At 33.0% G+C, this 117,167-nt stretch overlaps 4 protein-coding genes, 3 long non-coding RNA genes and 1 pseudogene across 8 annotated transcripts; 5 read left to right on the plus strand and 3 right to left on the minus strand.

The window, feature by feature from the left end:
• Positions 1-30,369: 30,369 nt before the first annotated feature.
• Positions 30,370-33,974, plus strand: LOC136275798 (uncharacterized). 2 transcript variants are annotated; one of them, XR_010714291.1, is made up of 3 exons: positions 30,370-30,452; positions 33,149-33,283; positions 33,793-33,974. It is a non-coding gene; the product is annotated as an uncharacterized lncRNA (long non-coding RNA). The 2 variants fall into 2 exon arrangements; XR_010714292.1 differs by lacking the exon at positions 30,370-30,452 and adding an exon at positions 31,458-31,590.
• Positions 33,975-44,261: 10,287 nt separating this feature from the next.
• On the plus strand, positions 44,262-48,152 carry LOC105331858 (protein scabrous). The gene is made up of 6 exons (XM_011434226.4): positions 44,262-44,619; positions 44,851-44,986; positions 46,378-46,502; positions 46,915-47,011; positions 47,208-47,375; positions 47,926-48,152. Exons 1-6 carry the CDS (start codon positions 44,266-44,268, stop codon positions 48,150-48,152), a joined length of 1,107 nt encoding a protein of 368 aa, XP_011432528.3. The 5' UTR covers positions 44,262-44,265.
• A 4,768-nt stretch (positions 48,153-52,920) lies between these two features.
• LOC136275714 (uncharacterized) lies at positions 52,921-54,464 on the minus strand (annotated as a pseudogene).
• Positions 54,465-56,172: 1,708 nt separating this feature from the next.
• Positions 56,173-68,178, plus strand: LOC136275509 (uncharacterized). Its single transcript, XR_010714094.1, has 3 exons — positions 56,173-56,335; positions 64,424-64,570; positions 68,115-68,178. It is a non-coding gene; the product is annotated as an uncharacterized lncRNA (long non-coding RNA).
• Positions 68,179-84,443: 16,265 nt separating this feature from the next.
• On the plus strand, positions 84,444-86,422 carry LOC117692906 (uncharacterized). The gene is made up of 3 exons (XR_010714084.1): positions 84,444-84,573; positions 84,802-84,942; positions 85,224-86,422. It is a non-coding gene; the product is annotated as an uncharacterized lncRNA (long non-coding RNA).
• An 18-nt stretch (positions 86,423-86,440) lies between these two features.
• LOC105331871 (fibrinogen-like protein A) lies at positions 86,441-90,270 on the minus strand. Its single transcript, XM_011434243.4, has 6 exons — positions 89,942-90,270; positions 89,769-89,868; positions 88,553-88,671; positions 88,064-88,160; positions 87,691-87,867; positions 86,441-87,269 (listed from the first exon to the last, which is right to left on the minus strand). Exons 1-6 carry the CDS (start codon positions 90,236-90,238, stop codon positions 87,007-87,009), a joined length of 1,053 nt encoding a protein of 350 aa, XP_011432545.4. The 5' UTR covers positions 90,239-90,270; the 3' UTR covers positions 86,441-87,006.
• Positions 90,271-108,618: 18,348 nt separating this feature from the next.
• On the minus strand, positions 108,619-109,588 carry LOC136275369 (uncharacterized). Its single transcript, XM_066084272.1, has 2 exons — positions 109,553-109,588; positions 108,619-109,461 (listed from the first exon to the last, which is right to left on the minus strand). Exons 1-2 carry the CDS (start codon positions 109,586-109,588, stop codon positions 108,940-108,942), a joined length of 558 nt encoding a protein of 185 aa, XP_065940344.1. The 3' UTR covers positions 108,619-108,939.
• Positions 109,589-111,213: 1,625 nt separating this feature from the next.
• LOC136275370 (uncharacterized) lies at positions 111,214-113,389 on the plus strand (the record flags this gene model as incomplete). The annotated part of the gene is made up of 1 exon (XM_066084273.1): positions 111,214-113,389. A coding segment is annotated over one exon (1,023 nt), but the record flags the coding sequence as incomplete, so codon positions are not given.
• Positions 113,390-117,167: the final 3,778 nt, after the last annotated feature.

Below are 117,167 nucleotides of genomic sequence, written 5' to 3' on the forward strand. Positions count from 1 at the left end.
ATTTATGTTCAGATTTTTTTTTTTTGGATATCAAACAAGATCCGATAATTTGAATAACTTTTCTGTTCATGCATATCTATATGATGTAACAGAAAAACACGTACATATATGCACGTACACCAATACTAGTATACATTGTAATAATAACATATTTCCTCAACAGTTATTCAAAATATAGCTAATATTTGAACTAGCATAATTTGATAAATCTAGCACAAAATGAGGAAAAAATTAAAAAACAAAATGAATTTGTCAATATATCTTAAATAGTTAAACCAAAATAAAGAGTTAAACCAAAATAACATGCTGAATTCATAAAACCGGGTAAAGAATGCTACTCATTGTGAAAATAACGCTCTTCATGCTTTCTACTTTTCGGAAGACGTAATGAAAAAAAGTCAATGTTTGTGACGTTATTTCTTACTTTTAACAAAAATCATAATAAAGGCGCAATCGGTCAAATGTGTTACCCCATAGCCAAGATATCTTCCTTTAAAATTAATTGATTTTTCACTCTGCTCAGCTGAATTTGAAGTTACAAGCACTCAACTTGTTACTAAATCGCTGTATATAGTTTTTCTTATCCATAGCAAGCACACTAGCTTACATTGACACAAATGTATCTCGTCGACATATGGCAGGGAAAATGACGCTGCATTAGTGTCGCAATCTGTCGAACTGTATTTGTTACTTTAACATGAATAGTACTCGTGAGCATTTTCTATAGTTTTTTTTTTTTTAATTTTCAAGGCTTTCAGGAAAAATGGGCATTTTCTACATAGAGTAATGACCGGGGGGAGGGGTCATTAATTTACTGCGAAAAAAGAACCCCGGTAATTATTCTACGGGGATCATTATTCTGATTTACACCGGTTCCCAGGTGTGCAATTCTACTAGTCTCAGTAAACTACCGTTAACAAAACACTAACATCTAGCGTAGTTCCTCTGTCTCTCTGTGATTTCCAGCATGATTTGAGCGAGGTCAATGAAGTGGCCCACAGTGAACTGGAATCCATATTATTGCTTATTGGTTTAAAATTTAACTTAAAAACAATAACCCACGATAAAAGTTTGAGATATAAGTCGTTTAGTTAATTCGACCATTATATAAGCATTGATCTTGATAAATGTTTTGTTCCTCTTTTTTTCATTTGAGTTACATATTGTAGTTTCTTTCAACAACAATATTTATTTATTTATTTATTTATAGAGAGAGAGAGAGAGAGAGAGAGAGAGAGAGAGAAAGAGAGAGAGAGAGAGAGAGAGAGCGAGCATACATTGGATCGACATATTTCTGAGCAACGTTCAATTTCTCTGTATGTGTTATAAAAAGTATACAATTAAATGGCATTTCTAAAACTTCTAGAATCAAACTGTTTGTAGATTTTCGAAAAATGATTACTTTTTGAATTCTTGATAAAGGCTTCATCTGATAAAGCAAGATCAAACACATCTACTACTTTAAAGAAAAAAGTACCGTTTATTAAATTAATGCATAGATATGCCTGAGATACATCAATAATAAATAATACACCAACCATACTTAATAAATATATATCAATCAATAATACATCAATAATACATGTTTCTATCATGCAATGAATATTAGCTATTCCTTTGTGAACCCAACTATGATGAAGCATAGTTCCCCGGGCTACTTTTATTGCTATAAAACTGTCGAATGTTGAACATAAACGTATTACTTTGTGATACGTAGTTGAAAATGGCGAAGATTCCAAGATTTGTGCTGTTGGTCCTATGTTTAAGTATTAATGCATTGGCCTTCTACAGCAATACCAAATTTTTTTACGAAGGTTTCGTGAACTATGACATAATTGATCATGTCTTTAAGGAATTTCAAATGCGTGGAGGACGCGAAATGGCGAACTGTTCTCAAGAATGTATCTTAGAAAACGACTGCATCGGATTCGAACTATGTAAAGTCGATTCGTCACAAACATGTAGGCTTGCACGTGAAAGTCCGAACCCTAAGCCTTCTCTTGACAAGTCTGCTCCCTGTCAGCACTTTATTAAGGTATCTGCTGAAAGTTCAAACATGATCTTTTAAATGAAGTACCAAAAAAAGATAATGAATACTATGGAATCATTTCATGTCGTGGGGGTTAATCTCCATACATTATGTGTTTTTTGCTTATTCGTGTGAATGTAATTTCATGGATACGTCGGGTTTTTTGTAACAGTTTTCGTCGAGGATGTAAATTTTTTGGTGGGGGCTAGAGCCACCACGAATTCGAATGATTCCACAGTCTTAGAATATCTCAATTCGGTTGTTTAAAGAAACAGGGTGTCGGCAAGACAATTCAAAAACTTTTTATGCAAGAAATTTACATGTTTAGTTACTGGTGTAATAATTTCATTATTTATGCCGACAAATAACCATAACTGTGAAGAATGTGCCATACATTTCAGCTCTCCCACAACTTGTACTCGTGTGACGGGTTCTCGACAACCGATGAATGCATTGACAACTCTCCGACCGGAACTTATTTAGGTGACATAACTTTACCATTTCCTACTTTGGAAAAATATGGTTCCATTTATAAATATCTGTATCGTGTTTAGGATATCTTTATTATTTAAAATAATTATTTTTTTTTAATTGTAAGGATTAGCAACCTTCCCAATCAAGTTGATTTTTCACATTGTATCTGAAACCTTTGATTAACGATTTAGACCCTTAACTATAACTTAATTTATTTAACTGTTCATTATGATATTATTCTATCACATTTGCAATGTTTATTTTACATCACAGCGTTTGTTTTGTCAAAACTCCGCAGAAAACAAAATAGAAACCTTTAAGAGCCACCGTTGTATTTTTGTGGTTTTTTTTCATTAACTAAATCTTATTTCCTAGATTTGTTTGCAGCTTACAAAATGAATTTATAGATGTTACAATGTAATTTGTAGAGTGCCTCGACTGTGACTGTGTCTCGAGCTATACTTCAGTGAGTGGAGTGTATGAAATTACCAGCCCAGTAACAAACAACAGCACCCAGGTGGAGTGTGTAATGAAGGATGGACACGGATATACAGTAAGTACAGTATCAAACTGATTGCACAGTCTTTTTTAATATCTAAAATATATGAAGTATACTTACTTTTCTAACCAATTTCTTAATTTTTAATGAAATGCGGTTTTTCAACGTCGATATTAACATTTTCGCTTACGATGTTGATTTAGACGTTTCTGTAAAGTGGAACTATCATAAATATTGGTAATTCAGTTTTCCCCATTTGTTTTAAGTTTTTACCTTTAAGGAAAAGATATGATGTTGTTTGCTAGCCTGAATCAAAGGAACTGATCTTTGCGTTGCTAGTTTGAATTTTGGTGGTCGAGTTCCGAAATTGAATTTGGAGTCCCGTAAGATGCACGTCGTTTGAAATCCTTATATTTACGATGAAATGTCACTACTTCAATACAATGCAATAAATTTTTGACATTGAAAACCTTCTCCTGCTTTATAGGATATAGTTTAAAATGAAATAAAGCAAAAGAGACTTGAATAACATTTTGCTATTTTAGATGACTGTTTAAAAAATAGATTTGCTTTATTTTGACTGCTTTAGCACGACATATTGCTACGTTTTCACTATTAACGAATTATTATAAATTAATTATTTACTGTAAAAAGTGATATTTTGTAGGAGATTTTGATCCTGTTTTTTTTTCTGGTTGATAGCCTCTTTTACTCTTAAAAGCATAAAAAAATATATTGCATTCTCAAAAAATGTTGTAGCGTGATGTCTTGGTGTTCACTCACTGTTTGCATTTAGGTTTTGTATCTTGGTTGCATTTTTGTCACTATCTTTAATCTTTTACCATTTCTATGAAGGTAATCCTCCAGCGACATGACGGATCCGTGGACTTCAACCGGACGCATGCCGAGTACCAGGACGGGTTTGGGTCTCCATTCACAGAAATGTGGCTAGGTAATTAATGAATCATCTGGCCACACTGTCACCAATGTTTTTTAAATTACTTGGGTCAAACTGAAAATCTTACGTGAACAAACCGAGGTAAAACATCAGATTCAGCTTTGAGGCTGTAATTTAGTTGTTAAAGAAAGTTCATGACAACGTTTCTAGTTACAGTACTACGAAAGCCAAACGGTGTCTGAATGTCTGAATCAGAATTTGTTTTCGTAAATTTTTGTTTTTCAATATCTTAAAAAAAATAAAATGATAAAGATATTGCTATCTTTCTTATTCTTTAAACTACAGGAAATGAATATTTTCATAATCTGACCTCTTTGGGTTCCCGTCTGTACATAGAACTGAGGTACAGTGACCTTAGTTTCCGGTATGTGGATTATTCTGATGTTATCATAGACTTTTACGCCAACTTTTATTATTATCTTCGTCATGTCGGCCTGATGACCGGAAACGCAAGTAAGAATTTTATACAATATTAGAGCAATGGCACTCCTTTCAATTTTAACTTTTTAATTAAAAAAGCGCAGAGAGATCCTTGTGTAAAAAGGCATTTTAAACTAGGAAGTAACTGTTGTTTGGAGTTGTTGCAAGCATCATCGGTGACTGAGTTGTAAAGTGACAAAGTGAAAGAAATAGAAAACTTTAGTCCACTCTCGTCTATATAATTATGCACAGTAAATTAATATGATTAACTTTTATAGTAATTTTAATTAACAGGTGACATATTACATTTGTATGACGGATATTTATTTGGAGCCCACGACGTACATTATTATAGCTGCGATTGTCCTATGTTGAAGTACGGCGGGTGGTGGGACGCTTGTTGTCGCAGCCCATGTGGTCTGACCATGCCTTATAACGACCCCACCTATCCATTTGGATGGAACTGTAACGCCGAAACAACCATTAAACTAATGAGTGTGAAAATGATGGTTAGAAGAGGTTGGAATTTAAATATTTTTTCTCATGTTACACTGTATGCATGTCTTATACACGTACTTAATTTTGATCAAGAAAAATAAAGATATGGCGAACAAGATACATTTAGATTGATCTTAGCAAAATTAAAAACTTCTTTAAATTAACCACCTTAACATACCAGGTTTTTTAAAATTAAGATGCCAATTGCGACTTTTCGCGCATTTTTTCAAATCGCAGAATGTACTATCCTCACATGATGTTAGATATATTTCATACAGAAGTCTCTTAAAAAATTCCAATCAATTTTAAAAGAATTATCTGGACAGCTATGAATGCTTGCAGTAGTTTTCCCGCTCATTTAAGGTGGAATGTCCCTATGATAAGAGAGATAACTTCTGTAGAAAATAATATCACTTCGTTTCTGTTAACTCACAATTATTGAGGCATGTAACAACAAGGGAGGTGGTGCTGGGTCCCAATTTATGTTGGAAGGCGATACACTTATTTCAATTCATATATAGAAAAAGAAAAAAAATTGAACGGAACAAACTGAGCTCCAGGACTCCTTTGAAGCAGGGAGCAAACATGTAAAGAAAACTTTTACAAAATATTACAAGAAATGTATCATAATGATAAAGTATTTATGAGGCAATATCTACATGACCATCCCCCCTCCCGATGGATTAATTCTTTTTTTAAATATAACTAAATTTTGTTCAGTACATGTACGTACATGTTTGATGTTTTAGGCCAGAGAATATTTTGATGGAATATTTTTATTTCTCTATCTATAGCTCGTTCACAGAGCTGAATGAATTATAATTGAGAAAAATGTGACCAAAACAATTTCAAAATTCTAGACTTAGTTATAATCGTTTAAAACTTATAACATTTCAAATGTTTAAAATTGAATAAGGCTTTTCTATTCTGAAGGAGCAGATATGGGAAAACACATTTAAAAAAAACCCTAATATCTCATTGATTCAAGACAATATATCCCTATATTGATATCATACCAATTACTGGAAGATTATTCACTTGATCCCCTTTTTGTGTTTAACATAACAAAATGCTCTGGTTTACATTTTTAGGATTTCTTAAATATATATCCATTTACTATTATCTTATCCAAATCTAAGAACAGAAAACCTTTTCTGAAAATTGAGAAACTGGCAATTTATCATGCACTATATGTAAACATGTATGTTAAACCTTCAATAGTCTATGATAAAGAAAGATAACTCTTACTGATTGAAGCAATTTTTGTTGCAAACCTATACAACAAAGTGCTATTCTGAACTAAAATGCAGCGCTTCAATATGTTTTGTAATATGAATTGAAAATGTATATAACTATATATTATTTTCATATACATTTTAGATTTTTAATTTTATGCTGTGATGGTAAAATTTTGCTTTTTCTAATCACTATGTCTAGTTTTCTTCATATTATGATTTGACATATTATCAATTTTTGAAAAATCTAGCAGCGCTTCATTACTTAAACTTTGTTTCATATGAATGGATTGATATTGACTTTGATGAAAATCAATATGAAAATATTTTAAAAATATATGGCAAAATTAATAGCAGAGGGATATTACACCTTAAGCTTCATTTCCAAGGGAAATTATATACAAAATTTGTTTATAAAACAAACTGTACATAAAAGGCCAAGGCGGGTATAATTGTATTACGACTTTGAAATTCGTTATTAATCAATTAGCTGTACATACATATATTTATTTATATGTACAGTATGATATTGTATCATATATAATACATAAAATGACATTGTATCAACTTGATACAACATTGTATCACATCAAATGATACAATATCATTTAAATACATATATATAATATTATAACTGTAACTTGATCCAAAGGGTCGGATCAGGTCGGGTTGCCAGGCGCGGATCATCAGATCAAACGAGAGGCGATCTGATGACCCGCGCCTGGCAACGAGACGTGATCCGGCTCTTTGGATCAAACTACTGTTATAATGATAAATTTATTATATACCCTTGTCCATTTAAAAGTTTTAATTACAAAACTATCTTTTTGAAATCAACTGTGTGACGTTTACTTATATAACAAAACTATTTTGAAACGAACTCTTTTAAAACGCGCTAATATACAGACCTTATTTAATGCGTACTACGCAATCAGTTTCAGAGAGTGTTGATACGGAATCGGAAAACCGCAGTATGGTGATCTGGAAAATCGGAACACACTCTGTAAAATTGAGCATATCAAAAAAGGAAAATTGATTAGTATAAAAAAAGAGATATTTTCCTTTTGGGCTGAAATAAAGCGACCTTGGGCTCATATAGGATGAGATATAAAAATTGCCATGTTATGATTTTTATGTCATATGCATTGTACTTATAAAAATGATAAAAAAAAAACCCATCATGTGATGAATAATTATTGTTAACAAATCGCTCCATGTTTATATATTGCATCTCTAATAAACTTCCTTGAAAGTTTTGCGCCAGCTGTTTGTATACAAAGTTGACGTCGACGTAACTATTAGACATAATACTGGTACTCGGAGATCGGAGTTGAACGACGCATATCGAACTCTACGTCATAATAGCTGATGATAAACTGAAAGGGATGTGATATTACATCAGAAGATTGCCGGAGAGGGGTGTGACATAGATCTTATATACATGTACACCCCTAGGGTTTATATCACACGGGTAGACGAATATTCTGTTAATAGCGCACAGGGCGGAAAGGGTTATATTTTCTATAAGTTTCCGATATATGATACAATATCATATCTTGATACGATGCCATATCATATGTTATAATATCATATTGTATCATATGCTATAATATCATATTGTATCAGTTCTTTATAGAGTAGTGTATATTGTTTTATATGATAAATCCTATGACACAATATTGTATAGTACCATAGGATGCAATATTGTTTTTAATATTATATACTGTATTGATTTACATTGTATCTTACAATTGTTTTGTCATGTAAACATGACTCGTGCCCTGTTTTTGATTAAATAGGTTCAATATACCAGTAAAAATCAAATCGTTTACAAGCTGATTTGTCTATCTTATTCTTTAAACAAAACAGAAACAAACAGTTTCTAACGTTAAACACATTCATTTTAGGTCTATAATTAGAATGTTCACTTCAGTATTAAAATGTAAACAAATTCTTTGTTTACACTGCAAAGAATTGTAAGCTCTATAACTGGAAATTGAATTTATAGATGTTACAATGTATATTTGTAGAGTGCTTCGACTGTGCCTGTGTCTCTGGCCACAAATCGGTCAGTGGAGTTTATGAAATCACCAACCCAGTAACAAACAACCCCATCCTAGTGGAATGTGTGATGAAGGATGGATACGGCTATACAGTAAGTACAGCTGGGGAAGTTTAGACAACACTTTTTTCTTTGTTGTATCCTGTTTTCAAAGTCAGTATATGAATAAGTCCCCGTTTTTGGGCAATATACTGTAAACAAATTATATTTGACTGTGTATTCAATTTGACGTGACATATTTATTACAAGTTGTTTTTTTTAATTGGAAATGAAGGAATGGGTCTACAAAATAATATTTCCAAATTTGAATCTCTTACTCCCAATAGTTTTCTAGCTACAGGCTTTTGTAAAACGCTGTTTTTATATCCCTCATAACTGGCACAACGTCATAACGTCACTAATTACCTTGACGTTGCGCACATTACAAACATAATTTAATCATTCAGATATGCACTTAGTTATTTTTTTTATAGTGTATAATTTGTAGAACAAGATGATATATTTTTAAAAAGCTTTAGTTGATTAGTTAACCATATTTGATCATTTCAATTTTTTCTCCAAGTTATAATAATATAGTAATAAAAATATATACACCATCAGAGTAAAGAATAGGAAATTGTTTTTAATTAAATCGTTCTGCTATTTCATATTTGTTAATTCATATGCAAATTTAAGTAAATGGTGTAATTAATATATGAATTCTATTATTAAAAGTTAGATTTACACAATAAAAGTCCACCATCTCCTGAAAAAATGTTTACATCAAAATGTATCAAAGTAAAATTTCAGTTCAGTGAGTTTATTACTGAACTGGAGAAGGGCACGTCTCCTCCTAGAAAGCAGATCTCACATGCGAGTAGAGATAACGCACCCTAGATTCAGACAGTCCACCACCGGAAAGTACATCCGGTCTTCTTTTTTCTCTGAACTGAAGTCCCTGACCTTCTCGATTTCATCACAAGTCTTCTTAGTTATAATGCCTGGCTCGCAGGAATCGAACGAAAAGTGTTGGTACTGGCGGATACCCTTCACTGGTTGGAAAATCTGTCCCAGATACTCTTTCCAGGATCTCCATTGCCATGCTTGATATCGCACAGCAGTGTTAGTAGTAGAAGATCTGTTAACAACATCTTCAAGTTGGCCTATGCTATCACAATCACACTGCCTATACAACTTATTGAGAAGAGCAAATCCTCCATTGATGAGGCATCGTGCGTGTCCAGGGATCTGCATCTTAAACTCTATTCTGTTGTGTTGCTTTGTCATTACTCACCACATGAAATATCCAATGAGATACTGGTTCTTATTTTGGCCACAGCAGTGTATAGCATGCCATTTTGCCTGAATTGTGGTTTTCTAAGGCCCAGTTTAACATTAAAATCACAAAATATGGTCCATGCACTGGTTCTATCTGGTCCGATAGTTTCATCTTAGTTTATTAGAAAGTTCAGTTAATTTGGTTTTCCATTGGATCGGGCACCAAATATGAACTTTCCGAAGTGTCTGAAAGTACAGGGGGCCCATTTGCCGCGAATGATGAGAAATGCATACATTCCGACTGAAGTCAAAAGTGTAATGGACGAATCTGTCATATGAATGGATGTGTCTCGAGACCTTTTCACACAATCGTTGTACACTTTCCTTTCAGCTTGCGTATGTGATGTGTTCCTGCATCTTTCTTGCTGCTTCCAATTCTTCCTCCTCTGAAACTGCATTTAAAACACTTTTTCGAAGTTTTTCACACGTGGCAACACATCGTCCCTTGGTTTGGCTATTCTAATATGCTGGAGCACTGATTCCACATGTTGCAAAATGTGGAATACCGCACATGTCGGTCGTTTGGACAGCTTTCAACATATTTCTCGTGGACCTCCTTTTTTGTTCTGTCGGATGGAATGTATATGGGAGGAGTGTCATCTTTTCCTCTTGGGGCAGCCGGTTGTGGCAACCCAAGGTCTTCTGCATAGCTTGATATGAACTGTACAGCTATTCTAATATCATACTGTAGCGAATGACTAGGTTTCTTTCCTAGGTTTCTATGCTTGCGTGGTGTTACTCCATGTGTATTCTTATTGTTGATGATGTTATGAAGAAAATGCTTCCTTATATTATAGACAAGCAGGAAGTTTAACGTATTTCTGCAAACCTTTTCCCCAGGAAACATGAAAGTCTGCCTTGAACGTATTCTTTTCCCCCCGTTTTGTCGTTTCTTCGCAAATGTCCACAAGCGATCCCATGATTTACATGCCTTTTTGTTCTTTTGACACTTCTCTCATGTTTAGGATGTGCGAGTAAAAGGTATCACCGCTGAAGATAGAAACGCACTTGTTCTTACAGCCGCAGCCACGAATCTTTATCTATCTGGTTTGAACAGATCAGGATCATCATGGGGTAGAGGTACATTCTCAATGGACGTTGAGCTTCTCTGATATTAATTTTCGTCATCGTCCCCATTTCCATCATCTGAATTAGAATCCGACAAGAAAGCATAATCTAAATCAGTCGTGTCATCAGCCGGTCCATCGTCGTCCGCGTCATCTGACGAATCTTTATGATCAGTGACCTGGAAAGCTGCAGGATGCTGTTTGGAGTTCATCCAAAGTGCTCAGAAAAGAAATTCTCTAGTTCCTGAAAATAAAAAAAAATGAAAATTTTTCACCAATAAGAAATCATGGTGCATGTCAATAATTGTAAATTGACTTATTAAACAAATATAATTAATACTCAAAGAGAAAAACTGCAAACATTGATATTAAGAATGTATACATATTAGTCCCGTTAATGATTTCTTTTCCCAAAGCTTGTTCAATTGTATTTTTAACCGGATTTTCCAACGGAAAAATCCGGTTATTAAAATGGTGAAAATGGCGGGCGGGCGGGCGGGCGGGGCGACGGCTGCCAAAAGGGTACCCTCATTGTACGGATCACTCCTCCTACAGTTTTCAAGATAGGAAGTTGTTCTTTTGCAGATCAATTGTACATATATCAGAGGTGTGCATATTGCTAGGATTTTGATTTCTGATAATTTATCCAAAAAAAATACCAGCATTTGAACTTAGTCATTTTTTGGCAAAATATTGCATATAGGGTACCCTCATTGTACGGATCACTCCTCCTACAGTTTTCAAGATAGGAAGTTGTTCTTTTGCAGATCAATTGTACATATATCAGAGGTGTGCATATTGCTAGGATTTTGATTTCTGATAATTTATCTAAAAAATACCAGCTTTTGAAATTAGTCATTTTTTGGCAAAATATTGCATATAGGATACCCTCAGCTTTTGAACTTAGTCATTTTTGCAAAATATTGCATATAGTGCACTCCATTTATCTGGATACGGGTTGACATGGATTATGGATACAGTTCACATAAAAGAAAACCCGGTTTGCTGTCACATTGACAGCTTTTCACTTGTTTAATTTTGATATAAAAATTAATGTGCAAAAAGTTTCACATTTTGTTTTCCCGACTAAAAATAAATTTGGTATACATTTCATAATTGTTATTTTTATTGTTAAACCAAATATATTAAAAGGCGAAATGAATTCAAAATGCAAAAGAAGAAAAATAATGCGATGTCACGGGGTCTTGAACACCCGATAGCAAAATAGATGAATATATCAAGAGAATGACCTAGCCCACTGCGCCACGGACTCTACGCACAATGTACGATTTCATACGTCAAAATAGCGATGTCAATAAGCCAGAGAGCGGTCCATATATATATTTGTTATATTTAGTAGTATATTCTCCCTATATTACTCTATATAGACGAATAGTCAATAATTATAATATAACATTTTTGAATAAGTTTTCTCGTTATGTCACAAATGAGATAATTTTATTACTTGCCCTGTAAATTGCTGAATCACACCGGAAATAGTTATATTGCCCTCCTGGAAAAAGTATATATCACAGGAAATGGTTATATCGCCCTCCCGAAACTGTTATATCACCCTCGCGTGCAATAATTCTGCATATTAATTACGTCGGGTTCGAAATTTAGCTAAGCAAACGTAAACAGTTCCCCAACGATAAAAATGGCATGACAGTGTCTGCTATTCAGAGAAACTTCCTTTAATTGTTTAATTTGAAAAATGATCTTCTTTTTGAACGCATCGATCGGTATTTTACAAGAAAATTGATTCGTAAGATAAGAAGATGCATTAATAATTAAAATACACCTGTTAATAAGGTAAATATATTCTTAAACAGATTTTTATTTTTAAAAATGTTATATATGTATAATATTAGCTAGTCCGAAAAATATTGACCGGTCATTATTTTTTAATATTGACCGGCGAGGAATAATACCTAGAGAATATTCCCTCTATTTCAATTAATCGCTTCTGATTTGTTGATTCGTAAACGATGACGATATTATCAAAACCGATTTGGTTTGACTTTTCCTATAGCGTCACGATCATTTCTGTCAGCTACGTCATGCATAAATTATACACGCCGCCGGTGTGAAAACTATATGATTGGTTAACTCCTATTTTTAGGCCGAGTTATCAGTATACGCTTATGCAATGCCAGAGCTGAAGGATTTCTCAGAACAGTTTATTTCCCCCCAATATTATTCATTCAAAATCGACTATCCCTTATGTTTAAATTCTGTGCTAAAGTCTCTCTCTCTCTCTCTCTCTCTCTCTCTCTCTCTCTCTCTCTCTGTGTAAACGGGCGTTAAACCATAGCCTCAAGCTACGGTCCAGAGTACGGCGTTATAAAAAATATAATATTTAAAAGTTGCATGTGCTAAGCGTTCATTTCATGTAAATACCGTAAATGTATAATGCACATGTATTACCTACTAACTTGCCAGTCAAAGTGATAGGTATGAATTCCTCGATTTCTACACCTTTCGATCGGCAATCGACAGTCAATAAAAGTATTGAACGATGGTGTGAAAGAACGAGACGGAAGTGGAGAGTGCAAGGAGGTTTGTACATGTGCGTCTTCATTAGGCAAGTGTCCGATTCGTTTCTCTTCTGTTGCCCTATCACTTTCGGTGTAAATATATATACTAAAATATCCACAAACCATTTACTGCAGATTTCTTTATTTTACCTGTCTCTGAACCCCCGATCACCCGCTCCATACATGAACACTGGTTTGTTTACACACATAAAAAATACAGTTCTTGATCCGCTTTCCGAGTACGGTTAAAGGTTGTTTAATAGGAGAAAGTTTGGGGCGGGTAAAGCTACAATTATTAACAGTAGTAAACTAAATGAAGAATTATTTAAATGGATTATTTGCACAAAATGTGGTATGGTATGATGTAAATATTTTTTATAAATAGTGTTATTTTTATACGCGGCAAATTGCCGTAAAGTTTTTTTGTACATGTAAGTATTGTATGCACTGTAGCTTTATATTTTCTAACCCAAAATTTATACACAGAGCTACAGCCATATATGTTATGTACCATATGTATTGTTTTATCACAAGTGTACACTTTCGAAAAATAGCCCAATTTCGACAGTCATGAGTACCCATGTGAATTTTTCATTCTCTGATATGTTGTTGTTCTGTCCGTGCATAATTTAGTCTTAGTTAACCAGCAGCCAATCAGCGGTAAGCTGAATCCACCAATAAAAAGACTGTTGTTAAGGTGCGGGTATTGTTTATGTATGACGTAGCTGAAAAAGTTGAACGCGACGCGATCGGAAAAGTCAAACCAAATCGGTTTTAGTAATAACTCTTCGCGACTCCAAAACAAGGTGACGTCATAATAGACAGTCAGTCAAGGCAAGCAAACAACGGACGCACAATGCTATCATAACGGATATAAGGATTTGCGAATTTTTGTGAATTTAAATCAGGTATCATGCGCGGATCTAGAGGGGGGGGGGGGGGTCGGGGGGGTCCCGACCCCCCCTGGAAAATGAAAATTTATTAAATTTACATAGTAAAATTATCGCGAAAATATGCCTCGGACCCCCCCTGGCAAACACAATTATCCTTCGGACCCCCCCTGGAAAAATTTTCTGGATCCGCGCATGGGTATGATAATTCTTACGGGCGGCGGAATATCACCAGTGACCGTTTGATGCTGAGGATATTTTGGAAATAAACTTTGCACAATATTGAATTCGTGAATTCTATGTTGAGCAGAGAAATTCACGGCGATCTGTTTTTAATTACTTTCTTAAATTTTGGTTTGTTTCTTCATATAACAAAATAAATGTTGACTGTGTTTTCGGGCAACATTGATTATATAAGCCCCCTTGGGACGAAAATATTGCCCTCCGCTTCGCGTCGGGCAATATTTCGCCCCTCGGGGGCTAATATAATCAATGTTGCCCTCAACCCCAGTCAATATTTGTATAATATTTCTGTTTGACTCAGCCCAACTCATCTAAAAACGTTTACTCAGAATGCAAAAATTCACAATAATGAAAAACCACCTATTGTATTTTATAGAACTTAGAAGGAGGTGCTTTTTTCTTTTTCAGTCAGTGGCTTTTGAATATTTTTTGAAAAGTTATTTTAAGGAAATCCCTTTTTGCTGCAAGTCTACGTTTTGTATGAGCTGAATTCCATAAATTGATAAAGATTTGAATTTTTATATCAATAGTAATTAGAATCTTAATCTTTAGATCTTCATGACATTAAACTATATAAGATCCAAATTTGACGACTCAAAGTCTGGGCAAACAACACTCTTAACCCGTTGCGCAGAATGCATCAACATGATATAATAGTTACGCAGGTAACAATATATTGATCAGGTGATCGATATTATAGGAAATTTTCTGTTCGATTTTTGAAAGTGAGTTTCGTCACTGACACACTCAGCAACGTGGTCGCGCACTTGACATTGAGCCATGACTCGCCCACTAATTACTTGTAAACCAGTTGTGCAAAAAATAGCCTTACAACGAACACTCTCGTAATAAAATCATTGCACACAACATAGAACAATATAACAACAGTTTACTATTTACCGGTATACAAACTAATGCAAAACTAATATAAATGGACTTTATCACACATGCATTTTCATTCTCTTTGCAAAGTATTGTCAAGCAATATGGTATTGCGGGGTATATGAGTTGACTCACTCTTTTCATTCTGGATTGTTGTTTTCTTTTTCATCATCTTTAGTGTCTCACCAATCTGTCTTTTCTATGAAGGTAATCCTCCAGCGACATGACGGATCTGTTGACTTCAACCGGACGTATGCCGAGTATCAGGACGGGTTTGGGTCGCCATTCACAGAAATGTGGCTAGGTATATTATTAATCATTATTAACCACCGTCACCAACATTTTTGAAATTACCTAGCTCATACTGAAAGTCTCACCTGAAAAAAAACTATTGAGGTTACACCCCGGATTGAGAATTAGAAAGACGTTGATGACGGCGGGGCTAGTAACGGTACTACGGATTAAAATCGAATGATACCACATGACCACAATGTCGAATATAAGATAATAAAAGGTTTATGGTAAAATTGTAAAATACTAGATCTCTTGTCGTAGTGCGGACTTCGTTCGCACACAAACACACCCCCCCCCTCCCCCCCCCCCCCCCCACACGCACACACACTATCTCTCTCTCTCTCTCTCTGAAATTCACACGTTTTCTTTTGATTACAGGAAATGAATATTTTCATCATCTGTCCTACCATTGGATTTCCCGTCTGTACATTGAATTGAAGTACAATGATTCCAGTTTCCGATATGTGGACTATTCTAATTTCAACGTATACCCTGCCTCAGCTCATTATCGTCTTTATTATAGCATCACGATGACAGGAAACGCAAGTAAAAATTCTCTTAAATATTCATGCAAATTTCAATTTTACCTTTTTTAAATTCAAAAGACAGTTCGTTTTTAACTGTATCATATTTGGGGAATCATGGTATATACAAACTTTAAATATAAGGAGTAATTGTTCTTTGGAATTGTTGCAAGGATCATCCGTAACTGAGTTTTGAAGTAACAAAGTGAAAAAAAATAGCCAACTCATCCATTGTCGTCTAAATGATGACAATGAGTTATTTAATATATATATTCCTTATTGTGATAGTAATTTTCATTAATAGGTGACGTATTAAGTAATATTGAAGGCTATTATTTCGGAGCTTACGACCTGAATCCCAATGGCTGCGATTGTCCTATGTCAAAATACGGCGGGTGGTGGCACGATTGTTGCAGGAATCCATGCGGTCTGACCATGCCTTATAACGACCCCACCTATCCATTTGGATGGGACTGTAGCAACGAAACAAGTATCAAGCTAACGAGTGTGAAAATGATGACAAGAAGAAGGTTCTTTTACAACAATCTGTAGAACTTATCGCATGTTGACCGTATTTATATAAAAGTCAGACTTGAGGAAAAATTATTTAAAACGTGTGTCATATTTAACATTTATAGTGTTTGTAATCCGAATATTTTAAAATGCTTGTTACTTTGTTGGTTTCCTCAACTTACATTATTTTAAAGCTTTTTATACAAAGTACTTTATTTTGTTCTGTTCTAGATATTAAAGAACTTGACGCGTTATAGATTGATCGTTATTTGATTTAAATTTGATTATTTCATTGATTTAACTGCTTTGTACCTTTTTAATAGCAAGCAAAAACAAAATTTCATAGCAAAGGCAACAGAAAAAACCGGTATGAAAACAAAAAGAGTCAAAAGTGTATGTTTAGATCAAATCTTGGATTTCGGCAGAGCTCGGGAAAATACCGTAAAAGAAAGACATTATATTTTTTTTAATGAATTCTTCTGTATGCTTTTCATTTTTAAACTTATAAATGCTGACCTAAATACCTTGATAATTTGTTCCTCAGTATTTTTAATTTTTTTAATATTTGGTTAAAATCTACATTCAGCCCCTTTAAGTAATTATCAAAGTATATTTTTGATTAAAACAATGAGTTTGGGGTGGTGATTTGAAAGATTGTAAACGTTGTCTCGAATAAAACGTCAAACATTCCAGATATATTAAGTGATTTTAATTTCAATTTGTTTCTTGTTTATTCAAATTAAAAAAAGATAGGTAATGACACATAAGTATTGTAAAAATGTGATAAGTTTCTCATGTGTATTTGTTTTATCTTTTCATGCCGAAAATTAATAAAATGTCTAAAACACGTAGAAAAAATTTGTGAAGCATATTAAACCTTTTGTAGAATACGAAGAGAATTCCCTTTTTAATGAGAGATACAGGAAAAGGCTAAAGTCGAGAGCAAAAGCTCATTTTATAGGCGATGAAAAGTTAGCATAATGGAGGTAAAAATTCTTAAACAAAGTTCAGTTCCAAAGCCTTTCTACAGGACTGCGTTTGATTACATAAAAAATTGAAACTGTAATAAGACTATGAATTTTAAGTAGAGGTTACATCTTCAACCTTCTCCATTGGCCGGTGTAAAGAAGAATAATGACCCCAATAGAATAATGACCTGGGGTCATTTTTCGACGTAGTGAGTAATGACCCCCAGCTGTAGAATAATGTATAATAAATGTTAAACATAAAAAGAAATGACCCCCGTAAAAAATGACTCCTGTTGTAATAAAAAATGGATATGAGTGCGGTCTTGAAAAAAGGGTGGTTATAGCATTTTTACACATTTTGAGATTATTACAAAATTGAATAAATCACATTTCACATACCAAGTGATATTAATCTGAGCGATATAGACTGAACCTTTGAGGTCGATATCACTTGTCTGTGTCTTCGGTCGATATCACTTGACATGGGTCTTTATAGTCACATGTTTATTGCACATTGATGTCCATAATAGTCATTTAATCACCAAATTAGACAATTATATTTGAAATAATTAGTAAATGTAGCACATCAGCTAAACTCAGAAGACCATATTTCCTAAGCTCTTTGGATAATCATCCAAGGCAGACGATCATGACGACCATGCCAGGCCAGTTTGAGGTAAATACTCATTGCCCAAAGACAGAATGTCAAGTAATTTTTTACTTTCAATGAGAATTACAAAAATAATTGTTTTTTATAAGTAAGTTACGCACTAATGAGTCTTAATAGTATGTACAGTACAGAGCACTTGTAACTTGATCAATGCTATAACAACAGCTGACTCATACGTCCTGTATAGAGTACATAGATAAATTAAAGAATATTTATTAATTAAAAATACATATATGATTAAATGCCAGTTTCACTTATATAGCTGATATATGGTCCTCGACTATCTTTTTATCGTACTAGAAAAAGTCTTCTATGAATAGTGTCATATAGCTTTAAAGAAAGAGGTGATATAAGGAAGCAAACATTTAAACTGTATCTAATTTGGTATACATAATAAGATATTCTGGTAGAGTACCAGTATCGGTAAGGTCTTCAGTACTCGTTTATTATTCATTTTTATCATGATACATGTTGGGAAGTTTTTTACGATCATAAGTTATAATTAAATTTTGTGTTATATTATTTTCTCGTTAAGATCAGCGCAAAATGTAAAATTGCTAAATCTTACGAATATGAACAAAGGATGTATTCTTATTTCTTGGAATCTAAATCGCTTGCATTTACAATATTAGAATTAAGAAATGTAATCGTCGTCATTCTTTTCCGGTTCCGGTTCATTATTTACGGTTCGTTATGGTTGATGTCATTATGTTAAATGTCATTAAAATTCAAGTCATGATGACAGGATGAGCCTGTGTTGTCCATCCAATCTAATCATTACTGGAATGTCCGGCAATGTTAGGGGTGACTAATTAGCAGAGCTACGTTTGATTGCCTGTAAACATCTAATATATAAAATATCAATTTAAATTTGTTCTAGTTCGTGAAAATTAATCAAACTGAACCATAATTGGTGAAGGCTGAAGGATGATGATTTCAACAAACGAAGTCCATTCAATGTAAATCAAATAGATGCAAAAAATTGCAATGAATTTTTTCTTAATTTTTACCTTTGTACTTTTCCGTTAAATAATCAAAATTGTTGCTAGAGGATGCAATGAAAAAATCTTTGAAGTTTAAGTAAAACAATAGTATTCATTTCATAATGTACCATTCCGTGTAAATCAATCTAAATTGTGACAGGGAGTTGCATTAAAAGAGGTCTCTGAATTTAAAGTAAAACGAAAACGTGTTTTCAGTATAAAATATTCATTCATTTCATAATATAAAATTCCATGCAAATCAATAAAAATTGGTGTAGGGAATTGCAATAAAACAGTTCTCTGAATCTGAGGAAAACACAGTATTTTTCTGTATAAAATATTTATTTATAATATACCACTCTATGTTGATCAATCAAAATTAATGCAAGAAATTGCAATAAAAAACCCTAAACTTTAAGTAACACGAAAATGTGTTTTCTTTATAAAAAAATAATTTTAATTGTACCAGTCCGTGTAAATCAATCAAAATGATCACATACGATGTCCAAAAAGACTGTAATGAAAAAATTCTCTAAATGATAAAAAAAATCTTTCCCGTATGTTGGAAGACTGTATGCGGTTTGGATACAAAAGATTTCTAGACATTGACTATTTTACACCGGTCAGCAGAGAATGCTCACTCCTCGTACTAGGCACCTGATCCTACCTCTATATTTTTAGAGGTCCGTGTTGCTCTTCTTCGAATTCGTTTTATGGATTTTTGAGATGGTTGACAGCTTGTTATTGTCATTTTTTCATATTGACCATTTAACATGTTTTCTTTAGATTTTGTGATTAACTACATAATTATGAAATCTCGATATTAAAGCAATTAATAGCAGTGTTGCAGTTTAATACAGCGTAGACTTTACAGTTTGAACGTTTAAGTCAATTTTATACGTAAAAAATACCACTGGCAACTAATGAATAAGTATTTGCTAAAAAATTAAATACATGTATAAGATAGAAAATCTTCAAAAATGTACCAATTACGATACATTTTCACATGATATAATATTTCAATTACAAACTAGGACATTTTTATATTTAAAACTTCTTCCTCTTTTCCAAATGGAATTTGTACATAACAAATAACAGCATAACATAATAATAGAAGGTCTATCAACTTCAAATTCATGCTAGGCCTAGAAGTTTTAAAATTTGTTCTCTGTGAATATGGGAAAAATAATTCGAGTTTCCATATCAGGGGTTAGACATAAGCTAAAAATAGCAATCCACAGTTTGCCCGCAAAAACTGAATATAGTACTACCTTCTAGTCAGTATATTTTGGTTTCAAACTTCAGGAATTTACACTATATGGATTTTCTGAACCTTTTGAATTAATATATATAAACCCTCAAACAAATGAACCGACAAACTTTGGAACTTTTGGATAACTGGACATTCAGGATAAAATCGTCAGACTATTACAATATTTACTGAGAGAGAGAGAGAGAGAGAGAGAGAGAGAGAGAGAGAGAGAGAGAGAGAGAGAGAGAGAGAGCACGTTCATTTTCTCTGTATGAGTTACAAAAAGTATAAAATTAAATGGTATTTCTAAAACTTCAAGAAGCAAACTGTTTGTAGGTTTTCGAAAAATAAATTTACATTTTGAACTTTTGATGAAGGTTTCCTCTGATCAAGCATGATTATAACTTCAAAGAAAAAAGTACCTTTTATTAAATTGACGCATAAACACATGTATGCCTCAGAGTTTTCATCATATCAATTGTTTCTATAATGCAATCAATATTAGCGATTCCGTTGTGAACCCAAACTATGATTAATGTTAGTTCCCCGGGCTACTTTGACTACTAAAAAACTGTCGAATGTTGATGAAAAACGTATTACCTTGTGATACGTGGTTGAAAATGGTGAAGATTCCAAGATTTATGCTGTTGGTCCTATGTTTAAGTGTTTATGCATTTGCCTTCCTCAGCAATACCAAATTTGTTAACAAAGGTTTCGTGAACTACGACATAAACAACCATGTCTTTAAGGAATTTCAGATGTTTGGAGGACGCGAGATGGCGAATTGTTCTCAAGAGTGTATCTTAGAAAATAATCGTACCCGGTTCGATCTATGCAACGTCGATTCGTCTTACAAATGACAGTCCAAATCCTAAGCCTTCTCTGGACATTTCTGCTCCTTGTCGGCACTTTATGAAGGTATTTTTCTTCGTTAGAGCACGATTTATTTTATAAACTAAGTATTGCAGTCATAATTTATTTGTTTGAGAACCTGAATTAAGTAGTAAATATACTTTGAAAACCTCTCAACTGTTCAGCAATATAAGTACATGTAGTCAAATTTTAGTTACTGGTCTATCGTATATCTTATCTGAATCTAAATTTAACTTTGCAAACAAATACTCAAAATACTATACATTTCAGCTTTCACACGACTTGTACACTTGTGATGGGTTTTCTACAACTGATGAATACATCGGAGACAATTATCAAATATCGGCGACAACCAGCTTAACTTCCGGTGTGACAGTTCAGACAACGACATCCGGGTCATATTCAGGTAATGTACACTGTATTAAGCTGTAGTATTAAGGTCTTTGGGAACATGATTTTTCATGTACGATATCTTTGTTTCAAATGATTGTTTCATAATGGTTAGAGTCAAGTCAAATACAAATAATTTTGTGCAGATCTCCCGTCCTCTTCCATGAACTAACTTGCGCCGTGACGTTTAATGTAGCTAATCTAGATCTCGGATTTTAATTTTATGACATGGATGAATGAATTTAGAATTTTTTTTTTATGGCGAATGTGTGCCCACCTTATCTTTAATTGACATATAAAAGGTCAACAATTCTAAAATCTATATAGTCGATACTTTTTCTTTTGAATATTAATAGTTCGTCAAAATTAACACGTCATATTTTCTCGGCACGAAATTCATCAATGTTTCAACTCACCACTATAATTACGTTTACAGTATAAAGATGTAAAATCGTATGTTTGTAGGTTGCTCTCACTGCCACTGTGTCTCGAGCTATACATCAGCGAGTGGAGTTTATCAAATAACAAGTCCAGTAACAAACAACCCCATCCTAGTGGAATGTATAATGAAGGATGGATACGGATATACGGTAAGAATGACCTTACTGCCAAGCAAAATGCAGTTCTCATTGAGACCGGTTGAAAGAAAAACAATGACTCCATCGGAGAAAGAGCGGGTCATCATTTTTCGACGTACGATAATGACCCCCAAGTTGTAGAATAATTGGACTATTTTTAAGAATAAAAACGACACAGGGACCTTTTTTCGACATGTTAAACTTTATGAGAAAGGACCACCGGAAGAAATATGACCACTGCCTAAACAGAAATAGATATGAGTTACCCATATCAAATATATTAGACTTTTAAATGACTTGAATTTTTAAAAATGAGCATTAACATGTTGTTCACTTTACAGATTTGATACTTTATGTATACAAATTTTTTATTTGCAATTTTATGTAAAAGTAAATAGAGTGCATCTGTGATCACAGTGTAGGAGCGGATCGAAATATAGTTTGTTACAATACATAGAGTTCTCAAAGAGACTGGCTGGTCAACAAATTGACATTAAAGGGGCATGGTCTAGGTTTTGGTTAAATTCAGTTTTACTGTTTTTATTATTTACAATGCTTTAGAAATGTATTTCTAATGATCATGTTAATTTGAAAGTCAGACGTAAAGTCATGAGCAAGATACAAGGCTCACAATTCTTTGTCATGTAAACATGGCTCGTGCCCAAGCTGTATTTGTTTACGTAGATTAAATATACCAGTAAAAAATCTTTTTTCAAGCTGATTTGTCTATTTTTAATCATTTTAGTGTAAATAAAGAGTTCCTTACGTTTAACACAATGTCATTCATTTTATATCTAAAACTGGAATTTTCACTTCAACATTTAAAATGTAAACAAACGTTATATTTACATAGCAAAGAACTGTAAGCTCTGTAACTCGCTTATAACTCAACGGATGATACTCAAAGTTTGGTTGCCTATTAAAAATGCCTTACCGAAGCATTGTAAACATTAAAAACGGACAAATAATTTCTGACCAAATTTGTAACCATGCCCCTTTAATATCTGTCGTTAACATTAACATAAATATTTTTGTCCATATACTAATATCTAGTAAAGACCAAAATCCAAAGTTTAAGCTTTCAAATAAATCAGTTTCCTATACCTTGACACAGAGCTCTTCTTTTTAGGAGATTTAAATAAAAGATAAGAAATGACTATGACCATCGATCCCTCTTATTATCCTCGACACACGAATATTTTAGTTAATTTTAATGCATTTGTTTTGTAAACGTAAGAAATTGTTTTTATTGCGAACAAGGTTTTATTCTTAAACTTCAGATTTGATAGATATAATACAAGTAATTATTCTGAATAATGGAGTAACCTTTTTATAATTTTGGCTTTATTAATAATTCTGGGTACTGCAATTGCATAGCCAGTGGTTATTTGCAGGGGATAATTATACACGCCAATGCAAGTATGATTCATGACCAAATATAGGGTCTACTCTTTGATTGCCAATAAACAGAATATAATTTCGTTATATAGTGACTCGTATATCGAAATAATTTTAATGTGTTTTCACTGATAATGATGAGATACATGTAGGTCGCTAAGGTGAGAACTATACTTCAGTACAATATATCAGTATCTTGCTATAACAAAAAGGATTCTGATTTTCTATAATATACTCCTCCTTTTACTTTAAGTTTAACTGAAAATGAACTATAATTTAAAGCCACTTTCTGTTAACTGCGATAAAAATGACAATATTGTAGAGATGATTTTATTTATAACAAGAAGTGAGACTGAAAAACTTAAATATATAAGGGGATCATTATTTAACAGGGGTCACTTTTCTTCACGTAGAGTATGCTCATTTTTATGAAAATTGCACTTATTCTTCGTGGGGAAAGGGTCATTTTAAACGTCCAATAATAACCAAGGGTCAGCGATAGGATTGTTTGATCAATCAATCCATAAATCAAGCAATCAAATTGTTGATCAATCAATATGAATCAAATACATTAGCAATAGGATTATTGAATTCAATATCGATGACTATTTTCTTTTGTGTGGCATTGTCATATGATAGCATTGGGTATATGTGCATGCTCACATTTTATTTCATAACTTAATATACATGTATAATGGTCGCTAAACAATCCGCCATTTCTATGAAGGTAATTCTCTAACGACATGACGGATCCGTGGACTTCAACCGGACGTATGCCGAGTACCAGGACGGGTTTGGGTCTCCATTCACAGAAGTGTGGCTAGGTAAATATAAAATGATAAACCAGGTGGTTAGGGCACTACCAAAGCTGAACTGTAACACATGAAAACAATTTCTGAAAAATAGATGCTTTCTCAAAAATAAAAAGAAAGATAATTACAGGGTCAAGTTTGTCATAATTACTACATGAATTATGTAGATACTAGTATGTTGCACGCATGCGCACATGTGCACTCAGACGGACACCTCCACCTCTTTCTCATTCTAATTTACACGTTTTCTTTTGATTTTGATTACAGGAAATGATTATTTTAATTATCTGACCTCCTCTTGGAGTTCCCCTCTGTACATTGAGTTGAAGTACAATGACGCAAGCTTCCAGTATGTGAATTATTTTGACGTCATCATATTCAGTGCTTCCAGCCAGTACAAACTCAGTCATGTCTTCTCGGTGACTGGAAACGCAAGTACGATTTTTTTTTTATTGTTGTAGTAATTTTTTTTTTATAAATTAGTATTCTTTCATTTGAAAAGGCATAAAAAAACACATTTATATTTTTCAAATATATTCCATCATTACGTTTGGGTGGGATTCGGTTTAAACAAGTGTATTCATGCATATACTAGATGTTACTGTTGTTTGGAGTTACTGTTACAGCGAGCATATTCGATGACGGAGTTGTATAGTAACAATGTAATATTTATTGACAACTCTAATCCACTCTCGTCTAAATGATTTTTCATACACATTATACTTTAATTTAATTTCAAAATAGGTTAAATAAATTTTAGGTGACATGTTACGTTATTATGAGAGCCATCCTTTCGGAGCCCACGACCTTGACCCCAGTGGCTGCAGATGTCCTATGCTGCAGTACGGCGGGTGTTGGGGCGCTTGTTGTTTAAGCCCATGCGGTCTTACAATGCCTTTTAACAACCCCACCTATCCATTTGGATGGAACTGTACCGCCGAAACAACCGTTAAACTAACGAGTGTGAAAATGATGACTACAAGGTGAATACAATGCAAAGAATTTTGCCGCACTCTTCGTGTTATCTGCACCAAAGTGGGACTTGGGGAGTTTCATTATGATAAAGAAACTATTGAGAAAGCTTGTATCTATCATTTACAAAATATGATCTGCCGGTGTAATTTTTTTGTTTGTGAAATTGTCTAAACAGTATTTGTAAATTTTACTGCAGTTTACAGAAAGTAACAGAAATTAATGTCAGATTCAAATAAATTTAAAGTGAATGAAGGGGTATATCTTAAAAGATAGATACTGACGTATAGTATCGGGGTATGGTTGTCATCTTAACGAGTTACATTTACATGTATCTCATTTTTACGAACAATAGCACATTAAAATTATTTCGAGATAAAAGACACTATAAAACAAAATTCTGTTTATTGGCGATGAAAGAGTAGACTCGATATTGTTCATTAATTATACCTGCATTGATGATTTCCCCCTACTAAAAACTACTGGGTATGCAAATACATCACCCAGAATTAATGATGAAACCAAAATTATAAAAAGTTCACTCCATTGTTAGGCATTATAACCATGCTGAAGTAAGCAGCCAGTAACAGCAGTCATTAAGCCAGTAGAAACTAACGGCCAATAAGGAAAATCATCAAAGTACAAAGAGAGCAAGAGAGCGAGAATTTGAATGCATTAATTTAAAAGGAAGCAAAAAGTAGAGTTTTTGTAATAAGAATTACTCTCAAAGCGTTTATCGTTAGGCAGTTTAAAACCAAAGTTCCGTGTTGCAATGTAACATGTACATGTATCGTGCAAGGTGCTCGCACGATAAAAAAAAAACTCTCGCTGATCGATGTCCAGAATTCAAGGATTCATTGATTATTTGATTTTTAAACAGATTATGTTTAGATTCAGGCAATAAAAGAGAAAGAAACGTTTTTTGTAGAAAAACTACTAGTTTATTTGCAAAGTTTTAGGAAAATTGACCATCTGGTTCTTTTTAGGGACCATCTCAAAATAGAGTTACATTTACTACAGGAATATATAGGAAACTGTCATTTTCCGCACTTCAAAGCAGATTAAAAAATACTACAATAGTTTTTTTTTCTCAAATTGTTTTATATGATTAGTAATATCATTTCTTACATTATGTGTAAAGACTACTGAACTCTGACGTCTGGTTTTTAGTGGGGATCATCTCAAAATATAAAAATACACCAAATTGTGCTATATATTTAGAGCATTACGAATGAAGATTGGTTCAATGGATTCATTCAAAAGATACTGACAGTCTTGTCGAGGATAACATCATTCGGTGTACAAAATTTCTACGGCGTATAATTTTGACTTTTTCTTTGATGTTTAACTTATTTCTTACAATGTACTCCTACGTACAAAGCTTCATTTTTTGGGAGTTGATTTTAATCAACTCTCCTATGCAGTCACTCTGGCAAACCGAAAGTGAAACAGTGTTTGGACCTAAGCACAAATCATCACCGCTGACAAGTCTTAGTTCTTGAATATAATAGAAAAATTCGTTGTTATGTATGCTGAAGCATTGTTTTCCAAGGAAACTTATCTATAAACACTTTGAAAATAGTAAGATTTTATATAATACGAACAATTTAGATATTTATGTAGGCTTATGTATTCCTACGCCAGAGTTTAATATAGTCTCGTTCAACCAAAAACTCGGCTGTCTCCGTAAATCTCCGACAAACAGAGAGGCTCTCTTGCTTGTCGGAGATTAACGGAGACAGCTGAGCGTCTGGTTGAACGAGACTGGAGTTCAATATCAATAGTGCTTGGATCCATACAATTATTAGAATTGTTTCGATTACTAATACATAGTTTGAAATCTATCTTTAAATAATACACAACATGATTCATATGGGGCTCTAAATTCTTGTCTGAAAAGTCTAATTAAAATTCATTGTATGAAACTAATAACCACGCAAGATAAGTTGATTTTAAAATAAATGATAATCGATAAAATCAACTCCCGTCAGTACTTCAGTACTTTGATTCATAATTAATTTTATTATAATCATATTTATTTTGTCATAAAAGCGCAATTGCAACGCTCCCTTACCGCACAACGGGAAAATCGTTTGAAAAATAAAAATTTCCTCTAAAAATCTAAATATTTTTACATGTAATATGTTTATTGTGTTCAATTCCATAAATGATATCGAAAATAAAATAATAAGAAGTAAAAATTTATGATTATATATACTACAGTTCGCAAAAACATGCGCAACGAAAACTAAGGTCGGCCTCCTTAAGTGTCTTATAGATAGAGTTCTGTTAAAATAATAGTAAATTAACAATTGAAATTATAGTGTTATGTATATGTAATGATACCGGATATTTTAGGTTCAGCTCGAACGGTTCTTTTTTTCGTTTCTTTGTTTATGTCACGTGACACAAGGGTATAAATAAGACGGTGAATCAGTTGTCGGCTGCTTACTTGAAGATAAGCAGAACAGAGAAGACGATTGTGAAATTGAATGAAAGGTATTTTGTTAATACAGAGCTCGTCCGTTCGTAACTGTACTGAGTATTTTTGGCAGGCCATAGAGAGGTTGTCCTCTTGGTATTTTGCGTTAGGTAGTACAGTCGTTTTGGCTTGCCACAGAAGGCTATCGTCAGAGAGTCTAGCCATTGAATTGTCTTAGTGGCTGATCATACTGTCGTCCAGGCCGTTGTGCCCACTGTCCGTCATGAATAAGGTTGCCTACAGTGTGCACAGTGGTTGAAGGGCTACCACATATAGTGTCCGTCCTGAATAAGGCAGCCTATAGTATATGCGGTAATCTGAGAACGGTCAGTCATTTTAGCTGAGTGGTTGACCTCAGTGGATTGTCATGGTGGGTGTGTACTGTTCGACCTGAACACGGCAGCACAAGTACATCACACAGAGTGTCAATTATATATTTATTATACCCTTGTCGTGTTTGTAAATATACTAGATTCCCTGAACTTATTTGTTGATTACTAACCTAAGTATGGTTAGGCTATACCAATCATTTTTGACAATCAATAGAAAATCATTATATTTTAAAACTCCTTAGTGTACACATAAAACCTGTGAATAACCAGGCACTAATACTCCCCCTGGCAGTATAAGTAGCTCGATACGTTACACATATATATTACTACAGGTATGAGTGATTGATTCGGATAAATTTTGATCATGTCTGTTGTAAATTTCTAAAGTACATTAAGGTATATGTGGCGTATTTTTAATAAAGAAGAATAATAAAATCTGGTTATTTGCTTCCTTACTTCATTTAAAGATAGGGCTTTCACATAAATTACGCTGCCCAAGTCAATCGCATAACAAAGATACAAGAAATAAAAAAAAAATCTATTTTATTTTGTTACGTGCCGGTAAAACATACAAAATATTTGAATAACCCCGCCATAAAAGGGTCACGTAACACACATCTTGGTCCATAAACAACAATGGCGTCGACAAGAAAGAGGGGTAGACAGTTTGACAGATTGACAGATTTGGCAAGGAAAGAAATGAGACGGACTGACAAGGATAGGAACAAAGGGAAGATTGTCATCGGATACCATGTAGATTAATAGAATAGGAATTAAAGCAGTTTCTTTACTGTATAAGTTAAAAACCACAAGTGGATTTTCATTTAGAGGAATTTTTGAATAAAGAATAAACACCGTCAGTACATACATCCCTTAGCGAGATAGTGTTTACCTGTTTACCGTGTCGACGATGCTAAAATCTTGTTTCATTTTTATTACACATAATTAATGATTCCAATTTGTAAACAAACTGTTCTTCCCTCGTGTTTTTAATGCTGGGTTTTCCCACACTTATGCACAGTGACGTTATAAATGGCGGATCACATTAATATTCATCAGACGTGTAGCAAAGTTTAGAGACAAATAAATAAAGACAGAACACGTTTTATGGGTCCAGAGTTTGCAAAATGTCTAATTATAAGAAGTATGAGATATATTTTTACTCAAACTCATGTAAAATGTTTACTCCAAGTACGCCACATAATGAGTGTCAAGTGACCTTGAACAAAGTTTCTGGATGAAAGGTCAGGGTTTTATGAGACCTGTTTGAAAAATCTTTATCTAACTATAATAATATTGTACTTTTTTCCTAATGATTCGGTCTAGCTCATACATTACTAATAAGAAAGCTTTTAAGTAAAGGATGTACAGTGACCTTCGATCAAGATAGTTTTTAAATGTCATGGTCATATCACAGACCACTGTGTAAAGTTTTAATAAATTCATAGTCAAAATTTAAAACTTTAAAAGTTACGTGGAAAGCTTTTTATTATGTCCATTTTCAAAGTGGTCGGATGCTTTTTAAGAGGGACACCATTTAAATGATGTCAGGTACATTTAGTTTTTGCTTTGGTTTTGCTTTATGGGCAACAATCACCTGAAGTGTATTGTGTAAAGAGTCAATGTTATAGCATAGAACTGTATACACTGTAGTCTGGACCATGTTTTCTCTCTCGTGGCAAAAGACTAGGTCATTGCTTCATACACACAATACTTGTGGTTTATTAGTGTGAAGTGATCATGAGAAGTTCAAGATCCCAATGATGTATAGTTGTGAAACACAAAGGACAGAACATCTAATAAATCAAAAAGATCTAACTTTTTTTGATCGGTCAACCTCTTTCCAGCAATAAAATATTCTCATTAATATGGCATTTACTGTTTTGCAGTTGCCGGTAAATTCTTCCAACATATATTTCGCACAAATTTTGAAACATTAATATGTTGTCAAAAGTGTTAAAAAGAAAAACAACCTGTTTTTCCGTGACTTTATTATAATAGCTGGATTGTAATTGCTGTCTTTTTCAACCAGGAGCTTATACATGCCATACATTTAATAATTTTTAAGCAAAAGTAAATAATATCATGGCTATTATCATTTAAAATCCCCTTTCGGCACGAAGCTGCAACGGAAGACCTTTTTGTTGCTTTGCAAAAAGCTCAGTTCTAGTTAAATAAAACCTGTTACATAATGTTGAATAGTTAGAAACCAAAGATCAATTCTTAGCAACAGGACAAAACTGCTTGCCAAGACTTATCGTATTTTATCTAGATGAACGATTTCTAGGAATAAAAAGATGGTAAGGTTTTCTCTAAGTCAAGATTTATAGCAAAAGGATGCCTTGAACTTCTTCGAAATCGTTTGTAGAGATTACATAATTAATTACCAGTTAACTGTAACCTGAAATTAGTGTACATGTAAATTTTACCGAACTTGCTTTTAAATAATTACGTGTTTTTGCTTTTTCATCCTGTAAAAAAGGTTCGTACTTTCGATATTTGAGCACAGATGTTTTCGTCTTTTTTAAATATGTATTATAAATATTCTATTATTCATAATTAATCTTACAGTGATAAAATGATTAAATAGAAAATATTTAAACGCTTTTACTTTACTTTCGTTTTTGGAAAATAAATGTTAATATTGCAATGCTTGTTTTATTATAAACAATACTCATATTTCCTAAAACCAAAAAAATGGGTAAAAAAACCCCAAGAGAATAGCCCCTTAGTTTGATTCTCAAATTTAATCCATATAAACATGCAATAGATATAACCCAGGTAATAAAATATTTGCTTTATCACATGGACAATACTTTATCAAATGATATTGATGACATATATCATGATAGCTCTTAGCTTCTACGCTCCAGTTTGATCTTTTTTGTGCATTATAAACTTCTACATACCAAATAAATTTGAAGGTGGGGCTGACATAAAATTTCAAAAAATAGAAAGAATAAATATGCAGATAGTCAGGCTGTAAAATTTAATCACACGAGTTATCCAGAAGTTACCAACCAAGAGCCTTGGCTGTGTTTTTCTACAACTGAATTGAACACCCCCCACCCCCCCCCCCCCCCAAAAAAAAATGCTGCATAAGTCTTTCCTTACACCTCCAATATTATCATTGTACGCAACATATTGGTTATAGCGAACCATTAGATGTTTTAAAGATCTGTTACACAGGTACAGACAACATTTATACTTTTTGCTACGACGATACTGTAAATAAAAGATTGTTTTAAAAAATACAACTGGTGAGACATATCTATTTAAAAATGCACTCTTTATCTCTACAATAATGAAGTACATGCTTGCTTCGTAGAGAAACCATTATAAAGTTCCAATAAAGATTAAACACGTTACATAGCTATGTGGGATTATTGTCTAGTTATACTTTGCTTGTCAGGATTAACAGAGCCTCGATATGAAAAGGTAAATAAGGATCGAATTTTCTCTCGAGTTAGGTTCATTACTGTTTCTTAAGAAAAAGTAACGTTTTTAAGTCTTGAATAAAATCTACGACTTCTTCTTTATCCTGGTGCCCGATGTGCAAAATTCGTGCTAAAATTAAAGAAATAGCAATACTGACTTAATGACGATTGGTAGGTTTTACAAGGAGCATCTTTGTTGGTGTTTGGTGTACTAATCAAAATTTCTTTGGTTATTATTGTTCAAGTTTGTATTTTTGGTTATAGCTGGTTTTATCTGGATATAGAGAAACACAGTGGCTAATAGGGTTACTTTGACTGAAGTGTTAGTCAGTTTACTTGGAAGGTCTACGATAAATGCATGTTATTACTTTTCTTGTGTCCTCACAGATATGGGAATTGGTCCCTTTAGCATAAACCTTTAAAATGAACTTGAAACTTTTATCAACATTAACACTTCGTTATTGTGAGGAAACGGATGCCTTGAACTTCTTCGAAATCGTTTGTAGAGATTACATAATTAATTACCAGTTAACTGTAACCTGAAATTAGTGTACATGTAAATTTTACCGAACTTGCTTTTAAATAATTACGTGTTTTTGCTTTTTCATCCTGTAAAAAAGGTTCGTACTTTCGATATTTGAGCACAGATGTTTTCGTCTTTTTTAAATATGTATTATAAATATTCTATTATTCATAATTAATCTTACCGTGATAAAATGATTAAATAGAAAATAAACACTTCGTTATTGTGAGGGTCATAAAGAATATCCAAAGTGTGTAGTAAACTACATCCTATTCTCGCAATGAAATGATGGCCGAAAATCTAATTTAAATGGGAATGGTAATATTTCTTCTTGTTTTGTGGTGAAGAAAATGTCCTGTTGTATAATGTATAAATTAACATGTGGCAGTTAATACAAAAATAAACTTTTATTTACATTTCACATGCAGCCGATTTAAAATACATGTATTACAAATATATAAATCCTATTTCCAATTTGATTCTAAAAACACTCACAATCACGCTTAAAATATTTGAATCATAATAATTTAAATGATCAAAGATTATGTTGGAAAATATTTCATGTGTTTTTGATTCTGTAATACTGATTCTAACACAATATTCTTTTTTGCTTTCTACTTTATGCGTCTGCAAAGCAAAAATGAAAATTTTTAAATCAAAGAGCTTAATATCTAATTAAAAGGGATATGTGCTACTGGGAACATATATAGCTAGGAAAAGTCTTACTTTGTAGATATGGTACGAGTATACCGGTGTTTAAATGTATTTTTTGGCGAGACTAATGCATAATGTACATTTTTTACCCCCAACAAAAAGAAGTGTTATGTCTGCTGTATGTCCGTCTTACTTACCTGACCTTAATTCCACTTTATCTCCAAAAAAAACTCTCGAAACATGACTGCACGATGTGCAAATTTTCAAAGCTAAATGTCACCAAGGGACATTGTAAAAAAACATTGATTTTTGAAGACCTTTTCAAATAACTGATATCTCTACTTTTTATCAACATTTTTGTCTTCTTTTTTAAAAAATAAAGAATAAGAATAAAAATGATGCAAAAAGTTCCCAAGGGGTCGAGTATCCATTAACGGATGAAGTAGAAAAATGTCTACAAAAAGTAAAGACGCAAACAAATGCCGCAAGTGAACAAGCAGAACGCGTCCAACAAAAAGTAAGTAAAGAGTGAAAAGGGAGAAAAGAATTGTGAGATAAGGGTAGTAAACAGTTTGATGTAAAACAACAATCATTGGAAAACCGTAGGAACCTGCTTTAAGAGGTACAAATACAGAAAGAAAGTTTAGAGGGAGGAATCTCTGTAAAAAAAGGGAGAGAGATATTTATTTGTGTGTTGTATATAAACAATATATACCTGACTGGTATATTACAGTGTCTAAATTGTTATCTTGGGTACTTTCATTGAAAAAGAATAGCTTCAATTACGCTTAAAAACGAGAAAAAAAACCCCACTAAACATATGAGAAATATTGTTTAACGAATAAAAAGCATTCCAATTCTTATATACGTCTACCTGCATGAATGCCAAGTACAAAGATGAATCAATCAAATATATAATTATAATAGCTCTTTTTTTTTTAAATAATGCTTTCTTTTTCTCCTTCTTACTGCAGACGCATTTACAATATGTTTAGAATACTTAAAACATTATTCTTATTCCTGCAGGGTGAAGAGCTATTCCTGAAAAATCAACAAATATCAGAGACACCGACCTGCAATAAAGGTACAAATAGTTGTAACCATTGTTGTCGTTGTCGGCATCACAAGTGCTGTGTCGTTTCGTAACTAGACAGTGACGAATATCATCACTAATATCTAAAATGACATCAAAGCATATAAATGTAACTCGATTTCCGTAAAAAAATCTTAACTGTGTATATGGAATGTCTCTTTGTTATGTATATAGCATTGGTTGTTTTGAAATGAATAAATAAGTACTAAACTTTGATTTACTTATCATTAATTCATTGTTCTAGTCCAAGTATATGGTCTATATGCAATGATTGGTATCTTTACCAGCATCTTCAACCCTAAACAAAGTCTACGTTTTGACATTTTAACTTGTATTTACCGAAAGGTTTAAACTATCTTACTATATCTAGCAAGCTGATTCGCCCTTGAAGTTTAGATAGCTGGTTGCTTTAATATTTTGCAATATTTCTTTTGCTTTGTTGAGGCAAAAAAAACCATAACTAAGACGTTTAATTTTATGGTGCTGCACTGCGAAACCGAGAAATTCCAAACCAAGTCAACACAATAAAGTTTTGATCAATACGAGTATGTGCTTTGTCTTTTTAAACTGTCTTAAAAAAAACACGTTTACCAGGAAGACAGGTTATTCTCTAGACTATCGTTTGTTCCACTCTTATTTTTGCGTCGTCAATAAAATGGCTCTTATCTAAATAAAAGTGCCAACTATAGAATATGATCAGTTATAAAAGTTTGATATTTGTCCGTATGTTGGGTCTAATTTAATCGATATTTGTCTCTTGATTTCCATTCCAACTCTTTGACATTCCATTGATACTAAGATCATAAAATATCTACGGAAGGCTGTTTACAACAGGTGCTATAAATTATGCAATCTCAAAGGTTTTATCTCACCTAAACAAACATTTTTAGCTGAGCTAGTCACCCTTTATGCCTAGTGTCTATAATCTTTTTACATATACTGTATGTTTTCGACTTCCCTTGAACCACTTCCAAAATTTCAATCAATTTGGCACAAAGTATTCAGGAAAATGTTTTGAAAGGGTTAAAACAATTCTTTAAATGGAGTATCATGCTTGTATTAAAGAGAGAGAAAATGAAAATAGCATGGGCTGTATCTTATCTTAGTTCACTTACACTTTCATGTATTAATAAGACATTGTGAAAAGTACGTGCATATTCCTCCTGAATTTTAATCTTAATTACCAATAGTCCCCCGCTGTCGTCATCAAATTGTGTTACGTATGGAATATATCACTGTTGTTTGATCTCGCTCGTGACAGTAGATCCAAGATCAAACAAAAGTGAAATGTTGTTTATATCATATTTTTTAAGTTTTTTAAGTTTTTAAGCTTTTTGATTACCCTTATATGAAACTGTGGTACTGAGACGTACATGAGTATAAAATGATTCTTTATCAAGGACCAGATTATTTAAATATAAAGTGTTGCATTCGTGTGTATGATAGCTGTAACGTATGTGACGCGGTTTCAGTATTTTTGATGCATTTCTGATATCAAATAATGAATTACTGAATCAATAATTTGAATTACTGATTTCAAAAAATATTTCTTGATATTTCATGATATAAAAGAAAGAAAATAATTCTTGATATCCAATATAGATTTTTAGATATCAGAAAATTGTTTGGATAAAATTCAAATTTTTTATATCAAGAAAAGATTTTTTATATCTAGAATGTATTTTTGATATAAAAATTTAATGTTAATTCATTGATATTAAAATATCAAATTCTCAATTCGAATTTTCTAGATCAGAAATTCAACTTTTTTTAATATCAAAAGTTAATTTTTTTTAAAAATTAAAATTCTGATATTAGAGTTTTTTTCTGATATCAAGAATTGGAATTTCTGATTTCCAAAAACCATTTTCTAATATATCAGAATATATATGTGTTGATGATAGAAAATATTTCAAAAATACTATAAATACGGTACCTTAGAGTTAAACTATCAGGTAAATGATAAAGTATGGCTTTTTATTTTTGGCGGGGATATGATATTAATTTTGCCATATTTTGGAAAATTCATTAACGGTAGTTTTTTGGGCTTATGTTTTCATACATTTTTGAAAACCTGTAAGCATGCTATTAAGGAAATGTGTTTTTAGATGCATACAGTGCTGCATATACAAATATTTAAGTTTAATGAGGAATTAACAATTTAATGAAGAGACATACAGATATTGAATAGATATACAGTTGAAATATATTTATCATAAAGCCTTCGGGGTTTATTGGATTTGACCACGACCCGACCGAAATTATCCCCTCACAGTACTCAAAGAATAATTCCTTATTTCTTAAATAAATACGGGTTGGTACTTGATCAAATCTATCATAAAGCAAAACGACTTTTTAAAAACTAAATTAAAGTAATCAAATGGTTGATAAATTAGAACTCATTTAAATTTGATGGAAAATGCCATTTCCGGAATCAAATATGCAGGTCAAGGTAGACTAAAACATAAGTCCAGGTATTACGTCATGAAAGTAGATCCATCTTATGACATGTCTTAGGATACATGTAGTAGTTATTGTATATTTATTATGGGTATTCTGAATTATTTGGACGAAGGGCAGTTACAAAGCACGAGTCTCTGCCCTTCGTCCAAATAATTCAGTATACACTATGGTAAATATTCAATAGTTTTTTGTATCATGCGCCAATTAAAACATCAGTAAGTGTCTTGTGACAAATGTTTGGTGCCTGATTTTTAATTAGACCATTAGTAAGTGTCTTATTAAGAGTACCTGGTGCCTGACCAATAAAAAAGGTTTTGTCAGGTGACCGCGTGCATATTCTCTTTTTCCCGCCAAAATATTCTTCGAAGCAATTTTTGACCGGCTGTGAAAGAGAAAGGATGTCGGGTTGCAGCTTTCCAACAGTGAACACGGGTGCCTTACGAGATTTGGGCCTTTTTTTTTTTAATGATAAGGACTTAATTTTTTCTCAGGCATGTGAAAAAATAGAAATGAACTAGTGTTTTGGAGAAAATAAACTTGAGGAGTGTTACATGGATTTTGAAGCAGAAATGGAGAATTTTATGAATTTTGACATGAGCTTCGACGCAGAGAAGGGCGGGGTTTCTGGCATGGACGTAGACGTGGTGACAAAAAGTGAATATTTTCAAAATTTCGAGGAGTCACGATTTGGTTGTGAAGCTGACAAAGAAGTAATTCAAGCTTTGATAGAGAGTCAAGAAAATCGCATCTCGAAAAAGAAATATCCGTTTTTCATATTATACTCACATATTTGAAATTTGGCGGCGCGAACGAAACGCGCAGTGTCAAAGGGCGGAACTCACTACCACAAATCGAAACCATGGACGCTATGCAGCTGAACTTTTATTTTGAGACGCTTTACTATGAAAGTACGCAGAAAAGACGGTAAAGAATATCCTGCAGAAACCTTTTATTACATTAGCTGTGGTATTTTAAGATATTTATGTGATCGTGAAATAAATGACGAGAACTTTCTCGATGCGGCAGATCCAAGATTTGCAGGTTTCCGTAAAATTTTGGACAGTAAAATGAGGGACGCATTAAGCAGAGAGGTTGGAGATTGTAGCATTTATATGCAAAGCTTTTTTTGAGTTTCTATGGAAATCCAAAACAGACAAAGTTAAAAGGTCTCTTATAACACAAGACTACTTGTCAGGTGGTATGAAAATGGTAGATGTTAGAAGTTTTATTACATCACTTAAATGTACATGGATTAAAAGGTTAACTTGCTCACATAAACCATGGATGGATATTTTCTATGCTCTCAATGGAGATGATATTTTACAGAAATTGTAGATTTTGGAGATAGTTTTGTGTTTGATTGTTTGTTAAAAGAAAATAACGCCTTTTGGAAAGATGTTTTGATTGCTTGGTCATGTTATATGAAATCTTTTACTTACTCTCCGCACTTTAAAAACAAATTTCATAATATTCCAGTGTGGTATAACTCTAAAATAAAAGTTAACAACAAACCAGTTTTTTTTAAATCCTGGTATGAAAAGGGAATAAAGGTTGTGCAAGATTTTTTTGATGATGATTGTAATCTTTTAGACTTTGGAGTTCTTAAAAACACATACAATCTATCTGATAGTTGTGTGATGCAATACAATAGCATTGTTACAGCTATTTCAAAATATTTGAAATCATTGTTAATAGATAGGTCTTCTTTCAAAAGACTTCCTAATCCATATGTACCTTTATTTTTTAAACCTCTCATATCTTCTGAAAAATGCTCAAAAATCTTTTATAATTTCTTGAATAAAAATGAGGCTATTCCAACCTCAATCAGCAAGTGGGAGGCAGAGCTTAGGCCATATGGAGTAGACACAATATCAGTGCAAGATGTTTTTAAAATTTGTTATAAAACCACTAGTGATTCTTCTGCCCAGTGGTTACAATTTCGAATCTTACATAGAATTGTTTCTGTTGGAAAATACCTTAAGAAAATTAACATTAAAACTTCTGATTGTTGTGGTTTTTGTATGGAAAATGTTGAAACAATAATACATGTTTTCATTGCTTGTGATAAAGTACAAACACTCTGGAGTGATTTAAGTCTTCATATATACAGAAAAACCTCTGAAAGAGTTGGTTTCAATGTTTCGAATGTTATTCTCGGTGATCTACCATTGTCAAACAATAACAGGGTTATAAACTTCATAATTCTATATGTTAAACAATATATTTTTATATGCTTAATGCAAAACAAAATGCCAAATTTTCGTGGATTACTCAGTCATTTAAGAATAAAATACCATGTAGAAAAATATGCTGCTATCCAAAATCAAAAGCTGCGCAATTTTGAAAAATTGTGGCTTACATGGAAAAACATTTTAGATTAGTTTATGATATTTTGATTATTACTATTCGTATTATTATTTGTTATTTATTTTTTGGTTTTTTATTTTTTTTTATTTTTTTTATTTTATTATTTTTTTTTTTGGAAGCAAAGTAACCATTTACCACTAATATTGAAAAATGTATGTAATTATACTTGTGTGTGAGTGAGTATGCATGTGTATAAAATTTATAAAAACTGAATTTAATAATGTCAACATTATTATTAGTATGTATGGAACAAAAACAATAAATTATAAAAAAAAAAAAAAAAAAAAAAAAAAGCAGAGAGGTTGGGGGGAAAAGAAAATAAGCTGACCCCATACTTCCCGAATTCAAGCAGTTGTTTGGGAAAAGGGAATATTTGGGATGAACAACGCAGAAGCCCTTCAAAATACCGTGTTCTTTACTGTTGCAAGTTGTTTACGTTGAGAGGGCCTGACGAACGTTATTCTTTGGAATGTAATCAGTTTCTTCTTGGTGAGGATAACCGGGGTAAATTCCCTGAATTCACGGGCAGGTCAACATTCAAGGGAGGACTAGCTCACAAGGAAATACATAACAAACAAATAAGACATTACTACCAGCCCGGTAAGTCACCCCCTTTTTAGCTCACCTGAGCTGAAAGCTCAAGTGAGCTATTTTGATCACGTTTTGTCTGTCGTCTGCTTGTTCGCTGTCAGTCTGTAAATTTTTAACATTTCGAACTTCCTCTCTAAAACTGCTTATAAATTGCAGAAATGAACGACCGATCTTTATTAAAAGCTGAGAAAACCTTGAAACTGTAGAAAAATAGGGGGTGTGCATTTTTAAAATTCTTTTTCTCAAGTACTACTGAGTCAAATTCAACGTAATTTAGCTTAAATATTCCTTATGGAAAGGAAATTATAAATTGCAAAAATTATGGGCTAATTCTGTTTCGAATAATGAGATATTACGAAAATATTAATAAAGGAAAGGCGTGTTTCAATCAGTTTATAGCTTCGGGTTCGGTATTCCATACGAGTAATGGGTAGGCAATGCCAATCGCAACTTCTCGGTCCTTTCCGGCAAGCTCGGAAAAACACCTCGAATGTATTAACATCACCGGATGTTAGAATTTCATACAAAATGGATTCGCTTCCCATTGAAATAAGTTTCGGCTAGACAGCCTCGTGTGTCGCTTTTGTGGTATATTTTAGGGTATATCATTGGCTTTAACGAAGTCTAGGTGAAATCTCAACAGATCGTAAAATGTGTTGTATTTATATCAAATTTTATAAAAAGGGGGGTTGTCATGGACGCTTAGGTAATACATTCGAGGTGTTTTTCCGAGCTTGCCGGAAAGGCCCGAGAAGTTGCGATTGAGGCAGACCCAGACCGGGACAAATTAAAAGCCGGATCAGATCGAGATTTTTCAAATTACGTCGATAATGATATGAATAACCCATGCCATTGAAATTTTCAGGATATGTTGCAGACCGGTATATTTGTATTCGCTGTAAATATTGATAGGCAACAATGCGTATTTTGGAATTTATTGACGATTGTTGATTTTCAATTTGGTAAAATGGGTAGGCAACCCCGTACATCATGCAGGCACCATCTGTGACTGAGTTGTAAAGTACAAAGTAAAAGAAATAGCCAACTTTTATCCATTCTCGTCTACAAGATTTAGATTATAATTAGTAAATTAATATACATACTTTATTATAGCAATTTTCATTAAAAGGTGACGTATTAAGTAACATTGAAGGCTATAATTTCGGAGCCCACGACCCCAGTGGCTGTGCATGTCCTATGTTGAAGTAAGGCGGGTGGTAGCACGATTATTGCTGGACTCCATGTGGTCCGACCATGCATTATAACGATCCCACGTATCAATTTGGATGGGACAATAGCACCGAAACAACTATCAAGCTAACGAGTGTAAAGATGATGGCTAGAAGAGTGTGGAACTTTTACAAAAATAAGCAGAACTTATCGTATGTCGACAGTATGTTTTAGTCAGACCTGGTGGAAAATTATTTAAACCATGGATAACGTGTGTCATATAAAACATTTAAAGTGTTTGTAATCCGAATATTTTAAAATGCTTGTTACTTTGTTGGTTTTCTCAAGTTTAATTATATTCAAGCTTTTTATACCATATTTTGTTCTGTTCTAGAAATTAAAGAACTTGGCTTATTTGATGCGTTTTAGATTCATCGTTGAACATTTTAAAATTGATTGTTTCATTACCGTAACTTGTTCAATACTATAACAATAGCTGACTCATACGGTACTGTATATTTTACATAAATAAATTATAGAATATTTATTAATTAAAAACTATATATATGATTACATGCGAGTTTCACTTACATAGCTGATAAATGGTTCTCGGCTATCTTTATATGGTACTAGAAAAAGTGCAAAGTATTCTATGATTAGTGTAATATAACTTTAAAGAAAGAGGCGATATAAGGAAGCAAACATTTCAACTGTATCTTATTTGGTATACATATTAAGATATTCTGGTACAGTACCTGTATCGGTAAGGTCTTCGTTACTATTCATTATTATTCTTTGTTATCACGATACTTTTTGGGAAGTGTTTTACGATCATAAGATATCATTAAATTTTGTGTTATATTATTTTTCTCGTTAAGATCAGCGCAAAATGTAACATTGCAAAATCTTACGAATATACTTGTAAATCAGGAGATGTATTCTTATTTCTTGGAATCTAAATTGCTTACATTTACAATATTAAGATTAAAAAATAAAATCGTTGTCATTCTTTTCTGGTTCTGGTTATTATTTACAGTTCGTTATGGTTGATGTAATTATGTAAAATGTTATTAAAATTCAAGTCATGATGAGAGGATGAGATGGGCCTATGTTATCCATCCAATCGAATCATAACTGGAATGCTTGGCAATGTTAAGGGTGACTTATTAGCACAACTAGGTTTGATTGCCTGTAAACATCTAATATATAAAATATCAATTTAGATTTGTACTAATATGTAAAAATTAAGCAAAATGAACCACAATCGATGAAGGATGGAGGACGACGATTTCAACGAACGAAGCCCATTCCATGTAAATCAAAGATGCAGAGAATTGCAGTGATTTTTTTTCTAAATTTTTACCTTTGTACTTTTCCACGAAATCATCAAAATTCAACTTAAAAGTCTCAGACGTTTAAGTGAAACAATATTTTTGGTATAAAATATTCATTTCATAATGTACCATTTCGTGACAATCAATCTAAATTGTTGCAGGGAGTTGCATTAAAAGAATTCTCTGAATTTTAGGTAATACGATAGTGTTTTTTCTGTATAAAATATTCAATCATTTCATAATGTAAAATTCCGTGTAAATCAATAAAAAATTGTGTAGGGAATTGCAATAAAAGAGTTCTCTGAATTTTGAGGAAAACACAGTATGATTTTCTGTATAAAATATTCATTTATAATGTACCATTCTAAGTTGATCAATCAAAATTGATACAGGAAATTGCAATTAAAAAAACCCCATAAACAATAAGTAACAGGAAAAATGTGCTTTCTTTATAAAAAAAAATAATTTTAATTGTACCAGTCCGTGTAAATCAATCAAATGATCACATACGATGCAGATAATTGTCATGAAAAAATTCTTGGAATTTTAAATATAAAAATCTTTCCAGTATATTGGAAGACTGTATGTAATTTGGATACAAAAGATTTCCAAACATGGACCATTTTACATTGGTCAGCAGAGGATGCTCGTAGGCACCTGATCCTACCACTATCTTTTTAGAGGTCCGTGCTGCTCTCCTTCGAATTTGTATTTCGTTCTATGGATTTTTGAGATGGTTGACAGTTTTTTATTGTCATTTTTTATATTGACCATTTAACATGTTTTCTTTAGATTTTGTGATTCCCAACATAATTATGAAATATTTTTATATTAAGCAATTTAAAAGCAGTGTTGCAGTTTAATACAGCATAGATTTTACAGTTTGAACGAAGTCAAATTCAATTATGTCAATTTTATACGTACAAAATACCACTGGCAACTAATGAACAAGTATTTGCTTAAAAATTATAAATAGAAAATCTTCAAATTTGTACCAATTACGATACGTTTTAACATGATATAATATTTCAATGACAAACTAGGACATTTTTGATATTTAAAACTTTTTCCTCTTTTCCAAAGGAATTTGTACATGATAAATTACAACAAAAAACAATAATAGAAGGTCTATCAACTTCAAATTCATTGCTAGGCCTAGAAGTTTTAAAATATGTCTCCTGTAAATATGGGCAAAATAATTCGAGTTTCCATATCAGGGGTTAGACATAAGCTAAAATAGCAATCCACAGTTTGCCCGCACAAAACTGAGTATAGTACTACCTTATAGTCAGTATATTTTGGTTCAAAACTTCAGGACTTTACACTATATGGATTTTCTGGCTACTGAACCTTTTGAATTTATAGATATATATATATATATATATATATATATATATATATATATATATATATATATATATATATATATATATATATATATACACCCTCAAACAAATGAACCGACGAACTTTAAGATAACTAGACATTCATGATAATAAACCTTCAGACGATAGCTACGTATACTGGACCGTGACCGCTCCGTTACAACGCAGTATAAAAAAATTACACACTTTGAAAGGATTTTTCAAAATGCGTTTATTTTGAAACCAAGTCAATGCATTTTGAAAAAAAAGTGTGGTTTTTTTTCAAAGTGCGTTGAATATATGTACGTATTGCATAACCATTTCGTAACTTAAAAAAGAAAAGAAAATAACAACACATTCATCCACAATTAATAATTGATAAAGAATACGTAAAACAAAATTTACGTAAAATAATACTTTTTAAAAATATAACTTTTCTCCAGAAATGTAAATAAGAAGAATTCTTTTTCTTCCCTGCCTCCTTAGTCTTTTTCACGAAAATATTTGTCATTCTTCGATTGACAATTTTTTTTACGAATGAATATTGCTCATATTATTACAAAAATTATATAACTTCCATGAATATTGTTCGTCAAGTATGAAAATCTCCTTTGAGACAGAATGTTAATTATTAATTGTGTATGAATGTGTTGTTATTTTCTTTTCTTTTTATATATATTGTAGTTTTTATCTGCTCAACAACATTTACTGAGAGAGAGAGAGAGAGAGAGAGAGAGAGAGAGAGAGAGAACGTTGGGTCGACATAATTTTGTGCAATGTTCATTTTCTCTGTATGTGTTACAAAAAGTATAAAATTAAATGTTATTTCTAAAAATTCAAGAAGCAAACTGTTTGTAGGTTTTCAAAAAATAAATTTACATTTTTAACTCTTGATGAAAGTTTCCGCTGATCAAGCAAGATCGATATCAAGCATGATTATTACTTAAAGAGAAAAAAGTACCATTTATTAAATTTATGCATAAACATGCCTCAGAGTTTTCATCACATCAATAATACATGTTTCTATTAATCAATCAATATTAGCGATTCCGTTGTGAACCCCAATTATGATAAATGTTAGTTCCCCGGGCTACTTTGACTACTATAAAACTGTCGAATGTTGAACAAAAACGTATTAGCTTGTGATACGTGGTTGAAAATGGTGAAGATTCCAAGATTTATGCTGTTGGTCCTATGTTTAAGTATTTATGCTTTTGCCTTCCTCAGCAATACCAAATTTGTTAACAAAGGTTTCGTGAACTACGACATAAACAACCATGTCTTTAAGGAATTTCAGATGTTTGGAGGACGCGAAATGGCGAATTGTTCTCAAGAGTGTATCTTAGAAAACGATTGTACCGGGTTCGAGCTATGCGACGTCGATTCGTCTCAGGTGTGTAGACTTACAAATGACAGTCCAAATCCTAAGCCTTCTCTGGACATTTCTGCTCCCTGTCGGCACTTTATCAAGGTATTTTTCTATGTTGGAACACGATTTATTTTTTAATCTTAGTATTGCTGCCATAATTTATTTGTTTGAGAACCTGAATTCAGTATTATATATCTTTTGAAAATCTCTCAAGTGTTTTGCAATATTAGTGCATGTACTCATATGTTAGTTACTGGTCTATTGTATAATTTCATATTATCTGAATCTAAATTTTACTTTGCAAACAAATACTCAAAATACCATACATTTCAGCTTTCACACGACTTGCACACTTGTGACGGGTTTTCTTCAACTGATGAATGCATCGGAGACATCTCTCAAATATCGGCGACAACCAGCGTAACCTCCGGCGTGACAGTGCAGACAACGACATCCGGGTCATATTCAGGTGATGTACACTGTATTAAACTGTAGTATTACGGTCTTTGGGAACATGGTTTTTCATGTAGGATATCTTTGTGTCATATAATTGTTTTATAATGGTTAAAGTGATCAACGTTCAAGTCAAATACAAATAATTTTGTGCAGATCACCCGTCCTCTTCTAAGAACCAACAATCGCCGTGAACTTTAATGTAGAGATTGTCCGATTTTAATCAAAGTTCAGTGGCGTAGCTTGGTACAAACTATTTGTAAGCAGGGGGTCGGGGGCGGCACCCCCCCCCCCTCCACAGAAGCTGAGCAGTTTTTAATTATTGCGGCAGTAATTTTAATATAGTTCAATTTACTAGATTTAATACCTCAGCCATGATATTGTAACTGTCTGTATCAACAAAAACAAACACATCAACTGATAAAAAAAATCAAGAAAATACATCTAAAAATCAATCAATTTTATTATATGAGGCAACCACTACTGACAAAAAGCATCTTCTCTAGCAAAGGGTGACGATCCTCGTTTTTCTCTATTCACACTATAATCAATCATAGATCGTCGCACTTGGCTAGCGAATATGGACAAAAAGGTAAAAGTAGGACTTTTAACTATAATTTTTTATATTTTTTATTTATAGTTGCAGTATTTCTCAAGCCGAATTTTATACCTGGTATAATTGTATAATTAAGAAATCAGAGTTGTAATTTACGGTGACGGTTATTGCCTGTTTTGCAAATTTATATTACGATGGCAATTTACTTTCTCTTTTGCCAGGCTCAGGGAACCTCCGTTTTTGAGGATATATTTTATTTTCCCCGAAATTGGAGAATATATGATTACCCAAATTGTGTTTTTCTAAAAAAAACCCACATTCTTTACATTTTGACACGCGCTGATCAGTTGATTGTAATGAAATGAACATTTGTTCATTTGTATATATACCATATGTATTTAAATCATGTGGTCTTACAACTCAGTCAGTTTATTACTTGTAAGACATGCGTAAAAACAAGTTCGGGATGATTCAGAAAAATACCGACGCAAACGCAAAAAGTTGTCGAATTTTGCATTGAAAAATAACAATTGAATGTTTTAAACAAAAATTTAATTCAGAAAAAATAATTTGTAAGCATGTTCTTACATTGCTTCAATGTAGCTTCGTTATGACATTAATTATTGAATTTGGTTTTTTTTTTGGCGAATGTGTGTCCATTCTTAGCTTTAATTGACATATAAAGGGTCAACATGTCTTGAATCTATATAGTCAATATATTTCCTTGTAAATATTGATAGTTCGTCAAAATAAACACTCGTCATGTTTTCTCGGGATGAAATTCATCAATGTTTCAACTCGCCGTTATAATTACGTTTACAGTGTAGAGATGTTATACCGTATGTTTGTAGGTTGCTCTCACTGCGACTGTGTCTCTGGCCACACATCGGAGAGTGGAGTTTATGAAATCACCAGTCCAGTAACAAACAACCCCATCCTAGTGGAATGTGTAATGAAGGATGGATACGGATATACGGTAAGAATGACCTCACTGCCAAGCAAAAGGCATTTATGGCATTATGATTTTGATAAAGCTACGAGTGCGTAGTAATTGTCAAACCTTCGGGAAAACCTGCCAGTTTTTCTAGAGTTGGCGTTCTGTACGATACTGTTCGTGAGAATCCCTGATATTTATAGTAAACTGTCAATGAGCATAATACAATCACTTCATTAATGTATTATAATAATTTTGAAAGAACCAAAATTACACGGTGACAAATGAAGTTTGAAGAATACCCAAAAGAGGTTTATCAATGTTTAGAAATGTTTCTTATGTGTGACATTACTATGTGATAGCGTGGAGTGTACTAGTATATGCTTCTTCACACTTTTTTCATATCATAATATAATACATTATGGTTGCCAAACAATCTGTCTTTTCTATGAAGGTAATCCTCCAGCGACACGACGGTTCCGTGGACTTCAACATGACGTTTGCCGAGTATCAGGACGGGTTTGGGTCGCCATTCACAGAAATGTGGCTAGGTAAGTATAAAATAATAAACAAGATGATTTACAAACCCAAGAGGTAACACATGAAAACAATGTCTGGAAATTAGATGCTTTTTTGGAAATGAGAAGAAAAATGCGCACATGTGCACACATACAGGACACCGCCTTCTCTCTCTCTCTCTCTCTCTCTCTCTCTCTCTCTGATTAACACGTTTTCTTTTTATCGCAGGAAACCGTTATTTTAATTATTTGACCTCGTCTTGGAGTTCCCGTCTGTTCATTGAGTTGAAGTACAGTGACGCAAGCTTCCGGTATGTTGATTATTTTGACGTCATCGTATCCAGTGCCTCCAGCCAGTATACACTCAGTCGTGTCTCCTCGATGACGGGAAACGCAAGTACGATTTTTTTTTGGTTGAAGTAATTTTTTTATAACTTATTATTCTTTCATTTCAAAAGACATAAAAACACATTTATATTTTTTAAACCTATTCCATCATTACATCTGAGAGGGATCCGGTTTTAACAAGTGTATTAATGCATATACTAGATGTTACTGTTGTTTGGAGTTACTGTTACAGCAAGCATATTCGATGACGGAGTTGTATAGTAACAATGTAATATTTATTGACAACTCTAATCCACATTCGTCTATTATTACTGAATTAATGTTTTTCTTAGTATTCTTTCATTTAAAAAGACAAAAATACATTTTTTATTTCTCAATTCTATTCCATCATTACATATGGGGGTATCCAGTTTTAATGAGTGTATTCATGCGTATCCCAGATGTCATTGTTCTGTGGAGTTGTAGAAAGCATAATCGATGACTGAGTTGTATAGTAACAATAAACAATTCATAGACAACTTTAATTCATTTCTTGTCTTAATGATTTTTCAAACATATTAATTATACTATTATTTCAAAATAGGTTAAATAAATTTTAGGTGACATGTTACGTTATTATGAGAGCCATCCTTTCGGAGCCCACGACCTTGACCCCAGTGGCTGCGGATGTCCTATGTTGCAGTACGGCGGGTGGTGGGACACTTGTTGTTCCGATACATGTGGTCTGACCATGCCTTATAACGACCCCACCTATCCATTTGGATGGGACTGTACCGCGGAAACAACCATCAAACTAACAAGTGTGAAAATGATGACTACAAGGTGAATACAATGCAAAGAAGTTTGCTGAACTCTTCGTGTGTTATAAGAACCATAAGTGAGACTTGGGAAAATTTTTATTATAAAGAAACTGATGAATAAGTTTTTATCTATCATTTATAAATATGATCTGTCGGCACTGTTTTTTCAAACTATGAAAACTGTAAATTATGAACAGATGTATCTGGTAAAATGGTAAATGCAAAATCATCAGATAATATCCTTTAAAGGCTATGTACAGTACGTATACGTATATTCATTTGTGCATGACTATATATCTTACAGTAATTACTTCGTCTAGTAAACTGCACCAAGCTATATGTAAATTATATGATGTATATAAAATGTATATAAAAATATAAGCATCAGTCTGTAGACATACTTGTATCTGCCTTTGTGTTATTCTGTGATAATATTGTTTTTCAAAAAGTAAAATATCCAAACAATGTGGGAGTCAAGTTGTTTGAGTCGTTTATTAATCTATAAATGTGTATAGAAAACATATTGATTTTGACTTGTGCCCCTCCCCGAAACCTTATTATTTAGTTCTTTTTTAGTAGGTTGACATTCAGATTAGTTGTATTATGGAAAATTTTCTTGTTAAATTACATAAGTTCGGAATTTTATTTTTAACTTTAGAAATGTAGATTTACAAAATCATAAGTGGTAAACGTAATAACTGATATATTTTGAATATTGTTTTGATTTGTTAATGTTTACTTGACAAATAAATCCAAAATATATATTACTTTTTGATGTTTCAAAACATAAATTATCACAAAAAGTTAAAACTCCAGAAATAGGGGTTGGGTGATTCCAACTGAAGTACATGTATCTATGTTGGGTAGCTAAACACAGTTTCGTATAAAATCCAGGAGGTTTTTCTCTGGGAAAAAAGCGTGATTGGTAGGGATTAAATTTTTTTTCAAATTCTCAATTGCATAAAATAGAAGTTTATATTGCGAATACATGAAAAAGTATGTTGAAAAAATTTAAAAATTAATTTTGCGAGATCCTATAATAAAGGGAGGAAACTCCAAAAACATCCGAATTCTAAGAGTGCAGAATTTCATCAATTTTTAGCGGGTAATATAGCTTTTTAAAAAGCTGGCGAATGTACCCTGAAAATACTATAAAACGATGCCTAAGGACTTGCTCTTGAAAATGCACAGAAATTAAAATAGCTGATTTATTTGCATTCTGCCGTTAGAAGAAGCCTAAAATGCATGGGTGTGCTTGTTGTTGTCTATTTTCTCATGCTTTAAGTGTCAAATAAATTCTAGCATTACGTTATATGTGCATTATTTTTAAATATTTACAAAATTCATATTTTTTTTTATGCAAGTCAGTTTTGCTTGTCCCTTATCTAAAAACGTCACTATAACGTAACATATAAAACTGTGTTTTGAACCCTAAAGGGAACACTTAATATAACGTTGATCCGTCTTTATCTTACAAAATTGCTGCGTAAGCAATTTTGCTCTGTACATGTGTTAAGTAGAGTTTTATTTTGACTCTCAAGCATTAAATGAATGTAAAAAAATACTTTGTGCATGTTTCGTTCCTCACTTTATAACATTGAGTATATAGTTGTGTATTATGACGTGTTGTTTTACATTGTGATGCATTAGCATTGTGACATTTTTAAGTGTGAAGTCATGTCAACAAAGACGCTCCGATCATGAGTTCATAGTTTTTAGTTTCACTGATAGGATGGAGAGAATATGATACAACAATTTTATTTGTTTTGCCTCGGACTAGAATGTCGCGACGTCATTGGATGAAACGCGTCACGTGGCTGCCTTACAAATTTCTTTAAAAGGCAAGCGTCAAAATTTATAGCGCAACATGGCGGACGTAACGTTATTTGAACTGATTTTCAATACAAACGTTTGTTTACATATCAAACTTTAGGTCCTCGACAAAACAAAACACTTATTAGGTTTGTTACTGACTGTTTTAAGAAATTTGTGGGGTCGGTAAAGTCCATAGAAGGCTCGGCTCCGCCTCGCCTTCTATGGACTTTACCGATCCCACAAATTTCTTTAAACAGTCAGTAACAAACCTAATAAGTAATAGTGTTTTATGTGTATGCGTGTTTAATTATGTGTTAAAATGAGTATCCTCTTATGGGCTTTTGAGCCGCTATATTAATTAATTTTTTAATATGAAACTATTACACATGTGTGCATAATTAAAATATACAATTGTGTGAAGTATCCGAAATCTATTTGACGGTGGGGGGAGGGGGTGTTTTTTTTGTCATCAGTTTCAAATGCACAGTACAATTGGTTATGTTCAATTCATTATATAAAGTAGAATTAGTAAGTGGAAAGTCAGTTTTGAATTTTGAATTGCACAGTCGTGTTCGAAAGGTCTATCTTTGTATTTGACACCTCCTACCTAAATGACAATATCTCGGCCATGTTTTCACTAAATTCAACTTTTTGTAAACCAAAATGTTTGTAATATTCTCCTCTTTGCATCCAAAGATTGAGAAATGGCATACAAATATTTTATATCCTTTCAGATAGCTAAACACAGTAACGTTTTTCTGTGGGAAAAGCATGATGGGTTAGGATTTTCCTGCTATTTTTTGCACTATACATGGAAATTAATTTTCTTAAATTCTCAATTGCATAAAATAGAAGTATATTTTTCGAATACATGAAATAGTATGTTAAAAGAATTTTAAAATTAATTTTGCGAGACCCTATAATAAAGGAAGGAAACTCCAAAAACACCCGGATTTTAATTACTCATGTAAAAAAAATTAAAAGTTGTCAAAAATTAAAAGCATTATGCTAGAAAAGTCGGTGGTAATTCATATTAAGGTATACGTTTACTCAGAATGAGAAAAAATTCCACTGATGATAATGAAAAACCATCTATTTTGTGTTAAAGACCTATCATGGTAGTGCTATTTTTCACTTTCAAAAAAGTAGGTCAATGACCTACTTTTTGAGATAATGGCCATTGACCATTTTTTTAAATTTTAAGAAAAGTCCCTAAAACTTTTTCAGTATCATTGAATTTTTCTTAATTGTGAAAATAATACAAATTGCTAAACTCTTTTAAAAATTAAATACAGTTTATGAATGGCAGTGACACTAAACAGACACAAAGCATTAAGATTTCATTCACAATTTTTATGAATATTCCAGTCCGAATTTCCTCTATCAGATTTCAAATTCCTACCCTTTTTTGATTCAATTTTACAAAAAACTGAATGATGATAATACTTAAACATTAATAGCATTCAACTAGGTATATTGACCTTACTCTGCAGGCATAAAAGTTATATGAGGTCAATGATCAAAATTTTGAGATATCATGTATTTTATCGTTTTTAAGCATTTTTCAATATTTTTGTAGTGTGTGCCATTCGAATATCTAAACAAAATAGTAAGGTAAAACCAGCAGAAAATGTGCAAAATTATGTTGACTAAAAGATAAAATCTTAACTTTGAATATGACAGTACCACCAAAAATGTTTCAGTGAAAAAATAAAATCTGAAAATTTTAGTCCGAATTTCCTCTGTTTTGCTAAAAGTCAAACTTTGTTTGAGCCTAATTCCATTTTTTAGTAAAAATACCGAATGGTTTGTCAATAATAATTCATTTCATGAATACTTTTAGTGTTTAGAACAAATTTTACTCATGACATTGAACTTTATAACAATCCGAATTTTAGAACTCAAACCCTGAGTAAACAACGTCCTTAAAATATCTCAATTGATGTATAAAAATACCCCAATATAATTCATGGACAACATTTTTTACCTGGCAACGTCCTGATCCCCCGTTACTAAAATGCAAAATGTGTAAATAGTAATCATATTATATTAATTAAAAAACACCCATCAAGCAAGTTTTAGTTAAAGAAAACCATGATAATTGAGATCTGGCTCTCTCTGAAGATACTCTTATGTTACACGAACCATGAAAGTCAAACAAAAGTGTTGGTAATGTAGGTTTATTTAGTAAATTATAGGATTTTTAAATAACAACTTAGAATAGTATTTTTGAGATTCATTAATGTTGCTCTGCTTTGAATTTGTATTTTGTTTTATGGATTTTTGAGATGGTTGACAGTTTGTTATTGTCATTTTTTACATCACAATTACTACTCATTTTGGCATCATTTTTGCTAAACTTTAGTACCATCTAAGTATATTAATGTTGTTTTGAGTATGGTCGGGCTATTTAATAAATATTTGGGATTAGATATTTTTAAGTAAATTGGGATTCATTTCTGTATCATTAGGAAATGTATCATCGCAGGTGGCTTATTTTAGATTCATTGGGGTAGTTTTGGTCATTGGGGTTCATCGGGATATCAATAAGTTTGGTTGGTTTTCTACGTAGTATAATTGGCTGATTCTCCGAACGCCTACTGCCCCATTATCATTATACAATTATACTGGCCAATTATGGGGCCTTCTAAAGGGGCACAGGTAGACTTTACCTGTGATTCCTTGAATGAAAAATAATATAACAGTTTGTCATTTTTGAATGTCGTTATAATTAAAATTGTTGCATAATTAAAAAGAAAACATTGACTCAATTTTAATATATTTATCTAATTTATTAGCACTACATATAATTTAAAAAAATAAAATAATGTTTTAAAATTGCATAACATTTTATACACAATTGTCAATTGGACACATAGCACTGTTTTAAAACACTCATAAATACATGGTTGTCTAAACCATAAATAACAATTCGAAATGACATAAAGTTTTAAAAGTATAATTCAAACCAGTATATATACAATATTTACAAAGTAATTTGGGCATGGAGTCTGTCTTAATGTCCTTTCACTTTCACTGTCACTGTGTCAATGTCCTAAATGAAGAAGTTCCGATGCTGAATCTGCGTAGGTCATAAGGTAGATGATCCTGTCTTAGTATCGCTCCTTCAGGGTCTGCAGTCTCCTCTTGATGGTCGCGTACTTCTTTGTCGGTTGACGAATGGTTCCTCCTGCTTGTTTCTGGATTTGAAGAATTTCTTTGCTGTTCTGGATGTCCTTGAATATCTTGATGACAGTGTAGATGTGTGGGTTCGCGTGTAGGGCCATCCTCTTCAGCTTCCAATGCCATGCTTCAAAGTTGTTATTGGTCCGTGGTCCATTGGTTCCGAAGTGATTCCAAGTAAGTCTGTCACCATTCACCCACTGTTCTGTCACATAGTCTGTAAAGGTCTCTGTCACTTCCGTCAGGTCGGCTTCATCGCCGTCTTCCAGGGCTTGGAACCACACGTCTTCGATGCTGTCTAGAGGAACTAGGGGTAGGACGGCTGCTCTTCTTATCAGTTTCTTCACGTCATCTTCTCTGTAGGGGATCTGAAAACCTGTGATCTGTGCCTTGCGCCAAACAGCCTGTGTGAAATGGAAGAAACATCCTTTGGTGGTGATTCCGGGGAAAACGTCTCTGAAGGAGTTATGTACTGCAGTGTCGAAGTCGATGTCATGATGTGGATGGTGAAGATCTGGTAGAACAGGCTGGGGCAGGTGTAGAAGGTTCCATCGCAGAAGAAGGTCTCGGAGGCAGCAAGGTCTTGAAGGTTGTCTGTTGTCGCAAACGCAAGTATCCTGTTGTTCTGGAAGATGTCATCTAGTAGAAGGAATTGTTGTCCCGTCTCTGTCTCTGTCCATTTCCCCTCCAGTCTGATGTTTGCTGTAGTCTTTGGAAGTGGTGGTGTCTGTTTCCTGCGGGCTCTGTAGAGTGATGACCTGGCAGTGTTGAAAGTCGGCAGCCTCTCGATGAGCTCTCTGCTGGTGTCGTCCCATTCGTTGTCTCGGAGTTTGTTAAGTTCTTCGCTGATAATGGATGGGATGGGCTTAACTTCCTCTGTACATCTTCTGGAGATGGCTGTCATAATTTGTTTGGCGACAACTTCAGTGTGGTCCGCTGCATGGGTGTGTTGCTGTCGTCCAAAACCTGTGGGGATGTCGTTCTCTGTTGAGATACTGGCGGAACATCCAGATGTAGTGCACCTCCAGAAGATCTTGCTGTCCGTCCTTCGATTTACCCGGTAAATGTAGCCATTGAATGCGAGATTACGTCCTCCTCTTCTGTTGGTGATGAACTTAACGTTGATCTGTGCATTTGCCATTGTGAGTGAATAGTGATGATGTCTGGATTCTTTCCTTATATTCATACAATTCTGCAGCTTGTGTTCATTTATTTACAGCTTGGATGAGTTCAGTTTAACATCATTTTTTTACAGCTTGGATGAGTTCAGTTCAACATCATTTATTTACAGCTTGGATGAGTTCAGTTTAACATCATTTATTTACAGCTTGGATGAGTTCAGCTTAACTTCATATATTTACAGCTTTAGTTCAACATCTTTACAGTAATTGATTTTAAAACTAATATTTAAAAAATATCAAAGTGAATTTTTTTTACCATAATGATGTTCAGTTACTTGGTTTTATGACTTTATTGAAGCTTGTGCTGTTCATTTATTCATAGCTTGGACAAATTTGTTGAAGACAGTGATTTTTTATCATAATTTTATCTCAGTCATAATTTAGATAATCATCCTTTAAAATCTCTGATTTTAATTTATACCTTAAGATATAATGTTTTATTTTTATTTTGTTAAGATGTAAATTTAAAAATGAAGAAAGATATATATATATATATATTTTTTAAATAACATTTAATGATTTTTTTATTTCACTGAAACATTTAGGTTATATAGCACTATTTATTGCATCCTTTTATTTTTTTTTTGAATTAAAAACAAGACACTGTCGTCTACCTGTACCCCAAAGTATATACAGGTAAAGTCTATACCTGTGCCCCAAAGTATATACAGGTAAAGTCTACCTGTGTCCCCTTAGAGAGCCCCATAATTGCCTTGACTAATTATTATTTTTAATTGAGGAGTAGGCTTTGGGAGAACACACCGTATAATTGGGGTTCATTGGGTAATTATCGGATATAACAGGCTCTTAGATTACATGTAGATTACGTTGTAGTGTACGTTATATTATTAATATATTATTGAAGCATCGTAAGGTTCATAATTCATTTCATTAGAATAAAGTCTCTTTAATTTTGCTTGTATTCATAATCTGCATGGCGTTCATAATTTCATGAATGACTTGAATAAATTAAGACAATTAGTTGAACCCAATTTGGTTAGAGTATATTACAGCGTATCTTTTATCTACAGAACTTTTGGATATCTTGTGTTCAACGATTATAACATGCGAATGAAAGTGAACTCTTATACGTCATTGTTATTATCTAACAGAAACTAATCAAAAGAAAATCGATAATTGAATTTTACTGCATAATATGGAAACGTTCTCATGAAAACGATTTTAACAGGTTATGAACAATCGTCGAAATGGTTTTTAATATTGCCTGTTTGATTTAGTTACCCAAAAAGCATATTGGTTTACAGTGCATGAAATGGGAAAAAACCATCTAGTTATTTTTAATAATTTACTTTTGCAGCCAGTAACTTTTACTTTGTGAAATTGATCCATTACAAGCTTTGAATCTACTAATGGACCAATCTCTCAGCAGAACTTGTTTGACATTTTTTCAATACTTGTTTGTTATTTTATTTTTATTGGAAATGTCTTTTTGCATTTGTACTGATATTTTTGAATAATTTGTAGATTTTCAAATAACTTAAAATTTAAACATATCATTCTCGATTAACACTTATAAGAAATGAATGTAGATAAAAATCATTATATATAAAATTCAAATGAGTAAATACACTGGGTTATGTAAAAGGATAATATGAAGATATTCAAGATTCAAAATCTTGGAACATATGAAATTTTAAAAAAAATGTTTACAACACTCAGAAGATTTTTATATTTAGAGAGGTGTACAACAGCTGTTGTTAAGATAAGCGATGTGGCCAATGTGCCTTTTGTTAAATTATATTTTCATTAAGGAAGTTCTTGATGAATAGCTACAAAAGTATGTCTTCCGTGTCGAGGTAACATAATATTTCTCAAAACTACGATTGGATACGTTTTTTTATTACATGATGTAATTTGCGTTGTATAGAGCTTTAAGATAAAGCACATTTTTGTGCCGAAACAGAGCCGGAACACGTGATAACAACACAGTTCACAGGGAAACGAGTGTTTAGCAGGACTGTAAATAGTTTCATGACATCTACCAGGCGATATCTAGCTATCTGAATATGGTAAGGTTAATATTTGTAGATTGATAAAGCGGAACTTTATGTTATGCATCCAACACTTGTAGATTAGAGATTTTTACCTGTTAACGGGTAACTGGACTAAACAATGTAAATTGAAGATATATCGTTAATCTGTATGCAGGTAAGTCCTAAACGGATGAAAAAACCCATCGTGTGTATCTTTTAGAAACGTGTTCTTTAAATGTCTGTTGATTACATACCTTAAGCTGAAACTTCACAACGTGTAATCTACTTTCACTTAATTTTTGAAATAGATTACTGTAATGTTGTTGAAAACTTGCAAGAAAGAAAGGGGATACGATTTGTCCATAACTTCCATATTATACAAATACCTGCATAAGTTATGCATATTAAGTTTTATGATCAAACATAATTTCATAGTTATTTTCCCGTTCACCGATAATTCGTTTTATATTTTGTTTTAGATTAATTGCTTGCCTGCTTGCCTGTAATAACTATTTCAGATTTAATATATTTGTCTTCCAATGATATTGATTTTTTCTGTTAACAATTGTTGCACACTCGGTTAGATCCAAATCACTGTATAGAAAATGCTATTCAAAAGGACTATATATATGATAAGGGCCTAAAATGGCCCCCTAAAATGAACATCATCATTTTACTGTAAATCTTTATTTTCTTCGTACAGATATATATGTGATGTTTATACATTATGTTCATTTTGATTCAAGTGCCCACAATTTAGAAATATGGTATCATGAAGACAGTCTTTTCCCGCCATTTTGCATTTTTAGCATAAAACAACTTGTTTTCAAGCAGTTTTTCTTTCAAAAAACATAGAGCGCACGCTTGAACAAACAACATATTTTAATCAGAGATGTAACTAGCCAAGACTAATAATTGACAAATTTTTTTATTTTTCTTGTTCAAGCATTCCCATTCGTTTAAAGGTAAGAAAAATGTCAATTTTTGACTGATTTTGATTGAATTATAGAACTAGCGAGTGCAAATAAATCAAATAAATAGGTGAAAAATATATTATATATCAACTCCTCTAAAAAATAACATAACATTTTAATATTCCCGAAACACTTTAGAAATGGCGAATTATGGGGGCAAAATTCAACTCATATCATACTAGTATATAGTTCTTTGGTTGATTTGGTTCACTTAAATATTGCATTGGATGATCTTGTGTATCTTTGCTCATGCCGAACCTCAAACAGGATTAGGAAGGCTTTAGTTGTTAGAAAAACAATTTGTCACTCAATTTTCCCCGAGAAGCACAACAAAACTACAATAAACAGCACTGTTTAAAGAAAATGAGCTGTTCTTAGTTTGAGTAACATGTAATGATGTAGTTTGTTTACATGATTTTTTGGTGATTGCTATACTTGTTTGGCTCCTCTGTTCAAAATGAACTAAGTTTTATTTATTTTTTATTGTATCATGATGATTTAAACATTCACATAAACTCTATTGGTAACGATTATTAAACGCATGACATTAATAAGTTAATTATTAGAAACAGGAAGATTCTACCCGACGTGGCAGGTGCCACCTTGCCACTGGCCGCGCAGTGGGGCTTTGCACAAAGCACATCTAATGATAATCTCACAGACAGACAAACACGATCCAGACCTTTAAATGCATATACATGCTTTGAATAACACCGGTAACACATGTTGAGTTGAAATAAATTTATTGTTACTTAGGCACAGTTGAACAAAACACAACAGTTTTTATCCTTACAAAACAAAATTGGTAATAGTAGGCCGCAACTTTATGTGGGGGACTGTGGATACCTACAAGAGTACCAAGACAACTATGGGCACTCAGGGGGCCGAGTGTAAGCACAAGTGCCCAATCCGAACGATCACCACGTTCTGGACCGATGAATGAGTGACTGCCGTTCTCCCATGCCACCTGGTTTATAACTGTGACCTCCCCCCGCTTGTGCGAGGTGGAGGTAAAGCCAGCCATGGACCACTAATATTAACATCTGAGGTTATATATTTTTATAAACACTTATGTATAACATCCCGAACACGCTCCCCTGCCTTGTAGCAGGGTGGGGGAGACAACCAGGTTATAGGGCCACTTGATCACAACATACACCAAAGTATTCTGCAGTCCCCCCCCCCCAACCTTAATTGCGACATGAAGCATAAACCCCATTTCAACCAAAGTAACCTAAGCAAAGTACTTTAAACTTGTTAAAATTTATTTCAACCCCCTTCTAGCTACTAAATTTGGTTTTATTGATGCCAATGGTATGCGTTGTTTTTGCCTTCAGCGTCCGTGTGGTCAACAGGAAGCATTGGCGCCTGTTTCTCCTGTAGGGGCCAGGCAGATCTTGGTGGTTGGGTAGGGCTAAAAAGTAAGTCTGCTCTAGAGCTCGAGAAGATGTACGGTGTGGAGTAACGTCCACAACAAAGGAAACCCCATTTGATCTGTCTTGGACTTTTGTATAGTGATTTGAATGAGTAGATTGGCTTTGATATTGATGTCTCTATATTGCAAGGCTAATGTTTTACTGACTTTTAACAAGCCGAAATATGTGAGGGTGAAAGCTGCTGAAAACAATGCCGACTCGTATGCGGAGTTACATATATGGGGTAATGAATGAATAAGTTTGGAAAATAGTTCATGTGATATGGGGATTCTTGTGTCTTTGGTTATCCTAGCCGATCTGCGCAAACCCTTCCAATGATTTAATCACTATAAAAAGTTTGGTTGTGTCTTGATGGCCATTTATTTTATGAAAATAGGATATTGCATTTATGTACAGTGCAACTGTTCTGTATGACCTCTTTAGAATGGAGAGGTACCAAATAAAATAAATAAAATTTGTTTTCCAGGAATGTGTGATGCCTTAATGCAAATGTTTGACTTGAGGCAAATTAAAACAAGCTTGCAGATCAGGTTCATAACCCTCCCAGACTTGGATGTAGATTTGGTTAATAACTTGGACAACTGACATATTGTCAATATGAAATAGAAGCTTGGAGTTTGTGAATTGGCTTTGTCATAATATGAGGGCAACTACCACTGGGAAAAGTTCCAAGAAGGTCATATCCCTAATAATGCCTTGTTCTGCCCAAGAGATAGGCCAGGACCCATGTGCCCATTTTCCTTTAAAGTAAATACCAAACCCCCATTTTGTCCCCCTGCACTATCAGTAAAGAGTTGTGTTGTTATGTACCTATGGTTGAAAAGAAGTTACAGGTATGCCATTGTACGATTTCAAAAATTCCTGCCAAATTCTGAGATCTGCTTTGATGTTTTTTGTGATTCTGATTCTGTAGTAGTGTTTGGTTATGCCTATTGTTGAATTTATAAGGCGCCTGCAAAAGGCTCGGTCAGGTGCATCCAATGAGCGACTGTATTTCTCTCAAGGACACTTTCTTTGCTTGTAAAAAATTAGCTAATGTAGAATTAAGGAAACAACAATTATGTTAATAATTGTATTTATGTGTTGAATGCTATAATTTTATTTGCTTATTTATTGTATTTTTCATGTATATGTTTGATTAGATAAGTTGCATTTCTTTCCCAGGCCTTGTAGTGGTCGTTGGCCATATTATGTAATTTCCCTGAAGTGGTCACTGTTCATGTCTATTTTTAGCCCAAATTCTTAGTCTAAAAACCTCCCAGTGACCTATCATGTAATTGATAAAAATCCAATGGTGAAATTCTCCCCAAATTTAATTTAATAGCCAATCAAATTAAGCGATACGGTAACGTGGTTTGATGCGGTCAGTATCTGACCGGTGAGATTAGGGTCATTCTGTCTTCATCTCTGATAGTGTTAGCACGAGTAATGTTTTGATACACCCACCACCATCCCCGTTTCACCACTCCAATATTCGAAAGTTGCATACATGTACAAAATATTGCTCTTTTGCATATGGCATATTTTATTTTTGAGGTGCCATCTTTTTGCTGGTTTTGTATATATTGTATATAATTTTGAACAAAATATTGTTTTTCTGTATTTTAAGGGGATCAGCATATTGATAAGTTATTTAACATTTTGTGTGAACAGCTTTGGGTCTGATCCCCTACTATGTTATTTATATTTTTCTTTACTTTCGTCATTTTTAATAAATGACATATTTCATCATGCACAAGTGTTGAGTTCATTTATCAGACAGCAAAAACTGAGCTGCGGTGGGGTTGTGCAGCATGAGAAAACATAAAGTTTAATTTTTCAGTGGGGAGTCGCATAGTCATGTTTTGCGAGTCTAACTCAGTGCCTATAAAAGTAAGGACATGAGTAGGTTCTACTGTTTTTTCATAGGCGATTGTGACACCAATGTCGGAGCAAATGGTCCTAAATACTTGGAGAGAGTGGTGGCAGGTGGATGAATATAATGACCCACAAAATAGAAAATCATCTAGGTGATGAATAATAAAATTATTGTGGGAGTACTTCTGGGTTAGCCAGTGAAGAAATCATGCAAACTTGTCAAACAATGCACAACTTATTGATGATCCAAAAGGCAACATTTTGTCAACATAAAATATTCCCTGAAATCTTAACCCAAGTCGATCAAAATCACCAGGTGATACAGGAAGTAATCTAAAAGCTGACTTGATGTCAGTTTTGGCTAAAAATGCACCCTCACCAGCGAGAGCTATCATTTCGGCTGCTTGGCCTATATTTTTATACTGTACTGAGCATGCAGTTGGATTTATACCCGTTTCAAAAACACTTCTTTCTGAGTTTTGGTTTTAGCTATTTGTGAATTAACATGTAAGCTTGGGAGGTTGTCAGACTTCCAGGGCAATCTAGGACCCATATATTGAAGCTTAAAGCCATTAGAAAACCCGTGCCATTAAAAATAGTTATCCTTATACCCTCTCAGGTGATTACATAGCTTTTGTAACTTGATAGGTGTTGTGCCCAATGAATATAAACGCGGGGGTGTTAAGGAAGCATATGGACAATTTAGCGTCTTATTTTGACTGTTCTATTCAAAATCGTGAAATTAAATAATTATTTCGAATAAGATAAAAAACTTAGTATTATCCTTTAAAATAGATATCAGTGCAATGAATTCGGGTATAGTCTGTCCCAAGTTATTGCTTCCATCGCTTTTTGATGATTTTTAATAAAATTACATATACCTGTGAAAGAAATACAGTTGAAATCGTTAAATGGGAATATATCCAAGATATCTTCATTGAGCAATTAACCCTATCCACTCAGAAAAATTCACAGGAACAAAAACAGATTCCTTACGGAGATTTATAATGGGGAATGTTTACATCTTTTCTCCATTCGGAATACACTCGGAATACATCGCGCAATTTTTTAACGTTATCATCCGGGCTTATTAATGGCTGTTGCAATGCAAAATCTCCGTAGACTTTCAATTTCAGGATGTGTATTGAAACCTGAAGTGGTAGAGGGGGCGTTTCAAAACAGATAATCTGGACATTTTTTATATTAGTGGATGAACGTAGTTTGAGCTCAAAGGTATTTACTATTATTGAAATATCAAGCAAAAAGTGGTGGAAGCAAAAACTCGGGACAGAGTATAGTACATTACTGCCACATTGGTACATTATCACGTGACGACTATAAATAGCTTACGTATATTCCTTAACATAAAATTAGATAGAACAACACTACCCCGCGGTTTCCAAAATAAAATAAGCATACCAAGTGAAAGCAAAACATCTTAGTTTAATCAAAATTGCTGCTAGAATCCTAGTATGTTTGTCCTTATTAAAAAGTTATTTATCCGGTTCTAGTAAAACCTTCCAAACTTTTATATAGTTTGCACAGAAAACGGCAAATTGCATCAATTCAACACACAAAATGGGATTCTAGCAGCACTTTATAATATAAGCATTGATCAAACTAACGATACGTATAAAATTTCAAGTTCAATATATAAGGGGTAGTGTTGTTCTGGTCGGATTTTTACATCGTAAACAACGACAGAGGAAAGCCTGGCTGAGAAATAAAAGCAAATTTACATACCTTTTAGCGAATTATTGATAAAACTAACATCTCCCCTAGTATTCTTATGTTCAATTCTCAATAAATCACACCACAATACTTTATTAGAGTTCTTAGATTAGTTATATTTTGAATATGTTTACAATGCTTTCTGATCAAATTCACACGACATTCAACTTTTAGTCATGACGTCATCAATGTGTAAATCTACGTAACACAAACTAATTTCTGGAAAAAAATTGTCTTCAGTATTTTTTATTTGTTTTTGATCTACATTTCGTTACTTAGATATTTGAATATGTACATAATAATTAATATTTGTGATTTCACGGAATTACATGCAACTCGGATTCCATATGCTTCCTTAACACCCCTGCGAAGGACCTTTATTTTGAACATCTTGTACTTGGGTGGTTGTCTCCGCATTTACTGCACGCATGTCTGTACCTGCACCGCCGTCACGACTGGACGAATCCGGTGCCAGGAATGATACCATGTGATCTACCGCTTCGGTCTCTACCACAGAAGATGTATTTCCTACTGCTGGTGGTGCAGTTTGTTCCGGCGGGGTTGAGGGCATCTGACGCTGGCTCTCGATCATGTCCGGCGACTGGCTTCGGCATGATGAAATGGGGGTGCTTTGGTTGCACCGCTTCCTACGGCCTTTGCCTCTGCCAGGTTGACCCATATTCTCCCGTCTTATCCTAGGAGTAATGGGATTGTCTCTAGACTAACAGGTGGCATTCTTGCTGAGTTTAATGGGTGGTGGTGATAAATGGATACACAATTTAACAAGAGGCCCAATGGGCCACATCGCTCACCTGAGCAACACTGGCTTTATATGGGCTTTCAAGGGATATTGTGTCATATGGCCCCTCGGTAGATTAACCTAAAATGAATATCCGAATTTTACACTTATTTTCGCACATACTTAATTTTTGACATATTTACCTTTATGGAATACCTACTAAGTATTTTACCGAAAATAAGATCATATGCAATATAAATAACTAAATTTTCAGTTGGTGTTCACGGTTAATTTCCAGGTCCCTTTATTTTAGCCCCCCCTCCCCATCACTTTATTAAACGATTAAAATACATGAGAGCATAAAGGTATATTTTCTCCCTCCACTACCTACTAGTTATTATATTTTATTTTTAAAAAATCTATATGTGAAAGAAGAAAAGTGTACCTCAATGAACCAGAATGAATGCGCTCAATTTCTACAAATTAAAAACATTTTTTAAAAAAATTAATTGGCCTTCTCCATTATAAACGATTGTCGTTTAGCAGGCATGAATTCATTTTGTATGACGTTTCATATCCTTACTCACTTGACTGATGAATAAACTTATCTGAAAAATGTTGTCACATATGTTAAAGAGCTATAATTCAAATCAATGTATTGGCAGGCATGTCGCTCTATTGTATCAAGGCCCACCGATTATTTTCATCTTTATTGAAAAACAACAAATACCTACAAAGGTTTTTCAGTTGCAAAATTTTTAAAGAACAACAATCATGCTTTTATCCTTATAATATTAATAATGTGTCAGGACTATGGAAACTGTTTAAAAGACGTCGTGTTTATTTACTTGTGTTCAAAAAACTATCAAAACTCTATGAAGATTTTATGCAATTCATCGTTTAAGAAGGAGCACCAGAAAGTAGTCACGGCATTTCACCCTTTTATAGCAAGACATTTCTATTGATCAACCAAAATTTCAGCGTCAATCGCAGAAATATAAGCAAGATACATAGCTTGGTTTGAGTCATGTTTTTGTTCACATGAGTTTATTACATTCACTTGAGCTTTCAGCAGTTTATATAAATATACACATATATACACATATTATGTCAAACATATCTCTTACTTTTTGCAATGCACTAATTTGTCTGCACTGCATGGTGTGTTATAGGACCGACGGCAACCAAAACTATGCATTCGATGCTTAAGTATGAATTTCCATGCCAAATTTTTTAAAGATTTATCCCTGCGCAAGTCTTTCAAATTCGATTTTTATGAAATAAAGTTGCTCATATCATAGGAACAAACTTAAGTCAAACTTATGAAAGTTTTGTGAACATGCTTGCTGAAAATTAAGTTAAAAATTTACCTCATTTTTTCCTCTAGAATAAGAACGCTGCAAAGAGGAAAACCGAAGAGGATGCCGAACGTGAGCTGATGAATTTAAAACACCATGCATTAGATAAAATCAATCATGCAGAGGAGGAAAAAGTCACTCTAAGGGAAAGAGGAGAGAATTTGACAAACGTCACAGTAAGGAACAAGAAAAAATGCATTTTGGTGTGATTGTGAAAATAACGTTTTTAACGAAAGCTAGTAAGGTTCCAGAAAATCAACCAGAAAGATGAAAATGAAACTATCAAAACTGCATCAAGAGAGAGAGAGAGAGAGAGAGAGAGAGAGAGAGAGAGAGAGAGAATTTCTTTAGTATCATTTTATTATTTTTTCATAATCATCATTAGGATCAAGATCTAATAAATAATTTTAGAGTGTCTTTTTATGCAACATCTGTTATGACGTCATAAAAGATTTGATTGATCTTTTCCCCGTATATTATGAATGTAAGGAAATTATTTAGAAAGTGAAACATTATCTTGACATTATATTTGAAATCCTATACAAAGTAATGCCGATACATACATGTGTATATCCAATTCAATATCGTTACAAAAAAAAGGTTAAGAACATTCTATATGCCGTTTTTAGAGAGAGTTTAGGCATTTTGGATATATTTCTTTCGTCATTAGCAAACAACTCTGAGATTGGTAATGGTTTCCGTTTTATTACACTAAAAATGACAATGTCACTGGTGTTAAGTCGATATGCGTACCATTTGGTACGCATATCATAAGATGGCGACAACCTCTGCAGGTTCGTAAGTTTACACAACTCTTTTTATTTATTCAGATCGTATTTCAGCGGGTAAAACATCAGTGTTTGAAGGGCTAGCGAGTCTTCACGTGTAGCAACCTATAAAATAATCCAAAAATATTAATTGATATTTTCTTCATTAATGAAAATCCCGATGATATGCGTACCTAGAAAAACAGATATACGTACCATAAAACAAATAAGAATTTCTGGATATGCGTACCATCGGTAAGATATACGTACCACTAATATACAAATTGATTTGGGTTTTTTTTTTCAAGGGAATTGTATATTTATAACTTATTTAACTGTATTTCGTTAAAAAAATTAAAACAACTTGTTAAATGAAAACTAGAAATGAAAAAAAAATTATCTAAGAAAGAAATACAGGTGAATTAGATTGCCTGAAATATAATCATCAGATTACCAAAATCTCACATTAAGTCTAAATTCAACATTCAAGTCCGAATGATACAGATACTGAGAGTCCTTCAATTTCTTTATCAAAAAAAGTATTCAAAGTATGAAAAATGATTTTGTTTATAAATACAGTCAAACTTCGCAATTTCGAACTAGATGGGGCTGTTCATAACTTCAAGATATCCGAGTATTCGAGATTTTGAGGGTACGATACTTCAAAAAAATGAGTGGTTGTTAATTGCAAATCACTTCGACATATCCATTGTATTCGAGATATCGGTGTTCAAGAAATCGAAGTTTAACTGTATAAAATTACGAACGAATGAAACAATAATAAAAGAATATTTTGTTCAAAAATTTACCATTTAATGTTGAATTCTGTTTAGATGATAAAGCATGAAACAAATAATACTCGGCGTATTTATCATTTTAAAACAATTGACATTGAACAGATAGGATAATTTCTTGACAATTATTTGAATATTATCTACTTACAAGGGATTCATCCATTATTGTATCTGAATTCTCTGCATGGGAAAAAAATTGCCAGAATCAAGGTTCAGTATTAAGCGTATATCAAAACCGATTGAACCGACCGACCGAAAACAAGAGATCAATTAGTAAGATATATTGACAATTTGAATGTTTATTTCCCGCTACTATAAAGTGATGATATATGTCCAAGTTCTCAACATACTGACGCTCTGGGAATAATGATACTAAAACCATATAATACAAATGCATTCAACGTATCATAACCGCACAGTTCAGCGAAAATAAGAAAACACAAAATGTAAAAGGAAAGTAGCTGGTACCCATATCATCAAGATATGGTACGTATATCCAAAAACATAAACATGCCGTAGGTACGCATATCATCGGGATTTTCATTCACGAAGAAAATATCAATTAATATGCAGTTTTGGATTATTTTAATCGGTTGCTACACGAAAAGACTCAGTAGCCCTTCAAACACTGATGTTTTACCCGCTGAAATACGATCTGAATAAATAAAAAGAGTTGTGTAAACTTACGAACCTGCTGAGGTCGTCGCCATCTTATGATATGCGTACCAAATGGTACGCATATCGGCTTAACACCAGTGAATGTAAAAACAAGACTTAGGAAGAGTACAAGTGCCACGTTCTGATTTTTTTCTTTCTTAAAATTCCAACTTTAAAGTTGGAATTTTTTAACTGTTATCGTCGAATTTCCAAATTAAGGTATTTTTAAAGAAGGAAGTTTTCAACGTTAATTAAGGATTTTTCAACCTAATGTTAGAACTTGCAACTTTGATCTTCTTATGATATATTTATTACAATAAGTTATTTATAAATTCAGACAAATGTTTTTAAAATAGTCATTTTTATCAACGCCATGTACCGTATATAATGGCATAATCAAAATATACAAATTGCACAGATTTGTTTTGATTTTAATTGTTTGTTCGTCTGCGCCTCTCTTGTACTACTTTAATAAACGATATATTTTTATTTTACTTTCTAATACATGTATAACGTTGATTTGATTCAAAGTTATTACGATATTGATATCTGACACTGTATATGTATACGGTTAAATCTTATTTTTATAGAAAAAAAAATCCTAGTTCATAACTACATAATGTATAAGTTTATAGCACAGTCTACCTGTGATATAATGAATACTGTTTAACATCCAACATTAATCAGACTTAACTCAATATGAGTTAAGTCCAGTTATTGAGACGAATAGAAACGTAGCTGATCCAAGAAAGATAACTCTCAATTACCTCTTGGTTTCACATTAACTTGGAATTTTTAATTTTAAAATTGATTTTTCTAACTTAAATTATGGAAACATCAACTTTTAAGTTCGATTTTCAGACTATAAAGTAGGAAAAATCAACTTAAAAGCTGGAAAAATAAACTATAAAGTTGGACATTTCAATATTTAAGTTGAAAATTCTAAGGCAAAAGTTAAAATAAAAATCAACTTTTTCAAAATTAAATAATCCAAGATTTTAAAGTTCAGGATAAGAGATGGAAAGTTCTATGCCATAAATAACCATTTCCATACAAAAACTAGTTACCCTTTAAGTAAAACATATATCAGGTCTATCTAATTTAAAATAAATACACCATAATAAACAAACAATAAATAAACGTAAAATGGTTTTAGTATTAAAAAACCAAAAAATCATCTTCATGTGCACGTTACTATAAATCTCCGCTTCATTGGTTTTCAGACATTGATATTTTAGCATTTATTTCAAGGAGGCTAGATGGTCAACAGATTTACCAGGAGATCTACCTAAAATGTTAAGATATTATTTGTTTTATTATAAACTTTTATATCCGTGTATTTTTGCTTTTAAATTTAGGTATTTCCATAAAATTTTCTATCGACCTCTTCTTTTTAAGAAGATCAATAGAGTCTAAAAATGACAATGACCATCGAGCCGTCTTAAATTTATCTTTTTAAATTACCAAAAAATTAAGGTTCACATAAGTCTGTTTTTTTGCAGAGTCAAATGTTTAAAACGACACAACAACGAAAAAGGATTAACTCAAAAAAGTGTCCTATATGTACTTGTAAGAAAAAGTCAAAGGTGACAATTATCGTTTTTGTTTTCGTCATTGCTGTCCTTACAATCATCACTGTCGCCGTTGTTGTCACAAACACGACGGATAATACGGAGATTGGGAATTACGACACGACTTCCATCATTTACAATACGACAGAAAACGGTACATCGACATAGGTTGAGCAAGACATGGATATGGATGTACATATAATTCCAGTATGATGTATGTAATGGATTTGCAGAAAATCCAGACTATCATATTACCGTTTATTATAGTATCGTCTTGTAATACACAAGCTATTTTGAAAACAATTAACAATATATATATTCTGCAGAATCAGTGATATTTGATTTATTAGTTAACAGTGTACAGTGGTAACAACGTTATTGTTGACAAGCCAATCGTGTTAAATAGTTCGTGTAACGTGGGTGATCGTTCGTGTAACGTGCGGGATCGTGCGTGTATCAGGAAAAATAGTTTGCGTTTTTTACCGTGCGTTTTTGTGCGTGATCGTGCGGTTTTTTCGTTTTGTAACTTCTTTTACGGAATGTCAGGATTTATTCATAAAACAAAGACAAGTAGTTTTTGTAAAACAATGTGAATTTTAAACTTTTTTTATAGAAGAACATTGACAATTGTTAACAATCATTCTCTCGTTCGTGGTTAAAACATTTATCAAGTATTTCCACAGCTCATTCAATCCTTTGTTCGGTCGAGTTAGTCTTGCATAATGTTATAGTCAGCCTATATCAAGCTTCCATTGTGTCTTTACACATAATTTTAATCATATTAGCAAGAGCGACACGTTGAATGAAAGCGGTCAAGCTTACCCACTCCCCGTTTTAAACTAAACGACTATCCCAAACGCTTTTCTTTCAAATGAGAAATCAATACGCATTCCTATCTGGTTCATTGAGTAAACATTTGTTTGAAATAATTTTTTAAAGACGCTTTAAAATTTAGAATAAATAGAAATAAATCAATTATGTACCGTAAATAATGAAAATATGCAATGTGTAAAATCGAAATTCTATGGAACAAGGTAACAAATTTACCTCTATCCCGCATAATCAAATCGTACGTAAGGGAACTGGATTACATAAACAGTCAACTCGTATGTAAATAATTTCATATATTTAATGCATTATCTTCAATTCATTTACACTGAAGTTATTATTCGTTATGGAGACAATGAATCATATATTTTTTTTTGTATGGATGTGTAAATTGTTTACTCGTAAATATAAAACATTGCATTGCTCTGTACATGCCGCTTTTCAATAAAAAAACAAACATAAAGCAATACGTTTCCTTAATTCTATTCTTAAAAATTAATTTCGATTTTGCGTGTTTAATGGTGTAGAATCGTTCGGATGCGTGTTTTATCGTTTTTGCTCGTGTATCGTGAAAATTCAGTAAGTTAGTGATCGTCCGTGTATCGTGCGTGATCGTTCGTGTATCGTGCGTGATCGTTCGTGTATCAGAATCGTGCGTGTCGTTTGTCAACAATAACGTTGCTACCACTGTATGATAAAAAACCAGTTAACAATGTATTAATAATTTTGTTTACAAAGATGCCTAGCTATGTATTCATGTGTACTTGTGATGATTCAGTGTTACATGAAAAAGGTGCTGTTTACAAAAATTGATATTGACGTTTGCATATTTAAAATAATCTGCTTTATTATGGTGATTTTGTTCGGGGGCGTGAGGTTATTTGGTCGGACGAGTTAGGATTTGTTCGGACAAATTCGCTATTTGTTCGGACAAATTAGTTTTATATTTGTCCGAATTAGGATTTGTTTGGACAAATTAGCTATTTTTTCGGACAAATAAGTTATTTGTTTGGACGAATTAGGATTTGTTCGATCAAATTAACTGTTTGTTTGGACGAAAAGTTAATTTTTTATAAAAAGTTTTTTTTTTTTTAAATAAAGAGAAATTTATCTGATCTCTTAATGAAGGGGATAAATGGGGGTGGGCCGGGATCAAGCCACCTTTTTCCTAGAATGTCGTTTTTCCCTCAGATGGTAAATTGCTATATAATATACACATAAATGTTACATGTACTAGTCACTGTTATTTATACTTTATCTGACAAATTTTGATGCGAGAATATAAGCTCAATTCTACGAAAGCTGAGAAGGATCATTCGAGATTCGAGATTCAAAATACGAGATTCGATATACGAGATTCAAGATTCGAAATTCGAGATTCAATATCCGAATTAACCAATCAAATCATGGATCTGAAACCTGTTTCCTGGCAACATCAAACTGTTCTAAATAAAGATCATTCGTACCTGCTCTTTCCTACAAATAAATGTCTTAATAGCTCTTATATAGTGGTTATAAAATGGTTGAATTAACATTGATGAATTAACCCCACACAGTTTAAACAATTAAATTAGTGATAACACTGTTGGCTTTGCGAATCTAAGTGGTTTTGTTTGCCCTGTATGTATTTCCCCCCGAATAATTTTAACCCGAAGTGTATTCGCCCCAACATTTTAAAAATCGGCTCGCGAAGAAAGATCTGTTTAATCTAAATAATTAAAACTGAGTGTGGTTTTAGCTATGAAACAAAACTTTCTGTGTAGCTCCATAACGATGCACCGTAGATAAATTATGAGTAGTTTTACTTTTGATAAACAGGTACATATCCGTACTTGATTTTTAATTTGACTCTTATAATCGGATTTAATATTCCAATAAATATAGGATAGGAAAGAGTAGACGGGACTTTTTGCGCATATCCTACTGTACCATTCATTCAACACAGGTAGTAGCACTCATCGAGTTCGACTTGCTTTCCTTTTTTTATCCACTGGATTTAAAGCTATTAATTTTTGAAAATACTTTGAATTTATGGCCTGATTATATATAAATTAGAGCTGCGCTGGTGCATCTATTTACCCAAATGGACCAAAATATAACTAAATGAATCTAAAAATTTTGACAAAATTAGTTTTAAACGTACGACTCTTTTTTCAATTCTAATCGGGTATGTCCTTTAGAAAAATCTTGAACCACACACATTTTAGCAAATAAAACGACAATTGTTTCATTTTTTTATGGGGAGGGAGGTGGTGCCGGTAAAGGACATATATTGCTTGTGGCAGTTGTGCTATACTCTCATTTGTAATAATAGCTATACTACATATTGATATAAAATGAAAGTTTCCAATTACACTGTACATAGCTTCTATCATGCATTTTGACCCGTGCAATAGTTCACAGGGTCCAAGCCCGTTTTAACATTAATTTCAGTGTAACCATAAATAAAGAAATGGGTCGAACTCTGACCCAGATAAAAAACTACTTCAAAAGCCTAATAAATCAATTAATTTTTAAAACACTCGCAATATACAGGTATTTTTCATAAAAGTAATGTCTGAGATACACTCATGCCGAATTTCAAGTTGATGGGTCTTAAAATAGCTGAGATATACGTCATTATTCTCTCGAAGTCGCCAGTTTATTTTTACTCGGACATTTACCGGTCCAGGGCTCACGATGGGATTTTTGCCTATGACAAAAGCAGTATTGCAACAAGTCAGAGTTCGACACCTTTCTTTATTTATGGTTACATTGAAATTAATGTTAAAACGGGCTTGGCCCCTGTGCAATAGTTTAACAATTTTCAAAGAATTTAATGTAATTCAACCGATCATTTTTGAAATTTAATTTTCTGGATCCCGCCTGGTACGTCCGCCTTCTTGTATATTAGAATTACATGTACGTTGACCATATGTACACATTAACTTAATCGGCTATGTTATGTAACGATAACATTTTTTATCAGTGTTTTTGCAGGATAGGTAACAAATAACAGCCTATTTGTTGGTTTTTGCACTGATTATTTGAGATAATTTGCCGCCATCTTTTATGCATTCCACACACCACTCACAATTTCTTTATTTGGTGTTCTGTGTGTATGGCGACAAATTGGTAAATTTGCACCACTCACCTCTTGTAGCTTCGCCCTGATTACATTTTATTTGGCTAAGTGTAATGTAGTAGTATATTAAATACACACATCTTTGTTTGCAGTGCTTATTTACATCTTTAGAGATTTACTTACAAAGTAAACATTTGTATGATTTATATGTAATGCCAATTTTGGTGCGGGGGGGGGGGGGGGGGGGGGTAGGAAACTACAGAGAAACTTAACTTGTCTGTGATACATATGCCTGTCTATACCTTCTATTCTTTCTTGTTGATATATCAATGAATGGATTATAACAAAATACATGTACAACAATTAATTTTGAAATATTCATGCACAATCAAATTTTTAAAAAGTTTTATTGTTCTCTGCACAAGAAATCGGCAATGTGAACAAATTGGCACCCTATCATCCCTACCTTTAATTGTAGAGAGTAGGTATCCTTCTATATTGAAAACAATTCCAAAAGTAAAACTCATAATAAGTTGTTTATTGGGCAAAATGAAAAAAATTGTATTAATTAATAATTCCGTATGATGTGATAATATCTCAATGATTTGTTTACAATCATAGTACTAGTGTATGACTGTATGCATACATAAAAACGATAAGTAATGCTTATATATTTATTGGTGAAACCGGACTGATTATTTATATTTAGATTATTTAGATACATGTATTACTCTTCATGCGCGGATCTAGAAAGGAGGGGGTCAGGGGATCTGGACCCCCTCCTCGGAAAATTGGAGCTTATTAAATTTACATAGTAAAATTATTTAAAATTGGCCTAGGACCCCCTACAGAAACAAGAGGCCAATTGGCCTTAACGGTCACCTGAGTAGCATATATCCCATACACAAACTTGTCATGGAGTCTCATATATGCATCTAATTAATTAGGTTTCATACTTGAGTAGAAAATTTATAAATTTGTAATGACAACCACATTTAATTCAAAAAGATCTGTGAAACCTATAATTTTGGTGAAAAACTAAAAGATCTGATCTACAAAATAAAGAATTCAGTTTTCCTTTCAGGTGTGTGGGAGTAAAGAAGATAATTTTTTAACGTTATATGCATTAACATCTATACATCCATTTTGGCCCTGCCCTAGAGTCAAAACCCATACCCCAGGGGACATGAAAATTAAAATTTCAGTAAAGGACTTCCTGGTAAACATAATTATTAGTCGTTTTTATACCCCCGCTCCGAAGGAGTCTGTCTGTCTGTCTGTCCGTCCGTCTGTCCGTCTGTCTGTCTGTCCGTAACAAAAATTTATGTCGCATTTATCTCAGCAACTATTTATCGCAGATGCTTGAAATTTTAACACAGTGTTTGTTAAGGCATGCCATATCGTGGGATATATTTTTGTACCAATCGAACGTCAACTTCCTGTTAAATGACGACTTTGCTTATTTTTAAGCCAAAATTTTCAAACAAATTTTCGTCAAAGATTTCTCAGCAACTGTTTATCGCAGATGCTTGAAATTTTTACACAGTATTTGTATAGGCATGCCATATCGTGGGATATATATGTGTACCAATCGGACGTCAACTTCCTGTTAAATGACGAATTTGCTTATTTTTAGCCAAAATTTTCAAACAAATTTTCCTCAATGATTTCTCAGCAGCTATTTATCGCAGATGCTTGAAATTTTAACACACTATTTGTTTAGGCATGCAATATCGTGGTATATATTTTTGTACCAATCAGACGTCAATTTCCTATTAAATGACGACTTTGTTTATTTTTTGCCAAAATTTTCAAACAAATTTCCGTCAAAGAATTCTCAGCAACTATTTATCGCAGATGCTTGAAATTTTAACACACTATTTGTTTAGGCATGCCATATTGTGGGAGATATTTTTGTATCAATCGGACGTCAACTTCCTGTTAAATGACGACTTTGCTTATTTTTTAACCAAAATTTTCAAACAAATTTTCGTCAAAGATTTCTCAACAACTATTTATCGCAGATGCTTGAAATTTTTACACAATATTTGTATAGGCATGCCATATTGCAGGATGTATTTCTGTACCAATCGGGTGTCAACTTCCTGTTAAATGACGACTTTGTTTATTTTTAGCCAAAATTTTCGTCAAAGATTTCTCAGCAGCTATTTATCGCAGATGCTTGAAATTTTAACACACTTTTTGTTTAGGCATGCCATATTGTGGTATATATTTTTGTATCAATCGGACATCAACTTCCTGTTAAATAATGACTTTGTTTTTTTTTGGCCAAAATTTTCAAACAAATTTTCGTCAAAGATTTCTCAGCAGCTATTTATCGCAGATGCTTGAAATTTTAACACAGTGTTTTTTCAGGCATGCCATATTATGGGATATATTTTTGTACCAATCGGACGTCAACTTCCTGTTAAATGACGACTTTGCTTATTTTTAGCCAAAATTTTCGTCAAAGATTTCTCAGCAGCTATTTATCGCAGATGCTTGAAATTTTAACACACTTTTTGTTTAGGCATGCCATATTGTGGTATATATTTTTGTATCAATCGGACATCAACTTCCTGTTAAATAATGACTTTGTTTTTTTTTGGCCAAAATTTTCAAACAAATTTTCGTCAAAGATTTCTCAGCAGCTATTTATCGCAGATGCTTGAAATTTTTACACAGTGTTTTTTCAGGCATGCCATATCATGGGATATATTTTTGTACCAATCGGACGTCAACTTCCTGTTAAATGACGACTTTGCTTATTTTTAGCCAAAATTTTCGTCAAAGATTTCTCAGCAGCTATTTATCGCAGATGCTTGAAATTTTAACACACTATTTGTTTTGGCATGCCATATTGTGGTATATATTTTTGTATCAATCGGACGTCAACTTCCTGTTAAATAATGACTTTGTTTTTTTTTGGCCAAAATTTTCAAACAAATTTTCGTCAAAGATTTCTCAGCAGCTATTTATCGGAGATGCTTGAAATTTTTACACAATATTTGTATAGGCATGCCATATCATGGGATATATTTTTGTACCAATCGGACGTCATCTTCCTGTTAAATGAGTACTTTGTTTATTTTAGCCAAAATTTTCAAACAAATTTTCCTCAAAAATTTCTCAGCAGTTATTTATCGCAGATACTTGAAATTTTAACACACTATTTGTTTAGGCATGCCATATTGTGGGATATATTTCTGTACCAATCGGATGCCAGCTTTCTGTTAAATGTCGACTTTGATTATTTTGCATATTCACATCAGAGCGGGGGTATCACTAGTGAGCATTGGCTCACAGATATCTTGTTTTATACAGATGTGTGAGAATAGAGAAAAAGATTTTTAAACATTATATGCATTAACACTTTATTGCCATATTGCCCCCCCCCCCCCTCATGTCCTGAACCCCTGACCCAGGTGCCATGAATTTCACAATTTAGGTAAAGGAGATTGTGGATATCATAACCATGTATTCAGTTTTTTGCCCACATGTGTTGGAGTAGAGAAGAAGATTTTTTAAGATTTAAAACATTTTTACTATATGGCCATATTGGCCCCACCCTAGAGCCTGAACACCTAACAAAGGGGTCATGAATTTCACAATTTTAGTAGAGGACCTCATGGACATCATAACCATGCATTTAGTTTTTAACAAATATATATGGGAGTAGAGAAGAAGATTTTCTAAGATTTAATACATTTTTGACTATAAGGCCATTTCTAAGATTTAATACATTTTTAACTATTTGGCCATATTGGCCCCACCCTAGAGCCTGAAGCCCTGACCCAGGGTTCATGAATTTCACAATTTAGGTTGAGGGCTTCATAGACATCATTATCATGCATTTAGTTTTTAACAAATACATGTATATATGATAGTAGAGAAGAAGATTTTCTAAGATTTAATACATTTTTACTATATGGCCATATTAGCCCCACCCTAGAGCCTGAAGCCCTGACCCAGGGGTCATGAATTTCACAATTTAGGTAGAGGGCTTCATGGACATTATAATCATGCATTTAGTTTTAAACAAATATATATGGTAGTAGAGAAGAAGATTTTCTAAAATTTAATACATTTTTACTATATGGCCATATTGGCCCCACCCTAGAGCCTGAAGCCCTGACCCAGGGGCCATAAATTTCACAATTTTGGTAGAGGGCCTCATAGACATCATAACCATGCAACCAGTTTTTTCCTCACATGCGTGGGAATAGAGAATAAGATTTTTGAAAATTTGGCTTTTTTTGCATATTTGGCCCCGCCCGTGGCACCCCATGGGTGGTAAAGCCATAAATTTCACAATTTAGATTCTTCTTACCATAGAGATGCTTCACACCAAAAATGGTAACGATTGGCCTGGTAGTTTTCAAGAAGAAGTTAAAAATGTAAAATTGTTAACGCACGACGCACGACGACGGACTAAGACCAATTGCAATAGGTCACCTGAGTGACTCAGGTGACCTAAAAATTAGATACGCTTATGAAGTTCTCTACCATAACCGCATTTTTACACAAAAGGGGTGAATAAACCCGGGTTTTGAACTATTACTGGTGGTGAAATACCCCAGGGTTCAAACGCATCAGGTGGAAATGCACCAGGGCAAAAAAAATCATTTAGATCCGCGAAGCACACTGCATTATTACTAGTCTACTTAGATATTCTGTGTAAAAGTAAATACAAATAATATTTAGTTAGGTAGGGAGAAGTGAACATAGCATTTATTTGTATATAAGAGCATGTACGGATGATTTTTATTTAGAACAGTTTGATGTCGCTAGGATACATATTTTCAAGTCCTTGATTTGATTGGTTAATTTAGATATTGAATCTCGAATTTCGAATCTTGAATCTCGTATTTCGAATCTTGTATTTTGAATCTTGAATCTCGAATGATCCTTCTCGGCTTTCGTACAATTCTGCAAATATATCACAATTGTGCATGTCGGTAAAGGGTTGGAGTTGTAATATTTGTTTTGGCATAGCGCGAATATTTTATATTGTAACCAAAAAAAAGCATTGCTTGGAAGGACATCTCCATGAGAGAGAGAGAGAGAGAGAGAGAGAGAGAGAGAGAGAGGTAAGGGGGGAAATCGGACCCCCCTAGTAAACATCAAAGTACTGAGAGTACTGAAAGACGGGGTCTTGAAAGTTTGAATTTGTAATTGTCATGGATTTCCTCGAATATGCTTCCAAAATTAATGAGTTTGAATTATTTGTTACAATATATGTTAATTCGGCTTTTTTTGCAATTGTCTCATACTTTGTCTAAATTTTACTCTATCCCGACCTTCATAATTGTAGAAAATTGACACAACGGTATATTATGTAAAATAAGACCCCAAGGAAAAATTTTAAAAATTACTACTAACCGGGAATATCAAACAACTATATCAAAGTAGATAATTTTAATCATTAGATTTATTCAATTTTGTGATCCAAGGGAAAATCCACAAGTCGGACGGTATCCGTAATAAAAGTTTTATGAAAACCCCGAAAACTCTAAAACTGCTGAATTAACAAACAAAGTGAACATTTGTATACCGATACCAAATACAGGCACCTGACGTTAGAAATTTTTTTTACAATAAGATTCCAAGAACTTTGAGAATAAAAAGATTTATCACGGTCGCCATTTGGATTTTTAAGACCGACTTATCTGACACGATTTTCTTCATTTGCGATTCATGCAAAATTAATAGGTAAAAATAAATCCGTTCGCCACTTACTACTTTTTTGTGTAAACTCGTGCATCACCTACACGAATTACGATACAACCGTTCCTTTCATTAAAAATCATACTCCAAAAATCAGAGATATAAATAACAGAGATTGTCAACTCCGCCATTAGCGTGTAAATGTTACGGGGCCAACCTTACTTTGAGAACTACAAGTGCAACAGCAATCTTGTATGTCATTAAATTTGAACCTGATAGTAAACATGAACATGAACCTGTAAATATTTTAAGCATGTTTTATTTATGAAATATTTACAAAAACTCTTTATCTAGTTTTTAAATTACTTTTTGAAAACTTATTGACTTTTTACAAAGTAATGGTAATGCATTACTTTACTCATGTAATGGTAATGTGATGCATTACTTCAAGAAAATTAAGTAATGGTAATGGTAATTTAATGCCCTAATTCATGAAGTAATGGTAATGTAATGCATTATTTTACAATGTAATTCACCCCAAGCCTGATTCCAACTAAGCCGGAAAACATAAACATTAACATTTAACTTGGTTCTTCAATCGATAAGATTGTATATATTATTTGATGTATAAGTCTTCCAAAATGTATAATCTATTATAGAATTTGCTTACAATGCATTGTTTAAAATTTTAATTCAGTTTTATCAACTAAAGAGCCAACGAACGAGAAGGCAAATTCAGATTTGTTTTTATTTTCTTTGTACAAAATTCCTTTCGAGACGAACAGCAGTCTTACCGCAAGTAGACTGGAAGCCAATGAAACACCTATTTAATTTGTAAAACATCTGTGTATAACCCGTCCCGATTTTAACTTCGGCTTGCGCATGAAGTTTGGTACTATTAAGGTGAAAGATTGTCAAAATAAAATTCACAACTTTTCAAAAATGGCACATTGCGTTTGGGAACTTTATATTAATTTCGATTCCACCATCAACCTCTTCGATTGATTAATGAGCTTGTACACCAACTGAATCGTCAACGGCGCTGTGCATTTAGTTACGTAACTCATTCCACATTTGAACCCGAGGAAGAATATTTTGATCAATAAAACTATTTGGTTATTTTCTAAGTAGAATTTTGTTTATACACAGAGGACTTAAAACAAGATTTAATGCGTGTTTTCATAATACATATTTACTGAAATGCATGAAAACTTTCTGCACTATTTTCTTACGCGTAGACTCAATTCATGTGTTCTACGCGTGCCTTCGGCTGACAGTAAACCAATAGACGGGGTCACGTGAAAATTATCTCTTAGCCCCCCCCCCCCCCCCCCCGGGAAGATTCTGTATCCCCGCATGTTCTTAAATTTTAACTTTTAAAATCAGTATATCCCTGATTTTTACCTCTCCATCCCTCCCCTCATATTCTCTCTCTCTCTCTCTCTCTCTCTCTCTCTCTCTCTCTCTCTCTCTCTCTCTCTCTCTCTCTCTCTGTTATACTAATTAAGTTATTCGTCCGAACAAATATCTTATTCGTCTGAGTAAAAACGTAATTCACCCGAGCAAATAGTTAATTTGTCGGAACAAATAACTTACTCGTCCAAACAAATATTTTTCTGGCCCTTCCTCGTCGCCGTGATATTGCATCTCAGATGAAAGATAGTTTTGCATTTTGTGTAATATACCTTTAAAAGTAGAATTTAAATACGCAAGTATTTTTGTACAAAACCAGGTATGAATTAACATTTCAATTGAATTTCGCAAAATCTAATTTTTGGGTTATTATTGATATATTTTGCATTGTTTATGGATACTACGTAACGGAAACGGATTTTCGTGAGTGTTTTGATTATCTTAAAACTTTACCAGTTCTTATTGAAAAATCATTATGAAATTTATACGCACTGTGTATATTGAAAACATTGTTTGTATATTCAAAACATCAATTATATCAGATAGTATCTCAAGGCATTTGTTTTCATAATCGATAAATTTAATCGTTGATTAGGCACAACAACTTCGCATTTACAATGAAACAATTTTGCAAGACACGTTTGATTTGCCTTATATTGTAGGCTCAGCTCAATTATATGTAGGAGTCACGAGAATTCCCCGTGCTTAATATTTATTCGAAACAATTACAATTTTTTAGAAGTAGTGATAACGCTCTGGTATACTGTGGAATCATTTAAATTCGTCGGGGCCAATTTTCTTGGATTGTGTTTTTTTTGGCTTAGTAATAGGGATGTGATTTCGTGGATGCGTCAGATTACTCTTTCTAAATTTGTTTTCGTTGGGGATTTGAATTCGTGGGAAGGTGGGGCTATCCATTCATATCGAGCCACAATGAATTAATTCTAACGACTCCACAGTTATCTGTGTAAAATACATTATGCAGCAGTCCTCTAACTTGCAATTTCAGAAATAACAGTTTTTGATTCATTTATAGTAATTATAAACTGCCAGTGTCAATCAACATGTGCCGCCTAGAGCTACATATTGATTCAGACGAAGGTGATGTACCATGAACAATTACACTTTCGCGAAGTTAGTTCGACAACTTTAACCAGTATGTTCCCTTGAACCTAAACTATGGTGGCATATCTCTGCCCCTGTGTGCAAGTTATATTTCTATCAAATATGTCGACATGCAAGATAAATATGTTGACATGCAAGATAGTTATGTCAACATGCAACATAACTATGTTTACATGCTAGAAAATTGCAATCAAATAAGAATTACAAAAAATCTCAAATATCGCCCACATGTGACAACCAAGATGCTAGATGCTACTTATCTATATTGACATGCAACTAAGTTATGTTGACATGCAAGATAAATATGCTGACATGCATCTTATTTATGTGAACATGCAAAATGCAACTTAGCTATGTTTACATGCTAATTATATATGTCAACATGCAAACTAAATTATGTTGACATGCAAGATAAAAATGTTGACATGCAAGATAAATTTGTTGATATGCAACTTATAAGTTGTATATCATCATAACTAAGTTGTATGTCAACATAACTAAATTGTATATCAACATAACTTTTTGCCAAGATGCTGGCGGTTTATTCTTAAAACAGAAGTTCAAGTTCCCATGATGGTAGTTATCTAAAGTAGTCAATTTATTGATAAGGCAGCAACATTCACACTCACTTAAATTTGAAGGACAAAAATCATTTTAGTGATGAAATATACAAGTCGTCAATGTGGACTAGAACATAATTCTTGCTCCTACCAGCTGATCACAAAAAATCACATTTTTATGGATGAATTAAAGAGCAACACCAGATGATGTTTAGAATCCCTAGTTTTCATTGAAGTGTGGACTTTGACTATAAGACTGGTAAAGTTCATACGTTTATGTAAAGACAAGAGAAAGTCTTGTAAAGATAGATTTGTAATTGAAGGTTTATTAGTTTAAATCCCACTATGGAAACTGATGTGTTTTGGGTAATTATAAAGACACTAAATCTGAATTGTCTGAGTCCCCCCAGCTTAAAAGGGAGTATCAGCTTATGGTAGGATAAGCTATTCAATTTTAATTAATATTTCTTACTTAAGTTGGTATAAGCACTGGACCTTTACATCTTTAATCGTATTAGCTATAACTATGGCTTGTGAGAAAGGATATCACTAAACCTACATGGTAGCACATATCTGATGATACATATATTTAAGTGTTTTACCAATAGGTTGTTTCTTTGTGATGTTTTCCTTTACAGTATGTCTACCCAGCTCTTATTTATAATTTAATAAAAAAATTCAATACCTAATCATTTTGTTTGTAAACATTATAATGCAATTACATGTTAATATGATTCATGGTTTTTTCAGTCATCATCATAAAAGTAACACCATGCAACATTTGTCTTGCCGATAAGTTTTTAAAAAAAATTTTCTTTGTATCAACATGCCAAAAAACCATATCTGGTTCTTTTTAGAGGTCTGGGAGTTATGTCTAGAAAATATATGTGACACAGCCTTTTCTAGCTCTATTTGAAAAAAAAATTGAGAACAAAAGATGTTCTTTTTATTTCAACGAATAGGGTTTCCGGAATTTAACTAAACTTCAAGATGGCGTTAACTGTTAGCAACAGTTTTACTTACAACAGACAAGAAGTAGTTCATATCTCTAGCAGAGAAAAATTAGTGATGTGATAAAGACTGCCGAGGCTAAAACTAGAGTTTTTTTTAGCTTGCTCTGTCAAATGGGACCAGTTCTATTTATCTGTAAAGTGCAATACATGAACATTTCTCCAAATTTCCATCAAAACGGACTCACATTTGAGAAGTGAATGATCGGTGTGTGTAATACGATGACCAACTTTAAATTTCAAAACGATATATGAAGAGTTGTTACAGAGTGTTAGAATTCCATATGGTATCAAGGTGAACACTCTGCATCTCTTTTTTCCAAATCAGGGTTGCTGAAAGACAGTGAAAATTCTGTTGCCATGGCAACAAATGAATCTAGCGTGTAAAGAATGCCACTCTAAATTGAACAAAGATAGACATACTGCTGTCATAATTACTGGTCAACAGGAGCATGATATAGTTGGCTCTTTGTGAACGATTAACCTTTATTGGGGTAAGTTCTCAGTCTGGAAATATTACAATTTAAATTGATAATGATGCATAGTTTGGAATAAAAAATATGATTTCAAAATGAATATTCGATGGCATTATATATTATGATCTACAAAAATATTATATGTGTGTGTGTGTGTGTGTGTGTGTGAGAGAGAGAGAGAGAGAGAGAGAGAGAGAGAGAGAGAGAGAGAGAGAGAAGAGAGAGAGAATGGAGTATTGACAGATTTGTTTTTAAAAGTGTTATTTTCTCTGTTCTGTATGTTTTACAAAATTTATGTTATTAAATGATATTTTTAGAAACGTGTACAAGTAAAACTATGTGCAAGGTTTTGAAAAATCAATTTACCTTTTGAATTATTGAGAAAAATTTCCCCTTGAGTTGATAAATCAAACATATTTCTTACTTAAATTAAAGAAAGTATCGTTTATCTAGGTATAAATATGCTTTTGAGTTTAAAGTACAGCGGGCATATTTTTAAACAAGAAATATTAGTGATCCCTTTGTGTGTATCCCAATTATGATAAAGGATGGTTCCCGTGCTTCACCATTGTTTATTTATTAACAAGGAAATATTAAACAAACTGTTCTGTTTAAAAACTATTCTCTTCAAGAGCTATGCAGTGTAGTGATTTATGCATGCATACATGAATGTATGTCTCCATTCCTTTCAGATACATGGTTGGTTATTCCAAATATTCTAAACTATGCACCGTTGGTCCCCTGTGTCAGTGATTTTACCTTCGCCATCCTCAGCAAGTCCAAACTCCTTAACAAAGGTTTTTTGAACTCTGACATTAATAGCCACGTCTTCAAGGAATTTAAGATGTTTGGAGGACGCGAAATGGCGAAATCCTAGAAAACGAATGTACCGGGTTTGAACTATGTGAAGTCGATTTGTCACAGATGTGTAGGCTTACAAATGACAGTCCAAATCCTAAGCCTTCTCTGGACAATTCTGGTCCTTGTCGGCACTTTATAAAGGTATCTTGTTATAGTTCAAACACAAGTTTGTAGTAACATACGAAGAAAATGAATATTGAATCATATATAATCATATATCATAAATCGTTTTTATAAAGAACCCGAGTTCAGCATGCAAGACAATTAAAAAACATGTTATGCAAGAACTATACATGTAGTAATGTTATTAGTAAAGAATTATTATTGTTTTTCATATCAGCTCTCCCACAACTTGTACTTGTGTGTAGGGTTCTCGACAACCGATGAATGTATATTAAGAAAATCTCCGATCGGGTCATATTCAGGTATATCGCTTCACTATTTACAACTTCGGAAAAATATGGTTCTATCTATATTTAAATTATGTAAAGGATCTTTGATTATCTTTAATTATTTAAAATAATTGTTTTAAAATGGTTAGGAAGAGATAAAATTGACATTCTTTTTTAAATTTAGACCCTCAAATATATTTTTGATATTTATATCGTTTTTATTATCATTTTAATCATAACATTTTTAAGGTTGGTTTCACGTCACAATATTCTTTGTCAAGACTATGCAGAAAACAAGATGGAAACCATAAAGTCAGCCTTAACATCCACTTCTTTTTGGTACTTTATGAATTATATCTAAATTATTTGATTACTCTTTGTAGCTTGAATTTGTAGATGTTACAATGTATATTTGTAGGTTGCTCTCAATGTGACTGTATCGCAAGCTATACATCAGTCAGTGGAGCTTATGAAATCACCAGTACAGTAACAAACAACCCCATCTTGGTAGAATGTGTGATAAAAATGGATACGGCTATACAGTAAGGTTTTAAACCAGCATCTTGATCTCCATGAGGCTAAGAATTTTATTAAATTGACATATATTTCTTTTTATATATTTAGGTCAAGATCTAGTAAATGGAAGATGCCTACATGTTCTTAAAATTCAGGATATAAATTCGTTCAACAATGCTTCATATCAATAGGTTTGTTTTATATAAAAAAATCTAAAATTACTCGGGGACCCAAAATGTTGCAAAATACACAATAGATGATGATCTGTGTTGGCATTGCCAGGTGGTGTGATAGCGTAAGGTATGTGAGATTACTCAGGTTTACTTTCAAATACATACACTGTATATCAGTTGCTAAGCAATCCGTTATTTCAATGAAGATATAAGCCTCCAGCGACATGACGGTTCCATGGACTTCAATCGGACGTTTGCCGAGTACTGGGACGTGTTTTGATCGCCATTCACAGAAATGAAGCTAGGTAAATATTTACGAAATATCTTATTTTGTGACAAAAAAGGGTAATCTGAGATATAACCATATCCCATTTGTCATAATTACTGGATACTAATATGTTGTAGTAACGACATTATTTGTACTCATGCATGCGCACATGTTCACACAGATGAACCTCTCTCTCTCTCTCTCTCTCTCTCTCTCTCTCTCTCTCTCTCTCTCTCTCAAATTACACATTTTCTTTTTGTTACAGGAAAGGAGGGATCCCATCTGTACTTTGATTTTAAGTACAATGACGCAAGCTTCCGGTATGCGGATTATTATGATGTTTCCATAGGCAGTGCCTCCCACCAATATGCACTCGATTTTGTATACAAGATGGCGGGAAACGCAAGTACGAGGTTTTGAATATTGAAGTAATGGTGCTTCTTTTAATATTCTGTCATTTCAAAAGACCCGGTCGATGAAATCGTATTTTAGTTGTATTACATCATTATATCTTGGGGTATTTGGTTGAAACAAGTATATTCATGCATATACTAGGGGACATTGTTCTTTGGAGTTGTAGCAAGCATTTTTGATGAATGAGTTACATAGTATCAATGTAAAATGTATAGACAACTCCAACATATTCTTGTCTTTATGATTGTCATATCATACTTAGTTAATTTTTAGGTAACATATTACGTAATAATGAGGGCTTTCGTTTCGGAACCCCCGATGTGGATCCCAGTGGTTGCAGATGTCCTACAGTGAAGTACGGCGGGTGGTGACACGATTGTTGCTGGACTCCATTTGGATGATACTGTACCGCGGAAACAACCATCAAACTAACGAGTGAGAAAAAGATGACTACAAGAAGATGAATACAATGAAAAGAAATTTGGCGAAATTTTTGCGTGTTACTAGTACATATGTATCTGAATTAAAAGTGAGACTTCGTAATAATTATAAAGAAACTGATAAGTAAGCATAATTTACATAAGATTCCAGTACTGGGAATAAATACCTCATTCAATCTTTCAAAAAGACGAGAGCTTTGTAGGAAACAAATGTCTTACACACATACAATTCATAAATCCACTACCTTGACTTTTGACCTTAAATGAAAATTGTGACCTCTACCTTTGACGACTTCTGGCCTTAAATTAAGAAGATGTCTTTGTAAATCATTATTTCATTACAAAAAGTCAGAGGCTTTTCCAGATACCAGCGAAAATATTAACGGAAAAGAAAGTTTTACACCGAACACACACACACCCAGTTTCGGAAAAATCCATCCATACCAAATGAAAGACCATTGTCTAAAGAATATGTAACATTTTTTTTTATTTTAGTGTGTCTTGCGTGACAGGTGAGATATTTACATTGAACAATTAATATCCCATAGGAAAATGATAATTCCCACAGGAGAAATGATTCTCTTACAGGAAATATTGAAAATCTTTCCGATAGGAAATTTCAAATTTTTAATGTAAAATTTAGTTTTTCCTATAGGGAAATATATTTTCCTGTAGAAAATTATATTTGAAAGGTAAATATTAAATATCTCTCCTGACAAGTGTTTTATTCTTTTAAAATCCTAAAGAATTGTCCTAATGTCCCGAATTATTTTTTCTTTGGAAATTTACATTTTCCTAAGAGGTTTTAAATGTTTAAGGTAAAATATCTCTTAGGTCGGTTTGGAGACACTAAAAATTAAAACTGAATAACTAACCTATACTTTATCTATTTGGAACATTGTCAAATACTTAAGGAACGAATAAACAGTTTAACCGTGTTGCATTTTGTACTTTTTTATTTTTCATACATACCATTTTAAATACTAATTAACAAAAGCGTAATGAAATATATATATATATATTTTTTTAAACTTCATTTAAAAAAATTCATTTTTTTGCTTTTTGCCTCAGATCTCATAGCATTTTTGCCCAGTGGGTTAACAATACCCGGCCGGTGTGAGGATTTCAAAGCCAGCAAACATGGATCTATTTGTATATAAAAATATACACTATGGATTTTTCAGTTAAAAAAACACATCATCATGGATTCGAATTCCATACAAGACAAGATCTGTCCTTGAATAATTCAGTATACGTTTAATAAAGAACCATTCTTGACAAGACATGCTTTGGGACAGACAATTCGTTTATGCGTGGTCGTTATAAAGTCAATGGTTAAAATGAAAAGACACACAAAATAAAAAGTTAAAAAATTTGACCAGTTTGTATGTCAATAATGTGAACTAATTTGATACTACGGATAAGCTGAAAACAGCTGAAAATGATGAAAACATTTTTTTTTCACAATCACTACTGACTGTCGTTAAACTGACAGAAAATCGACACCGATGAATATTGAACTAAACTGTAAATGGCATACAATTGAAATGTTTCATCTTTAAAGTCCAGAAATCTTTACCTAAATTTGTTTGTAAAACAGCATGCTTTGAACACCTTTAAGTTTTCCTCAGCATCATTTTAACACTCGCAATGCTGGAGGTAGTGGCAGTGAAAGAGAACAAGCTATCAGAGAAAGTATAGGACCATCCAAAGGAGAGCGATTTATTGTAACCATTGTACGGCATTGTCAGCTGAGAGCTGGAGCAACACAGATACCACCATCCACCAGACAGGCGGTTTGCGCAGCCGCAGAGGTTAGGGCTGTTGTCAAGATCTCTTGTCGAAAATGGAGCGCCATTAGTTCCGGTCATGACGTCACCTGTAATTTTAGATATTAAGACTTATTCTCATCCTACATATTATATAATTTTATTGATAACAAACATTAATTTAACTGTCATTAAATTAAAAAACTCGTAAATAAAGAGAACGAGTTAATAAATTATCCTATGAAGAGCATCTTATGAAACCCGTAAAGCAAACATGATTTTGTTCTGTTTCTTGCATGTATGATTATAAGCGACGCAGATGTAAGCAAATCTTTCATTTGAACGAATTAAATAATATGCATCTATTTTTTTTGACATAAGTAAAGATTTTAAAAGGATAATAGTTGATTTCCTTCATACCGGGATATATTATTATATGGTTACTCTAATACACAAAATAGCAGTACTGCATTTAGCAGTTGTAGAGAAATATGTAATTGATATTGCGACAAAGTGTCTTTAAATGTTTACCAATCAGTCCGGAATAGCCAGATACATCTAGTTTATAGGCCGTGGATGCGTTACCAACGGAAAAATGACTGTATTCTATCGCATAGGAATAGGTATTGAGAAAAGGGCCAACGAATTTAACCTCGATCCTCAGTACCGTGTTTCCAGCCTGTGTCAACAAATGAATATATTTGTTTCCTGGAAACAAAAAATAGCACACATGTATGTACAGCTTACATGATAAAAAAATGTACATTTTCAGATTGTATCCTTTACTTTCAGAGATAAATAAAATGAACAAAAAGGATAATTTTACTTCTAGATGTTTAGAAGTTCTCACTTAAGAATTAAGAATGTTTAAGAATGTTTGAAAGAGTATAAGAAGAAAACAAACCAAGCCAATTTTCGGAGGAAGCAGATCCGAAACCATTTTCATATTCTGCATACGTTCGGTTGAAATCAAGACTTCCATTGTGCCGATGATATATTACCTTGAGAATGATTTGGTTTTTTAAATTATAAATTTAATCAACTACTATGTAAAATATAAACATTTTACTCTTATCTTTCCCAAACAATTTTCATTTTTCAATATACTTAGTATAAATTTACGCCCCGAAGTTTATTGGTTGAAAAATTGAAAGAAATTTAAATAATACTTAAGACAGTTTTAATTAAACAAAAACCTTTTACACAAGCAACAACTTATATTATTTCGTATTTTTATTAAAAGATATTATTTGCAAGAATTTATTTAGTTTTATTACAAGCAATTCAGCTGATGCAATTATGCACGCATCTCAATATTTCAAATGTTACTGTTTGATGTTCTTGATATTATATCCTGAATGCTGATTTAAAATAAAAATAAAGTACCACTAACAGTGTGTGCCGTGCCGTCGACCTTGACGCACTCCACTGTGAGTTGTTGACCCCCCAGGGTTACCTGGTAGAAACCACTGGTTGTGTAAGACCCGGATAAACAGCCACAATCAGCACAATCTGTCACATGTTACAATTGCAATCTCTGAATAAAACGTCTGCTATTCTTACAAAGAAGTTCAGACGACTGTCTTCATGCGTTATAAAAGGAAATTTTACACGAAATCTACCCGGCTTCTTTGCGATTCGAAGGCTTATATCACTATAATACTTACGACATGTATTTACTTGCCATTCTGAAAACCGTGTATGTTTTTTGCATTATTGAACGATGTAGATTACCTATGTATAACTAGTTTAAAACACCATTACATGTATCTGAACTGATTTAAATGGGTATGGTCACAATTTTTGTCAATTTTTTTTACTGTTTTAATTATTTACAGTGCTTAAGGAATGCATTTCTAAATATCAAATGAAATTTGAGAGACAGTGATGAGTTATTATAAGCAAGATACAGGACTGACATTCTATGTCATGTAAACAAGGTTCGTACCCTGATTTAGTTTACATAGGTTTAATATACCGGTAAAAACCTGTGATTTGTCTATCTTCTTATTCATTTTAAGCTTAAATAAACAGTTTTTAACGTTTAACACATTTGTTTTAGGTCTAAAACTGAAATTTTCACTTCAGCATTCAAAATGTGAATACATGCTATAATTTTCGTTGCATTTTAAAAATGCCTTACGAAAGCATCGTAAACATCAAAATCGTAAAATTAAAATAATTTTTGACCATAATTGTGACCATGCCCCTTTAAAGAAGTTTACCTTGATTACTATTATGATGAAATATGTCAATTTCTTTATTTTGAACTTTTATAAAATATCCAACGTTTAAAAACGCATATGTTAACATAATTCATTCAAACTTCTTAATTTTATGTAAAATGTTCATAGTTCCTCAAGTAAAATTTTGATATAAATGACAATAACAAACTGTCAATCTCAAATATCCATATAGCGAAATACAAATTAAGGAAAAGCAAACACGGACCTCAATAAAGATTGAGGTGGGTTCAGGTACAAAACAATATTAAGTTCTATTAAAGAAAATGCAATTCTTACAAAAAAGCGATATATAAAAAACGAACTATGCTTTAGAAATTATATCAAAATTTAACATATATGTAGTGTCAGCAATAGTTAACCTACCAGAAGAGATATCCCCACTAATCCCAGTAACATGTACAGCAGCTGTTGTGGTCACTTCCTTTCTGAAACCATTTCCGAACTCCAAAGCTGATATATTAACCTGTGAAAGTGTTTTTGGTTGTTGAATAATACTGTTTTGATTAAGAAGCAACACAACATTTCATATTACCCACCTTCTCAAAATACCGACACTGGGATCTTTCTTCGCGTGCCAAACACCCTTCAACATCGAAAAGTCTACAAACTGTGGAATTCCCAACGTCACAGAGGTCATAGCCCATGCAGGAGTCTTGTTGTGCGCAAAATCTGGGACATGACACTAGCAGAGGTTCTCTTCCCCCGGGGTACAGTGTCTCAGCGACATTGGCGTCACTGTCATTGTTGGAAAAACCTCTAAAGACAAACTGCGCTTCCTTCCTGACAGCATGAGAGACGAAACAGCAACACAACAACAGGATCAAATGCTCCATCCCCGATACCTTCAATTCGTCTTAACAAGACTCTAAATGTCTCAAGATAAAGAGTAAGTTTTTATAATCTATGTTAGGGAAACGGCGTATGTTATCGAACGTCTTAACAAATATTAGAAGTTCTGTTATTATATATAAACAAACAATACTATGTGCTGAAAATGTTTTTGACGTAATTACTATTTCTTGAAAAAATATTAATAAGAACCTTTAGTATATTTAAAGTAAATAATAATTCTTTATTGATTCAGTTCTTGCCATGAGCATTGAAAGCCCCCTCATAAAATATACATCTGATCATCAATATTAGGAGGTTTCCTCAAACAAATAGCTACGTTATATGTGAACGATTGCTTGCCATCTATTTTCTCTAAGAGACCGAATGTCGTCACATTTGAAGTCACGACATTGTTTTTGTAGATTAAATCAAATATAAGATATTGCTAAGGTTCCCTTGAATTGTAAAGGTTAACAAAAATCAATTGTGTTCACTCTCCTAAGCTTGTCAAAAACTATCGACAAATGTTCTCGTTTCAATCAAACACTTAAGATGGTGTGACTGCAGGTTGCAATACAGTATTAAACTTTACTATATATTCTTACCAAAATTGCACAACTTTACATACAGATTAAAAATTTAAAACGAACTTCTGGAAAAAATCCTCTTGACATCTTTTTAAACAACGCTTCATTTATAATTTTCTAGCAAAATACACACGTGCATCCAGCAAGGCGTGAAACTTTGTGTACCTCGAAGTTACACATGTGCTTGAAAATCAAGCCCGGGCCTTTTCACCCCCTCCGGAAACAACACGCATCAAAAATTCAAATGACCTCGCATTGTTACAAAACTGGAATAGTTAGACCTCTTGCACATTGTTTTTCATCTCATAAAAAATCAGCTCCTGTCTCGAGCGGAAACGCCCCAAATTCAAAGGAAAATTCGGGTATTATTTTGCCTCAGCCATGTTAAATACTGAAGTGACACCTTGAAGTCCTCAGCAAATTGGCAAGAAAATAAATTTCGGAATTTCTCTCCTTATTTTACATGTACTTAATATGATAATATTTGATATATGTTCTCTTGTATTTTCTTACCCAAGAAAACACAATCACATCGGAGATATAAATCATTAATTATTGTAGGGGTACACTGTTTTACAATCAATCTCCGTAGACTTTTAGCTCTGTCCTACATTGGAAAGCCTTTAAAATAAATGAGCACATTAAGGTACATTTTTAAACCTGCTGTTGGTCTATATATTTTATCCAATCTATCTAACCCGGAAACGTGACAAAGCTTGCATTTATTTTTAATCTATAACATTATGATTTGATCATCAACAAGAAAGCGGGATGGCTATATACGTATTTTCACGATAAAGCGACAATCTAATCTATAAAAGAATCGGCTACAAAAACTTCAACCCCTGAGTTTTAATAAAAGTATATTAATGTTTCGATTATATTTGGAATTGAGTAGATGCATTAGTGATTTACACAAGTAGTATAAATATGAACACTGATTTTTTTTAAATCCCTCTACTGTATACATGTACATGTTTCAATGCATTTATCAAAGGATGAAGGAAAACAATGACGAAAGATTTAAACCTGAAGCAATTAACATCATGGGTTGCAATAGATATATTAACTAGGTACCTTTTCACTGCAATGATAAGATTTAAAATACAGAATTATAGACTTACAATTTCTAAAAATCATCGTTAGATAACTCATTTTGATTTCAATTTTACTCAATGAACAAGCTGTACGATTAATTTCATTGTTGTACGGTTTACTGTACGAGATATGGTCAATGTATATTAAATGAATATTATTAAAATTTGTGTGGACAATTATTATTACAACGTTTAATTTTTCATACTTTTTTATGAAAAAAAAAAAATTAGCCTTTGACATGTACATAAAAGATTTATATTATGCAAAAATTGAGACCAAGTTAAATGATTGCAGCGGCAAAATTTTCTTGATTCTCTGAAGAAAAATGTAAAAAAAAAAACAACCAACAACCCGAGAAATGGGATAGTCGGTATCAGGCTTTTATTTATTGAAACCATATTTCAAAACAGATAGTTTTAGATTCATCATATAATAAATTTGTGTGTTGAAAAATCGCTTCACTCGTTTTTTTTGGTGATGTAAATAAATCAAATTGTAAAAGAATCTTTTTACTATTTTAAATTTTTCAAACAGAAATATATCTTTAACTCTGTCAAGTAGTGGTATTGTTTTTATCAAAGATGTGCTTTGTTTTCGGAAATTTTAATGAAATATATATGTTTGTCGAATTTTCATTTATATTTTGAATGGATATTTAATTGAATTGGTTGAATGAAAAAATGACAATAACAAATCGTGAACCATCTCAAAAATCCATAAAACGAAAAACTAATTCAAAGCAGAGCAACAACGACCTCCAAATAGACAGAGGTAGGATCAGGTGCCTAGGAGGAGTAAGCATCCTCTGCTGACCGGTGTCGTATAATTTAAGGTCCGCCCTGTAAAATGGTCCGGGGCGGACCATAAATGTTAACATAGTAATTACCGGGACGGGAAATACCGGTATTTACATGTACCATCGGTAATTCCCACCACTGGTATTTCCCGGCCAACCCTGGCATTAACTAACTTATAGGATTTCTTACCATTTTCAAGTTGCCTCAAATTTTAGTTAATGAAAAAAATTATTTCATATCTATAAGGATTAAACAATCCGCTTATTGGGGTCACATGGAATTTGTTTCTACATCCCAACTTTTGTGTTATAAACTGCACCGCAAAGATTTTAGTTAAAGATTTGGTTATTATTCCATTTTATTCTTTTTTGTAATTTTAAGCTGATCAGCATGAAATTTGAATTTTAGATGATGATGAAAGTCCTGAACACAACCAATCATCGGAGCCAGTTCCCAAGAAACAGAAAACATCTGACAATGTTTTTCACTGTGCCAATGAAGAGTGTGATAGAAATTTCAAAACTCTATCATCCCTTGAACACCATCAGCTCCTGGGTAATTGCAGTCTCAGACCAGAGAAGAATCTTCTTGACAGATCCAAGGTTTTGTATCAAGAAAAATTGTCTACTGTCAATACAACTTGTTCTACATTCTATGAAGATCATTCCCAGTCATCTACTGCCATGAATGAAAAGTCTGTAAAACAGATCGGATGGGCTCATAAATTAAAAAAACAAAAAGTCTTCTTTAACGATGACCAGAAAGATTTCCTTAATGAAAAATTCAACATTGGTAAATTTACGGGTAAAAAAGAGGACCCTGCTTAAGTCTCCAGAGACATGGCCTATGTGAAAAAAAACGGCAAGCATCGGTTTGGTAAGGAGGAGTACCTAACCCCAACGCAAGTGGCAAGTTTTTTTTTCAAGACTTTCTCAGAAAGATAGAAAATGTTATCATGAAGATGGCGATTTCCTGGCGGCGTCTTCTGACAAGAAGATGTGTATTTTAAAAGAGGAAGTTCTTTCACGTATATAACATTACCAGTCCACTTAACTGAATGGTATACAGTAAAACACAGTTTTAACGAAGTCTTATAGGGTAATTCATTATATCCTTCTTTACAACTTGTGATTAAGTCAGGGAGAATGCAATTCAATTCGGTGTAACTGTATGGTATATTTACTTCTTTATAAAGATGGATTAATTCATAGAATTAGAGTCTAAGGTCCATATTCAACATCAGTCTCTCCATGTTTTATAAAACCTGTGAACATGATTTATATTGAACACTAACATCTCTTCTTAGTTAAACTTTCTGAGAATTGATTAATCAGTAGATGTCATTTTTATTGTAAACTACTGTTAGAAGCTGATAGATTTGTAGACCCTCTGTATTTAAAGTGTTTTCTGTTTATCATTCAAGGAAATTGAGTCAATAACAACATAGTTTAATTTTACTGATTACTGTGTTGATCCAAATCATCGTGCATTGTATAATATTCACTTATCATGAACCTTGATTCATTTCAATGTCGTCATTCATGTTCTGAAAATTGTTAAAATTGTATGACATTGAGGTTAAATCTATAAATGTAAAACGATTGAAGTATACATGGAGAGAATTGTTACTGATAACACATCTGTTATATGTATTTTTGTTGTTGTTGGTGGTGTTTTTTTGTGTTTTTAACAAATTCTAGTCATGACAAATGTATGTTTATTATCACTTAGTTGATTGATTATTGTTATTTTATTTATTTAATCAATGCATTTGCATAAACATTTTAAAAATTAGATGATTTTATGCCTCAGCTGTCATCTTTTTAAAAGGTGTGTTCCAATTGTAAGTCTGTTGTTAAGGAATAAAAGATCACTTATTTTTGGCAAAGTGCCAAAACATACAATTTCTATGTCATAATATTTTTTTTCTCGAATGTTTCTCCATAAACGTTTTCATTTATATTAAAGGTTCTATGTTTGACAATTTATTGTTAATAATTAGATTTTTTTTTATCCTTTTTCCAAACAATGCAAAATTAACTCTGAAAAACAGGAAAAAGACGATTTTTGGCAAAGTGCCAAAACATACAATTTCTATGTCATAATATTTTTTTTCTCGAATGTTTCTCCATAACTGTTTTCATTTATACTAAAGGTTCTATGTTTGACAATTTATTGCTTATAATTAAATTTCTTATATCCATTTTCCAAACAATGCAAAATTAACTGTAAATAACAGAAAAATTACGATTTTTGGCAAAGTGCCAAAACATACTATTTTTATGTCATAATATTTTTTTTCTCGAACGTTTCTCCATAAATGTTTTCATTTATATTAAAGGTTCTATGTTTGACAATTTATTGCTTATAATTAGATTTCTTATATCCAGTTTCCAAACAATGCAAAATTAACTGTGAAAAACAGAAAAAATACGATTTTTGGCAAAGTGCCAAAACATACAATTTTTATGTCATAATATTTTTTTCTTGAATGTTTCTCCATAAATGTTTTCATTTACATTAAAGGTTCTCTGTTTGACAATTTATTGCTAATAATTAGATTTCTTATATCCATTTTCCAAACAATGCAAAATTAACTGTGAAAAACAGGAAAAATACAATTTTTGGCAAAGTTCCAAATGGCAATAAATTTGCATAAGAGCCAGGCAAAAAATAATAATCCCATATTTATAAAAACTACAGAAAATGAAAGATAATTTTATGTAAATTTAAGATTTATTGACATTTGTTGTGGTATTATTTTAGCAATTATAAAATTTTATGATTAAACATTGGTAAAATTGGCTGATTTTATTAGTGTAATTCAGCTTCATGACACCACTATCAGTTTCCATGGCAACGGAATTAAGAATTTTGGTTCAAAGGTCAACATTGTGTAAGATAGTGTAATTGAAGATGACACAATGAAAATCAAGGTAACCTGTGATATTGAGTGGCCAGACCCCTTCTCATTTCCTTGATTCTTACATAGAATTAGTCTTTAAAAGGTCCGCCTTTGCTCTAAAAGGGTCCGGCCCGTATAAGAAAAGGACCTTTTCTTATACGGGCCGGACCCTTTTATAAAAGGTTCGGGGTATATATTTTTTCATTTGTATTTTTTTTTTTCAATTTCGAGTATTTTGTTATAAAATAAGTGGTATTGTTTTGTAATTCTTTAAAAGGAGTACTTACCCAAGGTGAGTTCGTAAACATCCATCACGAAGTGTAAATGAAAATACATAATTTTACATGTAGTTAAAACTCACATTAAAAAACCCAGTTTAAACCTGGTTTTTTTTTTTTATTTCAACATTAATTTTGCCAGTCGATCTTATGTAAACAGGAAATGAAACTGATTGGTGTAACTAATTAGACAATGGCTTCAGTCAGGTGTTATATACACACACACCACCCTGTAGGTGTGAAGGGTTCACACCTTCCGGTGTTTGACTGTTTGAAATGATCATGTAAACAATAATATTATACATTTTATACGTCCTCTTTTTGCACATCTTTCCAAAATCAAATATTTTTTACAATTAAGTTAAATACCAATACCTGCAAGCGGTACGTATTATTGCTATTTTTTATTTGCACTAGGGCACCTGTGTAAGTTATGCTAATTATAATAAATTGTTCAATTCTTTGATCCTTTTTTCTATAATTATATTTTTGGATCAGACTTTTGCCTTTGTTAATATCAAAGAAGGGGAGTATCCAAAGGAATTGATTTGTTCATAAGAAATTAAACACATGTAATATTAGCAAAGAGCCACATTCCTTTGGCTGTCTTAGCATTTTGTATCTTAAAAGAATTTAAGGTGATTCAGTTTAAAAATTTCTAAAAAAGAAAATATTTGTGTGAAAAAGGCAAATGTTGACACCCCGGTAAAAGAAGATGGGTGAATAAGGCGTGTAAACTGCCTATTTGAGGTTAGATAAGATACTATAAAATTAAAATATGAACAAATCTCATAATTTCTTTCTAAATTATTGAAAACAATGTATATTTACCACAATATCGATTTATAACCTTTTTAAAAATATGTTAAATATTTGGAATAGGTTGATTTAAACTGGCGTAGGCGTGTCAAAACCTCCAAATAGTGTCATTTTTTATAACTTCAATGCTTTTTCTTTTATAGAGTGGGTCTGGGCTCCATATTTTTGTCATAGTCTATATAAGGTTTAAAGGAAATCAAACCAATTTCAATCAACAAAAACGTGGAGAGATGACCCACTATACTTTAAAAATGTCATTTTATATCTCAGCAATTGAGCGTTTTAGAAAAATACTACAAGTGCGTAAATTCGTGGTTGAAGTCCTATGTAGCATTTAACAGGTCGGGTACACTACCTTATATGGATAGCATTATTTAACACGTGACAGTATTTTTGGCAAACAAATTCTCCAATCCAGTGAATGAGTTGCAATGCATGACGGTCTATAACGTGTTTACGATTCAACAAACGCACGTGGTATTTGTCTGTTTTATACACAATATTTGATTGCTTGCCGGAATGTTTGTACATCTTGATTTTTACTTTAGAAGGTAAAAAAGAAAAGATTACGTACCATTAACTTTGTTCCATGCTCACATTAAAAAATATTGTTGTTTTAGTTGATTAATTGTGGCTTCAAAAATGATCAGTATCAAACGACTGACAAACATACGCATACAAGTACAAACATATTTTGATAAGAAAAAAACATCACATTTGTGTATTGGTGACTTTATCATTGTGCACTAGAAATAAATACAGGTAACTGTACAGTTTTAACACACGTGAATAGCCACGGTAGTAGAAATGCACAAATATACAAACGCAGTTCTTCTAAGCGCAAGCTATATGCAGCATAAAGTAGTTTGTCCGTTAAGCATTCTGATGAATGTCCCTGAAGAAAATATCAACGAGCGTTCTACTAATGTTGTCCCAAATATGGGGTAGTACTAACAGTACTAACTGCTTTTAATTCAATAGGACGTACCTCTCTTTTGAACATTGACAATGGGGTATTTAAATAGGTTGATATAAGTCCTCATATGCAATATTTTTTAAATATGAGCATAGAAATTGAAGTTCAGACATAATTGTCCATATTACTTTCATAAATTCTGAAAAATCATTCAAAATGAGTTTCCAAAAGTATCATATAAACATTATGAAATGCATTTCTTGGCCCTTCACCAATTTAAAGAATAAAAAGGCCATTAGATGAAAATCAATACCGTCAGACAAATAGCCCAAACATAGCTTAATATTTTAAGATTATTTCAATGAGACGGACAATCGTTTGCAATGGATTTCAGGCCTTTGCCACATTTTTAAAAAGTCGTCGGATAAAACTTAATTATAAATATGTTTTACTACAGTAACTTCTCCTACTAAATATTACATTAACTTTACGATCATTTTAGGGACACAATGCATTTATATATACATGAACCGGGTCTCATTCCTTTAATTGAAATATCTTGCGATGAAAATCAATTATTTAAATACTTATAAATAATGTGTAACTACTCTGAATAAATAAAAAAAACTTCCCTGAAGTCAATTTTATGTCCACTCCAACATTAAAAAGATCAAGTGAAAAATATCACAACAAGAATCAAATGAATATTAAACTACATCCATGTATGACCACAAAAAAAATCACGTGGTCACTTGCAGGGAAGTAGTGAATTTTTTCCGCTCGGGAACTTTCTGTGAATTTTGTTGAATTTTGTTGAATTTAATGGTTGTTTTTAGCGAAAAAACAGCCGGAAACATAGTTTCACAACTAAGGTATTTGTTACTGATAGTTTTGTAGCAATTAATTATTTAAACCGTGTACTTTGAAAGTGTTTTCTATTTTGGCCATTGAGTCAGTGATTAGTTCTCAGTTCTCAACACGAAGTCGCTAACAATGGCACAAAACTCGATGAGTGAAACCTCGGAAATATTACACGAAAGCCTAACAATTATTAACGGTGGCAGTCCGAACACTCGTGGTACGAAAGAAGACAGACAGGAGCTACAACACATTTTGGACTTGTTGGAAAAAATGGACAAAAAACTTAACAAAATAGACAACTTGGAATCCAGGCTGACTAAAATAGAGGGTATCTTTAAACGCCTTGACGTCGTGGAAAACAAAGTGACAAAATGTGAGACATCAGTCTGTGAATTAGAAAGAGAAATGAAGGAAGTGCGGAAAATTCATACAGAGATGGATAAGGACATGAGCGGTTTAAGCAACCTGTTTGATGGTGCGGCAAAAGAGATGAAGGAAATACAGAAAGAAGTAAAAGGAGAAACAAAAAACATGAAGAAGGATGTGACGGATGTGAAAACGAAATTAAATTCAAATAGTGGTTCGATATGCCGTATCAACGCCGAGCTGGAAGAGGTACGTGACGAGCTAAAGGAGGATATGCTGGATCTTCGATGCCGTTCCATGAGAGACAACTTACTCTTCTGTGGCATACCGGAAGAAGAAGCAGAGGATTGTGAGGAAACGGTGAGAAGGTTCATGTGCGACAAGATGCGTGTCCGGAAAGATATTAATTTCGAAAGAGTGCACAGAATTGGACGAAAACCTTCTAGCCCAAATACGCGACCACGCAATATCGTCGCCAAATTCTCGCACTTTAAGGACAGAGAGTTGGTGAGAAAGCAGGCTCCAAAAACTCTGAAGGGGACCAACTTCTTTGTTCAGGAACAGTTTCCTGTCGAAATCGACCAGCGCAGAAGAGCCCTGTTTCCAGTGATGCGGGAAGCGCGCAGACGGAACCAGAGAGTACGGTTGATGCGGGACAGACTTTTTATCGACGGAATCGAGTATACACCGAGCGAAGGACGCGACCAACCCGCGCATCAACCCACTGTGTCGCCTAGCCACCGCCAGGATCGCAAACGCCCGAGGGTAGGATCCAGTTAGGACAGACAAGAGGGCCAGGGACCAACGTGTACAGAGAGTGAGTTTAAGTTAAAGTTGCTTAGTTGGAACATTAATGGGGGACTCGAGAAAAAACTTAACGACCCTGCTTTTTTAAACTTTATATGTACATACGATGTTATATTTTTGTCTGAATGTTGGATAGAGAATGAATTTGATTTCAATGTACCGGGGTTTACATGTAGATTCATACCAAGATCACTTTCTAGATCTAAACAAGGAGGTGGGATGGCCTTATGTATAAGGGATGAGTTTCGGAAACATATTACAATAACTGATGTTATTTTCGACACAATTTGCTGGCTAAAGATTAACGGTGATGTAATAGAGTCTAATGAATGTTTATACATATGTTGTATCTATATTCCGCCGGATAAATCCTCATTTTTCAAACAATATAACTGTGATATTTTTTATGAATTAGAGAATCAAATTGCTAAATACTCCGAGAAAGGTAAAGTAATTATTGTCGGAGACTTGAATAGCAGGTGCTCGGTGTTAAATGATTATATTGAATGTGATAATGTACATGAACAAATCTCTGATTTTATATCACCTATCTGTAATTACAAGGAGGACGATAGATTAATTGATCGTGTGTGTTCAGACAAAGCAGTGAATGCCTATGGGCTTAAGTTGATTCAGATGTGTATTGAAAGTGGGTTACGAATTCTAAATGGCAGACATGTAGATAATATGGCTAACGATTTTACATATTGTGGTGCCAATGGATGTAGTGTTATTGATTATGTATTGAGCACACCTGACATATTTAGTTACTTTTATAAGTTCATAGTTTGTAATTTTAACACTTACTCTGATCACGCACCATTGCACATCGAACTAAGAACGGGTATAAACATAGCATTGAATCAGTCAGAAGGGAATTCATTCAGTAGTCATGATCACGTAAGATATCGCTGGAAGGAAGATTTAGTAAATGATAGTAAATTGTCACTGCAGCAAAATGTGTATAGATTAGAGGAATGTTTAGTACAGAATGATTTATCTAGTAATACAGGGTTAGAAAACGGTGTCAAAACTTTTGTAAATGAATTGTCTTTTCTTATGTCTGACTTTCATAAGGTGTCCAGTCCTCGTCATGTCAATAAGAGTAGTAGACAAATAGATAATGTTGAACCTAGACATGACCGACCATGGTTTACTGCTGAATGTAAGCGATTATATGATATTTATCGTAAAGCGCTAGCTGACTTTAACAAAAGTAAATCTTTAGAAAATCATGAATTATTAAAATCAAGTAAAAGGCAATATAAAATATTGGAACGCAGAATCAAGAGAAAATATCTTAATGAAGAGGGCAATTTATTAGAAACAATAAGGAAATCTAATCCTAAAGTATTTTTTTCGAAATTTAGTAGGAGAAAAGTTAACAAAGTAAATGTTTCACTTGTAGATTTACACAATCATTTCAAATCCCTTTCTTGTATTGATCATACAGCTGTGGGAAATGACATGGTCGTAGGTGAAAAAGAAGTAATTTTTGAAGAATTAGAAAGTGACATATCTTTGAATGAAATTGAAGATGCTATAAAGACTTTAAAACCAGGTAAAAGTCATGGACTGGATGGTATAATTAATGAATATTTCATTGAATTCAAGGATATTTTGGTACCTTTTGTACACACAATTTTTAATGCTATGTTTACATCAGGTCATTTTCCACATATACTGTGTGAGTCTCTCATTGTACCAATATATAAAAAGGGTGGGACAACTGATCCTGCCAATTATAGAGGTATTAGTTTAATTAGTTGTATGACAAAACTTTTTACTTCAATTTTGAATAAGAGATTTATGTCATGGGCCGAGAGAAATGATGTTATTACAGACGCACAGTTCGGGTTTAGACCATTTCATAGTACTGTTGATGCCATTTTTGCATTACAAACAATTGTGAACAAATATCTCTCTAAAAAATGTAGATTGTATTGCGGCTTCGTAGATTTCAAGCGTGCCTTTGACACAGTGGATAGGGTTAAAATGTGGAATAAAATTTCAATGTATGGAATCAGAGGTAAACCTCTGAAGATTTTACGTTCACTTTATAATAATATTAAGTCTTGTGTTTTATTAGATGGTAAGTTATCAGATTTTTGTGTGAATAATCTTGGTGTTTTACAAGGGGAAATAATTTCCCCTCTCCTTTTTTCCCTTTATGTCAATGATTGCGAAATGGAATTTTTAAGCAATGGAAATACTCCAATTGAATTACAAGAGCTATCCTTATTTTTACTGATGTACGCAGACGACATGGTTATTTTTGCTCAGTCTGCTGCTGACTTACAGTCAATGTTGAATACTTTAGAAAATTATACAGAGAAATGGTCGTTAACGGTTAATGTAAACAAAACAAAAATAATGGTTTTTAGAAATGGGGGAATTTTGCGAACAGAAGATGTGTGGTTTTATAAGTGTGAACAAATTGAAGTAGTGAACAGTTTTTGTTATCTAGGACTTTTGTTGAATTACAATGGCAAATTTCATGTTACGCAGAAACAATTGTCATTACAATGTATGAAGGCGCTTTTTGCACTGAAAAGGAAATGTTGTAATATGAGTCTTAATTTTACTACGCTTTTGTCCCTTTTTGACACTTATGTAGGAAGCATTGCTTACTACGGTTGTGAAGTCTGGGGCTTTCATTCTGCCCCAGATATAGAAAAAATTCATCTTAATTATTGTAAAAACATACTTAATGTTAAAAGGGGCACATCTAATGCAGTTATTTATTGTGAATTGGGCAGAATGCCTCTGCAATGTATCAGAAAAATACGTATTTTAAGATATTGGATGAAACTTTTATCATCAAGAAATTGCATTTTGAATTCATGTTATGTTAATATGTATAATGAAACTTTAGGTAAAAACAAATGTAAAAACTGGGCTGCAGAGATCAAGAATATGTTAACAAGTATTGGGCTAATGAACTTATGGGAAAACCAATTTTTTGAAAAGCCAGAAATTATTTTAACGATCGCCAAGCAACGTATTTTTGATAATTTTAAACCGTCTTTACTAGCTGACATAAATGCCTCCTCATTTTAGAGTTAAAATTCAATACATTTAAACGAGGCAGAGGGCTGTGGAAATTCAACAATTCTTTATTAATTGACAAAACTTACATTCAAAAAGTCAAAGACACAATACAACAAGTGCATAACCAATATAAAGGTACTTCCTCTGAATCCATTGAGGACCACAATTTCCTGGAAGTTCTGCTCATGGAAATTAGAGGTGTCACAATTTCATACTCTTCTTTTAAGAAAAAACAAAGGGACAAGCAAGAGAGGTCCTTGTTAGAAGATATAGAAAAATTGGAATCAAATCCTCATGTTAATATTGATCTTGTTAGTGAAAAAAAATTGGAACTAGAAGGTCTTAGGAAAGAAAAATTACAGGGACATGTTATAAGGTCACGTGCCAAATGGGTAGAAGAAGGTGAAAAACCTACTAAATATTTCTGCAGCCTGGAATCTCGAAATTTTTTAAATAAAACTATTAAGAAGGTGGAGATGGATGAAAACAATACTATTTATGATCAGTCTGAAATTTTACAACAGGTAAAGATTTTTTTACAAAAGTTTGTATACTTGTAGAGACTCTGAACACATTGATATAAATCTTACAGATGTATTAAATCCCCTACATTTTCAGAGGCTCGATAGAAAGACTTCAGATTCCCTTGAGGGTAATATCACAGAAAAAGAAATTTCCTTAGTTTTAAAAAATATGAAAAATAACAAATCTCCAGGAAGCGATGGATTCACTGTTGAGTTCTTTAAATTTTTTTGGAGAGATCTAAAGTTGTACATTGTATCAGCTATAAATTGTATATTTAGCAAACAAGAGCTTCCCATTACTCAAAGGCTCGGAATTATATCCTGTTTACCCAAGGGTGATAAGCCAAGACAATTTTTAAAAAATTGGCGCCCAATTACCTTGCTAAATGTCATGTATAAACTTATCTCAGGGTGCATTAGTTATAGAATAAAATCTACCCTTGATTATCTTATTTCAGAAACACAGTCTGGTTTTATGAAAGGCAGATACATAGGTGAAAACACAAGGTTTGTATATGACCTTATGGCATATACAGAGTCATTAAAAATTCCTGGCTTACTTATTCTCATAGATTTTGAAAAGGCATTTGATTCTATTGCATGGGAGTTTATTTACAAAGTTTTGCATTTTTGGGGGTTTGGAAAAAATATAATTAGCTGGGTTAAGATCTTAAATACAAACTTTAAAGCAGCTATTTTGCAATGTGGACATCTGTCTGATCAATTTGACATACAGAGAGGTTGCAGACAAGGAGATCCGATTGCTCCATATTTATTTTTACTCTGTGCAGAGATCCTAGCCATACTTATCAAACAGAATACAAACATTAAGGGTATCATAGTTAATGGTAAAGAACACAAGATAACTCAATATGCAGATGATACAACACTGACACTTGATGGTTCACCAGAGTCTCTTTTTCATTCTCTAGATACATTAGAGTTTTTCTCAAAATTTTCGGGATTAAAAATCAACAGCTCAAAAACCAAGGTGGTTTGGATAGGCTCGAGAAAGTTCTCAGATCAGGTTTTTCACCATACCCGATGGAAACTCAATTGGGGTAGTACAACTTTTAATCTGTTAGGGATAGAATTCTGTGTAGAGTTAGATAAAATTACTGAATTAAATTACAATATACAACTGCCAAAAATTCTTTCACTGATTCAACAATGGAACAGAAGGGTTCTAACTCCTGTTGGTAGAGTAACCGTGGCCAAGACTTTAATTTTGCCGAAATTGAATCATCTATTTATTTCACTACCCACACCTGATAAAGCATTTTTATCCTCATTGAATACAGCAATATTTAATTTTATATGGAAATCTAAAGGTGATAAAGTAAAAAGAAAGATAGTTACTCAAGATTACACAAAAGGTGGTTTAAAAATGCTGGATGTCCATAATTTTGTTTCTTCTCTCAAATGCTCATGGATTAAAAGGTTAACTCTCAAACACAAACCATGGATGGATATTTTTTTTGCAATTAACGGCAAAAATGTTACTATGAAAATGTTAGAGTTTGGGGATGATTTTATAAGAAAGATGATTAAACAAAATAATGTTTTTTGGCAAGATGTTTTTCAATCATGGCACCAGGTAGTGAACATGTTAAACAAACAGCCTGGTTATATTAAGAAAAATATTATCAATGTTCCAATATGGCACAACTCTTGTATTACAGTTGCCAATAAATCTTTCTTTATTAATGTATTGTACCAACATGGTGTAAAGTTAGTTGGAGATTTCTTATCTGCAAATGGAGCTTTTTGACATACGATAATTTTTTACATATGTTTAACTTGCCTGATATATATGTCATGCAATACAACAGTATTATTAGCGCTATTTCAAAGTTTTTAAAATCAGTGTTTGTTGAAAGAGTAAATATTGAAAAAAATTGTACTCCTTTTTTACCAATGTATTTTGAAGTGATTTTATTGAATGAAAAATGTACCAAGGCAATTTATAAAATTTTGAACTATACTGCAGCGGTTCCAACTGCAATATCAAGATGGAATAATGAATTACCACTTGAACAAAATTTGTGCATACAAGACTGTTTCAAAATATGTTTTATGACAACTAATGATACATCTGTTCAATGGCTACAATACAGAGTTCTACACAGAATTCTTCCTGTTAACTATTATTTAAAAAAAATCAAGATCATTACAAATGATTGTTGTACTTTTTGTAAAGAAGAAATAGAAACAATACAACATGTATTCTTTAGTTGTACTAATGTTTTACCATTGTGGAATGATCTTAGTATGTCTATATATAGAAAAACAACAAAGAGGGTTGGATTCAATGTTATCAATATACTATTTGGAGAAAATTCTCTAAGTGTAGACAATAAACCTGTGAACTTCATAATTTTATATACAAAACAATTCATATATATATGTTTGAAGCAGAATAAGATTCCAAACTATGTTGATCTATTATATTATTTGAGTTTTAAATACAAGATAGAGAAATATGCATCGGTTCAAAAATTTCAACTTAGGAAATTTGAAAAATGTTGGTCACAGTGGGAAGATCTCTTTTGTTTATAATTGTATACCTATATTTTACAGAGGTGGAATTTGCTACGAATATTATTATTTCATTTATTATTTTTATTAACCATTTAATATACAACCTCAGGTTCATTTAATTTTGAATTTTGAATGAGTGTATGAATGAAAGTGGTATGAAAGAGTGATTATAATATTTAAAAAAGAAGTTGACATCAGTTTAATAGTAATTATGTATGTTTGAATTTGAAAAATGCAAATAAAAAAAAAATGCCTCTTCCAAATGTACAATCTATAGATATTTAGTTGATCATTGTACCTTGCAGTCATATCTAACAAAAAGAATTCCTTTACAATATAAGAAACTTATATGTAAATTAAGATTATCATCCCATTGTCTTACCATCGAAACTGGCAGATATAACAATGTTCCATTACAAAGACGTTTATGTCCTCTATGTACTTTAGATATAGAAGATGAATATCATTTTATATTGAAATGTCCCTATTACTGTAACTTAAGAGAAAAATTCCTTAAGAAGTTTTATTATATTAAACCCTCTGTCTTTAAATTAATTCTATTATTGTCAACACAAAATGTAAAGGATTTGTGCAATTTAGGTAAATATATTAAGAATGCTTTTGTAATCAGAAAACTTCATGTATAAACTTGCCTTTTTCAAGTGACCAGTATATGTATTATAACATGTGTATATTAATTGTATATGTCTATGAGCTGTACAGCTGTTGACTAATAAACAATACAATACAGTTCTTTCAACATGGCGGACCTTTTCTTGAACTATAATATTGGGTCCTACCTCTAAATTAAAAGTCATCGGGTAAAAATACTGTGAATTGTATTTACATACAGCATTTCAATGGGGTGGACCTTTTCTGTACAATGATATTGTATCCTACCCCCTAAATAAAAGTGTAATTTAGATGAACATCAAAACTTGTTCAATATGTAATAACTACTTGTACTTAATTCATTGTTTAACTACAGGTGTTAACAAGTTTTTCTCAACGTGTGGACCTTTTCTTGAGCCTTAATATTAGATCCTACTCCTGAATTAAAAAAATCCTCGGGGTAAATCAAAGTAAGAATCAATAGGCATATTGATTATCTGCATCCAGTATTTCAACGGCGGGCGGATCTTTTCTTGAGCCATAGTATTGGGTCCTACTCCTAAATTAAAAGATCCTCGGGGTAAATCAAAGCAGGCACGTAGCATCGTTTTTGAAAGGGGGGGCAGACTCATCAAAACAATCTTGATAAGCAAACGAAAAAAAGGGGAAGTTTGAATTTTCTGAAATCTTCAAAATCCTAATCCGTGAGTGGGGAGGGGGGGGGGGGGGCTGGCTGGCTGGCTGGCGTGTTATAACTTCAAGTTCACTCATAATTTCCTTATTTTCACGCCAATTTTATATACATACTCCCAAAAAAGTGGGGGGGGGGGACTCCATGGTAATTCAATTTTTTATATGTAAATTTAAGAAAATTAGTTTCTGCGAGAAAATTAGACCCCCCCCTTCCTCCCCGCTACGTGCCTGCAAAGCAAGAGTCTAGTATATGAATATTGATTATTTACATCCAGTATTTCAACAAGCGGATCTTTTCTTGAGTCATAATATCAAATCCTACTCCTAAATTAAAAGATCCTATTTTTCCATCGGGGCAGATCTCATCTAGTGATGTGAAATTAGGCCCCTTTCTAATATGGAAGTCAGGAGAGAGAGAGAGAGAGAGAGAGAGAGAGAGAGAGAGAGAGAGAGAGAGAGACTTAATAAATTATACCAATACAAGCCTGCTTTTCTTAGACACTATCTTTTTTAGTAAGGACGTCAATCTTTTACTCCAAGGGGATACATATTTTTCTTAAATTAGCAAGGATGTTATTTTTTAGGCAGTTTACAAAAAGATTTATATTTCCGCATAAAAACACTTTGTAACATATCACAGGTTATATACCTTGCTTCTTATATTTCTCCCTCAACGCAATTTTTGTAAGTACGCTGTTAGTTCAACTTTAAATTTTCATATATGAGAAATCCTAACTTGGACATACCAAAATTTGAAATTTGTAGAATTTATCGATGGAAACGGATTTATCTATTCAGTGTTTACTCGTTTCCAAATCCTGCATTATCATGCATTATTATATACATGTAAAAATATTGGACATTGTAAATAGAGGAATATGGAATCAATCTTTGAGAATATTGAGGTGATCAAATACGATCGGGAATAAACACTTTACTTTTTTTTTTAAACAAAATTGCATGTATATTTTGAGAAAAAAAACACAGAGAGAGAGAGAGAGAGAGAGAGAGAGAGAGAGAGAGAGAGAGAGAGAGAGAGAGAGATTATTACCACACTATCAGACTTTCATTACTTTTAAAGTCATGAAAGTGGTCTACTGAATAGAACACTCAGAATTCGAAGAAAATGTATAATTATATTGTAATATTTATTGTGTGGAAGATGAATTTTCTATTGGTGTGTCATTTGTATGATCTTTTTCATAAAAAATATATCAAACCATATTGTTGGAGAAAATCTTATATGTTATATGTACATGAATACGGATGGGCTGTTAAGCCCAAAGTGAATAAAGAAAGAATGAATAAACACTACATGTACCTGTGGTCAATCAAAACATGCTTTTTGATAATAGGTACGGCTGATTCTCCGAACGCCTACTGCCCAATTATCATTATACAATTAAACTGGGCAATTATGAGGCCTTCTAAAGGGGCACAGGTAGACTTTACCTCTGAGGTAAAGTCTACCTGTGATTCCTTGAATGAAAAATAATATAACAGTTTGTCATTTTTGAATGTCGTTATAATTAAAATTATTGCATAAATAAAAAGAAAACATTGACTAAATTTTAATATATTTATTTTAATTTATTAGCACTACATATTATTTAAAAAAATAAAATAATGTTTTAAAATTGCATTACATTTTATACACAATTGTCTTTTTTTGGACACATAGCACTGTTTTAAAACACTCATAAATACATGGTTGTCTAAAAATAAATAACAATTCAAAATGACATAAAGTTTTAAAAGTATAATTCATACCAGTATATATACAATATTTACAAAGTAATTTGGGAACGGAGTCTGTCTTAATGTCCTTTCACTTTCACTGTCACTATGTCAATGTCCTAAATGAAGAAGTTCCGATGCTGAATCTGCGTAGGTCATAAGGTCGATGATCCCGTCTTGGTATCGCTCCTTCAGGGTCTGCAGTCTCCTCTTGATGGTCGCGTACTTCTTTGTCGGTTGCCGAATGGTTCCTCCTGCTTGTTTCTGGATTTGAAGAATTTCTTTGCTGTTCTGGATGTCCTTGAATATCTTGATGACAGTGTAGATGTTTGGGTTCGCGTGTAGGGCCATCCTCTTCAGCTTCCCATGCCATGCTTCTAGGTTGTTATTGGTCCGTGGTCCATTGGTTCCGAAGTGATTCCAAAGAAGTCTGTCACCATTCACCCACTGTTCTGTCACATAGTCTGTAAAGGTCTCTGTCACTTCCGTCAGGTCGGCTTCATCGCGGTCTTCCAGGGCTTGGAACCACACGTCTTCGATGCTGTCTAGAGGAACTAGGAGTAGGACGGCTGCTCTTCTTATCAGTTTCTTCACGTTGTCATCTTCTCTGTAGGGGATCTGTAAACCTGTGATCTGTACATGTGTCTTCTAATTAACTTCCTTTTGTTTTTTCACGCCCTTATAGTTACCACAGTTACGTATGTTCACTATATTGTCAACGTACATGTATATCGCTTTTGTTCAGGTAATCCATATACATGTATGCGGCCTCTTATCATTTATCATACACTAAATAAATGTTAAATCTACCTAGAGACGTATAAATTAATAGTATATAATCATACGTTCCTGACCTACTGAAATTTAAACAAAGCACGAGCTAAAAAGACAATCTAAGTTGTGTAGAACACTACAGCGGAGACATTTTTTCTTTCACAGTTCAGGGGTGTATTCTGATTAGCACAGGTGTGAATGCCTGCAGGGCTTCTTTTACCCGTGTTCACCTGTCGTAAAACATATACACCGGAAGAGATTTAAAAACAAAGGGACTTAATAGTGTGTGCAAATTATTGTCAAAATATTCCTGGTTTTCTTTTCTTCAGATTCTTATACAATTGGTCAAAATCTAACCCGCTATCAATATTTAATATTCCAAAAGTAATTTAATTAGTAATACGGTCATACATGTACGATACACAAATGTCCGATTGGATTACATAAACAAAGACATCTTTAAGATACATGTACATGAGCAAAAAGAAGAAATACTTTAAGAGAACTTTTAATAAGTGCATGACTACGGGTAGGACCTTTTCTTATAGGGGAAAGTCGGACCCGAAAAGGGGCTCTATTAGCAAAGATAGATATTGAAAACGCATATAAACAAATCCCTATCCATCCTAGCGATTTTGAACTTCTGGGTTTCATGATAAATAATCAGTATTACTATGACAAAACACTTCCATTTGGCTTAAGCTATTCCTGCAATCTCTTTGAGAAATTTAGTACAGCACTTCAGTGGATTCTAACTACAAAATTTGGGGTACAACATTGTGTCCACATGTTAGATGATTTTCTTTTTATTGGCACACCTTCTTCCCCTGAGTGTTACAGTTCTTTGCTTGCTTTCTATGTTTTAGCAAAGGATATAGGTCTGCCAATTAAATCGGAGAAAACTGTGTACCCTACTACTATTTTGACTTTTTTGGGACTTGAGTTAGACACTGTGCAATTTCAAGTTAGATTACCCAATGATAAGCTTATTCAGTTGCAATCAGAGATCAAAAAATTTCAAAACAGACATTCTGTTACATTACAGGAACTACAGTCCCTTATTGGAATGTTAAATTATGCGTGTTGTGTAGTGCCTCCTGGGCGTACTTTTTTAAGGAGACTCATTAACTTGACAATAGGTCTTAAAAAGCCTCATCATCATCGCAACCTCAATTTGGAGGCAAAGGCAGATTTAAAAGCTTGGCAGGTTTTCTTAGAAAGCTTTAATGGCAAAGCCTTCTTCCCATCACACATTGTTCATTCAACGTCCTCCCTGCATTTATTTACGGATGCAAGCAATCTAGGTTTTGGGGGTATTTTTGGTACAAAATGGTTCTCAGAAAAATTTGCACAAGAGTGGTTATCTTGCCATATTTCAGTTCGTGAATTTTTACCCATTGTGATAGCATTTGAACTTTGGGGGTCTTGTCTAGCTAATTCCACCGTTGTTATTCATTCGGATAACTCTGCAGTTGTTCATGTTATCAATAAAACCACATCCAAAGATACCAGGCTTATGCAACTCATGCGAAGACTAATGATTTTGTCGTTGTCACATAATATCCATTTTCAAGCACAACATATTCCTGGAGTTGCAAATACAGCAGCTGATTTACTTTCTCGGTTGCAGGTTCCACAATTCCTCATCAGATTTCCAAATATGGACAAAACACCTACACTGGTTCCAGCCTCTCATGTCAAGATCTGACTAAGACAGTTGATGTACTCATTCGCAATTCCCTTTCCAAGTCTACAGTTTCAGCTTACAAGGCAACATATCTAAATTATCAAAACTTTGTGATTCAATTTTTTGGCCCGACTGAGCAGCCACTGCCCCCTTCTTTAAAACATTTAACAGCTTTTATAGCTCATTGTTACATCAAAGGATTAGCGGCATCAACAACTCGTACTTTTATCTCATCACTCAGTTTTATTTTTCAGTTAGGAAATTACCAGGATATTTCTCAAACATTTTTAATAAAGAAAATGTTAAAAGGTTTTCATAAATCCAAACCAACAACTGATCCGCGCTTGCCAATCACTCCAGAAATTTTAAGCTCACTTTTGCAGTCTTTGGAACACACAACCTCTTCCTTTTTTACCAAACTGCTTCTTAAAGCTATGTTTATTTTAGCTTTCTGTGCATTCCTTCGCATTGGGGAAATTACCAAAACACCTAATCCTACACAACATTTCCTTCTATTTGGTAATGTTTTTACAGGTTTAGATGAACATCAAAATGGTTATGTGGAAATTAACATTCCCCACTTTAAACATGCAAAATCTAACACTACTACCCTTCGTCTACATCAAAACAAAAATAACCCATGTTTTTGTCCTTACCAATCAATGCATAATTATCTCAAAGTTAGGAAACACGCTTCTCCATCTGACCCCCTATTTTCTTTCATGGATAATACGCCTATCTCTAAACAATACTTTACACAACAACTTCGTCTTGCCCTTTCATTTTGCAATTTTGATCTTAACCGTTACCAATCACATAGTTTTCGCATTGGAGCAGCAACAACTGCAGCCGCGAGAGGATTCTCAGAGCTGCAAATTCAAACAATGGGTAGATGGAACTCCAATGCTTTCAGGAAATATATCCGTATTCCTGCATTACAATTTTAAAACTCTTTTCTGTGTGCTGTTCAGTCAGGGGCTGATAGTACTATTTTCAATGTAATTTGACATTTCTGTGTGTATCCAATCAGACAGGGGCTGTTGGTTACTATTTTCATTTAACAATGATGTTTTAATGTTGAGATATATATGTTACGTGTTCAAATAACCATTCAGACAGGGGCTGATGGTTACCATTTTATTTGTCATATTTTTTTTTTTTTTTTTTTTTTTTTTTTATGGGGCGTTGACAAGATAGACACTATTTGATTTGTGATGTTGGCAAGGTATTCATCAAATATCGCCTACCTTGTTAAGGTGGGGTTAACGCCCCCTTTTTCTCCAGATATGCATTATTCTTGAGACTCAGTTAATTTTGGCTAGATATTTTTTAGGTCGATTATGCCGAAATTGTATTCTAGTCTTTAGATACAACTTATTGTTGCTCTCAGGCACAAACTTGACTTTTTATGATCTGTCTCCTTTCTTTTGATATTTATGTACATACATGTAACTTATTTTACTTTGTACATGTTTTTTATTGTGCCTTTTGTTCATTGTCATTTATTGCATCATTCAATAAATGACCATTTCTATTCTCTAAAGAGGAGTTATGTTTTATATCGATGGTGGTGGTAAGGCAAGCAGACATAAAAACAATTTATGTACAATAAATGGTTTATGTATGTTGCCAGTTGGTAATGTGGGGATTTTTCCCCATTTAGTGATATTCTTATCTGGCAATTTGCATACATTGTGACTGCGCATGCGCACTTTTTTCCTGAACTCCAGTCATGGAGAAAACTTGCTGTCTGCCACCACCCACCCCTCCTCCATATTGTATCTAGTCATGTTAATGTTTTATTGTTGCCTTCTAGGGGTTAACGCCCCCTTTTTCTCCAGATATGCATTATTCTTGAGACTCAGTTAATTTTGGCTAGATATTTTTTAGGTCGATTATGCCGAAATTGTATTCTAGTCTTTAGATACAACTTATTGTTGCTCTCAGGCACAAACTTGACTTTTTATGATCTGTCTCCTTTCTTTTGATATTTATGTACATACATGTAACTTATTTTACTTTGTACATGTTTTTTATTGTGCCTTTTGTTCATTGTCATTTATTGCATCATTCAATAAATGACCATTTCTATTCTCTAAAGAGGAGTTATGTTTTATATCGATGGTGGTGGTAAGGCAAGCAGACATAAATGTTAACATTAAAGGTCCGGCCGGACCATTTTACAGGGCGGACCTTAAATTATACGACACCGGTCACACACGAATGCATTAAATTGCTCTGTGTTCGACTTAAGGTATCACACCGGTAATCGGCCAATCAATTGTAGTTCCATATATACCTCAGAATTATTTTTTCCCTTGACTGCATTTTTACATTTTCCTTTACTTAGTTTTAAAAATGTTTGTACCACTGAGTAGGATATTTCATGTATTTTGTTAGGTGATGATCTTTTTTCACAGGGACTACTTCTTTAAGGGCACATGCAGCAGCTTCCTGGGGAGTGTGCAGTCTGTTTACATACAAATGGAAAACACGTGGTTTTGAGGGTAGACCTGTTTGGAGCTAGATATTTTGAGAAAATGCAGTATCGCTTGCCCTTTTTATGGTGTTAGCTGATGAGATAGGTAACAAATAACATTTCCTCCGAATATTTTGTCATGAAAAATACAAGCTGATTTTTAAGAATTTTTTCCCCTCTATAGTGCTATATAGTGAAAACAATTACTGGTGTGATACCTTGAAGGGCTGTGTGTCAAATTGAAAAAATGTATGCAGGTGCCAGTTTTCAGTATTTTATGTAAAATCTTGTTAACAGAAATTAGTTTCTGTAGTCTGAAGATAGAAAAATGCTTTTAAAATTTTGTAATGAAAAAAATATGAAAAATGATGGTTTTTGGTGTGGAGAACATGTAATTTTTAATATGTAATAATAAAAACCTTTGGAAATGGATGATATGAAGTCACTGGAGCTTAGAATATTGGTTTCTGTGTTCTAGATGCTGTAAAAGTGTGCAGATCAGTTGTCGCAGTCATATATGATGCCCTCAGACTTTGTCGTAAGAGTACGCAGCGACTAGTTTTTCATCGAAAGACCAATTTTGAGTTTACGTGCAAGTCTCAGAATTAAGCGACAAGTGCGAATCATTGCGAAGAAGAACATGAACAGTCTATCGAAGGATTATTTTGAAAAAACTTTAATTTCTTTGATTTCTGCTCACCTTATGTGAGATTTAATTTCATTTCCTACATAGTCATGATTCAAGAAATGAAGGGATTTGGACAAATATGTGCTATGTTTATGTTTATTTTACATTGAATTATCCATTTGTAATAGTTTAAGGCAAAAACATGCTTTAACACCATTTACAAGATCACACAGATGCATATTTTTTGTAGAAAAGAGGTTTCATGCATTAAGTTGAGAAGGTCATTATGAGTCAAGTATACATAATATCATCATGATTGAATCTAGGAGCTTTTCATGGTTTTTATCCTTAAAAACTGATGAATTTCAGTTAACCGGGAAATGTTTTTATGCATTATAGCCAAAAAATCAGTTTCTTCCCACATTTTAAGGGGAGTTCCTTATTTACAAAATACAAATACTGACATTTGTGTTTGAATGACCTAAGATATTGAAATATTAGTCATTGTTAAAATGTTTAGAAGGAGATATTACTATTTTTTACATGGTAACCTCAGCCCACCTGTCCTAATCTAAGTAATGAAAATCAAAATTTGAATGGAATCATATCATGTAATATGTATGGGTACAATATAGATGCCCCACCCATATCCACAACTAGGGGGGTTGGTATGATTCTTATTCTAGTATTGTGATATGGCATGCACTTATGTGATTTCTCTTGTAAATATGCATCAGAAATGCATTGCCTTATTGAATTACTCCATGTTTATGCTTATTGCTCTTGCTGTTAGTTATCTAAGATGTGTCAATCATCATTGATCAGTAATTCTCTTCAAATTCGAAAGACTATAGGGATGGCCTGATGAGGGGTATAATTAAGTGTGTCCAATTGAAATTTCATGGCTACTTTTGCTCTACAGATAGAATGTTACATAAATCACAGAATGAAGTTGCATCCCAGTTGTTTCTTTTACATTTCTTATCATCAAAGCAAGATTTATGGTTGTCAGAGCAGATCTGAGCTCCATTACATGCTGATATCATTTGGGCTGTCCTGTGTTACCATGCTGCTTTTAGATAAAAGTGAGTATGGCAGTGTGTAGACAAGTAAACAGGCTTTACCTGATATATAAATTTACCAGATACAGATTTCATTTTTTACCTGATAATTCACAATATAGTTATGAAATGTGTGAACAATAGGGGTAAATTTCTTCTTTGTTATGCAATGATTGCATAATGAAGTGACTCTAATGGAATATTTTTATTTTGATGTAAAGAAAAATGTATATGCTCTGATTTGGTACCAAGATGATTCTGTATCTTGTTGTTTTAAGGATAAAAATTGGCTTCAGGTCATGCATGGTGTGAGGCTCCAAATGTGTTTCATCTGTGCTATTTTCTTCAGTCTGAGTAAGGGAGATAAATCCTCAATAGCTAAAGAAATATTGGGAGCTTGGTGACAGGGTTTTAGGGATTTGGTGACAGTTGATTGGGAATTCTCAGGTGCAAATTTGAAAGGGATCTGACATCTTTAGAGTCTCTTCAAGTAAAGACATTGCTGTGGATTGATACATGTACGGTGTTGTTTTTTTTTTAAATTTGTGTTATGGGAATTGACTTGGTCCTCATTTTTCTGATATCAATAAATCAGGTAAAGACCAGTGCTGTATTATCATTAAGAAGGCATTATGATTGCTTTATCTGACCATGAATGATAGATTTCACTAATGTCGTCCCTGTACATGCGAATGTTGACAATGTATTACTATTCTTAACATAATCATCTGAATATTTTGAGATCCTTTGTTTATTCATTAAACATGAATTTGTAAAGCCTTGAATATCGACCTGTTTATTTTATTGTTGTTAAGGAATAGTCTTGCCATACACATTGTATTTGCATTGAATGAAATAATAACATATCGGATATATAGCTACACGTGTCATATCGGCGGGTTAGGTGAGAACGATTACAGCTGATATATTCATGTCATGAGCTTGTAAAGCAGCGAAGTCAGCGCTTTAAAAAAAAACCTATAATCTTGTCACACCGTGCTTTTTAGTATCACGTTTTCATTCATATTGCTGACAAGGTGTGCAAGGTGTGAAATTTATGGATTTTACACTTTTTATAGATTTTTTTTTTGAACATTTCAAATATTTAAATGCTTCTATGTATTTTAAATTTATACATGTATTTTTTTTTAGTTCAGATGTCAAATAATAAGTCCAAATTACAATGATCTGAAATATGACATCAAATGTTAAACTTTAAGCTGAGAGGTCCAATATGTACTATGGGAAACAATCTCGCGTAATATACGTGCATGCTATTCTGTATATTTTTAGCATGTTCTGGTTTGCAATTACATGTATATACAAAAGTTTTAGGTATATTTTTCTGCATCAGTTGCCCTTTTACGTAAATGTTGTTTTCATAAATAAGAATTTAAATTTTCGATCAAGTCACTTATTTTATTAAGCTATTCTGGGTTATTGCACAACATTTTCTTGATATCTGTATGTATGTAGGATCCAAAGAAATAAAGATACATGTAAATAATTTTAATAGAATGATAACTTGCGAGTTTTTGTTGCCCGCCTCACGTCCCTAAAGTATCTAAAACTTAATATAGGTAAATTATTTCTTGTTAAAAAAAAATCTTAAAGATGAATTTCTTTGAATATGAAAAATACATGTACAATCCCCGAAAAAATGCGCACTAAATGTGCACTTAATTTCAGTGAAAAATATTACTCCAAAAG

The sequence above is a fragment of the Magallana gigas genome, chromosome 5, assembly GCF_963853765.1.
Source record: "Magallana gigas chromosome 5, xbMagGiga1.1, whole genome shotgun sequence".
In the NCBI taxonomy this organism is placed as follows: domain Eukaryota; kingdom Metazoa; phylum Mollusca; class Bivalvia; order Ostreida; family Ostreidae; genus Magallana; species Magallana gigas.

Bases quoted from the DNA above. Each gene is read 5' to 3' on its own strand.
- LOC105331871 (XM_011434243.4), bottom strand. From the start codon at position 90,238: ATGGAGCATTTGATCCTGTTGTTGTGTTGCTGTTTCGTCTCTCATGCT. The intron at 89,869-89,941 runs GTGGGTAATATG...ACACTTTCACAG, and splicing joins AGTGTCGGTATTTTGAGAAG to GTTAATATATCAGCTTTGGA. The intron at 87,868-88,063 runs GTTTGTTTTCTT...TTTTGTTTCCAG, and splicing joins TTCCTCCGAAAATTGGCTTG to GAAACAAATATATTCATTTG.
- LOC105331858 (XM_011434226.4), top strand. From the start codon at position 44,266: ATGTTGAACAAAAACGTATTAGCTTGTGATACGTGGTTGAAAATGGTG. The intron at 44,987-46,377 runs GTGATGTACACT...GTATGTTTGTAG, and splicing joins GACATCCGGGTCATATTCAG to GTTGCTCTCACTGCGACTGT. The intron at 47,012-47,207 runs GTAAGTATAAAA...TTTTTATCGCAG, and splicing joins ATTCACAGAAATGTGGCTAG to GAAACCGTTATTTTAATTAT.
- LOC136275369 (XM_066084272.1), bottom strand. From the start codon at position 109,588: ATGTATATGGATTACCTGAACAAAAGCGATATACAT. The intron at 109,462-109,552 runs GTACGTTGACAA...ACACATGTACAG, and splicing joins TGAACAAAAGCGATATACAT to ATCACAGGTTTACAGATCCC.